The following is a 144,179-nucleotide window of genomic DNA, read 5'->3' as shown; positions in this document are numbered from 1 at the left end:
CCCCACCCACACACACACACACAACCCCACACACACACGGCTGGCCAACGGCCCTCCCAGCTGCCCTATCCGTAACTGTCTGATTAGTTGTGCTAAGCAGCCCCTCCCCTGCCAACCATGGTGCCATCTGCTACCCAACAACATGGCTGCCGACCAGACAAGCGCACACGCACACACACACAGCAAACCTCATACCTGGCACTGCCCCGCTGCTGTCACACAGAGACACACACATCAAAACTTCACAGACACAGGTGTAGCCCAAAGGTATCAACACTTAGCATTTGCACAAAGGCGTGCACACAGACTCATCTAATCGCACACTCACAACCTAATCTACACACACACAAAGTCAAGCACACAGTTGCTGTAGAGGGTGTGTGTGTGTGTGTGTGTGTGTGTGTGTGTGTGTGTGTGTGTGTCAGTGGTTAGGCGTTGCTAATGCCAGGTAGAAAGAAAGATGCTGTGCTCAAGTGTGTGTGTGCACTCGCTGGCAGAGCTTGAGGGTTCATTACAGCCCCCACCTCTCCTGAGCGACTGCAGCCCGCGTGGCGCCCCGGCCCTTTTATTCCGGGCCGTGATTGGACAAGGGCCTCCCGCCGAGTTGGTTTGCAGCAGTTTTGTCGCGCCCAGATTTCACTCGCTGCTCAAAGCGAGCCTCTGGCGGGACGCGGCATCTGCTGCCTCACCTTCCTCATTTACACTTCTCCGCACTCTCTCTCTCTCACACACACACACACACACACACACACACTTCTGTTCCCCGCCTTTCCAGGCCTCGCTATCACGATCTACAAATGAGGGGAGGACAGAAAAAAAAAAAAGAAGGAAAGAACTAGGTTTAGAGAGAGAGCGAAAGCAGCAGCGTGACATATTTAATAGAGTTTGGGGAACTTTGAGTGTAAGACTCACAGCAGTGGGTCTGGAGCTTTTTATTTCTCTGCCTCTCAGCATCCACCTTCTGATTTCAGGGTCACACACACACACACACACACAGGAGAATGAGGCCACAAAAACACAAAAAACACTTTCTGTCTCCCCGTCTAGCTTCTAGCTTCTAGCTGTCTACCTGCTCGTTTCACCCACTACTTTATCAAGATTGATGAATGTGCATTAAGCCTCATCTCATAACATTCTCAATAAGCGTTTGTTTCATTTTGCTCTTTACTCTCGTCTCTTAACTGGGTGAAAGAGTGCCGATACAGTTTGGGCATGGTTTGGGCTTCGAGACCTCAAGGTGTTCTTCCACCTAACAATGGTCAAGTCAAATGTTGTTATACAGCCCAATATCACCAATTCTCTCTAAGGGGCTTCACAGTGTGTACAGCATATGACACCCTCTGTCTTTTGACTCTCACTTCGGATAAGGAAACCTCCCCCCACCCAAAAAAACTGAGGAAAAATGGAAGAAACCTGGTTAAGGTCAGCAGTTCTCCTTGCTAAGAACACTCTGGACAATGCCCCGACTCCTTCTCCTGAGTCATCTAACAGACTTTCTTCCCCATATTCAATCCGCACCTGAGGTTTTGCCTCAAAGGCCACAGAAGCTTCAGACCCCGGGGCTAACCAAGCCCAAAAGGCCAGATTTAGCTCACAGCTTCCTCCATCTCTGGTGTCCAACATCTGCTGCCACTGCAGACACCCGTGACTTCTGTCGAGATGAAGGAAGTTTTGTTTTTTCCCCAGACGTGGAAGTTTTACTGACAGGATCCGCAGCCAAACATGTAGAGTTTTGTCATGGTGAGTCTTTAAAGCCACTAGATATGGGTCAAAGCCTCCTATTAGACAACATGCCTGAGAACTTCTTCAACTCAGTGTTTATGAGTTACAGCCGCATTTTAAAATGATATGAATAGTCATGTCTGGATATTTCCTGGTCCAGGAATCCATAGTCAAGAGATCTAGAGGAGAAAGTGAATGCAAGTGAACGTTTTCACTGAAGTAGCCTAATTTCTGCTTCACGTCCATCTACAGCTCTAAGCAACAAGCACCCTCATGAACATGGATGCTTGATTTTATGGGGATAATAAAACTGGTGGAAGATTTGGGACCTTGCAGACGTTCAATCCTTCCAAAGCACAAAGCAGGCACACAGGTCTCAACTAACCCTGGATTCACTATGCAAACACACACATCCATCCACATGCATGCCTATCTGGCATGAGTTGAAACAGAAGTTATGCTGGGCAGTTTTCACCGAGGCCTCTGGGATCTGTGATCACAACACAGGGAGAGATAAGGCCGGGTGGAGACAAGGAAAGAAGAAGAAAGAAAGTGAAGAAAGACAGGCGCAAACAAACAAAACAAACTTAGTAAAGCCCTCTGCTGGGCTGGGGCTGGGACTGGAGTGTGTGTGTGTGTGTGTGTGAGGCGATGTGAACAGAGTGGCGGGGATTAGGACAGATCCTGGGCTGTCCAACTCACAGCTGGCTGATGATCCAATCCTGGAGCGCAGCACAGCGCACCAGCCGCCGTGGGACCCCCGGATGCGTGCAATGCATCTGTATGTGTGCGAGTCTGTGTGTACAGGCATGTGGATTCGACTGATGTGAGTATCAGTGTGCGCATTTGCAGGCATTTAGTTGTACAAAATAATGTATGCGTGCACGTGTGTGTGTGTGTGTGTGTGCGCGCACACACCTATCTATGTGTGTGTGTGTGTGTATATATACGTGCATACATTTGTGTTATCAGAAAGGAAGGTGGGGCTATCAGTAGTCAAACAGAGGCCGTCTGCGCTTCAGGTCCCCTGTTTGAAGACGGGCTGTGATCATTTGGGCCACGACAGGAGGACAGAATGAAAGAGGGGAGCGAGCAAGTTGCAGAGAGAGAATCAAAGAGCTGCCTTCCAAGGCTGGTCATACAAATGCCTTCCAGCCTCGCTACTGTGAATCTCACAGTCTTACTCTCGCACAAACACAGTCACACAAACCGGCCCAGTGCAGCTACAAAGGCCAGAGAGGGCCAATAGTGGCACGACTACGAATGAACTACATGTCATCCTGCATAACCCCAGAAGGCCTGCAGACAGACAGAGAGAGAAAGAGAAAGGGAGGGAGGGGGGGAGGGAGACGACTGCTTGAGGTTCATTTGCTTAGTTTGGAACAGCATGAGAAAAAGCAATAGAGGATATGACAAGTGAGGAAAGAAAGAGAAAAGATAAAAGGAAAGAATTTTTTTTTAAACGCGCCCGGCAGCTATACAGACAAAAGGCTGTGACCAAACCTCAGCAGGTGTGCACATGACATGTGGATGTGTGTATCTGTGTTTGATACTTGCTTTCTATGCTGCTTCAATAATGTCCAGTTTTGGAGAAGAAAAGAAAAAAACTTCTACATTTGCACATATCTCAAAGATATTTTACAACTCCATCTTTAAAAACTCGTGATGTTATAATAACAACAGACATGGCTGGATCAATGGATGGAGGGAAAGACTTTAAGGGCTTCTATGTAAACACCCAAGTTTGGAAAAACGAGCCTGCTGGACAGCTTAGCTGTGAGTGATGAGAATATAAACTAAAACCCTCAGTGTGTCCTCAGTCGAACGAGCGTTCCTGCCTTGGTATTCACAGCGCTAAGCGTAATGATGAGCGGAACATCAAACGTGACACGGCGGTGACCTGTAGCAACTCCAAAGCTAAAAAAAAGTAATGTTCATGCATTTGATTTATCTGAAGGCATCAGTATGCTTTAACCAAGGTGCTCGTCAGATGCGCCAATATAGTCTGCATGCCCCTCCGCCCACATCTTTTGTCTGAAATGGGAAGCAGCATCCAACAATTTCTGTAACTTTATGACACAGCCACTTATTCTTGCTTCCCACATCGATCGGCCGTGTGTGCAGAGCTGAGACAGCAAGCCGGGCTTGAAGCTCTCCCCTCAATCTATTTGTGATCGTTCACACAATTATGAATGCCTTTGAAGAAAATGCACGGCCCCATTTTCCCCATATTTGGGGAACTATTAACTCATCTCTCACCCCACTTCACAACGGCAGGTGTAAATGTGGGAATGTTCAGGATTACAGAAATACTATAATAGAGCATACAAGTAACATTTATGACGTGCCAGTTTGTCGAATGGGATAATCCACTTTGATTTTGGGCTAATAGTGTCACAAAGCTCTTGTATTATATACAAATGTGTCCAGCTGGTGCTGTAGGTGTAAACATTATTAGCATTGTATGTTGATGATAACATACCATTTTTGGTTGACCAGCACTGATGGTGTATAAGTACTTCACAAAAGCAGTTTCACACACTTAGTAATACATTCAAAATGTGTATCGCGGGTTTATGTAACTAAATACAAGCTTCTAGTAAAATTGGCTCCTTAAAAATATAGGCATGTAGATTTTTGTGAGCTTCAATCTTGTGACAATATTTAGGCTCTCGCACAGACATGCAGATCTTAATAACATTTTTAATTTCATCAACACGTTTATTATTATTTTATTTATTTATTCATCATTGTTGGGATTTATAGTTGTTATGGCTGTTAGACCTGTGCCCAACACAGCTTTTTAAAAGCTCTAAACATGGCTTTAAATTAAAATACTCATGCACTACTGGAGGAAAATGAATATTCGTACTAAATCAGTATCAGAAGTGGCTTAAACTGCTAATGACCGAAATTGAATTTGAATGGCTACATGCTCAGCCAAGTCAACAGCTGTCAAACATCTAGTATGCATCTGTGAATAGATAAAACTATAAACTCTCTCATGCACATACACCCGCACACATGATGGCAGTAAAATGGTTTAGTCCAGTGCCTCCTCTAGTACAGGTCAAAGTCATCATGTTGCCACATCAATATGCATGTCATTCTCCACAGCTGGCTGCGAAACACACACACACACACACACTTGCTCCTTGCCTCATCCCTAACACACATGATGGCCTGCTATGCAGCGCTGGCCAACTGACAGACAAACACACTTAAACACAGATCAAGCCGGGAGCTGCGCTGGACACACACACACACACACACACACACACACACACACACACACAGGTTACACAAACTTGCATCCCGCAGCCTCTAGCACCACAGGGCACCACCGCCACATCTGTGCCCATCTCAGACACCTCGGCTGTGGGCAGCAGGGGTGAGAGAGTGCCCTGGGCGGCTGGCATGGGCTGGCTTGGCCCTGGCACTTGATGGTGTGGAAGGAAACAGCAGCCAGCGGATGACAGGAGGGACAGAGGGAAGAAAAAGAAATGGGAGGAATGCAGGAGGATCAAAGAATAATGGGATAGAAAGAAGATGATAGAGAAAAAACATGATGAATTTTGGCAAAGAATGACTAAGGACAATGAAGACGATAGGAGCTGCAGGTAGATCAGATAGATGGATGACTGTAAAGAAGGATGGGATGATAAAAGAACAAGAGAGGAAGTGAAACAGGGAACAAATTGGGAAATAAAGATGCAGAAATAGATAGAGAGACAGATGATGGAGGTAAGAGGGAGGAGAGCCGGTAGCGCCCGTCGTGAGAACGGGTGCAGGGCACTGGCAGGTGGCACTAAGGCCAGGCTGTCCAGTGACCATCAGTTGCACTTTTCTGTGTGTGTGTGTGTGTGTGTGTGTGTGTGTGTGTGTGTGTGTGTGTGTGTGTGTGTGTGTGTGTGTGTGTGTGTGTGTGTGTCTGTGTGTCTGTGTGCCAGGGACAGAAGAAAGCTCAGGCGCCATTTTGGCTCTGCTTGAGCTATTGCTGGGCTGGGCTATGGCCTGGTGGCACAGAGTGGGCAGTGTGTTCATGTGTATATATATATATATATATATATATATATATATATATATATATATATATATATTGCCCTCGATGGACTGGCGGCCTGTCGAGGGTGTCCCCTGCCTTCGCCCTATGTCAGCTGGGATAGGCTCCAGCGCCCCCGCGACCCTAATGAGGATAAGCGGTATTGAAAATGGATGGATGGATATATATATATATATATGTGTGTGTGTGGCAATATGTTGTGGCATGCTTAACAGGATTAGAGGTGACCTGGTGAGGTCCAGTTGGTACCAGGACCATTGCACAGCGGCGCATGTGTGTTTATGTGTGTGTGGTTTGTATAATAGGATTAGCTGTTACCTGGTGCGGTACAGTTGGTGTGCTGGTCTGAACTGGACTGGACTGGACTGTGCTGGGCAGGAGCTGGGCAGAGGGGAGTGTGTGTGTGTGTGTGTGTGTGTGTGTGTGTGTGTGTGTGTGTGTGTGTGTATAATAGGATTAGGTACTACCTGGTGAGGTGCAGTTGGCGCTGGGCATTTGCCAGCTGTTCTGCTAGGCTCAGGGCTTCGGCCTGCCATTGGCTCCCGTCCTTTTGGACCACCTCCAGATGCTGCCGACAGCCAACCAGCTCTGAGCTCAGCCTTTCCACTTCCTGTCCCGCAGAGATGGAAGGGGAGAAGGAAGAGGCATAAGAATCTTTCACAACAACCCACCTTATGTCCGCAGACAAACAAAACCTTGAAGTTGAGTACTTACAATCTCAACCTAAAAGGTTGAAAAGAGAATGATTTGATTGTCTAAAAGTCAAGATTGTTTGATTCAGGATCAGTAAAATAGTTTGAAATATGGGTGACATTCATATCAACTATGAGGCATTGTATTTCTAATAAGCCCTGTGTCCTTTAAAAGTGTAACCAGGGCGTATATGGTACTGCATACTTAGTCAGTATTTCCAATGGACAGTCTGGAGAACTGATGCTTGAACAAATGATTTTGGATAAATGTGAAAGTTCTTGATTTTCACCTCAGTACACTGGCAAAGTTGGTGGCTGCTTACTAAATGATCAACTAAACTAAAAACTGAAGTAATTACTTCGGTAATCTAGTAGATCTGAAATAATCAACGGGTTGAATGCAGACGTACCTGCGCAGCCTTTTCCATCCGTCTGCTGCTCTTGCTGCTGAGCTCTCGGAGCTCTCGCTCTGCCTCCTCTTTCTTCAGCTGGGCCTGGCTGAGCTGATACCGAAGATCCACACACATCTAGAGATGACATGAACCGATTAGAAACAGACAGTCCTTTGATTAACAATTATTAATTCCTGGCCATTGTTTCATCATTTGCCATTATTTAAATGTGTATTTTCATAATCTTATTTCCTATCCTTACCTAGAAAGGTTCTCACTGCTCTAATTACAGTATGTTATAATACTGATGGCATTAATATTCTCCTATTTACATGTTTACTGTTCCTATATTAGCCATGTTTACATTAAAACATGTGCTACTGTCATTTGTACCATCATAATTTATTATCAACTCAAATATCAATAATAATTTTAGAAAACATTGAATTATAATGAGGCACTGAACATTTGTTTTCTCTTTTGCCCTAACCCAACCCAGTCAGAGCTCATGGTCATCAAGAGAAACTAGACTTGGTGTCTTCAATTCAGAGGGGTGAACATCTGCTGACCAGAGGCTTCCAAACCTTGCAGCCCACTAAGCCATTGTGTCACTGCTTTGCTACCAATTGCATCATTTTGCAATACAACCCAGTTAAAACCTGAACTAAGCATCTTCAAACAAGGCTTGGTTTTTACCTCACCTTAAACTCAATTATATATACATGTTGAATTCACCCTTCCAACCGCGCAGAATAAATACTGAAATAGATAAACCATTGCTGCCACCAAGTGGAATTACAAAAGCATTACAGGCAGCAGAGCCTGCACCGGAGTATCAGGAGTGTTTGAACCTCACATTCTTCAAAAGATAAAGACATCTTTTTTTTTTAAGTACCGGTCTAGCAGCAAAAGTGCAAGTGCAGGCACTAATAATAAGTAAGAATACATACATGTTGACTTAAGGTTGTCTACCTTGGTATTGTCTTGTTCCTGGCTGGTAAGTTTGCGAAGAGTATCTTCCAACTGACTGGTCAGTGAGCTCCTGTCTCTGTGAGCCCTGTCTAGCTCTCCTTCCAATTCAGCAACATGCTGGGAGAGGCTGGACACCTGAGACACACACACACACACACAATTTTATATTAGTATTTCATGGAAAACTAAATATGGCAGCGTTTGCACATTTACAGCAACTTTGATAGCTTGAATAAGAACCTGCCTCAGTACATGGGTCCAATACAGTCAAGTACAATAAATGTTGCATATATTATTATTCGTCTTACCAATCAAAAACATGTAATACTTCTGCCAAATAATGTAAGTATTCCTCTGTGGTGGTTGTTAAACGTCATAGAAGTATGAGGGGTGATTTACACATTACTATTCTAGTATAGTTCAGTATTTCAAAAGCAGCCAGAGCAGTGGAGTGGAACGACATACATATGCAATAGTTGTCTAGACACACAGAAAGTGAATAAGTGAGCTTTACCGTCTGTGCCAGCTCCTCTCTCTGTTTGCGGGCCTCAGCCCGGCCCTCCTCTCGGGCCTCAGCCAGTCTCTCCTTCAAGGCCTGTGCTTCTCGTTCTAGTTGTTCCCGAAGTCGAGCCAGCTCCCTGGACAGCTGCTCACACTGCACCTCCACCTGCATGCATACAACCAGATACGGGGGGGGGGCTCTGTCAGAGGTAACCAACCTGCACACAGTAGGAATAGTTCACTTCTGTTTTAGAGGACAACTCAAGAGGAATCTTTTAGCTGAGTGAAAGCGCTTTAAAAATCAAAACATACAGTTTGAGGCAACACCGCTGAAAAATTGTGTATTTATACACGTAATGTTTCTCTGACCCTGGCTTTGTACAGATTTGCTTCTTCCGCCATCTCCACAGCCTGCTTCACTTGGAGACAGGCTGACCACTCTCTCTGTTGGGCCTCTTGCTGACTAGCTCGCACGGCGCGCAGAGCCACCAGTAACTCATCGCGCTCCCTAAAAGATTAATAGACAGGAAAATGCACAATCAGCATTAAAAAAAATAATTCTGGATCTCTTTATCCAGAATTATATATGTAGTTTCCTTTTTTTGTATTTGTGTTCTACCACTGACTTTTTGAGTCTGTCAATAGCCTGGACATGCAGGTTTGTGTGAGTTCCAGCCAACACAGCTTCGTGCTGAGCACACTTCAGACACAATCCTGCCACACGAGGAGCTCCATCAGCTCTCAGTGCATCTGCAGCCTGTTTCTCCCGGTGTCTCAGGCGATCCTTCACCTCCTCACACTCCTTCTGACTGACTGACAGATTCTTCCTAAAGACGGAAGGAAAAGTTGAAACAGAGAGAGGAAATGAGTATTGTTCTTTTAATTTAAAAAAGAAAAGGCCAAAGTCACTGGGTATGCTGGCTTCACAGCTGGAGTACACTGACCTGAAGGAGATGACCTGAGCCTCCAAGCTTTCAATCTGGGCCTGGTAGATCACTTTCATTTGTTCCTGATAATCATACACATGTTCAGCACAGACTATGCATGTACCCTTTAAACACTATGAATTAGTCGATGGAATGAAAGAGGATGGGATGAGATTATGATTCTGCCACAATCTTCCATAGCAACTGTATGTTTGAGCAATAGAAATGTGAAATCGAATGCAAAACACAAGATGGAAATATATACATTTGTAAAATGATTTGATATTTCAAGACGTCCTCAGAGCATTAGCCCAACATTTCTTGTCTGGAATAAATACCGTGATTATGCAGACATGTGATGACACGCTGTCCACCATGAGGGTTGGAGATGGAGACGAAAAACTAAATAATAACGGGAGAGCAGAAAGCTAATCTATAATCCATACCAGTTCATTTTTCCACGTGGTGTGTTCTGCTTTTTGCAGCATGCTGTGGCTGCTGGCTGCCAAACTCCCATTCACCTGAAGAACACATCAGGACAGATTACACTTTTAAAGATCTTTATTTTATTTTACAAGAAACTTTACATAAGGTAATCATTATTGTTGAGAAAAGAAAGTTGCTTTAATGGTTTTGCAATGCATGCTGGATGTAACAACTTGACAGACTTTTTCTGAAGTTAACTCTGATATCTACACCATCGGTGGATGTGTGTGGAGTAATGAGGATAGCGGCAACCTTAGTGTCAGAAACTTGAAAATAAACTCACAATTATTTCATCCTTTATTTCACATATTATGATGTGTGTAACCTCGTAAATATGGTACATACATTTTGCAAAGCACACAAATGATTACAATTATTTTCACACACAAACACACATTACCATGGAGTTGTGGATTGTGTATTCTTTCAGTGATTCATCCACAGCTTTGGATTTGAGGTCTGAATGAAACCTCTCATTCTCCACCACCACCACTCTGATCCGCTGTTTCATCTCGTGCAGCTCCTCCTGCACACGGAGAAGTGTATCAAAACACATCAAAACTGGCACAACAGTAAAAAAAAAAAAAAAAGGACTGCAAATATAAACGCACACAAACACATATTTGTGCACAGACCTTGCACAATTTGACTTCAGCTTCCAGGTGTTGGATGTAATCTGACTGGTTGTGAATCATTGGTACCAAATCCTGAAAAGCAGTCAAGTTGGACCGTCCCTCCTGCTGTACTCTCTAACAGAAGAAAGAAAAGACTGAAGCAAACACAACAGAATGGCAAGCGAATTATTGATGTAATGGAAAAGTCTGAATGATTTACCGCATTTAACTGTGGAGAAATCGTACCCTAGCCTGATAAATCTGGAAAGCGTGATCTTTAGGTGGAATGCATCTTAATATTAACCATGCAAAGCTGCTTACTCTACCTTGGATGGAGACTGTTTCTTTGAAGGAGTGAGAGGAGAGGAAATGTCTCTGCCCTGCTTCAGTAGAAGGCTCTTCAGCTGATTAACTACAACGCCAAAAGACACAAGAAACAAGCATTCGCACACACACAGGAAGCATTTCAATATTATGAACAGGGAAAGCTCTAGGTGGTGTACTATTAAGTCTTTCTCACACAGTCGTCCCACAGCTAATCACCTGCTTCGCTCTGTGTCTTTTGGCTCCATGCACCCTTGTCCTCTTTGGCCATGGTGGCGAAGAGGCTGCCACCACTGCCTCTGGGCTCCTCCACCTCCTCTCCATCAGAGCTCAGCTGCTCCAAAGCACTGCTTAGCTGCTGTATGCTCTGGTTGGCCCGCTCTGAAACCAACATACACTCATGTACACTGGCCTCACACAGTATATTATTTCTGCGCTCCAACCATGACAGTTTAGTTGGCGTCTGTGAACTAAAACACTTGCCCACTACCCAAATTAGAGAGAACAATTTGTGAAATCACTGGGATGTATAATAAGCTACTTTTCCCATACACAATTAACCAAACACACAGTTGATGGATCTAAATTATTATTGATTGTTGAATGAAATAAAATCTAAACACCAAATTGGTGCAAAAATCATCATTAGGTAAACAAACAAGTAAACACAAATTGGTCTTTTCACAGCAGACATGTCGGCGTGTCACAGTAGGAAAAGCACTGGTTTCATCAACATTAATGATGGTGGCTGCACACCGTCATGGGTTACTGGGACTGTTAACACGTTGTAAGTATAACATTAGCTGTCTGATATTAATGCATAACATGTTAATATGTGTGTTCTTGGAAATGTTGTCTAATAGAAGACAAGCCAATGAATTCATATCAAGAGGCTTGGTTGTCGGCTAGACTGGGAACCAACAGGTGGCAGTGACAGGACTTCATCCAGCCGAGCCTCTTAGTGCTGTAGTAACGTTAGTTAATGACATACCGTTACCGTAAAGGTAACTTAACTCTACGACACTAGTTTAGTCGTGCATTTTGTTGACGGGAACTTTTAATACACCGCCGCGAGTGTCATATTAAGCTATCTGACAAGGTTAGCTTAACGGCTCTACCTTCAGCTGTTAGCACGTCATTAGCTAGCTAATCATTTAACTTACGCCTCAGCTCCTTTTGGTAAGCCCCCAGCTGCTGCGCGTCCTCCTCGTCTGAGTCAACCGGTTTCATTGATGTGTAACTGATGTCAAATCACGCTATAACTACCAGCGTTAACGACACATGCTCGGCTGTTTACAACAACCGTAACGCGTCTCGATTCTCAACGATGGAGCGTTTGTTTTGTGCACCTGCGTGCACCGACGGGAGTTGTTCTCGTCTCCCACAATGTTGATACCAGTTAAGACCGCCCCGCGAAAACATAATAACCGAGGCGACCATCCGCCAACGGCTCCCGCTTCCGTAAACTCAGGCAGATGCCGGGAGTTGTAGTCATTTGTTTGTAGTCACAACTTATATGTTTACGTCTGCGCCCCCGTGTGGTGAATATGGTGTTTTGCAACTTCCTACACTACATTCATATTGCTTGAGCAGTGGTGGAATGTAACTACATTTACGTAAGAACTGTAAAGTGCTTTACTTGAATATTTCAATTGGATGCTATTTTATACTTTTACTTTACTCCAATTCAGAGAGAAATTGTGCACATTTTAACTCCATTGCATCGGACATCCTTACATAATAGTTACACTGTAGACTAAGATTTTAAGTAGGGAATTTATAGCCTAAACATAACAGTGCATCATGTTTTGAACATAAAATATATGAAACTAAACAAGAGTATAAGCATCAATTCAAATCAGCTCCGCCTCGACCAACCTCAACAGAAAAATGATCCTAATAACAAGATGTCCATTTTTCAACATTATGACTTTTACTTTTGATACTTTTTCTAGCCCACATTTTGCTGATATTAAAAACAAAGACTTCTTGTACCCAAGTGATATTAAAAGCAAGGCCACTCGTAAATGAACACTTATAGTCTGATATTTCTACTTTAACTTAAGTAAAGGATCTGAGTACTTCTTCCCCCCTGTATAGAAGTTACAACATCGTACTTCTCTCATCATGAGGGATTTTAGGTTTGCGTTCAGCTCAAGTTTGTGCCTCTACATGCTACATGTTTGTGTTATTTCAAGGCCGGCATATACAAAATGCAATCATTTAACTTCTTTAAAAGCAACATTTTGAATATAGGCATTAACTTAAATGTCTATTATGTGGAAGGGTGGCATGTCATGTAAAAAAAACATCTCTGCGGCCTCTGCGCCTAAACATGGTGGTGAATATTGGGCTTATTTACATTTGTCAGGCGGCCCATGAACTGCTTTCTGATTGGTAATTGAATGAGTTTACAGAGTACAAACAGAGACGGTTACTGTAAGAGACGGAGTCCTGTAGCTACAGGGTTAAAGATCTCCGGGTGTGGTTGCTTGGCCCGCATGTTCGGGGCTTTGTCATGTGTCACTTTCACTTCTCTTGTCTTAACTTGAACAGGGAGTCATCACATGAACACTTTCCGCATGCACACAAATATCGTTATATATATATATAGTTGCTGATTCAACCATGATAAACCATGCTGCGTGGTGGGATTACTCAGAATTACTTTCAAATCATAAATAGTCTGTTTGTCCGTGTAAATGCGGATGTTTCTCATGAAGAAATTGGTTTCATTATTTCAACCCCCCTCAACCAACCCATCCCATATACGCCTGTATTAGAAATGCAAGATATGAATCTGAAAACATTCACTTTTGTAAATAATAATTACACGCAAACACACACGTCTGAAAATTATATTATTTTTTGTGTCTCCCTCTTGTCAGAAGAAATCAAATAAGTGGAAATTTAGTTAGGAATGTATTTGTCAAACTACTCAAAGAAAGGTAAAGCTAAGCTCAGCATGTCTTAATCAGTTAAAAGTACAAAGCACATATAGAAACAGTCTTAAACAAATTTGTAATTATACATCATTGAATATAATTACACAATTTTATACTGTGTACAATTAAGGAGAGAAGTTATAATAGTTGAAGATACATTAACACACTCTTAATATGTCTTTGTATATGTTTACCGTCATATAACTGTGTTATAAACAACTTAGTAAGTGTTAATATATCATTTTAATACATGCTAAAAGTAAGAGGGGTAAATCATATTTAATGTGTGTGTATGAGTTGCGGGGTTGGGTACAACCACAAATGAAAGGGGATAAAGTTGTATACAAATACCTTAAAAAACTTGTTTGGTACACAGAGTTATGTGTATTTCATCACTGGACTCACTGTAGCCTCATGTGGAAGTGGCCTCCAGTTCCAGGCAAAAATGACGCATACGGGGAAGTTTCAAATGACTAGTTATAAAGTAATTAATATGCGTGTGTGTGTGTGCGTGTGTGTGTGTGTGTGGGTGTGGGTGTGTGTGTGCGTGTGATATTGTTCAGTGGAAGGGTGTATCTCATCGTCGATCTTTGTTGCCGCTCATAAAAGGGTCAAACAAAGGTAACCATGGATACAACCGCTTCCTATTGCACAATAACAGATATCTTCCTGTCGAACCAGACACAAATATACTTTACATTTTTGCGACATTTAATTTTTCAACAGAAGAGGCAGTGTGTCAGACTTTTTTTTTCAGAATTTTTTTGGGGTCAAATATTATTCTAATATTGTTGAGGCCTTGTGTTAAAATCTAGATGCATTACCTTTATGAGTAGTGGATGGTACAAACAGTACACAGGAGGTGGTTGTTGTCAAGAATAGGAGCCCTTTGATCATAATATGTGAAGGATATGAACACCCGTCTCTAGTCCTCAAAGGCAGGGTTGTTCATTTTCTCTATTTTATTTAATATATATTATTTATATATAATCTTGCATACATTTGCCATGTTGTGATACTGGTCTCTAGGCAACGCCTCACAGCTCTGTACATTGAATCGACGGTATTTCTCGTGACTGCATGCCGCTGCGAATTCAATAAATCTGTCATCATCATTCGACCAAAGATTTTTGGTTATGAAAAGTTGGGGTGCACCTCCATTACATTTGAGTTCTTATCTCGTAACTAACACGTTTGCTTCGCATACTTAGTTTGTATAGAGTCTGTATGGGGAGGTTTAACCACGGCGTTTAGTGAAGCGCTCGTACGTCAAGTGGAACGGCGCCCCGTCTGCAAAGGAGCCGTTACAAAGTGTTTTTGCATGCCGGGTATTTCCAGGAAACCACAGCAGCCGACCGATCTGACTGTGGTAGCGGGCTGCATGTTGATGAGAAAGCCCACGCGTACCCAGTGCAGCCCCACACTTGTTAAATGTCACCTCTGAACCTGCCATGTATAATTATAACATATTCCCCCACCGGTCACTGCCAGATCTCCCCTCGCTCCGAATTCCCCCCTCCCACTGCGCTCCTGAGTGAACTGTGTCTTTCTATGCGAGGGTAGGGGTTCCCTTTTCTTTCTTAAAAGCATGACGGCCTGGAAAGAACTGAATAGTGAGGGGGGTGGGGGAAAAGCACCTAAGAGAAGCCTCATCATTTGAACTTTTTTTTTTTTGCATGGAAATGTGTAAATACGAACAACGGAGGCGGAGAGAAGAAAAATAGAAGAAGAGCTAACCCAGTTAAGTGTCTAAACCAGACCGGAGCGTTCAGTTATCTGATGACTTTTGCACACGCCCACTGTACTTCCTACACTGGAGAGGAGAGAGAGATGCTGTAACAGGAGCACACACACACACACACTGCATGCGTGAGTTTTGCATACACATGTTCTGTGGAAGTGCACACACACACACACACACACACACACACACACAACTAGAGAGACAAGAACCACAGACAGATTTCAGATTTCTTAATAAAAATAATTCATTTCAGGACGACATATAAATAATTATTGAATCACACAATACAGATATCTTGATATGAATAAATACTTAACAAATAAAACCAGGCTTTTTTTTCATTTTTTTTTTTTCATACAATACCCTATTGTCGAAAGGTCACATAGAGAAATTCCACACAGATTGCATGTTGTGTTACACCTTTTGTTACGCTCTTCCTACTGTCGGAATGTCCCCGAGCGAGTCGGAGTACCATTCCTAAATGCCTCAGCAGCTTAGACAAGTCATGTGCAACTTATGTCATCTCCCTCCCAGTCGGACTCGAGTCAGTGCCCACGAAAAAAAAACCTAGATAAGGGGTCCCGATGAGCTGACCACAAGTTGTCCTTTAATTGATTAAGGTTCGTCTAGAGGTGATTAAAGCACACAGAGATCTACGTACAGGCCGTCGACAGGTGGGCTGGCCCGACAGCTTTAGATACAGTTGAATGAAAAGGCAGACCGAGAGCCTGTTGGTCTATGCTTTCCTAACTGAAGCCACAGATGGACATCTGCCTACAGCAGTGGAGCACAGTGCAGCAGAAGTGCGAAGGGGAATAACTGTTCCAGTTGATATTACATTTGAGATTGTTAGATAAATGTTTTACGCTCGAGGTTATTGCTGCAGATTAAAAAAAGAAAAAAAATGCCTTTGTATTTCCATAAAACAAGACACTCATGAAAAGATGGTGCCCATTTGGGGATTTTCCACATAGCGCTTGATTAACTCTAGTCTGTGGTTACACTGGGTTGGAGATGTCCGTTTGTGGCACTCCAGTTAGTTTAGAGTGTTACAGGCTGGTCATTTTTAAGGAGGTAACAACAACTGTTTGGCGGTATAATTTTTGTTGGAGCAGAAACAAAACCAAATATATCAAAATACATTAAAAAAAAAAAGAATCCCCAAACAAACAAAAAATAAAACAAACAGGAATGTCAGTTTTGCGTATTCCAGATGCACACATGCGTGCGTTCTGTGTGTGCGTGTGTGTGTGTCTTTTGTTGGAGATGAGGCATCGGGTTGGAAGGTCCTACAATATGGACCAAGATCCATGTTCACAAAAGCATTTTATAGGTGGGAGCACTGATCCAGGATCACTGATCAGGCTCCTCTGGTCCATAAAATTGAAATCACTACTTAAAGGCAAAACGTATCGAGGATCAGCCCCCTCGATACTGTGCTGTTGTAGCGGCAGCACAAAAACACATTCAGATAAACAAGATTAGCCAAAGCAGGCGATGAGTTTGCTCTTTGACGTTTTTTTTAAGTTGTCGCCTTGGCACATCCAGTGGGGCGGAGCAGAGAGGAATGCATTTCTCTCTGGGTTTGTACACCTACATACCACCTCAGGCTGGGGTGGGGCGCATACAATCTCACAGAGCTGTGTGTGCATGTGCATGTGTGTGCAAATGCGTGTGTGTGGTAAGGTGTTTAATCACCCGTCATTATGTTCTCAGTTCTCTTTATTTGTTGGCAATCCCCCTTCTGACAGGACTGGAGCTCCTACATTTGTGTGCGCGTGTGCAGCTATGTGTCGATGCGTTTCTAGGTGCTTAAGTTAAGTGGTCGGTAAACAGCAAAACAACGTCCAAGGCAACAGATCTGTTTTGGAGGAAGGAGAAGGGAGGACTATAAAGAGAATGAATGAGTCCCGTCTCTACTGTGTTCTCCGCCTTCGCGTTGGCTACAATGGAGAGGCTTGTATTTCTGTACATGTAGCACCAAAACTAGCAGGGGCCTGCCCTGTCTGTCTTGCACTGTGCAGACAAAAAGGTCTGTTCTTGCTTGCCGTATCAACAATCTCATCGACGTCATATAACAGATAAGTAAAAAATACCAAGTTTAATTTGCCCTCAAAATATAAACTGCTTTTCGACTGACAAATGGAAGAAAATTAAGGTCTTGATCCTTTTTTTTTTTTTACAATATTGATTGCAGGAGCTTTTCTCGGCAAATCTTTAGTCTTTATTTGGAGGACATACATGAGTGTTTTTTTTTTGGAGAACCAAGCTAAACAAATGGCGCATGCCATTTCATTTCGTTTCAAGCTTTGATACGCTTTGGCCCAGTGTGGCTCACTTCTGCTTACTACTTCCACAGATATCTAGCTGGGCTTCCTCAACTACCGCATCCCTCCTTCTACGGGGCAAATGCTCGACAGACGGGCAGACGGATACACAGATGTGTTAAGACAGACAGACGGCGGGTGTAAATCCTTGGCTGTGGTCTAGAAAGCAATGTCAGATGCTTCTCGTTATGTCAACATACAATCATTTTTGTCCGGCACGATTCACGACGTACCTCTAAATACATATTGTACACAAGAGTAAAGTCAGTTGCTCTGACATGTAGCCAAACCTCTCACCGTGGAAGTGCACAGGGCACATCAGATGATAATAATTGCACAAAGAGGTATTCTGGAGGCCATGTCTACTGCGAACACACACACATTCACCCCCCAACCCAACCCCCCCACACACACACACACTCACACTCTCTCTCGCGCTCTCTTCACATTCTACACAGGGGAGGGGGGTGAGGGTGGGGGGGGTTTGGTTTTCAGGCCATAAGGTTACTAGTTATTCACTAGCTAGTTAGTTAGTTGGTTAGTTAGTATCAGAGGTGCATTGACTGGCATGGGGCGCCAACAGCAGGGCGGCGGCTCGAGCGTGATAGCGATGTGTCGTCATCGTGGTTGCGTGGGTGTGCATGTGGTCAGCCGCGGTAAATCTGTTTGAAGTGGTCACACTCGTTGCAGTAGCCCTGTTTCTCTGCGTTGGCGTAGTGGTCGCAGCCCTGCGTCCGGCACCGCTGCTTGGACTTTTCTTTAGGCGCCTGCGCCCGTCTGCCCGCCTCTCTGCCCTGGCCGCGTGTGTGGCACTCGGGGCAGAGGTCTGTGCAACCCGGGGACACATTACTGCAGCCACTCCGTCGGCACTGAGTCTGGGTCTGGGTCTGAGTCTGGGTCTGGGTCTGGGTCTGGGTCTGGGATTGCTGTGAAGATCTGGGTTTGGCTGCTCGGTCACGCTTTATGAAGAGAGAAAGAGAGGAAGAAGAGAAAGGTCAATTTTCTGTGGACCAGCAGGATATTAAGAGTTGAGATGAACAAGAATCACCGACAAACAGAGGAAACAAGCGACACAAGGTATGGCAGACACCTACCATGACCAGAGGAGGCGAGTGTGGTGTGCGTTGTGCCACTTGGTTGAGCCGTGTGCTTTGCTCTTTGACGTAGCACTTGTCGCAGTAGCCCTCCAGCATTGCCTTGCCAACTGCACCACACCCAGGCCCTCGACACCGGGAGGCGTTCTGGAAGCCTGCCTCCACACCATGCCGGCTCTGGACCGGGGCGGGGGGAGGGGTCAGGTCTGAAACAGACAGTAGCCAACATAAGTAATGTCCCACATGATTTGACTTTTGAGAGAAGAAAAATATACAATTAAATCATAAAACAACCATAATTCCTATAATGCAGAACAAATTAAAAACATACAGTCCTGTAACATGAAGGAAGTTTCAGGACTTACGGTGGTTGGTCTGATAGTCTACGTAGCAAATAGTGCAGAAACCCAACTTCTCCGGCGTCCCAAAGAACTGGCAGCCGGATCTTTTACAAGGCCGGGCCAGAGGGGCTTGCCAGGCTGAGGTGTGCCCCGGGGTTAGGGTGAGGCACGGCCTCTCAGTGTCCCTAGCCTGGGTCCAAGCTGAAGACAAGGCCTCAGTCCTGGGGTTGTTCTGCTGCGGCTCTTCCCTCTCTGGAGGCTGCTGTCTCTGCATGCAGGGTGGACACAGGCCATTGAATATCCTGAACGCCTCCTGTCTGCACATGCTGCATCGCTCTGTCTCTGTCTCTGTCTCGCGGCCGCCCCACTGGGTCCAGCCGGTGCCCTGGGCCGGGTGGGGGACTGTAGGCCCCCCATTGGGGCCTGGGACTCCTGGAGCAGCTGTTCCAGCTCCAGGGGGTCCAAGGTTCTGCCTGGAGTTGAAGCAGCGCTCGCAAAGTCCATCATGCTCCACGCTAAGGGTAAAGAGGCAGCCGGGTGTCTTGCACTTCATGGCATGAGTTTCACTATACAGGCTGAGGCTGGGAGCGGTTGGGGGTGCTGAGCGGGGGCTGGATATCACCACCCCTCTCCCAGACGTGGAGGATGTGGGGCTGCTGCCTCGGGCTCCTCTGGAGCTCACCTCAGTCTCTGATCCCCCTATCACTCCCACCCCACATTGTACCCCTCCCCCCTTGGTCTGCACGACCCCTTCAATCCTTATTCCTCCACCGGTGGTGGCCTGTCGCTTCTCAAAGCATTCATGGCAATGAGGCTGCGTGTCCACAGAGACGTAGAAGGTGCATCGCGGTGTGGCGCAACGGATCTCGATGAGGGAGAGCTGGGAGACGGAGAAGGGCGGTGGGCGCTGCGGCTGGGCGGCCCACGCCAGCTCCTTGTCCTCCTGCCAGCGCTGGTACTCGTGGTTGACAAGCTGCAGGTAGTCCTCCATCAGGTTCATGTCTTCAGGGAGGTTGCCCTCATCCAGCCTGGGAACAGACACATACAACGTGGTTCTTGAATGAACTGCACTTTTTGCGATTTTTTTTTTTTCTTCAGTTTCTAAGTTAATATAGTTAATGCCATCAATGTGCTGATTAGGTTTGGAGAAGTTAATAAACCAGTTGTGTTACAATATCATCAATCTAAAAATTGTACCTCTTCTTTCCTAAGTTTGACAGTCAGGCCAGGACCAGGACTGGAAAATCAATCTTTTACTTTTTCTTCTTCCATTTCGTCTGTTTATGGGGACAGAGTTTATAATATGTAAGTACCGTGCAGCATTGATGATCCGAGTGGTGTCGTAGCCCAAGCCTATGACGGGGATCTCTATCAGCAGCAGGTAGTCCTTGAGAAGCCTCTCTCTCTGTTGCTGTTCTTTCTCCATCAGGAAGTGAACCTTCAGCTCCTCAAAGCCCCCTCGTCCTGGGTTGATCAGCGGTACTGCTCGGATCTCTGGGAAATACAGACATAGAAATAAGAACCAGCTTCATATCGGGGCTCTTTGTCGTGTCAGCTCCATAACACCTGTCTCTTCTTGTTTCCTACCTGGGCCGCTGTCTTTAATGGTGATGAGGGGTGCAAAGTGCTGGGAGTCGTAGCCGAGCACGATTGGGTATTTGTAGCACTCTGTGGGCAGCCAGTGTAGTGGCAGATAAATCCCACCCACATTCAGAGGCGAGATGGAGGAGCCAGATTTCATACTCCTGACCACCTGGTCTGTTGAAAGAATAACGATTGAAGGGTTACTACTGATCTAAAAGATAACTGTCCAAGTTTAATGTTTTTAGGACACATTATATGGAATTTATTGTTGGCTTTTCAGCTTCTGGAAGGAGGTAAAGGATATTTATTTTGATAGATTTTGATTAATAATGTTATAAATGCTCCAGAAACATTTGATTAAAATTGCACAAGTGAATGGCAAGAAAAAGAAAGAAGAACATTAAAATGTCTGGCCACCCCTTTGAAATGTATATAGTTTGCAATTTCATTGCAGCGGAACATTTAAATAAAGTTTATACAATTTTCTCCTTATTTAAGCTCCAAAAAATGCATTAAACACAACAGCCGCTCTACATCCACTAATCAAAATAGAGGGGAAGTGATACAGTGAAGTCAAACTGTTGAGGCATGTGGAAGGAGATACCCTCACCTTCTTTATGACTGAAAGACACGTTGAAACGAGACCAGCGGGTCTTCGATGGCTGACAAGGAAGCAATAAACATAAACACACCGAGATGACAAAAAGTCCGTACCTGCGATGACGATGATGGGTCGGCGGAGAATGTTGGAGAGGACGAAGATGTGAATGTCCTCCAGAGAGTCAAACTGGAGGCCGTTGCTACCGGAGGCCGGAGACGCCATCTTCACAATCTTTTCCCACTCCTCCTCCCAGTTCTGGGACAGCACACACACAGAAAAAAAAAGGAAAATAAGAAGAAGGATGTATGCATATAACCTAGCTTGAATTATTGCATGAAAACAACAAATATATTATGCTATATTATTTTTTGCAAGGATGCAAAATACAATTTGACTGTCCCACTAGCACAATATGTGTGCAAAGTGGTGGAGAAGACTTTTGACATAGACCTGATCTAATCTTCATACCATTGTGGTGTATCGTAGTCCGGTCTGTGTGAACTCCTGGGACTGGAGCAGCTCCGCCTGGAAGCGAGCTCTGAAGACGCCAGTGTCAGTCTCTTTTAAAACACCATGCAGGGCTTTCCGAAGCACCAGGTCCGTGTCCTGAACGCCCAGCATGTACTGAGAGGCCGCGTGGAGCAAACAGTTGCCATCTCCTATTGACACACACACAGAAAACGCAGGCAAGCACATACAATGTTAGAACTGAGGGTGGTGGATTTTATACACGGGACGTAAACTAATACAATTGTGCAGGGACTCATGCACAACAGACAATTACAGTGTGTACGCGCATGCGCACACACGTAACTAAAGTCTGGGGATTTCCAGGCCGTCGGGTCAGTTGTCGCACTATCCGGTATCTAGACTATTATATGAAGCTCACATGTCTGAAACTGTGCAAACACCGCAGACAAAGCTGAGTTTTTACCCTGCTAGCCCTCAATATACTTGAAATATGTCTGAGAAAAACAATGAAATGCAGCTCCTTCGCTACCTTAATCTGCCTTGAAAATCAATTCCAAGAAAACTGTTTCCTCTATATTCTACAAACCGTCAGGGAGATAAAGAGTTTTAAACAAAATTAAATTTGTATGTGAGCAACTAAGAATCCTGGAATTTTATTAAGTCTCCTATGGCAATGCTTGGTTTTTTCTCTCATTGTGAAACAGGAGAGCCCATGTTTCTCAACATGTGCGGCTCTGAAAAGTCCTGTTGCCACACTAAACACAGGAATTTCCCTGCGCTAACTTCTGCCTTGTGTGCATGTGTGTGTGTGTGTGTTCACCTCCTATGATCCGAACTCATCAATGCCTCTCAGCTGGTCCTGGACTTTCCACAGGGGTGTGGCTTGGACAGGATGCTATCTTTTTAACTACTGCTATCAACACCCAATAAAGGCTGTGATTAACGAGCGGTGAGATAATATGTGCACTCGCACGCACAACCGCATACAAATGTACCGCGGTGTGTATGTTCCGTCTACCTTCATGATCTGTTCGGTAAGGTGTACCTGGCAAAAGTCACACACCTTTCTTTGTATAACATTGCTGCATCAAATAGCCAACATCTGTAAAATAAAAGTTATTTAAATCCCAGCCCTCAAGACAAAAAGTCTAAAATGAGTTTAGCCGGGTTAAGTGTGATGCCCGAGGACACACTGGATCCCATTCCTCAAAACAACATTATCTGTGGTGCGAGAGGTCGTTAATGTGAGATGCAGTTGTTTTCATTTCAACCGAAGGAACGTCCCACTGTACTTTGAGAAAGAAAAAAAGAAAGAATAAACATCACCTCTATTTCAGACCAGCTAGCTGTTGTTGCATTTTGGCGTTCCTGCGTCACTCTCAACACACTCTAGTGAGAAAAGGCATCCTCAACAGCACCATCCTCAAAAAAAGATACACAGGCATACAAGAATAGGCACAAAGGCCAAAAAACACGCATGTGAAATCAGCTCTTCCTGCGCACAAAATCACACAGACCTTTGACCTTTAATCGAGCTGCCTGACGAGTGACGACTAAAGATGAAAGACTGGTCACATCAGTCTAAATACAGACACTTCCTCTGTGGCGAGCTGGGACACTTCCTGAAAACACACAAGCGTACGACCGGACTTTATCCTCATCTGTTCCTCGTGCAGGTGACACCGACCACAAGGTTGCAAGGTGGTGCTTTCCAATGCGGATTTAGGTTTGTGGCACACACCATCCACTCCCCCACTTTGTCTCCAAGATGTCTCGTGAGACTAAGCCGACAGAACAAGTCCTGGCCGAGTTTAGTTTTGCTTCTACTTTTATACTAAAAACTGGAGATATGACATAATGTGTTTTTATTAAACACTGTGGATACCACATTAAGAAAAGTAGTCTGTTCCTATAAGGGAGAACACTGTGGCGGTGTGTGTGTCCTCTCTGCTACTACAGCATGTAGACTCAGTGGTTGTAGCTGAACAAATCCTGCCTGTTGGGGACGCATGATAGACATGGGATGCTGTTTGGGAAAAACCCTTGGATGCATCCTAGAAATTCAAGACAGAAGACGCACTGATTTTCAATAACGCGTGTCGTCACTCGTGGAAAAGTTGCATTAAAAACAGGAAAGCCGATGTGACCCTGTTATTTTTAATGGCCGGGGAATTAAAGCTTCATGAGGAGGCTGTTTGGCTTTTATGATGTCAGTTGTATTTCTTCTAGACTGGGGAATAAAGCTTGGGAGCTACTGGGTCCATTTAGGTCCCAGACGATGTGGAGACTGATCTTATTGCAGTGTTATGACTGAGGAGATTTAATATGACCTGCTCTGACTGGATGCTCCTTGACAGACTTTTGCTTTCTCACCAACTCTCTCCGTATGCGTGTCTGTCTGCTGAGCTCCAGTGACTCAGCAGCAGTCAGTCAGTCCTCTGTGTGTGTGTGTGTGTGTGTGTGTGTGTGTGTGTTGTCCGTCCTCTGCTCAAAGTCACGTCTGGGTCCTTCAGAGTTAGACGCTCTGGCTTTTAAATTCTGTCTCATCTCTATGACATCATCTTCACAAGCCAGGGTTTTCCGTCCAGGTTACTGGCAGCAGAAGCCAGAAGAGTCAGGGGTCTTTCTGAAGAGGAACCATGTCTTGATGAGAGTTACAGAAACTCCTTTAATTATTACTAACTTACTATTAACACACACAGCAAGTTCCTCATCCATCCAGTAACTGTTCAAAGGGAATTCTGAGATGCAATCAAAACAGAAAGTTCTCAATGCATCGTGTTAATTGCTTCGTATGAGAAAGAAAGAAAATATTTCCTCTGAAAACTCACATGTTTAAGACAAACTTGTAACTGATTTCTGATTCCATCTTCTGTTGGCTGATGTTTCCCTTCAAAAACTGTTTTTCCCTAAAAAAAAGACCATGAGTCTGATGTAAACACCAGATGTGTTAAAGTTACTGACATATAGATACAGAGACAGCGAGAGTCAGTTGGATTTGGTCAGATTTGCTTTAACAAGGCCCGGTGAGTCGTGACGCACAGCTGACAGTCTCAAAGACAGCGACATAAAGCGACAGCCAGACAGGTGGGGAACTAAAGGTAAAACTATGTGAGATGTTTAAGATCCACTGACATTTACACTCCTGCCACACACACACACACACACACCCCTACACAGAAAAAGAAGGGACATACCCCTAAGGTTGTTGGAAATAGTTAGGTCTGAAACATCATCGACAGTAAATTACAGTCCTGCGAGTGACGCCAGAGAATTTCCCAGAGCGATGCTTAGACGTAATCAGGCCCGGGTCTGAATGTTTGCCGACCCAAGGGTGTTCCCGTGTTACAACATCCACGTAACAGAAAACATGACAATGGGCCGACTGAACTCAAACGCAGAGTAAAACCAAGAGGGGCTGCGAAATGAGTGGATGTGAAAGCGGAATCAAGTCCCTCCATTGTTGTCATTTACAGTAACCCTGCTTGTGAGTAATGACATCTCAGAATGTACATATCAAATAGCCCTGACTCACAAACACACACCTCCTATATCATTGAAAATGAAACAAAAGCAAAACACATCCACAGAAATGAACATTGCTACTGTTCATGAGAGAAAGGAACAAAGGTTTGACATCAGCTCTAAGAACAATTTGTTGAATTCCTTCTGTTGTTAAACTTTGTGTTAAATGTCATTTATTTAAACTCCCAACTTGTGACAAAACTTCACCAAAAACGCTCCGGACTTCATGGCACTTAAGTTAGAAAATCATAGAAAGCAGATTTAGTGGAGATCAGCAGATCTTTCTTACCATTGGTACGTAAGGGCACCATCTTCTTCACCTCCTGACACCAGTTGAGCTTCTTCTCCTGCTCCAATGAGGCCTGCATGGCTCGGTCCAGGATGGCGGCCTGCACCACCTCCCTGAAGGCCTGCGGGAAGTGGTTCATGGCAATCATCTCCAGCGTGTACCGGTGCATACCACGCAGGTGGTGCATGAGGCCGCTGCTGGCAGCCGGCTTCACCACGTCGTTGGGCACTCGCTGACGGATCTTCACGGCCTTCAGCAGGTTGGACACAAACAGGAATTTGGGGAGGAAGTTCTGACCCTGCGACATGGCGGATGAGTGGCCAGGTGGATGGAAGTTGGGGAGGAAGAGGAACGAGGAGGAAAGGAGGAGGCACCAACCACCGCTGACCCAGCAACGTGGAAACTGGATGGAGAGGAGGAGTGGGTTACTTCACAGTACAGAAAAGAATAGACTGGTGGGAAATGTTCAGAAGAGAGTCTCCTTCCTTATTAATTATGACTTAAGGCACAGCTTAATTTACTGTTTGTTCGGGGAAACCACCCAACGCACGGGATCATCTCGCTGCGAAAAAGCTGTCTGGTGCTTTTGCACTGGAGATTCTGTCGGACCGAATGGAATAAACGCACACAAAGAACCCTTTGTATTCTTGTTTGTTCTTTTAATTTTCCCTTTTCGACTTAATGGTTTTTGAGTTTCCCCAAAGAGGGTGCCCCAGTGTCCCACTGGGTTCAAAGCCCTCCAACAATGAACGGGTGTTTTCCAGACTTGAACTGAAGGCCACCCAGAGCTTCCCAAGCTGCTGTAGAGGTCACACTGTCTGCCCAAAGGCCCCCTTCCTCGTCAACACCTTTCTCCAGATGACAAGACTGCCAGCCTGCATTGAGTCTTAATGTCTAAAACAGAGTGAGACGAGGAATTGGTTGAACATGTTTGATACCTGTGTGCCATTATAATGTCAGAGTGTCAGTACTGATACTGTTCTCAATGCCAAAAGTATGAGGAAAATAAAAGTGTCTTCCCAAAAGTATGTAAAACTCTCAATACATCCCTGTTTAATGTTGTCTTAACACAAGCAGCTGTACAAGAATGTTGCCTAAAGTTAGCAAAGTTTCCTGATTTAGGTCAGTTTGAAGGATAAATTAAAACATTTTAAAAAAACACTTGACGCTAACTTTCAGTGTTTGATGCAATATTTTGGTCGGTACTTAAAACATATTAAAAAGGTATTCCAGAAGAGTAGAGCAGTTTTGTTGTACACGCACCAGTCTTGACATTTTAGACATATTTCACCCACAAAATGAAGAGTGTGTCAGCACATTTTCAGTTCACGGGAAGTAGAAAGTGATGGTCAGCAAGTAGGCCTGGAGTTTTGCCTGTTTAGTGTGTTTTTTTTTTTTGTACTTCCTCGCGTTAAACAATGAACCGTTTTTCGAAGAAGCTGAGCAGGCTTAACAATCACAACACCTGCACACCTCCACTACTCAAAACAGCAGCAGGTGCAACAAGCGGACTAGGCCACGCTAAAGGGCGACTCAAGTCACACGAGAGTGGGGGGAGAGAGAAACCAGAAGACGGGACACCTGGATGTCCGCGAGCGTGTTGACACGAGCCATTAGTCGCCGTTTCGGTGTGTGTTGGCGTCGCTGGAAGACTTTTTTTTGGGGGGGGGGCAGGCAGACAAAGTGGTGGACAACATACACAACAACACAAGACTTTGCTGACGTTAAACAAGGCTTACGTAATTCCAATGACAACTACCTGTGAAACAATGTAGCCCTCAAACGGGGCTGGTCTCGCTACATGTGTCGCGGCGCCGACGCCACATCTGGGCTGTTTTAAATGCTCCGTTTTATCCGCTCGAGGGTGACGTCTTTGTAAACAATGGCTGTCAAAGCCACTGTCGTGAGCGAGCTTTTTTCACGCTTCCTCCATGTTCCTCAGAAACACGACCATAACGTTGCTCAAGGCCCAGACGTGATGTAGCCTCGCCACCAAGTCGCACCCCCTTTCGGTGAGAAATGTGGTCCACATGCGGGAGGCACAGTTAGGGGAGGACGGGTGTCTTACCTGTGTAATATGTCGGGGGTAATAACAAAGCCCTCCCGGATGCTCAGGCTAGTCCTCGCTGAGCCCCTTCACTCAGCTTCACCGCTGCGGTCCTCGGCGCCATTCAACCTTCTCTTTCCTTCAGTATCAGATCTATTTTGGAGCCCTGGCAGCTCGCGAAGCCTTTTCAAAGGAGTGCACAGTCCGCTAATGATAGTTTTTTTTTTTTTTTTTTTTTTTTTTAAAGAAAAGGCACAAGTCAAGGGGATTTCCACACGGGGACTTTCCGTCCACCCATTTTCCTCTCTCGCTCTCTCTCTCTCTCTCTCGCTCACAGTCACAACCTGGGTTTAGTTACAGCTTTTCGCCGCTAGGGGGCTCTCTATCTGTCTGACTCAATACTGGAAAGCATATCCCACCTACTGTGCACAAAGGAGCGTCAAATGCCGGAGACAGACAGGTCGCGTCATTTTCTATTTCATGAGACAGCCTTAGAAATAAACCCCGCCTCTGTAACTCAGTCAGGAAAACGAAAGAAACTCTCATCGCTGGACCATAAGTGGACTTTGAGCGGCTGGTTGAACGTATGCGTGTGTGTGTTTATTTTTATATTGTTGCAATGATGGCGTTGTACTGTTTTCCCCGTTTGGAAGTTATGTTAAACAGGCCTCCTGGTGCTCAGAATCAATGGTATGTCTTGCTCAAGGACCATGGCTGCAAGATTAATGTAACTAATCTGTTTATATCTTATTCAAAAGTTAGTTAGTAAGTTAATTATCTCATTTATTTTGTCGTTAAGTTTTCAGCTTATAAAACACAAAAGAATACAGTTGCAGTGCTGAAATATCTGTCTGTCAAGAACTATAGAAGTATATAATGCACAATATATACAACACATATAATATTAAATTAACTAACAAAATGAAACAGTAGTACAAACAAATATCAATGTTACAGTTGATTTGGCCAGAGGTGATGTATTTTATATTCTAAATACATTTATATGGACTATTTATATTATATGGACGTGTTAGCTGGCTAACTCAGGGGTATCAACAACACTTAACAACAGACTTATTTTGTACATTGTTCAATGCAAATTATTTATTTATATTATAAATATATGTAATATATATATAATAATTTATTTATATAATATATATATATAATATATGTATAATATATCATATATATACAGTATATATAATTATTTATTTATATTATATATTATATATAAATAAATAATTTGCATTGAACAATGTACAAAATAAGTCTAATAATTTGTTATTTGTTTCGCTGTAAAATTCCACAAAAAGTAAAAGATGTTCCACTTGCCCAAGGTTTTGTTGCTAAAACACTTATTATCAGACAAACCACAGTAAATGATGTAGCATCACATTTCATGTTACCACCAAAGAAGTATAATCTAGCAAGATTCTCTGTCATTCAAAGCAGATTTACCAAAAATCTGACTTCCAGATGTTTGACTGCAGCTTTTTTACTTTTATCTGTGAAGTAGATCAAAAGGTAAGTTCAAAATGGGCCCATTGCTCTTGCTCCACAAGCTGACATTTAGCACATCAGCAAGTGCAATGTCACCGTTCCCAATTACACAAATGCCTATGACTCGGCATTTAATAAGATATCCTGACACTTAAGGAAATGATCTCTCTCTCAGGCTCTGATGAATAGAATGGGGATAATTCAGCTCTTCAAATGCTTTACAGGTTCCTGAGTCACTTGCTGGGCTGATCAATACAAGCTGGTTGTGGAATTGATGAAATCCAAGCGCCGCAGTCATCAGCACATGGAAATCCCCAGAACAGATAATTGGTCCACTTTGTTGTTGCAAATCACCAGGTGGTTCAATATGAGAAATCTTCTAAAATCTCTCACAACGTTATTAAAAAATATACAGTTTCCCTGCAAGTATCAATGCAATTTAACTCATGTAATACCTTGTAGCAGACTTAAAACCATACAAGAAGGCCAGGAACCTTACATTTCCTGGTAAAGTCCGTAAAGATGTTTATCAGTTTAGGAAGATGAAAAGATTTAAGTCAAGTATTTACTTTCTTTTTTTAATCAGCATGACTATTTTGCAGTGGTGGAATGAAACAAACCACCTTCACTCAAGTACTGTATAATTATGTTCCAATCAAAGGTGCTTTTATTTCCCTTCTGTGCTGCTTGATACTTCTACTACAAGAGAGAGCAACCTTTTCAGTGGATTATAATACCCATACTAACATGCCAGAGAAAAATATTGAGTATGTCCCATGCAGTATGCCTGAAAATATCAGGATGTCTTACATTTATGCAAGTCAGCATGCTTTTCTGGCTATTCTGAGCCACAATTCTCTGCACAGCGGAAATAAGAGCAAAAGGGTCAAAGTTCAAGATACAATGTCATGATGCAGTCGTATGCCCCAACTGAATGCATACTCCATGCAACAGCAAATATGTGATTTAGGAAGCAGGGATTGTACTTTATACTCCACATTTCTTGGACATTTTTTTTTACTTTACAAATTAAGATTTCACACAGAAAACGATAAGCTCATATCGTATATATCTAGATATTTAGATAAAGTTAGCCCCATGTCGACCAACTAAAGCGTTAACTTTCCACTCACACGTTAGCAAATCAGCAATAATAATGTATTCACAAAATATAGTAATAGGACACGCAGTGGCCATGTTTGTGAAGAAAGTACTTTTATTTTGTTATACTTTAAATACATATTGCACATGCAGGACTAAGAGAGTATTGTTAGCGGTATCATTACACCAAAGTACAGGATCAGAATACTAATAAAATAAATAATGTTCAGAGAGCACAGAAAGAGGCCCTTCCTCAGTTATGTCGAAGCCATTTGACTCTTTTCATTCTCTCGTAAAGGAAGACGCAGGTCACCAGCGAGGTGTTCAGAAACCCACTGAGAGTTTTGACTGATCATAACCTTCACCAGCAAATCAAAGACATGTGACCCTTTGTTCCAGGTTACTGCACTTCTTTGAGTACCTGTGCTTGAATCCAGTATGGGACCTTTGTCTCCATCTATGCTTTCCAGTCTTTCCTGTGTCTCCCTCCACTGCATATCGAATTCAAGACAAAGTAACCATAACTATGTCCACGCTCTTGATACTCTGTCTCACATATTTAATTCATTAAACAGTATCTTATGTTGGCATTAAAAAGGCACAGTACCCAACTGGAATTGGGGATTTGTGATAGTCACAAGCATGTTGGCCATCTACATGTATGTCTACTAGTAATCCAGGTACTTTACATTAATCTATAGGCTTTTTTAAATATGTACCTATATGCATCCTCCAGAGTCAAAAGTCTCTTGTGGTCTGACAGTGTGGCGAGTCCCCAAGAGTGACTACTGAACCCAGATTGATCCCGCAGAGCCCCAAAAGCTTCAAGGCCCCGTTCTGGTATGAGGTGGCAGAACAGCGGGGAGAACCCTGAGGAGAACATCTCCGTGTCCCGTTGGCTCTTCTTCTCAGTGGAAAGCACCTCGGAGGCGGATCGAAACCAACCCCCAGGGAAAATCACTTTGTGTCAGGGTAGAGGCTGACATTCACTCCTCACATTGTCTCATTGTCTTGTACCTGTTTTTCTGGGGGGCCAGTACTCCACAGACACCTCGAAAAGCTCAAGATGAACCCAGAGAGGGAAATCAATGTGGGTTGGACGAGTGGGAGACGCAACAGAAGCTGATTTACTGATCAAGCCTGACCTCTAGTGGCGGTCATACAGAAACACAGACAAAAGGAAAGCAAACACTGACAGTCAAGCATCCAGTAAGACCGAGGTGCTTCCAGGATCTCTTTCTCTCTTCACAACAAGAGGGCATGAAAGAAAATAATATTATAAAATTTAATCTAGCAACTGTGCACTGAATAACTTATTAAATCGAATTATAGGAAAATGTTAGCTAATCTGAAACTGTAAAGCTAAAAGTTCACTGTGTGTTAACCTGCTCCACTCATTGACAGATATTCATCTTTTATTTTGAAAAGCTCCACCTCTCTAAGGTAGAGAACCACTATATGTTTTAAAAAATGCATTTGGCCAGGTGGTCAACCCATTGAGAAAAATATGTATTATTTGTAGCCACTTTGTGACACATATTGGTGCCAAACAGTCAGTAGGCAAGTCAATACTGACGCTGATGACTGAAAGCAGTGGTGGAAAGTGACAAAGTACACATACTTGAGTAGAGAGTTGATGTACTTGTACTATGATGGCACTTTTTACTTCAACTCGACTACATTTTCCCCCTCAAAACTTCCCAGATTCCTTTAAATAACCGTATACCAAATAGGTCAAATATAAAAAATTTAATTTAATTTAAAATAAAATATAAAAAATAAATAAAAAGATTAGAGAAGAGTCTTAATTATTTATTTGTATATATATTTATATATATAATAATAATAATAATAATAATAATAATAATAATAATAATAATAATAATAATAATAATAGTAATAACCCTACCTCAACCAGCTACGAAAAAAAAAAAAAAAACCGATGCATAATGATTAGCAATATTATATGGCCTTAATTATGTAGCAGAATACTTTAGCAGAATCAGAATACTTTATTGATCTCTGGGGGGATGTGGGAGTAGAACACCTTTTTATACTTCCAATACATTTAACTGATAAACACTTTTACTTGTAATGGAATATTTTTGGATTGGTGTCCTTCAAAATAATATTTGAATACCCAAAATGTAATAATCAAGATCCATTTGTGTAGTCCTGTAGATTATGCGGTGAAATAAAATGTAAATTATCATGTTTGACCTGTGGCGGCTGGTGGGATCTTTTTTTGGTAGGGCCATCCAATCAATTTCAGCAAACATCCCAGTATGACTCAATGCAAAAACAGCATAAAACACGCATTACTACTTTGTAGTTAAATATTTAATATTCATTCCAACACTAACATAATAAGGACATCTTATTCATACAATTCAGTATATTAATATGATATATCTACACATATATATCATAATAATCATATAATCAATCAATGCAAATTATTTATATAATATATATACAAATATATATATACATATATATATATTATTTATATATATATATATACATATATATGTGTATGTGCATATATATATATATATATATATATATATATATATATATATATATACACATACACAGCTGTATTCACTTACAGCTGTATCGGTGGTGTGTCTCGGTCACCAGATTCCTCGCCAGGCCCCATGGCCCTCTATTGGCCAGCCGCCTCAAATGTTGATGTTTTTAGTGTTTGCGGAGAGTCTGTAGAGGCATTATTATATTATAGTATGCACCTGTAGTTAAGACATGCTTGAACATGTCAGTCACTAAAGAGAACAATGGGCCATCACTTTTCTAACTTTAATGGAGTGAAAAGTACATTACTCACATTAAGTGTTTATCTTGGTATTGCTGTTTTCCCCCTCCTTTAACTTTATACTCCCCTCCCTCCCACAGTCTTTAATTGACTTTCTCTTCTTGTCTTCCTCGGCTCCCTCACACTGCATTTCTCACCCTCGTGTCATTTCTTCCCTTCCCCCATCTTGAGCATGTCTTCTCTCCACACGTTCTTTTACAGAGAAACCAGAGCTGTCAAGACATGCTGAGCAAAGTCCAATTCCCACATGGGCGCAGTCCCAGGGTGTGGTTCTCTAAGTGGGTGTGCATGTCATAAATGTATGACTCACATCTGTGTGTTGTTGTGTGTTGTTGATCAACTGTGCTCCTCTGTAAGAATGTGTGTGTGTGCGTGTGTGTGTGTGTGTATTGACAACCAAATATGAGTCTAAGTACAAACACTGACACAGGAACACCATCTGCATTCAGGTTGCAACTGGATTTTCTGCCCAGCCTGACTGACATTTTAAATAACCAACTCGGTTTAGAAACGCGACTACATTTCTGGTGGTTATACGATATGTACGTATTTACATTGGCCCTTGAGGAATCTGATCATCTGTATGGCCTACGAAAGTGGAGATAAGAATATGAAATATATGCACTTTATGCTCTTCCTCTCCCTCTTCTTCTTCATCCCTCCAGACATAAACATTACCACTGTGGTGTGAAATAAGTCAGAAAATGTAATCGCTTGAAAAAAAACAAAAAACTTTTTATTGCATAAAAACACACAAACTACCGAAAAATAATCAATTCATACGACAGCAGAGAAACAGACGCGTGATTTCCAGAAGTGGGTGAATGTTAATAACACATTCTCTATAGTACATTATATACCCATATAGTGATTTAATTCTAAAAAAGTAGAAAGTAAAAGCATGTTTTCTTTTATGGATGTTGACTCTTGATTGAACAGTTTTCCTTTAGAAATGTAATAGAAACAATATAACTAGGTCTGGTTTGGGCAATAATTTGGTTTTAGCATGGAGAGAAATGTAACTGTTGACAGGGATTAAACATGGTCACATTCATAAACACAACACCAAAGAAGCTAAGGCACCGGTTTTACACACAGTATGTCTGCACAGGGCTTTAAGAAAATACATGATTGGTCCCTCTTTTAATCTTTTCTCACGGAAAGTCTTCTCTCTGGATGCACTCTCTACTTTGGAGGCAACAAGACATGAAAAAGGAGATTCAGAGTTCATATTGGTCCCTTTAATACACCATTTTGACAGTTTTTTCTAAATTTACACGAAAGATTATCAAGTTTATTGGAAATCCATCTGAATTTGCTTCCAGAGATGAAACAACTGCAGTCAAGTCAATAAAATGTCACATCCTGTGTCTACTCAACAAGTGTACTGTTAGTGCTCAGAACAGATACAAAGACAGCACAGCAAACTCCCACAGTTAAACCCCTTTGGTAGTAAGTGAGTGACAGCAGATAAGAATTATCCAAAAATAATAAATCCTAAAAACGTGCAAACGCAACTGTTAAACCACATTTCCATATGTGTAGATTACATTCATCTTCTGACTCCAAGCCTTTGCACACACAACCACATACAGTGTAAAAGACACATTGAAATTAATTGTAACACATGGGACAAAACCAAATTATGATTAATGATTCATTTTGCACCCTGTGCAAGTTTTAGTACAAACTTCTCTTCTACCAAGGTCGTTATAAAATAAAATGCTATGCTTTACACATTATTAATTCCCTTAGGTTAAGTGCACTTAGGTGATCTTGCATTGAGAATTACTGGTAAAAAGTCCAGGTAAAATGAAGAAGATGGAAGGAAGATGAGGAGGAAGATGTCTCACTCAAATGCAGAATGGTAAAAAACTGTTTATTTTCTTTCTAGGATGAAGACTATGGTTTGTACATTAAAGCAGATGCGACATCCAATTACAGTCCACTTCCAGTAAGAAGCACCTCTCGCTTCGGACTGGAGGTGTTTTTCCCCACTGCCGAGCCAAATCTAACCGAACTGAACTGAGCCATCGTGGATCTTTGATGAAATGGTAGTGTAAAAATCTTCATTGGCCAGCGCCGATCCAGCTCAGAGTGGAAATGTCTGTTAGTGGGTGGGGGGGGGTGCAGGCTTAGTATTTAGGCGGAGGAATAAAGGTATTTGGTCTTGGCCAGGCCGGTCAGCTCATCCTCGTAGCGCGGCAGGCAGCAGAAGAGGACGGCGCAGCCGATGCAGAGGATGGTGGCTCCCCAGCCGAAGCCGTAGGCCCAGGTGTAGTAATAGTGGCCCTCGAACAGCTCCTCGTTGAATTTGACGGGGTAGATGATGAGAGCGATGATCTGGATAACCACTGCAGGGTGACAAAGAGAGGTGACCTTTTTAAGTCAACTGATTGGACGAATCTACGCCAACACCAACAGCAGGGTGTGGAAAATACCTTCACAAGAGCGTGTAAGAGTTACGTCAACATAACGATATCTGGTGAGGCGAGGCAGTAAAGTAAAGTAAAGACAAGACATGGCAGGCAGTGACTCATTATTCATCAGAAATTATTATGGGAAGAACGTCATCTGTTTTTTTTGGCTCCGCAAGACCAGGAGTACGATACTAGAGACCTGACAGAGGAGTTAAAGGACTGTAGTGAACTTGTTTTAGCCCATTTGTAACACCACTGCTCATTATTTTCCAATGCATATTAGTGGATTCAACTATTCCGAATGTCCGAGATGGATACCATCACTGCAAATATTCTGTAGCGATCATAGCATTTTGATACTTTAAATTTAAGAGATTGGTGCAAAACAAAAAGTACTGAATGAAAATCATATTTTACTATGAAAATCACCCCTTTACCACCTTTTTAACCATCTCTTCAGAAAACATTTACAAAGAGAATGAAATAAACAAAAGGAAACAAAATGAACACATAAAAAAACACAGGAAAAACAAACCAGTACAACAAATGATGAGCACAAAGTAACCATTGTATTATATCAATAAGTGCAGTACAAGGATCTTGGATGATTTATATGGTCCAATAATTGTAATCTTTCTCCTTGTGCCAAATTTCTCTGGGAGCTGCAGCGGTTTGAAACAAATACAAAAGTAAGTTTAACTCCCTCCGGCACATTTAAAAACAGACATCACCCGTATGCATCATTGAGTGCGTGTCTTTGTCTGGCTCCGCCCCCATTCAGACTCTCTGTGGTCAGTCAGTCACATCAACTTCCAGCTGTTCTCCTGCTCACGACAAAACGTCGCCCGTCCCTCCTTCTGTAGCAGAACATCTCCTCCACTCCTTTTGTCCCACGTCACCGTGTTCACCCCTTTCTTTGGTTTTCCTCCTTTAAATCACTCCAACTTAAGTATCCTTTCTAAAGGAAGCTTGAATTGGACTTTTTCTGGCTCCCTCTTTCACTCCTCTGTCATTCTTTTAACTTTAGTCTCTCTCTGCCTCGCCTTGACGGCTCACACTCCCTCTTGAGTCAGTCCATGATTTGTTAACGACCTTTCAATTACTTTTAGTATTCATTTGGCAAATTTAATGGAAATCTGTATTTATTTTTTATTTTCTATTCATCAAAACTATGATCATGACATGACACTAAACTCCCGACCACATGGTCTTGTTAAATGCATTTTAATTTCGATATTTATGTTCAGAAAATTAGTTGAGTGATTGGTCGTTTTGGTGTAGTCAGGCAGCCCAAGTACTACAGTATTACTTTATTCTCTCAAGAGTAAAATTGAAATATGTATATTGCATTGCATGCGTGAGTATCTTACCAACAATAATCAGCAAAACTCCAATGAAAGGCAGGAGATTGAGGTTGAGCGTGCAGCACAGAGCCACACAGGCGATGATGAAGGCGATGATGAGGATGATGAGGCCGATGATCATCAGAGCAGCCACTGCCTGGGCCCAAGCTGAGGTATCCACACAAACAAGCACACTAGTTAGTTACATGTTCACAAATGGAAATACTGTTAAAAACCTGTTAAAGTCAGGACATTATCGGGAATTTAGGAATTTAACCCTTTTATAGTTTTATGTTACTCCCTTTATTAGTGTTATGTTTTTAACAGTTTAACAGCGAGAGGTGCAAGCGGACTTCTTTTTAGTAGTAGTATTTTTGTTTACAATTAATATTCTCCTAAAAAGTCTTGCACGATAATAATAATAATAAACGCGTTTCAGTGGAAGTTGCTGCCGAGTGTAAAAATAACCTCTGTGAGAAAAACATCTCATTCCTCTTTCATAAGTGTTCTGAACATGTTTAAAATAATAACGTGTCGATGCATTTAAGCTTTAAACATGCAGGACAAATATCATCAGACAAACAAACACTAATGCAGATAATGTTGTTATGCGTTAAGACTAAAGCCAAGCCCACTGAGTGCATTCTCAACATGCAGTTACACCCGATACGCTGTTACTGGATCGGCCAACACCCTAAATGATTCCCCCCCCCCCCCTGTGTGTTCAGGTCATTCCCTAACTGCCTCAGCCTGAGGTGTTGCTCTCACCGTGCACAGACAGACACACACCAGACTAGTTTGACTGGTTTCATTTCACCCCGATGAAGAAGCACGAAGTAAAAGCTACGGAAAGCGGTCATGAAATCACAAAAGTCACTTTGTGATTCGGTGCATTAGGTAAACTCCAGCAAAACCATGAGAAAAGACACAAAAGAACCTCCCCTGTGGTTTGTTTTAACCATCCCTCTTCCAGATTAGACACAACGTGTGAATGATGTCGGCCTTTCTTACAACACATGAACGCCACATAATGGCGTTACGACAAAGAACAATCATAATGGAAATCATGTATGCGGTTCATTAAACTATGGTTCATACTAAATATTTCCTCCATGAAACTGCGCACAACAATCTCTACAGCCGATATCTCCAACACTAGGAAAACACACCAAACTAATCTAGATGGATATAAATAGCACTTGGGAGTAGGAGGAACAATATGTATCTGGGTTTTTTGGGGTGAACATAAGGTTGTTCTACCAAAAATAATTATCTTTGCATTCCAGCATTCTGTGGTTTTGTGGGAACAGAGCATCACTGCTTTTTTTTTACAACGTGCATGGGGACATGCGAGCGTTGGGATTACTTCCACACACTATAAAGTTAAAAGACAGAAAGGTGCTCAACTTGTTGCCTCGATATATATTTTATACTTCATGTACGACAGTGTTCTGTGTTATCATGTTTGGTCTTCGTGCCATGTTTCTGTTTTAGGGGACATTCTGCACTTGCACTCAACGTCCGTTGATCCAAACTTAAGAGATCAGGCTGCACTCCTTCACTTTCAAACTGGGACTATAAATATTCAACAAAGCAAAACGCACAGCGAGTCTCCCGCTTGGCCTCGTTTGTTCCGCCCCGGTCTTATCAAAAACAACATTCATCAGACGTCTGAGGAAAAAGGGCTTTCAGGCAGATCAACTCGACCCCCCTGTGCTTTCTTGCGAAGCATTTTTTAAAATGGGAAACCAAACCAGCCGGCAGCTGGAAAACACAGGGCCAATGTTTGAATTCATACTCGTACACAAAAAAACTTTCAGTTTACAATCATATGACTGGAAGTCAATGGTAAAGGTGCTAGAAAGTGAGTGATGTTAATTAATGTAAAAATGAATTCTATCGTTTGAAGTTTTGGATATTGTAATATTGATATGTGGCGATAAGTGTTGTCTTTTCCTGGTTTTAAAGGCTGCATTGTTGTGACGTGATTGTTCTATTTTTTTTGCTTTTAACCCACTGAAGTCAATAAATCCACATTACTGATGATTATCTCATCGTGTTAATATTCTGTGAAAGCACCAACAGAACAATATTGTTGCATTTTTCTTACAAAAGGTTTTTTAGTCAGAAATATGATGATATATAATGTTCTCCATATCGCCCAGCCCTGTGTGAGATAGATAAACTCTCCTATAAAAAGGTATAATGTAGTTTTCAGGGTCAGGGTTCAAAAGGTTAAATTGGCTAATTGATAATCCATTAATCACTAGTAGTAGTTGTTCCAGTAAAAATGCCAAACGCTCTTTTTTTTGTCATACGTGACAGTACAACTGCATATCTTTGAGATAAAATAAGGAATCAGAAGACACTTTGACATTTTATAGACAAAACTAGTAAGATAACTGGCAGATTAATTGAGGATGAAAATAATAGTTGGTTGGACTCTTGTAATTTAATATTGAAATATATTGTGGGGTATGGTACATTTTCAGGAAATCAAATTGGGAAAAGCAGTTAATGGATAAAATACACAGACTGGAATGTTGGTTTTCAGCCAATCAATTTAAAATCACTGTGTTTCATTGCATTGATGTAAAAATACTATACAAATAAAATGTTGCTCAAACTGGCACTTCTTCGATATCCTGGTTGATCGGTTATTTATCGTCACATCGTCCTTCCCTTCAGCTACGACTCCATTTTAACTGGTAATTGTCTACGTTTCACGCTTTTTACCAAAACATGTTTACTCCTGTAATTCACAGGAGAGCTGCCGCTTCCACACAAATACGGGGAGTGGGTTTGGTCCGATGCCAATATTCACTGCTGCCTTTTGTCATGTTTGATTCCTCCGTTTTCAGTTCCCCAACATATCCCCACAAGTATGTAGACCAGAACTGTAACTCAAGAATGCTCAGAGGAACCTCACAGCAAAAAAAATGTATCTGCTCTCTGGCAGCTGTTGAACCACTTCAGTCCTGCTGAGAGCAGATCAGTCAAAACGACTCACTCTGAAGCTCCAAATGAGGCCAGAAGCGAGAATGAAAAAACACTTCTTTAAATAAAAACCTTTTGTGTTGGAACCTCTTTTAGTTCCCACTCATAATTGCCAAGATGGAGTGAAGAAAGTAAAAGGTCTGGACTTCGTCAAACCAACACACAGGAACACAAGCACACAATAAGACAAAGAGATGGGATTTGGAAGCTCCATCTAGATGAGACAAGTTCACATGAATGAGTTCACCAACAACGATTAAAACTATACATCTTCTGTCATAAAAAGAGAGGACATTGCACCAGGGCATGAAATTAATTAAAAACAGCAATAAATTACTATTACAAGTCAAGAGGAGATGTCCGAAAACACCCAAAATTGATTTTAAAAAGCATCAAATTCAAATATTTGCTGTTTTTTCTTCATTCTTTTCAGAAAATATCCAAATGTTCTTTTGGCAATCAATAACTAATCATTGCAGCCCTACATTGCACCATGTCAGATAATTGAAGGGCTTGCCAGAGGTTAACCGACGCTCCCGTCCCTCTTAGTCTCGAGGGCGGGATTCGACAGGTTATGTCATAGTGACTAAAAACTGTTCATATAGCAGCTTTAAAAGTTCAGGAATGTAGCTCATTGGAGCTGACGGAAGCATTCACACCGTCGGCCATGCCTCCAATATGGAGCTTCGTGCAGTTTAGCAGCTCTAGCCGACTTCCACGGAGTGTGATAAAAGCTACAGTGCTGTCTTTGTTGCTCCGTGTGGGTGTGGAATAACACAAATACAACCTGAGGAGGAGGAGAGTGTGAGAGAACACAAGTCTGCTGTGTTCGCAGTTATTGTTCAACACACTTTCAGAGTGCGTGAGTGTGTCAGTGATTTCCTGTGTCTTTGGTCATTAACACTTAGTCTATGAATATCCATATTTGTGTTATCACGTCTGACAGACGGACATCTTTAAATCTTCTTCTCATCCGCTTTTTCAGGAGAGAAGGTCACAAACAAATTGATCATATTCTAAATCTGCTTTAGGCCTTGTTGTGAGTTTGTGGTTTAAAGACTTGCTGTGCGTTTGGCCCCCAGCAAACCAAGACAGACTACGCTGTTTTTTTAATTTAACATTTTTTTTTAGAAACTCAACTCTGCTCCTCTCACAACAACAAACATCTGGGATGTTTTTATTGTTAGTGGTATCATTTGAATGAGTGGTTCTCGTAGAAATGGGGGGGGGGGGGGGGGACCTCTCTTTGATTTGCTTCTTTAAAAGATTTCTTCTGGTTTTCTACCATGGAGCCGTTGATGCTTGAGGGCCTGAGACAATGTATGTGATACTGGACTACACGAGTAAACTTTTTTGTTGTTGTTGTTGTAAAAAGGAGGCGCCTCAAAGTCTAAGTTAACTTGAACAAAAAGGCTGTCGTGCTTTATTTACAGCATGAAAACTCCCTGCTGCCTTTTCTCAAACTGGGGAAGATAAAGAAAAAAGAAAAAGGCGAGTGAATAGTTGAAGCCAAAGTTCAGTCCGGCTGACTGAGTGAGAGTTTTGTAGGCCTCAACCTCCCCCCTTCCGCCCCCTTCCGCCGGGGGTTTGGGGTTGCATTCAGAGGTCGAGTCCTTCAAGTTACACGATGTGAATGTTGACTTTCACACCCCTGCGACACACACACATTAAAAAAACTACGTCTTATCTCGTGCGCATTTCTCCCCCCCATTCGCTCTCGTCGTATTGTTCAGCGGGACCTGTATCATGTGTGCAAATGGAGAGAAGGCGGACACACTTACAGAACTCCATGAGCGACCTGCAGTCCCAGTTGTCGTTCCTGCCGCGGCACTCTTCCCACATACTGGCGTAGTGGGATTTGCCCTCCTCGTCCTCGACCCATCCCGACGTGGCCGCGATGGCGATAATGTCAAAAATAATGGCGAAGAGCAGCAGCAGGGGCACGATCCACCTGCACCGAGGGTAGGCGATCCCGCAGCGAAACATGACCGAGGATCGGAGTGTGCGGAGCGGTGTTTTCTTTTCTTTTTTTGAAGAAAGGAGCGCGAGCGGTCCGTGGGATTGTTAGAGCGTCCTGTGCGTCTTTGCGCAGAGAGAGAGTGTGCGTGTGTCAATAGGTGTGGTGTGGACAGCCTTCCAGATTAAACGAGAAAAAAAAAAGCCCCACCCGAGTGTGTCATGCAACCTGTTTCGGGACCTGAAGGGCTGGGCTTGTCCGTGCTGGAGAAGCTGAATCAGGCCCAGCCCCATTCACTGTGTCATATTACAGCCAGAAAGAAGAAGAAGAAAAAACCGCAACTGTCGAAGCGCCAGTTTAACCTGATTCCTGACTCCAAAGCAACACTTTTGTAATAATATTAAACTTGGTTCATTCTCTAATGTTTTGGGATTTGAACAGGTGGGCAGTGAGTGGGCGGGGTGTGAGAGGAAAGGTAGAAAAGAAGAGAAATGAGAAAGTAGGTGAGATGATGCAGTACATAAAGTGACCACAAGGGGGCATCCCAGCGCACTCTAACAAGGAAGCCGATAGTTAAGTTATAGAAACAGATACATAGTATATTTCTCCAGTTCTCTTTACAATAAAAACTCTAAATCCGAGATATTGACTTGTTCCTGTCAAAGTTATACCAACATGGCTATTTGATCCTTTACAATTTTAATATTTTATCAATATATTGATTCTATGATTTCTTGTGGTTAGTTATTGATTCACTTGTTATGCAGCTGCCTTAGCCATGTCACCTTTTTAAATACGGGTTGAATACAATAATAACAAATATGTGTGTGTCAAATATAGAAAAGTAAAGACAGTAACACAAATTAAATAATTTTAAGTTGCTTACACTGCTAACTGCAGACACAAAACCCTTCACCCCAAAATACATGTTTTGTTTTAATTATTCTTTATTTTATTTGTCAAAATAAATGTTATAGTTTATATTTATGTTGGCTTATATGGTGGTTAGTAGCTTTTGTGAGAGAAGAAATGTGGGTGTTAATACTCTGATGTCCACTGTGGGGAGACAGTGGTCCGTGTTTGTAGATGTAGAGAATACAATCAGTCAATGTTCATTTTTTTTTAATGTGGATTTTAATTTTAATATTGAGAGAAGCTACTGTATGGTGAACTCTTGTTTTAGGTGTCAGTTGAGAAGTGCAAACATGCTCACATCATTTATTCTTGACATAAACATTGAAAAAAATTGCACAGTTGAACAATACACAGTTTGAGTTGAAGTTGTAAACCAGGGAGTTATAATACAGATTATTTGGCATTATAAAGCCGACAGTAATTAGCTTTAAAAGGGCAAACCGTGCACACAACTCAAACTGAGTTGATTACCTGAGTGAAATTTCAAGTGACTTCAGTCTCTTTATTTTAAATGATAATAGACAATAAATCTGTTGACTTTTTGACTAGTGAATAAAATATTTCTCCTTTAAAAAAAATATTTTTAAAGGGCAATTATCCAAGAGGTACAGAATAACACATTATTTTGCAAACATAATATCCCCATACAAATGTAAAAAGAAAAAACATAATTCATGGCTTTCCTGACACAATACTGATAAGGCGTCTTTATCCTGTTTCGGTTAACTCAATCTCAGCTTCAGTCATCACTTTATGCCTCCATGTCATCCAGTAAATCTCTAACTTCCTGTCTTCCTGTGGTCCCTGTGCTCTCTTCCGCTTAACAAGAAGCTGTTCATCACACTGTCTGAAATCTTCCCTTCCTTACCCAAACAGTAGCCTGGTTTCACTTACTGTATGTGCTGGCACAGCTGGTGCTTTGGGACCACGTTTGTTTATGGTATTGTGCTGACATGCAAAGTAATGTGCTCATATAATATTTCTTTGACTTGGACCCCCCCCCACATCTTTTTATCACATTTCTTTTCTCCCTTCCTTATCTGAAGCGAGGGTGTAAAAGGATATAAATTGTCGTATGCTGTACAGATTACAAAGCCCTCTGAGGAAAATGTCTGATTTGTGCTATTGGGCTAGATATAAAAAAATAAAACTGACTTGACCTTTTTCCTGTTTTGCTCTGGTCCCTTCTTTTCCAATCCATAATATTTCCCTGATTATTGTCATACCCGTTACAATCTGAACAATAAGTAAGTATATAAAAAGAGTAAGTAATTAATAGCTTTAAAGGGCAAGACACACATACAACTCAAAACTTTTGAGATAATAAATGTCATGACTTTTTGACTTATATCCCCATTCAAATGTTTTAAAAAAACAGAATTTATGGCCTTCCGTGTCCTGTGCTGATAAGGTGGCTTTTTCAAACCAGCAACTACCATTAGATGCTTTCACAATCAATTCTAACTTCCTGTCTGGGTGAAATCAAGGAAATGCTCTCTCTCAATCTCAGCTTCAGTCAACACATCATGGTCCAATCCTAATGTCTCCCCTAAGGCTTAAACCCTGAACCCTTAAGGACTTACTGACGTCACCCGGCGTGAGAGACTGCAAGGCCTTGAAATGGTGTAAATACGAATGGGACAACATCAAACAATATTATGTAGCATTGAGGGTATTTCTTTAAACTTTTTACTTCCTTATTTGAACGTCTTCCAGGCTCTTTCCTCACAAGATGAGAGGTCATTTCCTCCACAGAGTTAAAAGTACATTGTGAGAAGAAAACAGAAAGCAAGCATTTCCTTCTCTTCTTGCTACAATTGCAGTTCTTATCAGTCTGGTGTGACAAATGTGAGAGTAACATCTCTCCGTCTCCCCGATTCCCCCGCGAGAGGACTCGTCAAACACACGGGACGGCGCTGCCCCGGTTGGCTCTACTGCGGGATTGCTGGCATATAACAACCAACCTGTACAAGTTCAGTATGACCACCAGGAAGTTCTTGATGGCAAAGAACACCAGCATCTGGTGGAAGACGTCGAAGTAGGTCATGACGGTGAGCCTGACCACCAGGAAAGGCCCGTCTTGGATGAACAAGGCCTCAATGACGCTCCAAATGTCCGTGCTGTGCTTAGACAATAGGGACACCTCCTTGGACCCCTGCTCGTCATCACTATCTGGTTTGGAGTTCACCACTTAAAAAAAAAAAAAATGGGGAGACAGAAAGGTTTTAACCTGGATTTAACTTTAGCTACTCATTATTGACCTTTTGTTTTGGAGGATTTGAGGAGTGAAGTGTGTTTGTGGCTGCAGCCACAGTGGAGTTTCTCTTGTTTATAGCTAGCTACAAGTCTGTGGTGTGTCTGCCTTGGTTATGTGTACCAGCAGACAGCTTGTGGCTGGTATTGTTATCATTTGTGAGCCTGTGTGTTTGTCATCGGGGCAGAATGTGATCGCGGAGACAACGTAGCGGTAAACTAGCGCAGAAGCACTCTGCCAGGTGTTTATGTCTGTGGACATCATGTTGTAAAGAAATAGCGTCACAACCCGTGCAAGATGAAGTCACGAAGCTTTACAAGTGTGGAGTGGAGATCAAAGTGAATGGCGAGTTTGAAGATGGGTGTGGTCCGATCTGGGTAATTTGGGGGTTAAGTGTCTTGCCCGAGGACACATCGACATGGGCTAGCAGAGCCGGGGATCAAACCGCCGATCCTCTTGATTTTTTAAATGTAATTTGTTTGTTTTACAGGGACAATGCACACCAATCAACAGTAACACAACAAGTGAACCAGAGTGAGCCAGAGTGGCTCGTTTTCATCTGCTGTCCCTGGCCAGATTTTTTGAAGGCAGCCTGAAATTACAACATTTCCAATAACATAATGCAACTAAGATTCATCGATAGACAGACAGTGACGTATGGACAAAAACAATCTCACATATAAGCAAAATAAAAGTGTACCAACAGTATGAGCACATATATAACACTGAGGCACATAACATACATCAACACTGAACAAGACAAATGCACATAAACACCAAACAGGCAGGCAGGACAGAGGGTACATTAATGCTTCACACCTGATTGGCAACAAGCCGTTCCTTAAGGCCATGTTTGAGTTTTTTTTGTGCGGATGTGTGATGGAAGAGCATTCCCCGAGTTCGCTGAAGTCACATAAAATGGAGATTTGCTAAAAGAGCTCGACCTATGTGAGATGACACAATCACCTCTTCTCCATCTAGTGTGTCTGCCACTTATGGGGCGTTCACACCAAATGCGTTACGAAGTTTTTCGCGCGTCTAGATCCCATGCAAAGTCAATGCACAGATGCGTTTGGTTGCCAACTAGTAGTTATTTCGACCGCGGTGGATGGCGGAAATTATAACTGTTTTTACGGAGACAAGCCACTGAGATAAGCCACACACCCTTTTCGCAACTGGTTGCGAAAGACACAAATGAACACAACTTGACTGGCGAATAAACTGACGCGAGTAAAGCATTGCGAATATTCGCAACACGTTTGGTGTGAACGCGCCATTAGAGTGCGTTGTTTAATAAAATCACTCAGCGAAGACGGAGTCATACCATGTAACATTTTAAAAAACAGACACACATTAGTGAATGTAATGCAGTTCTCCCAACTCAAGATATGGTGCTTGATGAGGATATTGCAGTGATGGTGACTTTTATAACCAGCAACATAAACTCAGGCTCCGATGACACTTTGCAAGCCCTCTTTGTGAAGAACATAAAACAGATTGAAAGATGACCCTGCGCACCACTGAGCCACAGCGTCATTAGTAAACACAACAGAACACATGAGTGCTCTCAGTGAAGAATAATGGTGAAGCTACACATGAAGGTATCACTATGAAGAATCTCAACATCCATTTGTACATTGATTAATGTCGGATTATGAATAATTGAGATCATTAGTGGTGGCTTGTCATTTCCGAGAACAAAGTAACGTTGTTTCTTATCACGTCATAACTTTCTTTCTTTCTGTCTTTCATGAAAAACTATCTTTTGTTCCCTCAGATCTTTTTCTCTGCTCAGTGTAATAAGTTGCAGAAAGACTTTGCCTGAAAAGGGCTGATTCCTCTTATCTTAGGCTAAGATCTGGAGACTTTGTCAGTCCAAAGCTGTTTAGCTAATGGATGCGTGATACTGGATTTCCTCCTAAAGACAGCCAACATTTCTACAATAAAAATAAATACAGCCTTCCTGTTTGTGATTTATAAGTGTTTCTTTGGAACTGCATGTCTGAAAGTAGGGACTTTACCATGGCTTGTGAAGAGAAAATAGTTTTTTGGGTAATAAGATGACAAACGCTGACTGGGGAGCCAAACTGCTTTTCACTGTTTACTTAAAGCTCCGGCCTGGACGCTGCTGACTAAACACATTGTTTGGATTGACCCACACTGAGAAGAGGTTATGTACACCAGTACACGACTGTAACTGCATAATAGGCACCAAAGTTATTTGTTTCATACAAAAACACACACACTGACCAGCCAGATGTAAGGGGAACTGCAGCATGCTCCAAGTCCACACAGCTAAGATGATGTAGACCAGCTGAGGACTGTTCTCTCTGGAAAAGACACATAGTATATACATATATACATAAGTCAAAGTCAATGGGAAGCTGCTGTTTACTTATTAATGCATTGATGCAATGTCATGATTTGGGGACACAGATTATGTACGGCGTGAACATACTTATATGCAATGCATGATTAGCCACTCACTTGACGTCTGACAACGTCTCACTAGTAAATTCGAGGATGTCTGCTGCAGTACCAACAAAAATTAGGAGAAGCTGTGAGAGCTCATCACGCGTGACTCCGCCTCCCAGCGGGAGGAGCCACTTCCCAACGATGAGGAGGAGGAGCAGGATCTGATGAAGAGCCAGGATCCAGTCGTTGGCACAGACAGTCGTTAACACCTGGTTAAATTGCTGGAAAAGGAGGAGAAATTGAGAGTTATTTCGTTGTCAGTAACTTAATGGTTTGCATCCTTCAATATGGAGCTAGCTCACACCTCTGTGACGCTGCCAGTTGTCTGAGTGTGGTTTTCTTACTATTTAAGATGTTGCGTGTATTTATGGTTCCCCTGGCCTGTGGAGTTCCTCAAGGATCAATTGTTGGACATCTTTTATTCTTTATCTACATGCTGCTTTTAGGGTATACATTATCCGTCTCTTATCATATGCAAGTGATATTCAGTCTTTTTTAAAAGCCTGTACAGCAACAGTTTTTCCGGCTTATCTTCTATGCAGAAGAGGATAGTGTTTAAACAAATTATTAACTGTCATTTATCCTGTTATTAATACGATAGGTTGACATTTTACGTTCTGCCGACCGTGGCTCTAAATCTCTAAATCATCTAAGAGATGAAAGAGAGAGGGCGGCTTTTCCCAAAATCCAGGCCTGTGTTTGTAGGAAGATCCTTTCTTTCTCTCTTTGGTTGATTCTTTCTGAATAGTTTAAACCATTGGGCTGCATTCGACTATTAATGTTAATTGTTTTCTCTTCTCCATTCCTTCCAAAATGGCAATCGGGGAATCTGACCGTAACCCCACTCCGTAGAGAGTAACTCCATTCAAGGATCCCATATTATACCTGTGCTGGCTTGTCATCAGATTTAGGATTTAGAAAACCACCTCTCACAAACACAGGATTATACTCTGTGCCACTATAGAGGGGTGTTGGAGTGAAAAATAAGGATATAAGAAAGTTCCTTTTTTAAATTGTACATGTGTTTTTTACAGAAAATTGAAGGCAAATTGTGTTATTTAAAAGCATTAGTCATGGTTTACCAATCATTTTCATTAAGGTTATTGGCTCTTCGTATATGCAAAATAGTAATAAAAACTAAATATCTTAGTCGACTAAAATCAAGTGACTGCAAAAGTTTAGTTTTTTGTTTGACACATCAAAGTCTGACAATAAGTCAATATGAGTGACGTTCCAAGCACACTGCTCTTTAGCAGAACAATAAGCATTGTTAAGAAGATTGGATTATATTTCTCACGCTTGTTCATTTCAGTTCTCCAGGTATATCATGAAAGAGAGTATGTTAGTATAGCCTATACAAGGAAAGTGACGTTGTATGAATCTGTCAGTGTGCCACTCTTACCTCCAGGTAGTTCTGGTATGTCAGGTTTCCAGTCTGGTTCCGAGTGATCACATTAAGCAGATTCTCCCACGAGTTGAGCTTTTTGCACTGAAAACCGTTGAAAGAGACTTTTTTAGTGCGTCTGGTTAAAAATGTAAAGCTTAAAAGCAAATGTTGAATGTCAATAAAACTGTAGCTACACCCACACACATCTGTCATTGGATTACATGTTTTTTTTAAAGTGTGTTTGCACCTGAGAGATGTTGACTTTCTCATGCTGGTTGTGGAGCTCCAGGATCCAGATGGAAGGAATAATACTGATGAGGAACAGGAAGATGGGCGGAGAAAACCTGCAAGACAACCAAAAGACCTTCATCAACACAGCTTCAAGAAGGCGCGTGGGGGAAAAAGATGGAGATAAAACCCCTCAATGTTGTCTTCAAAAGTCCCACACCAGGAATTTTTTTAATTGTAAAGCATGGTTATATATATTACAATTGTTTAGAGCTGAAACGATTAGTCAATTAGTCAACGTACGGGGGATGTTAGGGGGTACCACCCCAGTGTCACCGTCACAGACCTCGACCCGTTAAACAATAGCAGCAGGGGGGGGGACAGCCAGGATGCAGAGTATTTAGGGCGGTGGGGGAAGGGATGACAAAAGCAACAAATAGTCGTGCATTATACTCAAAATATATTCAGCATAGAAAATGTCTTCAAACCAGGTTGTTAAGATTAGTTTTAAAGACACACACAAATATTCCTACATTACGTTCCAGTAAAGTTGCACCCTCAGCATAACATCTATATAATTTTACAAACACTTTCATGCATGCACCTCGTCTTACCATTTATAATCTTGTCCCCTTCGACTCTTAAGCGTTATTATCATTTCAACGACAAGCGGCAGAAAGAGGATAGTGAGGAGCCAGTATTTGGGCTCGTGCTTCACCCATATCACCCTCCAGACGCTGACCAGAGAGACGATGAGGAATAACGCTCTCGTGGTAATCGCACACATGAACTTGTACAGGCACATTTGGCTGCTGGTTGAAGGTAAGTATCGTGCACTGGAAAATACCGTCCCCGTTATTCCCGAAAGATTAATATCCCAGTGGTTGCGTCAACTGTGCGGGGGAGAAATGTCTTTTTTGAACAAGGTCCCCAAAGTTTGAGCCACGCCCAGAAGGGAGGTGCCCATCCAGTTTTACCTGACAAAGAGGGCGACTGTGAAGGCGCTGCAGAGGCATGCTGTTAATACGTGAAGGAGCGAGGTGTCTCCGAGAGATCATTCAGAATTATTCAATGATTTATGAATGACAACACGGGCACAGGGTGTGCACGAGAGGGCAGCAGCACATCGTCTGTTCGTTCATCAGGCGTGACAACACAAAGGGCACTTCATCTGCTGTTGACACTGTAATTTACGACCTCAAATTGTACCTTGAAGTAGAATGACTGCTGCTGCACATTTCCAATGCAATGAAGAGTCATTTCTGCGAAGTCACGTGCAGGCAGTGGTGGGATACGTATGAAATGTTTTTCAAAAGTTAAACATAAATAACTTAAAGTCCTAAATAGCTTAATGTGACTACAGAGGCTTTATCAGCATCATTAATCTTACCTTGAGTATGAAAAGTAAAATAAATATGTTATATAATATAATAAAATATAATATAATATATCATGTATAATTGAGTTGTTATTATGGTTTCGACAAGGATATTATTTATTCAGTTGTTTGAGTGAGTGCATGTGCATCTCGGTGTCTGAATCTTGCACACTGCTGAACTCATCCGCCTCACATTCTTTGTGCTCATTTATGTTCAAGGACCTCTCGTGGGACATCTCGTGGGACTGGGTACAGAGAAGCACTCTTTTTGGAAGCAATATTTAATCACAGTTTTATACCGTCATTGACTGCTCAAGCCTCATTCTGAACCAGTCAGTAGGTCCTGAGTAATGAACAAATGCTTCAGTTCGGAATATAGTTTCAGCTAATAATATGGATTACTAATTGGAAGTAAATATTGCATTCGTTTAGCTATCGCTTAGCCACATTACAAACTGAACCAAGCACTGACTGCAACAGAGCACGTCTCCTTATGCCGGTAGGAGGCGCCCTATCAGCTGTCAGCTGTCAGTTATCAGCTATCAGTTATCAGTTATCAGTTAGTTATCAGCCGCTTGGCAGTATAGCTGGTTGTTTATTGGGAGATTATTGCCATTTTATTTATTACATTACATTACATTACATGTCATTTAGCTGACGCTTTTATCCAAAACGACTTACAATCATGTTACATTCATACACTGTAGACACAGCTACAGGGAACAACTCAGGGTTAAGTGTCTTGCTCAAGGACACATCGACTAGGGCGGGGATTGAGCCACCAACCCCCTGGTTGAAAGACAGACCTGCTAACCACTGACCCACAGTCGCCCATATTCGCCCATATATTAGAGAGGAAAAACAGCGTTTATTGAAACTATAGTTTTAGTTTGGTGAAAGAGAGACACGTGCAATTAGGCATTTAGCAGGTGCAACAATATAGTTTACACGTGTGCACAAGCTCACTCACACCAGCTCAAATATATATATAATGTTACCAGCAATTACAGCTAGCTGGGCTGAACGTGGCCTGTTGGAAACTTTCAAAACATGCATACCCAACCCTCAGCTTACTGGGCAGGGAAGCCTTAAGCTTTGTTTACTCAACCATTGTACAAGCATGCTAATATTACAAAAAAAAATTATTTCACAGTACATCAAACATCAACGCATTAATGTGCACATATGAATTAACAGCAGACAACACAAACACAATAAAAGCAGTATGACATTTTTTTTGTTTGACTATCTTTTATGTTTTTGTAATTAAAAGAGTTTTAAATTGAACAACTCAAAATGTATAATAATATGTAAAAGTATACACAATTTCTTCTTGCCCATCAGTCATAAGCTTTTGTCCGACATAAATCATATAGTCTAATCACTTATCATTATTATTATTATTAATAATAATAATAATAGTATATTAATATTAATAATGTTATTATTTACCCATGCAGAAAATAACATGTCTGACCAAGTCCTCCCTGGCTAAGGCAAACACACACACACACACACACACACGCACACGCACACACACGCACACACACACACACACACACACACACACACACACACACACACACACACACACACACACACACACACACACACTCAAGCCATGTTGCCCTACTTGGCAGAATATTGAATAGATTTCTATTTTAAATCAATCTTGCCAGCCAGTGTTGGAGAGAGGAAACAGTAGAAAGGCCTGTGACCTTGGAAGGGAGACAGACAGTTCCTGTCTTTGTTCCAAAGTCTCTGTCATTATCTCGGTTTGCATCACGTGAAATCACAATGAGAGTTTCAGATGGTGAAACAAGTTGGGGAGAGAGTTTCCAGCTGTATGCAGGGGAAGAAATATTGTTCCGTTACATCCTGCCTCAATAGAAGTTACAGAAACCACTGGTGAATTTGTGAAACATCTACATGATGTTTCCAAGTGAAGTCTAGAATATGCAAAAGAGTGGCACTGAATCCCCAAAAAAAAAATCAAATGCATTTTAGTTAAGTCCGTCATGAAGGGAAACAAGCCCTCCTTTGTTAACTGATACAGAAAGGCCATGCAATATCATACCCCTGGCTTGGTGTTACCCATGTGCGAAGATGATAATAAAAGAGATAGCCAAAGGGCTCTGGTCACTGATCACAGAACAGTAATTCCCCCTCGATGCTCCTGCTTCAATCAGCACTGCTACAAAGCGCATGTAAAGCTGCAACGTATCTTTGTCACGTAGAATACAATAAAATGGACCAATGGGGAGCAACGAATCAACTCTTGAGATGAAATATTTCTAGTTATACAAACTAGAAGGGATAATAACTATTCAATATATTTAAGAACTGAAAACTAAAAGCTTATTGAGGCACTCAGGGAGGCGAACACACAGTGAAACTGATGCCGAAACACAACGAAAAGATCACCTATAGCTCTATTTATTAGGGATGCATCATTACACTTCTTTCTAATAACTGAAATCACAATTGTGGTTGGTCGTGATGGCATTGATAGTGCAAGTTTTATACTGTAAGTTTGAGAAAGTGCAGAACATCAAAGTCAATCTAACGCACAACTCTTTTCCAGACCAGTACGTTCCGCTTAATTAGCCAAATGTTTTCTGCTGTCTTTCCTCCATCAGGTCGGCGTGGAGGTGATTGAAGACGTCTGAGGAAAACAAACTTAGGTAGTTCCCTAATGAAGGCAAGGGAGTTAAAACAGGTTGGTGGATACAGTGTGTTGTACTACAGATTAATGTGTTTTTATTTTTGATGGCATTCATATGCATTCTCTTAAGCGTTGTGCACATTTTACTGATAGTTTCTCCTTCAATGGATGTGTTGAGTCGTCCTGCCTTACAAACCTGCAAACGCTCAGAGATTTTGATTTGTTCGGATTTCAGATAACAGTTTAAGTGTTGCATGACTCAACAGCTGTTTAAAGGGATTTTTTTCTCTCTCACTCAGATAAGAAGAACATTCAAGTAGAAACACTGACAGCATTCAAATAGTCATAATAAAACCCCACTGGGCACCAGGAGAATATTAGAGGCATTTCGGGATGTATTCAAAACTGCAGCCTGCCCCCAGTGGTGAAAAAAAGTAGTCACACCTTTTATTTAAGTAAATAATAGCAATATCACAGCATAGAAAACACGCATTCAAATTGTACAATACAAAATGATTAATTATTATTAATAGTAATATTCATTATCCAGAATGGCCCATTTCAGAAAAATGTGTGTAATGGTATTATAATGATTGCGTTGCAGCTGGTAAAGGTAGAGCTAATTTGAATTGCCATAAGCTTTGAATATATTTGAATATACTGCTGGGTGGCTGGTGAATTTACCCCTGAAGATCAAAGTCTATAATAACCTCATCATTTATTGTTCTTTTTATTTTGTATTATGAATTGCAAAAGTAACTTATAACTTAAAGGTAATATGTCCGTTTGAAACATAGTGGAGTACAAGTATAAAGTAGCTGACCATTAAATATTCATGTAAATTAAGTAAATGTACTTTTTTTCCCACCATTGCCTGTCTTTGAACGTGTTTTTTTTGTAGAAAGCCAGCTAAAGTATGCAGCTTGTATGAGTAGTTTGTGACCACCTCTCTCAAGACGGGCCAATTAATAACGTGACTATTATGTTACACAGTAAACGAACCTTTGTTATCTCGTTTAACGCAGCCGTCTCCAGCTGGGTGTCATTACGGTTCTATCCCAACAGGTGGCGCTCAACACCGCAGCTTCCAGACGGAGCGAGCAAAAGAGCTCTGGCTCGCGCACCTTTATTAGTCAAGCTGACATTTATGCTAATGGTAAATTGGCTGAGCACACTCTGGAGAGGGGGTGGGGGTGGGGGGGGGGGGGGGGGGGGGGGGGGGGGGGTACTGAAGAGGTGTTATTAAAATTAGCAGCCATTGCTTCATGTGTTTGTCAATCTATTTTTAGGAATTAAAAAAAAGACATTTTTCACACAGTTCAGTGGATATATAACTCACATTTTTTTCCGAAAGAGGGCTCCTTTTAAGGAGAAACCACAGAACCCATTCCTGCTTTGTTTATTTACCTAATTTTATGGCAGCTGCACCTGCTTTAAAGCCATGTTTGAAACGACACCAAGTGGATTGTTCCCCAAATATAAACTTTCTTTAAACAGTGCAGGTCACAGGCTAAACAGGTGGCTAAATGGTCACATAGCTCTGGCCTTGATTCTCTCTCCTCGTTTCAAAAATACTGTTTCAACTCGGGGCCCTGCAGAGTCACACATGTCAGGCATTTGCATGGGAGAAATTGGACTTAAATGGATAACACATGACTCATTCTGTCTCAGCCTCGACAGCTGCAACAGGCGAAGCAGTTATTGGACAAATATGATTCGCCTCAGAACAGAGCGAGTCTTCAAAGCTTTTTCCAATGTGGAATCTTTGACGTAAGCCGAAAAATAAAAAAAGATATTGAAGGGGGGGGGTTTAGTGTGAAACACATTGAGTTACATTCAAACCATATCATGAGTATTCATTTTCCTCTCACTCGCTGGATTTCTTTTTTTCTGACCGTAGCCTGACAACTGTTATGAATTCTGCATTAGCAATCAAAACAAAAGACTATTATTCAGCGCGGTGCCTGCCCCGGGTTGCTTCTTGGCTCATATTCCCTGTATAGTAAACAGCCCACAGATGTTTTACATTGATATTAAGAACCTTAATTTGTCCTCTGCAGAAAAAGACCAAGCATAGCGCAGGGATTAAGTTCTCAGCCATGTATCACACACAGCACAGACAGCAGTCTCATTTAGCTTGAGTGAAGTTTACAGTGAGTGGGTTTTGCATAGGCCATTAGTTGTCTCAAAATACCCCCCTGTCACCATAGCAACTTCAAGTGACTGCTAAATTGCCTTATAAAATGAGATAAATTATTAATGGTGAGAGTTTTTTTTTCTTCCCCGTGTTTAATATGTGTGCTCATGGCTGCGAGCTCTGAACAAAATACAGTATTTCCTCTCCTGCGCCCGCTGTAATGGAACAATTCGGCAGTTGTCAGTCATCTTTCAAAAACGTATCCATCGTCTCCATTGTTGAATGGGCTGATTGCCGTGTCCTGGTTTGCAGATACATCACGGGGATTACACACATTACAACAGCGTTGCACAAATGACAACTGAAGCTGTTATTCAAATAGAATACATTATGTCAAATTTAGAAAACTAGCAGTGTAAAATGGCTGCATTATAATTGCAATTACACACTTTTTTTTTTTTTTTGACATACATAATGCAGTGATCGCAGCCCAGATGGGGAGGGTGACACGCACCAGCGAATAATCTGATCATAGATGTCTGCTGACATTTATAGCCGTTTCATAACAATTCAGTGTTTGACAGAAAAGACAGTTGGTGATGCATTACACAGATGGTAAACGCTGAGGTCACTGTCCTCAGCGACTTCATAGTCAATGATAGTTTGACCGCTGGGTGTAATAACCTGACTGATGTTGGAAATGCACTGAGCAAAAAAAGGTTGTGTATTAATGTATTGCTCAGATGTAGAGGTTACAATTGTGACCTCTTTGCTTAAAAAAATACAGCTTCTTTTTTGATTCAGTGGTGTTTGTCTCTCTCTCTCTCTCTCTGCACTGAAAACATCCATAACGCACCGGCAGTAACTCAATCTAACAAAATGTATTTTCAATCACTCTCATCTTTTATAGTTATACCCCCATAAGACATTTACATAAATACATTATGCATGGTTCTAATCCCAGTTTCATATGGGGAGATATCAAATGCGACTGTGTGTGTGTGTGTGTGTGTGTCTGTCTGTGTGTGTGTGTGTGTGTGTGAGAGAGAGAGAGAGTCCTGATGTGTATGCAGATGGGAGAGGAATGAAGCGGCCTATTTTGTTTGTGGTTTGCACATTTCTGATTCAGTTGAGCACTCTCGATCAATGAGGCACATTTACATTTGCTGCAGTGGTAATAACCTAAAACCCATAGTGATGTTAACACTTGTACACACTCGAATTTACGTTGGCCTGCTGCATGATTACATTTGTGTGGCACATAATAAAATGACTCACTTGACATTATCAAACAATTCAGCTGTAATAGTGGCCCGTGAATGTGAAATTGTGTTTTGCAGGCAATTAGTTCATTGTCATGGAAGTCATTCAGACCTTGGCCTTGTGAATCACTATGCCAAGCATATATTGAAATGTATGATATATGGTCAATGACCACACCTATGAATTAATACAATAATTAGTTGTAAATGACGGACCTCAATGTTGAATATTGTAACTGTATTGCAGAAAGCATAACGTATGCATACGTCATGATTAAGTACGGCTCAGATAAACAAGTGATATTAGATAATTAAAAGAGATAAATGTTCTTTCAAGAGGATTTTTGTGCTGTGAACAGTCATAATCCCCACAATTCACTGCATGCGTGCAACTCCTTTGATGTTTTTTGAAGATATCACTGCATCACAGATATGTATGAGCTATAAATCAGTTAATATTCAGCCAACAGTACACTGGCTGACACCTGCTAATACACAGACATCCTCTCAAATAGCCTCCAGATGAACATATTAAACTTAAGTCCTGATTAAAAGTGATCCGTTCACTAAACTAATTGGATATCTTGTGTGCACGTGCTGTTGACTTGGTGGACTCACATGTGATTGAATGGAGAGAAATGTAACACCGCGTTATAATGAGTCTAAGAGGCTAAAATTAGCACCGCGACATCACTCAGATCTCCTGTTACCTTTCCTAAAGTCGCTCTGCAGACAGGGGCCATTGTGATTACAGCAGCACAAAGACTGAGGTGTAAAGTTACTATTGAAACGTGTTCCTCTGGACACATTTACTTGATGGATTGTTAATGTCCCAGGGCTTTTTCCACTGATGATAGATGGTTATCCAGTGGGTAACAATTGTGCATGTGGAATTAGGAGGAAACGGAGTGTGTTGCCCTAATTCCTCAGAAGTGTTCTTGCTTTAGCCATCTGTAGATTTTCATAATGCCTGCCAGTAGCATTACAAATGTGGATCCCAATATCACATTTAAAGAGAAATGGATGAGGGAGAGTTTTGGCCACGAGCAATACAATTTGTTGAAAAAATATTTTTAAATAAGTCCAACTTTCACGGTGTGGTTTTTCTTGAGTCAGAGTACTTCTCCCCCTCCAAAGAATTATAATAACATTTAAAAAAAAAAAAAAAAACGTTTTAAAGGTGCAGTGTGTAGGATTTGGTGTCATCTAGTGATGATGTTGTAGATTGCAACCAGTTGAAATACTCCCGTGTGCCAAGTGTGAAGGACATGGACCAATAACCGATAGATAATTAGGAATTAATAAATCTTTTCACCGACCAATTGCATGCGTATTAAATCATCTCATGTGATGCAACTCAGCCAATTCACTGTGTGCATCGCGACTTGAGTGAGAGATATACAAGTAACAAGTACATTTCATATGGCGTCCTCCAAGAATAGAAATGTGGACAGCGAAACCAGAGCCTTTAATCAATAATGGACGGACTCTTATATGTTTATTCTTCCCTGGGCAGTTCAAAACCAGTACGTCTCATATGTTCAGAGGCCGTGGCGATTATTAAAAGCGGCGATGTGAAGAGCCATACGAAACAAAGCACAAATCTTTTGAGCAAATGTACTCACTCAAATCCGAAATGAAGGCACATAAAATAAACAATGTGATGGATCCAACCAAACCATAACACATTGTATCACTGCCCAACAATTATGTAAACGGAGAGGAGAGTAGAGCTGAAACAGGTGGTTTCAATAACCACAGATAAAGTTTTTTCCGCACACTTTTCCTCTCTCTTTTTAGACAATGAAAGCGAAATATGGATATTGTTGCTTTTTTTGTTTGACGTCACACTGAATTTAAAGCTTCAGGGCGAGAACAATTCCGCAAAAAGTCAATTTTATTTATTTAAAGATGCTCCAGCCCGAATCTTTCTTGAAATGAGAGAAGAACGTTTATTTATTATTGTTTTATTTGACTAAAACTGACAACAGCAACAAAACTAAATATTGTTGAGATGTTATTCAATTGATTTTTGTTCATTTGATTTGACAGTCAGTTGTTGACTACATAGAGACGTTGATACAACTGCGAGGCTTCTTCAATATACATGCACTAAATCATCTAACTGGACCTCTTTACTACCCCTGGCCTAAATGTTACACGCTGTTCTTTTAAGACGACTTGCATCTCAAGCACTTAGTTTATGTGAAGCCCCAAAACATTCTTACTGAGCAGCACGAGACAAATGAATACTCGCAGTCGAATGATATTTTATTGGAGCAAAAAAAAACTCCAACATCTGATACAAATGTCCATTAATGGTACAACACTGACTATTTCCATAGGAAAATGACAATGTATAATAATAAACATAAAAAGTTGATCCATCTAACATTATTCCATTGCATATTTGTTGAAATTATTATATAAATATTATTTTCAGACATTTTTAAGCTGTAGTGGATGAATATATAGTGATGAGTAAGTAATACTGGTAGGAATTGTTCTACAAAGCCTAATTCAAACTTGCAATAACTGGAAACACAACAGTGACATTCATATTATCACTTTTTCAGTAAATATGGTAAACTTTCTGGTCACCTGACCAATCTAAGTGCAATGTTTACTCTCTTTTTAGCCCAGTTGTACTCACGTCTGAGGGAAACTAGGCTCAAAGACACCAATATATTGCACAATGACAGTTGTGGATATTGACGACTTCACTGTAATCTCTGGGTGTGGTGCAGCTTCTGTGTCCAGATTTGACTATAAAGCAAATTCCATTTCTTGTGTTTTTGGAATAAAAGTCAGCAATATTCAAAGATTGTAGATCATTTATATATATATAAAACAAGTTTATGTTATGTTGAATGTTGTATTTATTAGGTTTTGCACATTGCTTGGCAGTTTAATGAGGAACAATTTATAGAGATTGTCAAAAGTGTACCAAATGAACATTTATATCATTTGATTGAGGCTCATGAGTCTAATTAACAGTTTTTTGTTCAAAGGAATGAAGAAATACCAATATATCATTCTCCCTTTGCTGTCTTCTGGGTTGGACCATCAAAGGGCTGACTTATGTTTAAGGCATTCTAACATTCATATTCGTCATTAAGACATTTCAGCATATGGTCAGAATTATGTAGGAATATGCCTTTTATTTAACGCCATTTTTATTTCTTTGCTGCTCTCTTATTTTGAGATGACTTCCCAAACTCATGTGTGGCTCCCTGTTGATGCCGCCTCATTTGGGAGAATGTGGAACACCTGTGCTTAAAAAAACCCAGCCTCATCCACTTAGCATACTTGTCTGCCATTAGCAACACATATGCACGTTTCTGCCTCAGGTTTTCCTCCAGTTTTTCACAATATTTCCTATAATAAGGTCTTTTCAGTGCCTCCATTGTGGAGCTTTTTTCAGGCTGGTTTGCTCACTCGTGCAGTCAACACAGAGCATTATTAGCAGTATAAACATGTTTTGTCTTATTTCACTTAGCCACTCAGAAAAATAACCCAATAAACAATTTTGCAAGCAGTGATTGCAAAACTGGAAAAACAGCTTGAGAATGTCAACGGAGTCTGGAGTGAAAGAAATTACAAAAAAACTTACTCTGCAAGATTCACAACTCACATATGTTGCTGGACTTAAAGAGGGTTACTTTCAGATTTACTTAAGGGGATTTGAGCTGTAACCGGTGCGCCTGAAATTAATGTTAAACTGTTCAGTATGGCTTACAGTGTGTTCCTCAAGCTACTTATGCGTCTATAGACTAATGTAGAACCCTTATCATTTTAAATTAATTTATTATTTTCATGTTTTGAGTTAACTCGCAAGGTTGAAGCCATGTAAACATATCTTGTTGAAGTCTTATCTGATCGCAAAGACATGTCGAGATAAAGAGAAGCAGACGAGATCAAACATTTCGACTTTACGGTAAACGTGCAGCATGTGCCAACGCTCAGTTTTGAAAAGACGCTCCCAATATTTTGACCTTGAATCGTCACATTTGTCCAACACTTGTTGTCTTTACTTATTTCCCAATAAAAGATGTCATCAACATGAAGCTCAACTCACATCAACCCACATCAATATCTGCATCGCAGCGTTGCAATCGGCTCTGGCTGTTGACAAGCAAACACTTGCAATTGCCAGATAAGAGCTCTAGTGGCGCCATTGATTAACCAGGGACTTCATTATCGCGGCTGCCATTAACAATGCAACCCCATTGATTCCGCCACTGAAATGGCTGGGGAGAGAAACCAGGAGAGGTAACACTTAAGAGTGACGGTTTATATGAGATTCCCTGCAGGATTCCAACACTGCAGCATGTAAGACAACGAGCCTCTGTGTAATCCACTTTGTTGTTCTCCAAACTGATGCACTAAACTTGTACTTACAATATCGAAGCGTCACAGAACATTGCCTGCGGCTATTTTAGTATTAATACATCATGTTCTTTGAATAGAGAGGGCAGTGAAGAGGAAGTGCATGTGAAATTTAAGGTTTTTGAGGACAGAAATCATGTTCCTGCTCTCAAATCTTCCATATTGTATTGTGTTGCCATGCATGTTTTGTATTATGTTATGTATATAATGATCTATTGCACCTCATTGAGGTACAAGTCATAACCTATGAGCCTTATGAGACTATATTTCTTTCCGATGACGACCAGACAGACATTTATAACAGAAGGGACACACACATGTCCGTTTACTAGACAAGGAAACACTTAACTGGATGTGAATCAATGCGCCTGTCTGTATCCTCTCCCGTCACTTCATGAATAAAAAAAAGGCGCATTGCGTAATAGTGTACTTGTAATAGCTGTTGTCAGAAGTAGGCCTATGTCGCTGTTGCATGCTGTGCGATCGGAGTAGTGGATAAATGCAGGGCAAAGGGTGGAGGACGGTTTGGAAACAGCGACGCGCTGTGGACGGAGCCGGTACTTCTCCACACGTTATTTAGTCCAGACAGCCGATAAAAATACAGCTGACACATTCAGCAGCGCAGACTGAAAGGACAATGAGTTACACATGTAAATAGAGACCGTGAAGTTTGTCGAAATAGCATAGCTATATTTGATCATTCATGGTTTCGTATTGGTCCCGGAACACCTTATTTTAAAAAAATGTATTTCCCGGTGTTTATGGAAACCTATAATAAATATGAATCAACACAACGATATAAAAGGCTTTGATCGTGCAAACGTGTTAACCCGTGTCACATTTATTCCGCTGGCTTCACAAGGTCAGCGCAACGTCTGCAGATGATTTATTGTCTGCATAATGGACCGCCTCGTGAATTCTGTCTCATGACGCTCCGCTTTCTAACTCGGCCAATTTTGTCTTTTCATGCTCGCCTCAAAATATATATATAAAAAGGCCATTATTGTCAGCATTATAACGCCAACCCGCGCACGCGAGCTCTAACGCAGGTCCCGCTGGAAGCCAAGCCGGCACCTCACGGGTCCTGCATTGCCTTTTGAGGAATCATTTGATAGCCCTATTAACTTTCATGTAACATTGTTTCTTGAAGGCATCCACAGCAAGCGCCTCAGTGTCATTACTGTGAGAAATGTGCTTTCATAGTGAACGTCTTTTGCAGAAGTCCTGGAAGACACATGGTCTCCGAAAAGCCCATAAACACAGTTTATGAGCACAAATGAAGCTTCTATGGACAGATCGTTTTCCGAAAACGGTATTTAGTATTTTTTCAAATACAACTGCTATCTCTTGATGCTTGGAAATCCTTTATGTGTATGATTATATGTCAATATTTTGTCTGAACACGTGATTGCGCCGGATAGAAATTCGCCCAGAAAAATCACAGTTATATATTTACTTCAATAAATAAATACACGCACTTTTATAATACGTCATGCAGTACATTTACCAAAAAACGTGATTTTCCAGCGCTCTTAATGGACTTAAACACGATGTTTTAAACTCTACAGGAATATGTCCCTTCAAGGACCTTCGCGATCCATTCAAGCCAGCAAGTTTGGAGAGCGTGTTGAGTTTAATCAATTCATAACGTCGAGATGGAGCCGAACTCACTGAAGGTAACGTTTGTTATCAACCGTCTATTTATTTTATTTTCGCATTGCGCTAATCGCCACTTACTGTAAGACGTACTCACGTGCCTAATCCACAAAAGTTTGCCACATTACCTTTAGCATGACCACATCTGTGTCATATGTTGAACATTAACAAAAATAGTTACATGATAATAATTCTGTGCAGAAAACTGAGATGTCCTGATGTGATATTTTGCCAACCGTGCGTAATTACGCAGGGATGTTTGAAACGTTTGTGCCCACTTAAGACACGATTTGTTTACCAAATGAGTTAATAAGCCATTCATTAATTTCTCCATTTGTGTTTCCTCAACAGTGGGTGGGCTCGTCTTGCGGTTTACATGGACCATATATATTCTATAAAGCCTTTAAATTTCACCGGGACGGCAAACCGAGGATTCTGTCTCTCGGAGACTTTTTCTTCGTCAGATGTAAACCGGAGGATCCTATTTGCATAGCGGAGCTTCAGCTGCTCTGGGAAGAAAGAACAAGCAAGCAACTTTTATCGAGCTCCAAACTTTATTTTCTACCCGAGGATACTCCCCAGGGACGGACGGGCATCCACGGAGAGGTAGGGATATGAATTCATAATGAATAATTATGAATGATTGCTGTTTCGACGGTGTTTTTTACTCGCTGTGCTCTGCCTTGTTTCATTAACCAGCATCTTTACTGCATTACGAGTTGGCAGTGCATGTTTTGCTCTCCGTTGGCACACGTTCATACGATACGCGTGCATCAATACTGACATTGATGTTGCCCGAGCAGCTAAATGATTGACCTACTATTTGTCGTATTTGTTCCCTAGTTTTACTTGAACCTATATCTGCCTATTGTGGTGTCAACTGCTGAATGTGCACGTGTCCAGCTGCGCTCAATAAGACCGCCGCTGCGCTCTATGGGGTTAATTGTGTTATAAAGGGGGAACATCCGCAAGAATCCGGCGCTTACGCTCTGTCATTTCATTTCTTGGTAAACCGTGTCAAACGCTGACAAACGGGCGGAAATTGCGAAACAGTAATGAATGCGTGGGGTCAACCGGCCTCAGATCGTCCGTTACGATATAGTTATTATATATGTTGTAATGCCGCCTGATGTTGAAAGAGGCACAGCGAGTCAGAGAGCGTGGCCAAGTACACACACACACACACACACACACACACACACACACACACACACACACACACACACACACACACACGCAAAGCCAGCGCAGACACGTTGTAACTACTATGTTTTTTTTCCATCATCGACAATGTGATATTGTCAGCTCGCATATGAGGCAGCGCTTAAAAAAAAAAAAAAAAAAAAAACGCCTCCGTGTTACATTATGCTGTTGTTGGCACAGGAAAAAAAAAAAAAAAAAGGCAATAGTTATGATTGACTGTGGCCATATGTGGCGCTTGTGATCCGGTTACATCGCTGAATTGCATTACTCAAGATATGGAGAGTTTTCCTCGTCGGCTGTGAAACAAAACGCGGTGTTGTTTTCGCTCCCATGTCTCTCCACCAGCGACTACAGCACTTTAATTACTACTCTCTGCTTGTGATCACTTGCGGCTGGATGGAAATTATTCTCTGCTGCTGTTATATTGTTTATGGGGAAGGACAAAGCCGTGTTTGTACTCGACTCTTCCGCTGATGGTTTACTTACATTCTTTCCTCTTGAGTAATAGAGTGGCTATCACATTTCCTTTAGAAAGGTGGCTATTTATGGGCTGTCGCTTAGACAAGCTATCATCTTTGTGGCAGACTTCTTCTATGAACGGGTATCATCTCCTGAAGCCCTCTCGCTTTAGCCTTTAACACGCTGCAATTATTTAGTAATTACTTGGAGTGCATGCACCGCCGATTCCAAGGCCACACTTGCGCAACGACATGCCGGCTCCGCCCCCTTTCCCAAAGACTTATTTGCATTTCAAAGTGCTTACATTCCAGTCCATTTGGGTGTTGTTTTTTTTGTTGTTTTTTTTTATCTGGAAAATATGACATTAACTACCAGAAGGGGCCTGCGATTGCAATGGCAAACGGCGAATCAAATCTCAAAGAATCGAGGAAACACAGAAGGATTCCAGAGGTGGTTTGTGTATTCAACAACAGAGTGCATAAGAGGAATAAAAGCTTATCTCCCTGCATGAATTATGCAGCAACTTGCATCACAGCACACAACCCTGCGCGCACCAGAGACACATGGCACATGCTTTGAAGTTGCAGTCGTCTAATAGAATCAACCAGACAATGAAATAATGCAAATTGAGGATGATATGTTTTAAGTGCAGTGGAGGTGTATGCCGGCTGATCTCAATTAAAGGGCTTGTCAGGCCTCCATGCTCTTAGAAAATCGGACTACTTACTGTATTACACAGCGGAAATTGCCCGGACAACTTCAAGTCAGTTTATGACCTTCACTGAGCCCATTCAGATTCTCGCTGACTTTGCCCCATAACAGTAATCTGCACTGTGTGAGTCAGCTAGTGCTTACAGATGCAACCTATAATCTCAAAAACAAACAGGAAGGGTAAACCAGACTCACAACAAAACAAAAAAGCTGTGACTTTGAAACTCATCGTCTGTTCAAATCGTGAGCCATGAGTGATGCATGTGTGACAAGATTATTTGTTTTTTTTAAACGTAAACACTAGCGAAGGAGTTCATTTACGGCTACACGGGAAAGCGGAGTTTATAAAGCTCACGTTACACATGTTTCCTCGGAACTCTAGCAGACAGATTTATGGCTGTGGAGTTACTCTGTGAATCTGTAACTGGCTGAAAAGCAGGAGTTCAAATTATCGAATGGTTACTCACGTAGATATGAACTTGATAACGTGCAGCTCTCAGGAAGTGTGCTATTTTCACATGCTCTCAGAGCCAAAAGAGCACACATCATGAGGTAAAGCCACAACTTGGTGTCATTGAGCCTCGTTACATTTAGTCTTACAATGAGTTTTGAATATTATCACACGTAAAACAGAAGCAGCGTTTCACATTTGACATGTAAACAACCAGGACTGTGTTTCTGCTTTTTGTCTGTGAGATTACGTCTCATAGGATTTTATCTTAAGCCTGAAGCACGATATCCCCCAAATACCCAAAGGCACAACTTTTTCCAAAACATCAGAATAGCCTTATATTGAACTAGCTCACTGGAATTAGATTACTGATTCACTTGTGTTCTCAGCGCCGAGGTATGATGTAATTTCCTGGTTATTTCTCAGGTATTTGTTTGCTCTCAGCCTCTCTCCTGCGCTGTGTTGCCATGTTTTGCTGCGCTGTGTGGTGACAAGAGGAACAAACCCATGACCTACTGTGCTTGTTTTTCTTCTGTCACAGGGTTGGAGGTCAATTCCTTTTTAAATGCAGCCAGCTTTAAATCCAGTCAGCTTTGGCTGGAAATAGAAATAGTGATTCATTGAATATACAGAGAGCCCTCCGGGCCTGCGTCTGCTAAATATTTGGTGAACAGATCCAGAGAAATTTTGACAAGTCTATTTATGTATTATTGTATTTTGTTTATTCTGGGTTAATTATTAACTCCATATGTGGAGGAAGCTCTACTTTTCATTGTATCTCCGCCTGACAAGCAGTGTTTACCCCCACCAGTTGAGCTCTGCTTGCTCTTTAAACAGGCTTTGTGTCGAGCTGCTCACCCATTATGACAAACCCTCTATTGGGGCCTCTGCTCTATTTGTGTGCCTGCAAACTGCCACTGACTAAACAGTCACATGTGTTTTAAAACTCATTGAGTGACACATTTACTTCTTCTTACTCCAAATCGCCTGCCTCTCCTGCTGGTGTGCTCGCCGGCTGCAACGCTTTCTGTTTCTGGACCCCTCGTTTCAGGAGAGAGCGGTCGTAGATAACAGCTCGCCGCACACAACACCCACTTATGGTATACTCTGCTTCAGGCGGTTAATTACTTATGCTTATCTTATACTATATATTACACTTTAGTGCAAATACAGCAAGGCGCTCTTCGTGGGAATTCACAACTGCTGAGGATATTTCTGGATCATGTTATATTAATGTGCTATTATCATCACCTCTGATTTCATCTGACCTCTCTTCTCCTCTATTCTGTCCCTGTAGCTGACAAGGCTTTGGCACACACTCACACACACACATTCATTCATACACACACACACACACGCACACACTGACAGGCTGGGGACTGCAGCACTAGGCCAGTATTGATTGCTGTGGAAAACACTTTGGCATGCGTCCAGAGCCATTTCTTCAGTACATGGCAGTAGTCCATGCATGTGTTTCAGTGCTTGGAAAGCCAGCTTGTAGGGAAATTAGATTGTATTCATTTGCTGCTTCTTTGATTTTTCCTAAGGGAAAAACCCTGAATGGGTAATTCAGGCATCTGGGATGCTAGTTGAGTTAAGTGTAAGTGGCTTAGATATGCGACCAGCATTTTGATGGATAAGGTCGTTCTGCTGAATGACTCGTGTTTAAATATTATATGGCGCACTTTTACAGTATTTTGTAGAACATCCATACTGCTGCCATGTCTTGTCCATTCTGCGGATTATACCACATCTCCTCATTCACACAACAATAGCAGGAGTTTAGGTGGTTTGGGGGGGGGGGGGCTTTTAGCGTGCATGTGTAGCCTCCTCCTGCCGCAGAACAAGTCATTAACTCTGAACACTGCCCTCCAGTGAATTCCTCACCATTGCTGAAATAGCATGTAAATTATTGCCAGCTTTTTCAGGATTGTGTAATTTAAAACCTTTAAAACTGAATACCCTGGACTTCAAAGACTATAAAAAAACAAAACAGCTAATATTTCCCATTTGGTTAAGGTGTTGTCATTCCCATCCTTCACAGTCTTCTGATTCTCCTCACCACACTGTTGTGTCTCTGCAGCCTGAGTAATGATATGTTACAGCAGCGGCCAGTTTGTCAGGAGACTTTTTGATGCTCTTTAGACAGTTTTTTTCCCACTTTTTCATTGACTAACCACTTGTACAGGCAAACATTTGCCTTGATGGATGACTCCAGTGCCCCCAGCTACACTGAATCGGTATTATAACCTTTGAGGAGAATACAGCCACAGATGAGAAGCTTTTGCTTAGTACTCCAGCCAATATTATCTTATATAGACCGTGTCGAATCATCAAGCATTCAATCTGTTTTTTATTCTTTTTTTTTATTTTTTAGCCTTGTGTGTGCATTTGTTTAAATACAAGAGTACAACGCTGCTGTGATTCAAGGGAGCTGATGCAGCTTTTTTTTTGCGGTGTCGCCTTACATGATGGATGCCTCACCCACTTTCGGAAAGCCTTTGAAAACTCCTGTTATCGCTCTCTTTTTCCCTGTCATTATCACCGCGGAAGAATGCTAAGTTCATATATCACCCCGGCTCATGTGAGCGCAATCTCTTAATGGAATCAGTGAATAAAAGATGAGTTCAGCACCCCTGCAGATATTACAGCAACGTTTATGCATATGAATAAACTGCTTGCATTAAGTGGCAGAACATTATGTACAATGATTCTCACCTTTTTAAATGTTGTACCTTGAACTCGTTCTAGTCTTGAGGCACTCTCAAACAAAACAAACATATTCTAATTCAATTGTCCCCAGCTTACTCCCCAGAGCTCCCTTTTAATTCCTAGATAAGTTTGTTTTGGGACACTGAAGCCAAGGTCAGTCATGGGGAGGGGAGATAGATAATGAACTCATATTGTGTTTCATATTCTCGTTCTCGCTAGCTCTCTTTCGTTCCCTCTCCTTCTTCTGCTCTGTCTCCTCATTGTCCATGTCACCATGTCCATTACTCAATTACTAATCTCCTTTGGCCTTAGGAATTCCAGTGCTGACCTCTCTGAGGCAGCAGGCTGAAACCTTCCCAGCATGACAGGAGCACTGTGTGTGTGTGTGTGTGTGTGTGTCAGTGTGTGTCTCTCGCTCTGTGTGTGTGTGTGTGAATGTGTGTACCCACAGTATAGAAAGACACCCACCCACCAGGAGCGTGCACCCCTTGACTCCCGAGCTGAAAGTCCTGTCCGAGCGATGAGACGCTCCGCCGCAGAACGCTGACAGTCAGGAATGTCTCCCTCGCTGTTCGCGCACAGTGGCGTGGAAATTGTTCAGAGCGATATGGAATATTTAAGGCCGGCATTGTTTTCTAATTGGATCACCGTGTACAGAATGTGGCTGTTTTGCCACCAGTGCACATGCCGCATCCATATAAATTCAATGATATGGATTTTAATTTCAATGAGATTGCTAGAGTCACGGGTTTGCTGGAACAGAGTTATCTCCAGAAAGTCTGTTTTTTTCCACCACCCCCCCACACACACACACTTTCAGGTCCATTATGTGCAGTCATAGCAATAAATTCACTCCGTAATGTTTTTGTAGATATCTTGCCGCTGCAGTAATAACATGAATTATTGATAGAAGAACGGAGACAGAATGTGGCATTCGGCTGTTAATGTGTCACCTTGCATTTTTAACTCGATCGTAAAACAAGCAGTTGGAGAACGTGCACGTTTATTGACGTAGCCGAGGTACAATTCTGGTAACGCATTAAGACGTTTAGTGCGGGATTCAATTTCAGAGTATATAAATGCTCTGTGTAGGAAGCGCCCGCTGAAATGACACCAAGGCTGTTTGGTATGTTGCTGATGTGTAGTGTCACCTCTTGGCTGGGGGCTCGCAGTCCTCTGACCTATATTATCAAGTGGCCTGCTGGCGCTGTCTGCCGCTTTGCTTAACTATCAGCCGGCTGACTGGAAATGACAGCACAGTGTGGACGGTTTCTGAAACACATCTTTGAAAACCCTAAATCTGATGAATGCTGCTCGTTTCGATTAATGTGTGTAATGTTTAGTGCAGAATTGATTTGACAGAAAATGAATTGACAACAGAGTTAGAGTATTAGACGGATTGTTTAAATCGTCGGCTACAGGTAACGATGTCAGTTATTTTCTCCCCATTTTCATCAATTTTTTATTTTTAAATAAGTGGAGATTGTTTGTGCCACAATCCAACAATAGTTAAAGCCCTTTGACGGCTTTGAGTAAAAAAACAACAACATACAACTCAAACGGTTTGTTGATTATCAAAACAATTGCAGATAAGTTTTCTGTCAATTGACTCATAATTGTCCTTTTATGTGATTGTAAATTGAATAGCTTTGAGTTTTGGACGGTTGGTCGGACAAAAACAAGTAATATGAAGTGTTGTTTTGGTTCATCTTTCACTGAAATCTCATTTATAATATACAGCATTGTACAATAATGAAAACAATCATTGGTTGCAGCCGTTTTTGTCTCGTTATTGGTAGAAATTCTTCTGTTTTCTTCCCATTCTGTGGAGGCAAACCGGGCTGACACAATGCTGTTGTGATCGTTTCTCAATAACTGGTTCTCACAAACCCCTTTCCATGGAAACTAAACTAAATATTGAATATCCGCCGTAGCATTGCTCAATCAAACATGGCGACTCGCGCAACACCGCAAGCGGGTATGCAGCTTCCTGACCGTATACCAGCTTTCATCACACGGCAGCTCACAGACTTCAGCCGGTGCAAAGTTGGCTGGTAAAGGAAAGAAAAGAAAGCTAATGGATGCGGCCTGTTGCCTGCTCCGTTCATAGACTGATTATATTCTGGACTGTGTTGACAGCTGCTGAATTGCTCTCACCTGTTGTGTTTTGCTCTCAAGCCGAACAAGTCCCCAAACAGGATCTGTTGACACTCACGCGAGGCAGCATGTCATTCAGCTGATTGATATGGAGGGAATGGCTGTGTGTTTTTACGGTTTGCCTGTTTCCGTGCGCACGCTCGTGGCGTGCTATCGAATTACTTGAAGTATTGCTGTTTGACTCGCACATCGGCCGCAAAACATTCAGTGCATTATTTTTTTGTTTTTCGAAATTGACTGAGATATTTCATGGTTGTGTTTCTCCGCGCGCCGTCAGTAGATTGCATCAAACTACAGGAGCAAATTCTGTAGAGATACAGTACAATGTGGTTATTGGCTGCAGGCTGAATGCTCTATATTATTCAAATGGCCTGCTTTTCTGAAGGTAGAAACAGCAGTCAGTTTTTCATCGTATTGGAAAGCCAGTTACAACCACCCGCCACCACTTGACAGCTGAAGACAGCTCATTATAAGAAGACCGAAAACCCATGTTTGATGTTTCTACTTAGTGAGGGGAGGCACAGCTATATCAAGCTATCCCTCGCAGGCTTTTCCTTTATAAGGAAATGCTGTCTCCAACTGGTTTGGATTTGATATGCCTGTAGTTGCAGATGATGTGAGAACTGAATATGGGTAATTGTGTAGACAGAGCACTCAGGGAGAATCAGAAACGCTGAAGAGTCATGTGCTCATGTGTTTGTTTTTGTAATATGGTGACAGAATAACAGGAACACTTTGGAATCACCTTTTTTTAAACACGGGGAACGCAGCTTAAAATGACAAAAGACATTTTTAAGCTTTGGATTGGAAGGATTTAGTGCAGAGTTGTCCTTTTTAAATGTTATTGGATCGTATAGTTTGAGCTTTTATTGCGTCCCCACCCCCTCCCACACACACACACTCTACATTCATGCACACGGTGTGTAAATATGTAAATAATGAGTAAATTAGTGTTATTTTAATGTCAGGCTTTTTTTGAGGGGATGCATGTACAGGCGGACAGATGCGTGGTAAATCATAGATAACCAAGGTAAACATCAGAGACCTACTCCCGGTGTCTGCATTTCTGCCTGCACACATCTGTCCTCCAGATTTGCCTGTTTCTGAAATAGCCATCTTCCAGCACACTACTCCACTCTGTCGGTAACAAGCACTTCAGCCATTAGCCCTTCAAATAGAAACACATTTAAGCATCTCTGCTTCCTTTTTTCTCTCCATTGGACTTGTAGTTCTTCAAGTATGTGAGTTATTAGATGAGGTTGAATCAACCTGGAAAAAAAAAATGAAGGTTGAAGCGCACACTGAGAGCAAATCTTATTTGCCAAGCTGAACGAAATAAAGTATGTACACAAACGCGCCAGTTATTCAGCCATGCACATCACTGCAATAGATTTACATCTATAGTTTTCTGACAGTGTCATATTTATTTTATTGTGTGCCAGGGAGACCACTGGCTCACAGCTTTCTCCTGTTCAATCATCACACTCTCATTCTAACAGATTACATTTCCTCTACTCCTCTACACTCTCAAGGTGTAAACACAGCCGCTGAGCACAAAAGCATTACGAATCTCAACATTCATGGTGAACGTCGGCAGCCTGACTTCCTAAATGCTAATCAAAAAGTCTAAAAAAAATCCACGTCCCCATTGACATTGATTTAACTGCTGGCATAAATTAGATTCAGCAATCGCACATCATCCATATTCATGGTGCAGTAATTTACTTACATTAATGTGCATCCACAGCCGTAATGCTATTCGACTTAGAAATCAATTTAGTTGATAAATATGGACGCCCTGTTGTTTGTCCTGTTACTTCTATCCTCATTTTAATCCTGTTATTTTCACCCTGATTATGTTCAGTTTATACTCCCATACATTACGTATCAGTGGTAAGTAGTACATTTACTCAACAAATGTACTTAAATATATTTATTTGAACTATATACTTGTTCTACTTGTAGTCCACTGCATCTTAGAGGGAACTCATGTTGTTACACGTATGGTCACTGCAGTTACTTTGCTGATTAAGATTGTACATGAAGAAATATCAGTATGATGCAGTAGTATATGATTACTGTAACCAGTAGTGAAATGTATAAGTATCAAAAAAATGTATTCCACATTGACGCAGGAGGTATTTTTAGACAATGGTATTTCTACGTCTAGTTAAATAAAGGTTCTGCATACTTCTCTCACCGCTGTTACATACTCAGTGTACGAATGGAGAAGCACACATAAGACAAACACAAGTTCTGTACTTCAAAGCAGAGCTATAATTGTAAACAAAACTACCCATTACGAACCACCTAACCCACTGTTTATTGAATTAAAGGCTGTACTTGACTCGGTAGATTTAAAAACAGCACAAATCAACACAAAATCCAAAAGTTGTGTAAAATGAGAAATCATGTAAGAGCAATATGTTTGTTTAGGTAACAAAGGTTCAAGTCTAATGTAAACATTTACTGTTTATTTGTTTAAAGGGGAACTGAAAATGTGAGGATAGAAATGCTAAAAAGAAATGGACGAATATAAAAAATATATGCTCCAAATGGCACGTTGGCACAAGAACATTAGAGCAAGTGTAAAAGTTTTTTTTTTTTTTTAATACTTTATTTAAAAGTGTTTTCTTTTAATCACAAATTGCTTGCGCAATTATTTACTGAGCAAAATCGGTTTCAAGCTGTTCAAATATGTACACGTCTGTTCAACAAAACAGTTTCAAACAGAGTCGTAGAAAATGTGGCAACATTAAATAACCTATGACCTTGATGTGGTTCATGTGCTGATTGTAATTGGGATTCTTCCCCGCTTCCTTTCAGCACGAGGTAATTGCAGTGTCTGAGAAGGTGATTGTGCGGCTGGAGGACTTGGTGAAGTGGACGGTACCAGACTTCTCAGGATGGACCCACTGTCTGAAGGCCGAGCCTCTCAAACCCTCTGTGCTTCGGGAGCTCGGGACCAACGGGAGGCGGGAGGCCCTCCACCGCTACCGGGAGAGCACCCTGACCAGCGGACTCAACTTCAAGGATGTCCAGCGGGAGAGGGCACAGCTGGGTGAGCGTCAGCAGAAACCCTTAATTTATTTGGTCTTTTTTGAGCTCATTTTTTTTTTTGTTTTTGCATTGCTTCACTCCAAAAGGTTACTGCGGTGGTTTCCAATTTCTCCGGAGCTGCTGTGTTGAATGTCTCTGTATTTGAGCGCCGTCTCCGCCATAAATCAGCTTATGTTTATTGTCCTTTGGTTGGTTTAACAAGTGTTGTCTTGACTGGAGTAATTCATCAGTAGTCGTTGGAATTCCTCCCGATATAATGAGCTGAGAATCACGCTAATAGAGGTAATGGCAGCGTGTTTGCCAACGCGTTATCATCCTACGGTATAACAGCTCTTTTCAGAGTGCGACAACAACAAAGGCAGCATTGCAAAAATCGCATAATTCAGCTGGTAATGTTTTTAAATAATTGAGTCACATCAAACTGCAGTCTACGGCTCCTCTGACGCCGTCTTATCCATCAGTTGGGATCGTAATTGGCTGTGTATCTCAGGAGATTTAAGGATCATTGCTGTTTGTGTCTGAATGGTTGCCTGGCGTATTCATCATGTATACGGTGCCATTAAGTGTCGGTGATTGTTTGATTGTCCCGTGCCAGCATTTCCCATGAATCAGGATGTCTCTGTGGATGATTCATCCGATGCAAATAGGAAACTTTGGCATTTGAGCCTAACAATCAGAAAGAACATACTGTTCCTCTTAAAGCGGTTTCCCAGTTATTTGCCTATCTCTCTCACGTGGCTGTGATGTAATGACTAATACTGATTATAATGGTATAATGTAGCTTAGCAAACATGCTAGAAATACCATCACATCTTGTCAGATTATAAGTATGTATCCTGCAGATTTAAGCCAGAAATGTAGCTTTTATTAATCCATAATTCATGTTTAATAATCATTTTATGCCTCAAGCCTTTATGGAAGAGAAACTGCTATGGGCTTGAAAACATGAGCCTTTTTTTTTTTTGCAGAAAAGAGTGGTTTATTGATGAGTCCTGTACTGTCTTCTGCTCCTGATCTTCCAGGAAGAGAAGCTGTGGTGTGTTTCTGTGTGATGCTGTAATGCCCTTGATTACTCGATATTGCTTGAATCTCATACACAAAAAGGACAAGAGGATCAATAATGGATGCTTTGTTGTTATTCCAGTAATCAATACAGTGTGCGTGTGTGTATGTGTGTGTGTGTGTGTGTGTGTGTGTGTGTGATTGCTTGCTTTCACGAATAGGTGTGTCAGTCTGCTTCTTAAATGACATTATGTTCCATATCAGGGCTTTCTACAAATGTGCCGTTTTGTCTAGATTGTATAGATTTATCTCTTGCCGGACGATGACGCTATTGCTACTGAGAGGCTGTGTGTGTGTGTGTGTGTGTGTGTGTGTATGTGTACATGTGTGTGCGTGTGTTGCTAATGAGCAGCGCTGCCGTTAATGACTCCATCAGGCTGTTTCTAAATGCACTTGTCACTCCGATGGGACACTCCACCAGAGAATCTGCCCACTCAGCAGAACGGGCTCAGACTCTGGCAGGGCACCAGAGACGCACGCACACACACACACACACACACACACACACACACACACACACACACACACACACACACACACACACACACACACACACATATATGGCCACATACACACATGCTACACACTGACAATCAGTGGTGTGCACTCACTTATTCATTTGTTTGTTTGTTCACTACGTCTTTGGCGTGTCGGTTGTTGACAGTCTAACAATATGAGCGACGCAGGGAGTTTGGGAGTTTGGGAGAGAGGGAGAGAGGGAGAGATATCACTTATTCTTCAAATGCAAATGCTCGTTACTCTGAGCAAGGGTTTGCATAGAAATATGAAATATGCCACTGCAATGCTGCTGACTACCGGAATGAAATATTCATGCCCCAGCAGCAAATCAGATGTAAAAGTACCCTTAAAGCGTCTTGTATTCTGTGTAATATTGGCTCATTGACTAAACTGACTTTTTATACAGCCGTATGCTCCTTTTTGCATTGTATCTATAAGCAGAATGGATCGAAGTGGCCGCTCGCTCTTTTTACTCGAATGATGTATTTGCTGATTGTTATTCTCGGGCTGATCTGTGTAACTATGTCAGAGGAATTGGATTGTTCCCCATAACAGGATACTGCAGCAATACCACAAGCTGCACAGAAAAACATTGTGAGCTAAAGAGCAATAAAGTGTGCCATTGTTATCGAGGGAAACCGTTCTCTCTTTATTTTTTCTTTCGTCTCAGTGCGTATCCTAACTTTTCCTGGCACGCTGACAATGTGAATTAAGTGCACTGTTACATAGATTTGTCTCACAGTCAAAATGCGTAAAAATATTACAAGACAAATGGGTCGGAAATATCAGAACGACACTTTCCCTGATCTGCATTATGGTTTAATAAGTGAACAAAGCTCCATTCTGTCTTTAGAAATGCATAAATGGTGAAACCAAAGAGGGCCGCACATAGTAAAGTAATTAATTAGAGAAACAAGTGACCTTTGCTGCTGTCCTGCAGCATCGACAGCTGTGACTCTGAAACCTGTGAGGCAGAGATGATTGGTATCATAATTCAAATTCCAGCTTTCGCCAGGCTTTGAAATGCAGTGTTTTAAAAGTGTGGCTGACCAGGAATAAGAGGACCTTGAGAATGATGAAACGTTCCCCTACGCCTTTAAAACCCCCAAAAAGAAAGAAAATCATTTGAAAAATTAAAGAAACGTCAGTCTCTTCTTGCCGTGATTTAGACAAGAGCATCGAGATAACACTCATGTCTGTAATGCAGATGATACTACCTGTAACCAATTAGCTTAGCTTAGCACGAAGACTGTAAATAAGGGGAAACCGCTTGCTTGGCTCTGCCCTATCGAATCTAAAGCTCACAAATTAACATCCTGTTTGTTTAATCTCTACAAAAAAATGTGGTGGACTATTTCTTGGCTGAGTGCAGTAACTTCTTCCTCTTGTTGTCACTGTGTTGTTGTGCCACAGAGCCAGAATAGCTGTTTCCAGTCTCTGTGCTATAGCTAACCGACTGCTTGCTGCAGCCTCTTATTTACCTTACAAACACCAGAGTGCTATCATCTAAATAAGATGAAAATAGTTGACAAAATGTGTCCTTGTGGCCAGCATACAACACGAAGGGCATTAATCACATCACAATCAGTGTTTCCCACATACAGTGAGCCAAGAGGACAGTAATAACACATTTCTTGGAGTGCATGAAGAGTGATGTATTGTACTTTGCAGTCCTTACATAATCTGTAATGTGATTCGCTTAATCAGGTAAGGCAAACTGTCCACTCAGTTTATCTTGTATTGGACTGAGCATTAAAGCTTCTTTTTACTGTTCTATCCACCAGGGATGACTTGCCAGGGAAGTTTACATTCTGCCCCACTATCTCTCCCCGGAGAACTGGCCTGATTTTTTTTTCATTGCTGCCTGCTGAAATTGGTTTCTGCTCGTATACTACGAGGCCGAGTGTCGGAGAGCTGTATCTGCTGATACAGTTTGTTGGCTTTAGCCAGGAAAAACAGAGAGCTGTAGAAGGAAAATAATAATCATAATAATAATAATAATAAAAAACAAAGGATTGCTCTTTCTTCAATTGAAGCCTTTAGTACGGAAGCCAGTGAGCAGATTGTGAGTTGAGGTGATGTGGAGGATTATACAAGGTCAACGCTTGTGACGACTGCATTCACAGAACAGAGATGGTGTACCTGACTCCTGCCCTCCACGAAAGCATCATCTGTAGCCGGTTCATCCCTCAGCGCTGTGAGGATCAGGGCTGTCTGAGAAAACAACCCGTGTATCCGTGCAGGCGGAGAAAATATACAGTGTATTACCAAAGCAGTCTCCCCTCCCCTCGACCTTTTAAACTACTTTTGTGCTGCAGCACCTTTTTGAAAATGTAAGTAAACGACACCATACAATTCCAAAAGTAACATTATTAGACTTATTAATATCTGATATCTGTTGTGCTTCCATTGTTTGACCCGCAACATCTATCCAGTGGATCCCAGTAAAGTCGAGGGCTCATGATGGATTAGATATCCCAAAAAAAGTCATCATTTTTCATGGAATATTCAATTAGTGATGGCGGTTAAGGTCGGTTATTGATTTTCAAGGAAAGGCATGTTATTTATGCAGCTTCTTTATTCTGTTAAAAGCTTTAAACAGCGAGCTTTGATTGATGATTTCTATCCAATAGGCCCCTTTCACAACAAACATTTTGACATGTAGTTGCAGGGTAAACACAGGTGTAATTGATAAAAATGGAATTATGTGTCACGGTGAGCCAACAGGCACAATAGTGCCTTGGTCAACCTAAATTGAGCAGGGCCGTAATTAATGTTATTAATAACACCTGTGTTTACCCTGTAAGGACAAGTAAAACTGGCTGCTCCATCATTGTCCAGAGTCAAATGTGACGTGACACATTTTAATAAAAAAATCACTTGAGCTGTATGTATACAATGAATGACATTATGGCATTTACCTAGTATAATCCTCAATAACTGACCTTTATTGTATATTTTCCAGAGCACCTTCTATCTATACCCAAACACATACCGGAGGAGCAGTTTGTGGTGCAGTGTCTTTCTCAAGTCCACTTGGCCGAGCTTCTCTGCTAACTGAGCTTCAAAATTGCATTACACACTGTGTCCTAATTACATACGACATACTAATTAAACACTCCACATTGTTGTACTATTTTTGTAGTTAGCATTTTTTTTTAAACAGCCGTATGACAGGTTAGCAAGCATGCAGAATACCAGGAACCTGAAATCAAAACAGCGAAATGGAATTCAGCCAACATCAATTATATTATTAACACCTGGGGTGATCCTACTATGACAAGATGTCTGACATATAAAAGGTGTTTTTCTTTTTGCATTGTATAGATAGATAGATACTTTGTTTATGCCCAGGGGGAAATTTCTTTGTAGCAGCAGCAAACAAGGTTACAATATATACAATACACTAAAATAAAATAAAATGGCAGAACAGGACATATTAAATTTAAGAAAATTGTGCAACCATAATACTCAGTACTATCGGAATGACAGTGTTGTCTGGAATTGGGACAAGCTAGTACTTAAAATGTTGGTGATCACAGCTAAACGTACATTGATTGAGCTGGAAAAGGCACAGTGAGCCAGTGAGGCACGGAGCGATATCGCTGCATTTCAAGATTCTTTACAGCCTCGCCCCCCTCTCGGGGGTTCATACCACTGTATTTCCCTCTGATTCAACATCTGATCAGTTTGCCCGGCTTGGCACATATACCCGAGTTGATATCCCGACAATATTTCAGTCGGAACATTTCAATTTGATGCAGAGGGTAGATTCTGTCCCTTTTCAGAGGCTGTTGAGAGCGTCACTGAATGTTTATGCGGGCAGGAACTGGCGATAAGGAAACAGACAGATGCTGCCTTCTCATGGTTGATTTGTCTCGGTGACAATACAGAACAATATTTGGGACTTTGAGTCACTATCACACGTGAAAATGTTTTATGTTTCGACTGCAACGTGGGAAGGAGTAAAGCGGTTTCTTGGAAAAGATAAAGAGAAAGTGTTGTGGTGTTACAAGAGTAATGGTATGTTGTGACTCCCGACAGAGAGAGAGAGAGAGAGAGAGAGAGAGCTCTTTTGTGAGACACGCCACACTGTATTCCTCCGTTCAGAATATGTGGCATATCGTTTGCACTTGTTTCCGCCTTTCAAACATATTTGCTTCCCCTCCTGCTTTTTTTTCTTTCTTCTTCTTCCGCAGAACTAATTCTACTAACTGTCCAAAATCCTTTCTGGAGTAATTTAATGGAGTGTTTGTATTGATTATGTGCCTCGCTCCACTTTCTCCCCTTCTTTGGTATGCCCCCCCCCCCCCCCCCCCCCCCCCCCCTTTTCTTTTTGGTGGTGCTGGGAGTGTTTATAGCAGTATCTTCTTCATTATGCTCAGACCTGTAGGAGAGAGAATCACAAGCTGTTTTTCCTCGCTGATGTGCTCATATCATTAATTCACTTCTGACTGGCCGGAAGCCAGAGAATTCTAAATCTGTAAGCAGTAAATTGTGTGCCAGGGTGGAAAAATCTATTAGATGTTTGAACATGCCTCGAATTTGAATGGGAGAGAGAGAGCGAGCGAGAGAGAGAGAGAGAGAGAGAGAGAGAGAGAGAAAAGACACACTGTGAGAGAGAGAGAGAGAGAGAGAGAGACCACCCTACATCTGAGTTATGGCTCGCAACGTTATCAAATTCAGCTTTTTCGGATTGCTATATTCATTAATAATTTGTGTTATTTTATTTCTGGAATGTCACATAATGTGTTTTTTTGACTTGAGGGAGGGGGCTGAAAGCTGATGTGGATGGTTAAACAATGAGAATGGCCTCGGAGGAAATGAAGAGCTCTGTCTCTCCATTAGCGAGGTCTGAAACAACAGTTGTGTCTCTCTTCTCTCCATTAGCCAGGTCTGGAACAACAGATATTGATGTGACCTCTGCCAGGCATCTTAAATAGACAGAAAGGGAGTGAGGTTATTTCATAACACACTGGCTTTATCTCCTTTAAGAAAAAAAATAATATTCCATTTTTTATTATTTTATTATGAAACACCATGAAATCAAATGAATCAGGAGTTTTTATTACTATTTTGATCTCGTTGTGCGTTTCTTTTCTTAAACAACTGTGCCTGCTAGTTCCAGTTACACTCTGACTCACACTTAAGTGTTACCCAACAAACAGGCTTACTGGAGAGATTTCTATATTTGTCTTTGTCAAGATGATGCTCATTTCGAGTATTACTGCAGCATTAATATTTCAGTGCCAAACTGCCTTTTCTACACGGCCCCCTGACATGTTATGTTGACATTCTGCCTCATATATGGATGATTCTGTGCTGCTCAGTGGGCCTTCGACACATCACAGATTGTACAATTAATAGCTCTACATATTTTATGAGCATGCCAGTCCATCTGTTTTATGAATGCATGTAAAACTGTCCTGTCCTGTTGTGTGTATTAAAAGGACTTGAATTTCAAATCAACATAAAGAAAAACATTTAAATGGACGTTGCATTGTGAAATGAATATGAGCAGCGGTGCAATGTAAATAATTTACTAAGTCTCTGTGCAGTTTTGAGGTACTTATACTTTATTAGTATTAGTATTAGTATTTTATGCTACACCATACTTCTCTTGCACTACTTTTATGTGTCAGTTTAAATCACAGTTATATACATACATGGGATTAATGATGATGCATCGTTACAGATTAAACTACCCAACCATGCATACAATAGTGAAATACTACCGATACACTAATGCATCAGTAATCATATTTCATTAATATATGAGTATACTCATAGGAACAATGTTGAGGACCGAGTAGGCTTACAGGACTTTTCATTGTGATACTTATGGTACATTTAGCTAATAACACTTACATGCTTTTATTTAAGTGACACTTTTGTGCACATGATCTAAATGCTTCTCCCACCTCTGAATACATAAGCATGGGCTCAACTATTTCTGATTAAGGCACAAAAACATGATTTATATTATCGCATTGTCTAGGATAAGTGAATCTTGAGAATGGAGATACATTTCATTTGATACTGATTTTCTATTGCTGTTGCTGTTGGTTCATACAGTTGATCCCTGAGTGCAAACAATCCGTCGCTATCTCTTAGAACTTGAATTATGGCTCACTTTAGGAGCTTTGTTTCGATATGATTTATACGCCTGATCTTCGCACATTGATAATAATAACTTGAATTCCTCAGCACGTGTATGTGTGTGAACAAAGTACCCATTTATTTCTACCTTAACATTGCGGTGTTAGAAAAACAATTTCACTCAGACCTGTGCCAAGGTAAAAAATAGCTCTCGTCGCTGATTGCAGAACAGCTTTCTCAACATCCATTTAGTATCTGTTAGAATCTGAAAGGCAGCACTGATGCATGAGGGTCACATACTGTAGCCAGCTGCAGGATATAGACTGGAGTACACAGTGTGCAAGATAGACTTCTAGCCTTGTAGGAATAACGTAGTGTTCATTTCACAGCGCAGAGGTAATGCATTTTTCCTGCATTCAAAGGTAATTGCAATAGGAGGCTTTGATAGATTCCAGACCGTTGGTGTGTTTGTGTGTGTGTGTGTGTGTGTGTGTGTGTGTGTGTGTGTGTTCTCAGCCATACTTGCTTGGATACACAACTGCTCTTAATGCTTTTATTAAGCCAAAGAAATACAAATGACGTAATTTGTATTTGCTAAATATCTCTGTGCAGATGGTGTAATATATTTTTGGTTTCTTTGATATATTGGCTGCCAGAGAAGTTGGAAGGAGTGCCTTGGCTGCAAACAATAGATCATTGATGCCTCTCTGTCCTCTTTTTCAACCTGTCAGTCCATTTCCTTGTTATGTACTGGCCTGAGGAGCACTTGGCAAAATGAGAGGCATTCAGCCAGTCTTGTTTTTTTTCTCCCTGATTTTCCCCTCAGCCATAACTCAGCAAAGCTGTTGTTTCATCAGACATGTCGGAGGATAATATCAACAGTTAACATGAGCAGAGTCCCAGAATTCCAATGTGCAATGTAGTAGGTGCAGCCTTTATTGATTTAGCTAATGATACTTATTAAATGTATGAGAGGACATCTGAGAGCGAAAGGATGAATGGAGGTAAAGCTAGATAAACAAATACAACCTGATATTTAGGTAATTGGCTTTCATGACGAACTATACCTTCGTCACCGTCACTGGCAAGGTTTCAAACAATAGAAACCGTTGCCAAATAATTTCTTTCCTTATGTTGTCCCTCTATGTCTCTTCTCGCTGTGTTATCATACCGTTTACAATATATAAAAAAAGACTCATACTGGACTCTTTTTTTTCTGTGTATTAACGCAAGCAATATTACAGAGTGAAATACAAAATATGGAGTGACCGGTCAACGTAGAGTTGTTATCGGAGCAAGTAGATATTCTCCATTGAAGTTCTTATCTTCCCTGTGAGATATGAGACGAGTGGCTACAAACACCGTATGTGCTGCATTACACTGATTACGGCTCTGTTGGTAAAGCACAGGTTTGCCACATCAGAAGTCCTGTTCTGTAATCCGGAATGAATACGTTTACAGCCAAGCTGGTCGCAGTTTATCAGAAATTACCGGCTTGTTTAGGCAGATACTGTGTGTTTCACATGAGTAACACAGCAGCCTTGTGAAAACAGTTTGTGCAGCAGCGAGCCGGGGAACTTCAAACTGAGATCATTAGGGGTTGCGGAGAGAAAACAATTGTTAGTGGTTGTTTTCTTTTTTTTCTGGTGCTGTTAGAATGTGTAATCATAACTAAGTGCTGGGAGAATTTCCTGCAGCCTGCATTCCTGGGACTTGCTTTTGTATCTTCCGTACGCTTTATATCAATGACAGCTCATAAACAAGAAATCTGAACAGATGGTGCTGGTTTTTAATGACATATTGCTATCTGTAAAGTCTCTCTCTGAGCCACAGACTAAAACGTCTCCCCTTGGGGAGCGCACCGCTCTAGTTGTTATCATCCGTCGCTAATGTCACTCTTTTCTTTGTCACATTGTCGAGTCCTCCAGCTAAATAAATGCAATGTAGATTGAGTATTGTTCTGGATGTAATTATTGAAAAGAGTTCCAGTTGACTTAACTCTATGGGCTGTTTATTTAAAGCCCTCCTCCTCTGTACAGATCTGATGATAGAGAGAGAGAGAGAGAAGGAGAAAGAGAGGTTCTTATATAATGACAGGAATTCACAATGGAGCCATGCTGAATGACAACCCCCCCCCCAACAAACAACCCCCCTACTCTCCCTCATTACAGTTTTACTATTGGGAAACTTCCCTGTCTTAAATAGCCTCTAGTATTATTCCTTTTCCCCCTGCCTGCTCTTTTTGTTCTTTATTCTTTTACTGAAAACATATTAAATCATGTTTCCTTGTACACAGTATATACACCCTGAGAAATAAGTCTGAGTAGATAATGAGAGGCCCTTCTTTGAGGAAATACACACAGCAACTTTGATCTAGAATGGCATGTAATTCCTTGCCTGACCCAATTCCCAATCTCTTGATAAGATGTTTTCTCTCTCTCTCTCTCTCTCTCCCTGTCTCCCTCCTTTGCTCTAACCTTCCCGCAGAACTCACTTAAATGGGAACTTGCTGTCCCATTAAAGATATATTTAAAGCCAAACATGTCATCCATTTCATTCTGCAGGAGGAGGATATGTGCGGTTGGAAACGCTGTAACTCTCCATGTATCCCTCTTTCTCCCTGTCGGTGACAAACCCTGAGATCTCTGATCACAGCTGCGCAATTGAGTTTGTGTCGGACAGAGCTGCGTGACAAATGAAAGTGGCCGTCATAGTAGATAGAGTATCATCACCTGGGTGTGAGAGCTTTTAAGCTCGCTTGAGGGGAGTGAAGGAGACATGGAGAAGGGTTTCTCTTGTTTGTGTATAAGGCAGCTGTATTGCTCCAACCAAAGATAGTTGATTACATTTGCTCCCTCTGGTATTTGCACATTTCAGGGGTTCTTGCAGAGCAGCTTGTTTTTACTTTCAGAATTGACTGCGCCATAAGTGGATTGACCCCCAGAAACCCAGCAGTAGTCTTTCATTAGTCAGGGTGCAGCCGGGGACCAGACAGCGAACAGTGTTTAGGGTCAATCCATCGCGACACAAAAGGGGATCAACATGGCACAAACTTGTCCCCCTCATCTTAAGGGACAAATGTTGCGCCCAACCTCGTAGTAATCACGTTTTCAACTTCTCTTTCTCGTGACTCGGATAATTCGGAGGGGCCAAAGCTGCGCGTAACTTCCATCTCCGGGCACAAAAGCTGGCCCTTTAGAGCTTTCGCGATAGCCCGTTTCTTGCGAGGACCCCGTTGTTTTTTGATAGTCAAACGAACCAATTTGGGTTTTTGACAAGGAGCCCCTCTGAATAATTCCTTCATGTATTACAGGACCTATTAAATGCAAACTTTTCAATCTGGCAATCAATAAGGCAGGCAGCTTTCCCTGGCCCCGTGCCAGACACATTAGGGCTGCGAGCGATGGTTGCTAGGGAGCTGAGCCTGCTCAGGGGAAAGAATGTTTAATGTAATAGAATCACATAAATCAACTGGAGGAAAGTGCTTGTGTTGTTTCTTCTCTTCTCTTCTCTCCTCTCTGTTTAACTGAAAACATTTAATATGGGTGTGTGTTTTTGAAAATCTAGTACAGCCATTTCCCCCCCACCCCCTTCTGTCAACCGCAAGAACATCTGGGATGGAATTAAGCTGAGGGAAGTTGAATTTTCTCAGTGTTTATGTGTGTATACTTTCTTATGAGTGTCAGTATGTGTGTGTGTGTGTGTGTGTGTATGTGTGTGCGTGTGCACGCTTGTTTTTCTACACATGGCTGTGTGTCCTCAATCCTTGGGTCTCACACTTGAATAAATTGAGGTGAGAATTATATAAATGTTTCTTCTTCTTTTTTCTTTTTTTCTTTGTCACAGGCCACTGCCCCACCCTGCTGAAATGAATGGGGCACTTTAGTGCTTTACTATAATTAAGAACAGGAGCCAGCATGCATGGAGGGCTCTCTTTCACTCTCTCTTTCTATGTATCACTCCCTGTGAGTGTTACCCTCCCTCTCTCTCTGCCCTCTGTACAGTTGCAGCAGAACATGTCCTCTGGGTGTTAGTGCCCTTTTGTGGGAATATGATGATTATTTTAGAAGAATTAGTGCACAGTCGTGGCCTGCGAATGTAGGATGTCTCTTAAAGTCATACTCCAAGCCGCTGTATGTGATAACGCCGAATTGTTTTAATATCAGATGCCAAAAAAAAATATTGTCCAATAAATGTGATCGGCTTGAATCTTTGACAGGTACAATGTGTTTACCTTCATAGAAACTTGTCCTGCAGCATACACAATAATCCACTCCATTTTGGAAGCTCATATTTTCCCACTAGTGTCGCATTCTTCTGCTCCTGGGTCTGTCACTTAAACAGTTACTCTCTCAATAAACAAAACACCAGACTCAAAAAAAGAGAGAAATATGAAGAATGTTAAAGTTGAATATTTGGATCGCTCTTGAGTTTACAAATGAAGAGCAAAGAAGAGGATTATCCTGCTTGGAAGTTTCTACAGAGAGTTGATTAATGTCCACTCTGAGAGCTTCTCAGTGTAATATATTGTAACCATGTGTGAGCAAACAGTTGCATCTTTACACATTCAACCGTCACGTAGCAGCAACAGTAGTCATTTGGTGTCATGTTTCAGGCCACCAGGGACATTTCTACACTCACTCCTCTTTTTGCTCTGGTTTTTGTCTCCAGAAAATCCTGAGAAAACATCTGTCTCATAAGCTGCTAACCAGCTAGTTTCCAACTTGTTCTGTCTGCTATATGGTGCTCAGCGGATTTGTCGGACTTTTTCGCTGAAAACGGCTGAAGACAGCTGAAGACAGCCCGAGAAAGTGAACCAAACAGTGAAGTTGTGGACTGTAAAACCAAAACAATAAGCCAAAAGATGCTGAAACCATCCATAAAGATGATGGGTAATGCATACCCATGCATAATCCATTTGATTCATTGTTATTAAACTCTAAATGCATTGTTTAGTGCAGCTAGATCATGAGGATGTATCAATAAAGGAAAACGCGTCGTAATAAAAGAAGACTTTATTTGGGGAAATTCACAAAAATAATGATACTATCATGATATTCGATTCAGCCATATCGCCCCATTTGATCCTCACAAGATATATTTGAGGTGAACACACTTCATAAAGTGCGTTGTGTGCATTGTGTCTGTGTGTGAGAGCACAGCTTGCAGCCGATATGATGAGAGGCGAGTCGGTGTCTGTGACTGATGTGGTCTTGATGACGGACGGCCACTGAGTCATTTGCAAACACATTTGTACGTTATTCAATACAGATCCATTAAATACATCTGAAATATCATTCCAATTCTTCTCCCTTTGAGCAAAACAGGCTAAGTGGCCGTGACACACTGTGTGATCGCTCTGCTTTGTCTTGCACCGATACAGCGATTTATTGACGTTGCGTCGTCCGCATGATTAATGCCGTTGTGTTTACAGCACAAACTAGCTCGCAATTAGCGAAATGTTCTAGCACATTGTGTTTTATTCCAAAATGTAGTAGTCATTCGCAGATTGGACAAGCGAAGCGACGAATCATGCAAATTCAATGAGTTTATGTCATTGTTTTGTTTTAATTCTCTCTTTGTTGGAACACCCCCCCCCCCCCCCCCCCCCCCCCACACACACACACACACACACACGCACCATGTCCATTCGGTGTCACTGACAGATGCTGTTCCCTCTTTATTTGGTCAGGTTTCAATAACATGAAACCAATAGCCAGATCGGGCGCCTGCTGCTGCTTATATGGACCCCTCTCAGTGTCATGTCCCCTCATTGACAAGTGGGAGAGAGAGAATGTGGATGAATCAGAGATGTGTTATATATTATGAGAATGGGCTGAATGGAAACAGGGCAACCTCAGAGATCAATACGCCTGCAGAACGGATTGAGAATACCAAACGAGAACATTCTCACCTCTCACCGTTTTCCCACTTTCTTTTTCTCGTCTCCCTCTTTTCTTCCCCAATGTGTTATGTTTTTAATTTAAGCTTTTTAACTTTGCTTTGGTGTAAAAAAAAACAAAAAAAACATCAAATATGAAAGTGACATTATTGGCTCTGGGTTACACGCTTTGCCATTTCTCGCCAACCCCACAAAAAGCTGCAGGGGGATCCGGTAAATTCCTCGGCCGACCAGATAATGTGGAAATGTTGACAACAGTAAATTTCAGCCGAGTGAGTGATTTTAAGAAATTCAGCGGGTGACAGCGAGCATGAGAGTAATAGTTTTCCTGCTCGTCTGTGACAAGAGAAATGAGCATACTTGCCTGAAAGATCTTGTCAGAGCTTGTGGGCAGTTTGAATATTTCTACGCTCGGTTGAATGTAAGTGACACAGTTTACATGAGTCACATTTGGGTTTTAATTAGCCAGCGCAGATCTGCTTTTAACTGTCAGCAGCCCTCATATTACGACTACGCTCAGTCCCGACTTGCAAAGCCGCTGTCAAAATTCTCCATTAAGAGCAGAGGAGCTCAGAGATGCAGGAGCGGGTCGCCCCTTTTTATTTTTCTGGATTGGAATTCAATGATATCAATGATGTTTCATTTGACATCGCAATAGCTATTCATTCAGCAGAGCAGCTGCTTCAACCACAACTAATGAGTTTCATGTCGTATGCACATTTCTGAAAATCTGATTATAATGAGTAATTTATCATGCTTGTTATAGAAGAGAATCTTTAAAAAAAAAAAAGAAAAAAAATTCTCTTGGAGTAATTACACAACATATCCTTTAATTCTTTCTGGTGTAACGCAGTGTCTGCGGTAGTGGTTTTCTTTTAAGGAAGAGCTGGCTCACTGGAATATTTCCCTCTCACATATCAAATCCATCCTGCGTTGTTAAACATATTTGTGTTATAATTATGAGCCAAATATTGTGCACATAACAGCATGTTACTTTTACTATGTTGGAGTAGACTGAGATCTGTATTTTACTGTGCAGTGTCTCGTGACAGCTGCTGTAGCTAATGACTACCGGTCTGCTGTGGACTTCAGCAGTGTTGCTACAGTGTCGGCCATTATTTGTGTTTTTTGAAAATGACTATGTTATCACTTTTGGGAGTTTTAGCACATTAATTAACTATGAATCCTCTAGACTTGACATCTACACCAACACGTTTTTAGATGTATTCTCCTCATTATTGTCTCATTCAGGGCTATTATGTTGATTAATTTTACTACAACAATTGTTTAATTTATTGAATTTTGACCCCGAGTCAATTCGCCTGCTCTGTCTGGCAAAATACAACAAAATGATCAGTTGAGGATATTGAATTACGAGAAAAGCAACAAATCTTTCCATTTGAGAAACTGCAGACAGATGTTTATGTATGGGATTTTGGCTCAATAAGTCACTCAGAAGATCCTCAACAAGTCAGTCAGTCAGCTATTGTTTCAGCACTTGTTTCATTTCATGCCAGCGCAACAAGAACATCACCTTGCAAAGATTTAAAACCTTGTTTTATTGAACATCATTTGTGAGTTATTGATTTGTGTGATTTGGAAATATGACGATGAGTTCAAAGGAAATTTTGTTTCCAAGAAATGAGGACTGTCGGCTGCTGAAAGCATATAATTCATTAGAAATGTTGAGAGGAAGACAGACAGGAAGCAGACACATGATTTCATTTCATCATGTTTTGCTTTAAAAAGTTGCTGTCTGGCAGATGGTTCTCAATGTTCCTTGTTTCCTCAAATGCATCAAAGAAGAAACATTTATCATAGCATTTATTCTCTGTGATGTATTACTAAATGTATTATTAGCAACTTTTATGAATACAAAACAATGGTTGCCTGGAAGCCAGTAAATCAATACAATCAAATCTAGAAGTCTGGTCTTTGACTCTTTTTTTTCCTGCTGTACAGTTGTTGTTTTTCACGTCTTCAAAGATGAGCAAAAACAAAGCATAAAAACAAAAGCTCTGCAGTGTAACTACTCATTTTGTTCTCTGTTAGTGCTTTGCTCTCCATCTCTGCTTGTAAAGTTTTTGATTAAAAGAGTTGCTGGAAGAACATTATTGCGGCACCTGAGTGACAGATGTTTGTATGCTTTTGTTTTTGTGAAAATCAAGAGATATAGATTTCTTTGAGTTCAGTTCCCTTTCATTTGTGTGGCATCTGTTTTATCCCCTGGGCCGTGATTCATACCAAAGCACAATCCCTACAAAGCCACAGCAGAAACATACTCTATTGATTCACTGTAGTTTCTTCAATGCCACATTTGGTCAAAAGCGCTAGTATGTTCCCATGAATAAACAAAGAAAGTGCCGTGTAAAAAACTCTGTGTTACCCGACTGATGGGATTTTAAAGGTATTGCAGGCCACAAATGAGTTATGCAAACTGTCCCTTTCATATAATTGTCTTCCTGACATTAGGGGGTGGATGGCATAAATCTCTAGTGGAAACATACAATCATTGGTCCTGACCCGCAGCACGAGCTGTTCAGTCATTTCTGCATTCTTGCTTTAGTCGCGTAAAGCCGGAAAATGTTTTTTAAGAAATGGACTCTTACAAGGCTGGTTCAGTCATGCGTCTTCAATCTTGGGAATTTGAGTAAGATCAGTCTCATATCCTGTCGTCTCAAGACACTGGGAAACTCATTCATGCCTTTGTCCCTTCCTGGTTTTGTTATTGTTCTGCACTTTTTATTTGAGTAACTCAGTCATCCTCGGAGCGTCTACAGCTTGAACAAAGTTCTGCTACCAGACTCATAAATAAGACTACGTGTATGCAAATATTCCTCCTGCTTTTGTTTCATTCAATCAGTACATTTTAGAATTCATTTTTTAAAATGGCACACATAATTGGCACAAACAACCACCACAATAACAACAAGACATAACAAAACGGATCAAGGTCCTTCAGCTGTCTGTCTGACTAATGACATTTTAGACAGAAAACATTATTCAATTAAATGTGTGTCGCTCTAATGCTACAGAGCATGTATTGTACGGTATAGTACAAAATAATGTACTTAACTTTTAGTATACTTTTTATCAGTTAACTGTTGTATATTGTATTAGAGTGTATCGAGTGAGTGGTTATAACGTCAGCTGTCCTGCAGAGCAGTAATGACCCTGACACTATTGTAGTTTATGAGGTCAAGAGCTTTACAACTTGTTCTGAACATAATCTGCCACGCCACAGCTGTTTGATCAACACGCTGCAATGAGCCGTCTGACAGACACACAGAAAGAATAGATCCTGAGAGAGAGAAATACATTGCATAATGTTGTCAGTGTCTTTCAGCTCTCCGGTAATGCAGCCACAGCCCCGACCAATTAGAAACCTTACGTAAAGATAAGGACGCCCTATATTTTGAAAGGTCAGCTGTGAGAACAAAAGGATTTTTTAAAGTGTATATATTATCAACGTACATCAAGTGCACTAACGCACGCACACACACACACACACACTGACATGCATACCTAACGTCTTTGTACTGTTATTAATGCCCTCCGGCTCTCTCTCCAAATTGAATCTAATCAAGTGAAATGCTGCGAGGGTCCTCGGGAGAAAGAGCAGGTCTGACGGTGACCGCTTACAATAAAATCCCTGACATTTTGAAACAAGGCTCGCTCTCCCTCTGAGCTGTAATTGCATACGACAACAACTGGCACAATCTTTGATGAATGTGTGTCTGCAGTGTGTAATACGCAAGTGCATGTATGCAGGAATATGTGTTATGTTTGTACATCTGTGGGCTTAGTGGCAGCTACCTCCGCATGTGTGTGTGTGTGTGTGTGTGTGATTGTGGATTGTTGAATGAATGGTTTTAATAATTTCTTTTGAAGTGGTCGTCATATTGGAGAATAGTGGAACTAATTACGCTGATTGTCGGGAATGCAGCTGCTTTTAATATGAATGGTGTCCTTCCTGTACTGTTTCTGCTGCACATTTTAGCCTCCAGCTTGATACAATAACACCAAAGAGGGAAAATTGTTTTTTGTATGCCTGTTTGTATGCCTTTTTTTTTTTTGAGTGGCAAGGGGGAAAAGCTTGCTAGTTAGCCAACCCTGAAATATTAACTTACCAGCAGAAATTCCCATGAATGTCAAGCCAAGGGCTTTGTAAAAGCAGACAGGACAGTGAATAATTAATGTAGAAATTGTGTTTCAAACTGCCTGACTCTGCTTCATCAACTGTTTGAAGGGTGTAGTCGGCTTTGTAAGCAAGAAAATTATTAGCGCTCCACTTTCAAACAGTCTCTGAGAGCAAATGAGGAAACGATGCACATGCATAAGATGTCTAAGTGTTGTGATTTGACCAATTTCCAGTCATTGTGCAGTGCTTTATGGTGTTGAGTCACCTCTACTAAGGTGATGTGTCAGTCTATTATCATCGTAAGATATGAAACGATACGCCCCTTAGAGCTTTGGACCACAGACACCATATTTTACCATATTGTATTTAGTCATATAAAGACACCTTATATTTATGAATGGTATATTAGAGCACAAACAATGAATCAATTAATGATCAATTAATCGAGAAATAGTTGAAATAGCCATTCATTGCAGACATATTTTACGTAATTTGAAAAAAAATGCATGAGGTTACATGTTATCTTATTTACCTTCCGTGTTTATGGTGAGTAAGATGTAATCCTGTTTTATGGCAAGAGTGTTAAACATTATGCTGAGATTCTGTTTAACATAGCTCCTGAAAAGGTGTCTAATATCATCTTTAAAACTTCGTCTTTAAAATGTCTTCTGCCTGGAACACATAATAAGTGTATTATATTTGTATTACTGTGTGTGGGTGGTAGGAAATGTTCTGTTAAAGTTAATAAATGTAATTTGAATCTGCATCAGTGACATGTGGCCTTGACAGCTAACTTTTATTCGTATAATATCTACATATAAACATTGAGAAGAGATTTTAATAGAAGCAAACCCAAGAGGCTACATGTATTAACATTTATAGTCTGCTGGTTCTGTATTTGTAATATAAGCAGTATAATGCCAGGGTAAATGTCATGAACATATATTGGTAATATATACAAAGGAGACGGTCTTGGTATTTCATGCTATCGTAGATGTCTCCCGAATCACATTTTGCCATCACGACACACACAGACTCCCAAGGTGAAAATAATACCTGAGTCACTGTCACAGCTGAGGAGAAAACAAACATTCCAGAGCAGTTCATCATCGAGTCCTGTGAATGTATTTGGTAGGTTTTACTAGTGGTTTAATATTAACAGTGTTATTTGTCTATCAGCATTTCTTCCTGGTTGTTATGGGAGTTCATGGCGTCAGCTCACTCTGTAATTCCTGCCCACAGGATTTCTTTGCCAGTAAGTTGTCAGTCACAGGTGATAATGCCTCAGTCGAGTTTACATACTGTTAGTGAAATATTAATTACACACCCACATCCAAAACAACACACCCATTGTGGTGGTAATGTCTGGCTCTAATGGGAGGTTTCCCTACCACTTAAGTAAAACAGTGAGCCTTGTTATAAACCAACTGTGCCGGATTATTATTATTTTTACACTAGAGACCATAGATCTTAAAGCAAAAGGGAAAGCTGTAATAATTTATACAAACTATACAATCAAAATATCAAGCATCAAGAGCTTTTTTTGTTCTATTAACCAGTTTGGTAAAATGTGTTATTACCGCGAGGAAAGGGAGTTGCGGCGATACAGCGACTTTTGGGCATGTTGCTTCCTGAATGTGATGCATTTCCTGAAACAGGTGGAGAGATCCTTGTGATGTGACATCCGGTAGCAAGAGAGATTAATTTATGTTGTATGGGAACTGTTGAAAAGTCAGGGTAATGCTTGGTACCGGACAACGCAGCATTTAGCAAAGATGATGTATCGCTTCCCGGCAATTATTGAAAATTCATGAAAAGAAATGTTTTGGCATCTCTGAAAGCAATAATATGTTCATTAAAGGTTTATTTGTTCTTGGAATTTCTTTTTAATCCCATTTACCTTCCTGAGATGTATGTGGTACTTAGTAAAAGTGGCAGTACAAAAAAAAATACTTAGCTTAAGATCTCAAACATTACAGGCAACCTTGTATTATAAGGCCAATAGTGAGGAGTAAAAAGGATCATTTTAATAGCACACTGGGAGTAGATGCGCCAGAATATAATAATAGACAGAGAATGATCTATGAGAGAAAATATAGTCATAAAATCTGAAGAGTAATAATAGAGTGAATGTGCCATGTAAAAATGAAATGCTGCCATTCTCTACACATTTTACAGGAGCACTTATAAAAGAATTAAAAAAGTCATCTATTTCGCTGCAAATCGTTCCTTCATCTGATGTTCATGTCTGTGTTTTGTGACTTTTTTCAGGCCAGGAGGAGGATGGGCGGAAGGTTCTGGTCCTCAGTTACCCCCAGTATTGCCGGTTCCGCTCGGTTTTGGTGCGGCTCAGAGAGCAGCCGTCCTCTCTGCTCATAGACCACACGGTGCTCGCGCTGGGCGGCATCGCTGCGTTGGGCGGCAGCACGAGGATCCTGTACTGCCGGGACACCTTCGAACATCCGGCCCTGCTGCAGAACGAGAGCATCTGTGACGAGTTCGGTGAGTTTGGCCCGCCGCCGATTGTGATTGTAGCCTTTAGATAGATATCCTATTAGCTCATCTGCAAGGCCACCAGCCATCACAGTGGCTGTTTATGAGGTTTGGAGTGTTGCACATTGAGCCCATGACACATCAAACTCTTGTCCTGGGCTCTGGACGCACTTAAAAACTCATTCTCACAGTATGGTTCATCTCTAACTCTCAATTATGTCATTTTGGTTATCGTGACTATTTCTTGAAGTCTGCTTTTTGTGTGAAATGTACAGTGTTTGCTCTTTTTGGGCCAAGCGATTTGACAGAAGGAAATGTGCTTGAGCCCGTTTGAAATTCAAATTTGTGTAATGGCTCGCTGTCAAAATGAAGAGCATCAAAGGGCAAAGAAAACTACCACAGCGAGTTTCAAAGCCAAATGCAGTTGCTGTCCTGCGACAAACATGCAAACAACAAACAGCATTTCATGAGCTGAGAGAAACAGCCCCGTTTACAGTTCTCTGTCAATGCGACGAGGAGCCATATCATTTTACACATCAGGGTCTGCTCACGGGTCTTGGAAGGTACTATAGCACATGAGGAACAAGTTGTATCAATCCTTTTGTGGCTCCAGAAGGAGTTGTGTGAAATCAGATAAATTGCTTGAGGTGGAGTCAGCATCAGTTATGTGTACGACATGGACTACAAGTTTGAAAATGAAAAACACCTGGCGGGTGTGGAATTAGAAAGAAGTGAGCTCAACAGACCTCTGCAGCCCGATCCTCACCTCTGCCTGCAGCTCGCATATTGAGGCTACATTAGTCGCTACTAGCATAACAAACCTTAATATCCAACAGAGCTAATTGTGGTCAACATGCTTTGTGGGTAATGTAGGCGTAGGATATATAAATACCATATCTGGTTGTCCTGTATCAATTGTTATGCTTTTGTTTTTGGGTCTGTCAGTGTTATAGGAGTGCAAAGCTAAAGCAACGGTGGATTCTTTAAAATTAAGTTATTCAAGTACAGCGATTTTCCTATTTCATGAAGGAACACTTAATCCTTCAGTTTTCTTAAAAAATCAAGAAATTAGGACATTTTGAGATTTGCACGTTTTTCACAACGGCTTTTATAATACTATACGATATCACTTGTGTTGCCTCGTAATGAAATAAATGCAACAGAGACAAAAGAGTGATAAACAGAAGTTGGTATTCCTATCTTTGTCGTTTATTACTCTCTATGAGGACATCCATGCTTCATTTTTCTTTGCAGAATTTTTGATTTGTGTGTAGATCATAAGTTCATGTGCTGTGGTCTCATTTCACCGGTCTTTCCTTTGTTTCGGAACTACACAGCCTTGAGAATGTTTATTGTAGTTAATCAAGACGGACTTACATATTATATTACGATTGATCATCATTTGTTCTCAATATGTTCTTCATTTGTCTTTATGTTTATGAACACAAGTGACCACCATTCAAACACACTCACTAGTCACACCTAAGAAAAACATTTTGTGGTTCCAGTGAGGAATTTTGAAGTGCTTGAACATGTCTATTGGCCTTTCTCAGTGCTTTCACCACCGCTCATGAATCCACACATTTTATTAACCCCGAGCTGGGCTAAAACAAAGGAGTAATGTGATTCATCTCTCTTTATATTTCCTCTGCTCGGTAGCACGGTGGAGCTCAGCGGGCTCTTTTGCAGCATCAATTTGACATTCACCGTAACGGCTCCTCTGGTCAAAAGTCATTGTTTTTCTTTTCCTGTAAATTTGCCAGTAGGTAATTGCATTTTAAGAGAGCAGCAGAGGTGAAACCAGAAGGGAAAACAGTTTTAGGCATCGGAAAATAAGTTATGAATAGTAACGCTAACATCCTGTGGCTGCGATTGCTCATTCACTTGGCTGAATAATGCCATTCCTCTCCGTGAGCCACATTTAAGCTAAAGGTTTATTTTCCGAAACCTAAGGGAGCTCTTTTTTTTTTTTCTCTTTACTGAGGCAACCAGATTTCTAATGTTATTCACATAAAGGTTTACTAGGTTCTGGAGCAGGTTTTTATTTCCGCTTGAATTGCTGCTTGGTGATTTGTTTGAAAAACAGCAGAGGTAAGTAATTTCCACCACTCTGCCAAGTGAACTAAGGCCTCAAGGGCGTCTCACTTATTAGCCACAAACACACACATGAATGTTTGCACACATGTGCTTAGAAACATACACAACTGCTGAGCTACGTTCTCCTGCCATTTACAGGCTGCATATGAAAAAGCAGCTATAAACGCCGTATTAAATCCACCTTTATTAGGATAAATACCAGCACTGTGGACACGTAAGAAGTAATACTGTGCAGCTGTGACATATTAAAAAGTTAAAATTGATCTGGGGAACAATTTTAAGACTTTCTTCTATGCTTCTTTCGATGCTAATTCTGACCTTTTGGATTCAGCCAAATCTGCTGTGGCAGCTCTAATAGCCGTCCGTCTTGTCTAAGATAATTCATAAAAGTGTGTCAGGCTACCTCAGGGGGTAAAGAAGGCTCAGGGAGAGAAAAAAAAAAAGAAGAGCTGTGGCAGGAATTCAGCAAGCCTGTTGGTGGAGTATTGTGTGAAATGTAGCCATCAGATGAAAGCCTGCTGGTGAAATCCAGTCTATTTTTGATAGTCTGGTTATGGATTCAACACAGCACTGCAGTAGGTGTATATTACATACAGCGTAATCACGTACGGATAATTATACAAACAGCAGCATATTTTTTGTTTGATTATGTGCAGTTTGTGCGCTTGCTCTCGTGTATTTTTTGGAGCTCCTGTGTTGTCACTTTACCGGATGATGTAAGGTCGTCCCTGGCATGACAATGACAGTTGCCTGAGTCTGTGCTTCATCCAACTCGATCTATATTCATGTGTTTTCGTCCACGTCGCCGCTTTGCTTTTGAACCGGCTCGAGCTAAAAACTGCTGTTGCGTCAGTTACCAGATCTTAAGTCCTGTGATCCATATTCATGTTCAGCATCCCCTGTCACCCCTGCAGCTGCTGCCCTCACGGGGAATGACACACTTTTTGTTTAGAATTATCATGCATTCTCCGCCAGCGCGGATTGATTATACCCACGCTACTTTGTGTGTCCCCAATATCATTTCTTGCCGGGAGGAATTTTTACCGCTGCACAATCGCAGAAGAGGAAATGTAAGTTGTACGGAGGAGCTCGCTGGGGACATACAGTGCTTATTGTGTGCACACTGACGTCCTGATTGACAAACAAGCTTTTATATAAACCCAAGGATAAAGGAGTTACATACTGTACTGCACTTTCATAATATTGGCACTACTGAGGCTGTGAGAAGCAGCCAGAAATAGTTTGAGTGGGCCAGGCCTTAGCCGTGCTGAATGACAGATGACAAGATTTCAGGTTTTGTTACTAGCTGTCATGGCTCTGTCGAGTATTACTCACAGTCATCTGGCATGGGTACTAAAAAGCAATCACATAAACATTTGCAAGCTCAACCTAGAGGGGTTGTGTATGATATATTTAAGCAACAGCTACTCATTTGGGCGTCTGTTAAGGAAAACATTATGACCAACATATTTCCCATTTTCACTTATTCTGAAGTTATTCTCCCAAACTGCTGACCTTCCCCTCCCCTTGCCTCCCCTCCCCCACAGAAACCTAACACTCCTTATGTGCACATTGCTTAAATCAACAGTATTTTGAAAGTTAGTGAGGCAATCAAGTTTGAGGCAAAGCAGTTCAGTGGAGCCCCCCCCCCCCCAGCCCCAGCCCGCCCCCTTCCTCATGCTCTTTTTCATTTGTCCTATATTCCCCAGGTCTCCTCCTTGGCTCAGAAACTATATATTTCATGCTCAGCTCAGTGTGTTTTGTTTGAAATATCTCTCACTCCGTGCTAGTTTGATTTTTATTAAAAAGAAACATTTTCACTGCAATCCATTGGAATCCTTTTTTTTGTTGTAATCCTACAGGGAAGTACACAAAAACAAAGAATTCATTGCTTCAGTATATTAACATTGTCCAGATGCACTGATCATAAACAGAATTATACAGTCTATATTTGTAATGTGGTGCGTGTGTGCTAGTTTGGTACATCTGTGGCTTCTCTGTGTGTATTTACGAGGGTGTTTTCTGCATGTCTGAGTTAGTTGCATCTGTTTTTGACGGTGGGGGAAAAAAAAAAGATTTCCTGTTCAGTCACTCGTCCACAAACTGAAACTGATACTGAAAAATACTTCACAGGAGTAAAAGAGGTGTGGTGGGGGGGGGAGAAGGGCAATCTGAAAACCAGTAAACTTGCTTAAATTCTAAACCTGCACTGTAGATACTATCTTTAAAAACATGCAGTCCTGCTAGCCTGATTGGGTTGGGTCACCAGATGAACATACAGTCTGATGTCATTGTTTCCACAACTTGAACCACTTTCTCGCTCGCTCTTTAAACATGAAATCAGATTAGATGTAATATGCATAGGCCAGTATCGTCCCATGACAGCTCCGTCTGTTAATGTAATAGGCAAACTGCTTGCTAAGCTCGTGTTTTCCCATCTCCTCTGCAGATTTGTGTTAACCACCAGCCCATGAATTTTTCATCGTCCATATGTCGATGCTATACAGAGGCCATAGAGGAGAAATTTAGAGGAGAAAAGAGCTCACGCTGTAGCTGTGTAGTCACATTTCATAAGCAGGTCACGGTCTCTTTATAACAATAAACTTAAGATTTGGTTAAAAGACTCTTGTTTAGCACATTGTTATGTCCTTAAACATCTGTAAAAGGATGGTTTGACACTAAAGGAAAGATACACTCTGGGCTGCTCTTACATTAACAGTATAACTTAACATGCCATGCTATGTGACGTGTATTAACACACTGTGAGCAGGATATGTCTTATTTATTGCATTACAATTCATGGTATTCAAAAGCTGATGCCACTGTGCAATTTTAACTAAAATCACTCTGGCATTAGCAGCATTAGCAGGACTCTATGGATGAATGAGGCCGATGATGATGATGTCATCAGCAACTCACCCGCTCTGCACATATTGCTTTGCATTGCGGCTTATGTATGTTTAGCAAACATCGCAGAGAGATAAATAAGCATCTGACTTTCGGTGATTCTCTTTTCAGAAGAGTCATTCACAGTGCAGAGGTTTCTCAGTGGAGGATAATTGACCAGCAGAGGAAGAAAGAGTATTCTCAGTTCAGTTACAGCATCATAACATGTCATCCTATTTTTTGTCTCTGTCACTTGAACAGTTAAGGTTTCATTTCCTCACTGAAATCTCTCTTAACAGCCTCCTCTGAATGTCCAGCTGTAAAAATATAGATTGAAGAAGTGAAGTGTTGATACACCCAAGAAGAACGATTCAATTGTATATCGCCACACGCTCACAGCAATAAGCTCAAATGGAGCAGTAAGTGCTAATGAGATCTTTATTTGCCCTGGGTTTTGCCTCTCAGGCCACTCTCTACCCTCTCATCTGCAGAGGATGTGCATGCAGCCTGAGAGGGAGACGCAGACACTACTTAAGGCTGAACAAATGTAGTTAAAATAATAAAAGTAAACAATAACAATTAAAAGAAAAAAAACATTATTGCTTTTAATTCTTATTTTTTGAACAATCAAATATTCAATATTGATATGACAGTGTGAATGGACCCCGATATAATATCATGTGAATTTAAGTAGGGATTATGTATTAATAATACAGTAATTTACACAGCATGTCTACTATTTTCTTTCATTATAAACTATATCATGTTGTGCAAAGCAGGATATTACCAGTGGCATGAAAATGTGTTATTTTCTATATTTATATAATCATGTAAACTGCAGGAAATAACATGTGCACACTTTTAAGTCGGAAAACCATTTCCTCCCTTCTCAGGCAGACTTTTTTTTCCATTTAACTTCTGTATGAAAATCTGTTTTCAGTATCATAACATCTACTTTATATAGGTGATCCAACACAGGGAAACATTTAGTCAGCTTTTTATTGTCACACTATCATCATATGTTATTGCAGCTGCGAGTGTTTTGAAATCGCTCCCTGTTGCTGCATTTGAGGAAACTCCGACATTCAAGTCTTCAGAGTTATCAGCCAAGTTGGAACCATTTTAAATGAAAGTATACGACATTATCATATTTGGTGTGTGTTTTTTTCAGGGTATAATTTTCTGTCAACACATTGTAGCTCATGAATGCAGTGTTTTATTTTCACACAATAGAAGGTCGGAGTGTCCTTAAACGCACCACCAGAAACAATTTTCAGACTTGTTTCTACTTGTAACTGCTGAACTACAAGATGTTAACATTGCCAACATAATAAAGGTGTTGACATGTTGACTGTGAAGGGTGATTCATCAAGAACATTTCATATCTCTGCATGTTGATTTTCGTAGCACATTGAAATGTCTTGAATGTAAGATATGAATCAAAGTATTTATGTTGTAAAGGTTATTTGTTATGTGAACATAGCTCCCTGAAAAGGCACAAAGTGATTAACCGCTTTGACTTTGGCATGATGGTTCCAAATAATTTGACAGGTCATTATCAGGCTTGGAGGTAAATACAAAAAGAGTTGCGTGGTTTCAAACTCTAATAAACTGCAGAGCATGTTATTAATTACTTTCCACTTCAGCTGACCAGGCCGACTTGACCTCATTCATAATTGCTTAGATGGTTATACCATTAATACACTTGTCAAATGTGGGACACACCGTTGGTGAGCATGGTAGAAATCCAGCAAGATTATGATTTACTTAATAAGAAGATACTGTGGGTTTGTAGCTGGAAAAGATGACATATTGGGAGTCATATTTTCACAAAATCCCAGATGTGAGTATGATACAACTCCTGAATGTCCCTGATAGAAATTACAGAACAGCGTGTTGCAACCTGAGGTGAACACGTCTGACTCATCGGTGTAACTGTAGATGCTGTTTACAAAGTCTGTCTCTGCTTGTGAGGCTGATGTAGGAACAGCTCACGGGTTGCCGGGTTAAGTGTCGAGCTTCTTCCCACATGTCTGCAGGTGGACGCTTGTTGCCGGTTGTTGTTTCGGAAAAGGAGCGCGTGTAATTTAAGTGACGACAACAATCACTGTCCCGCCACTGTGACATGATGGCAGTGCGGATTAAACGAGAAGTGATGATTGTGGTTAGTGTTTCCAGGTTTGTGTGTGTGTGTGTGTGTGTGGGGGGGGGGTTTTATTTGGGTTTGTTTTTAATATGACGCAGACATTTGGAAAAACGCCTACAGTGTCACTGCTGGCAGCTGCTTTCGAAATGTATTTAATAAAGTGTTGGATTTTTTTTTTTTTTAATATGCTGCTACTTTCATGTGAATTAAAATACCAAGAGCAGGAGAGAACTTGTGTAGATTTATTTGTAGATTATTTTAATAAAGTGACAAAAAATACAATACATTCGCTGTAACCAAGAAAGAAATTACCGAAAGATGAAAGTATCCATTGGCCTATTTTGTTATGGGAATGCTGATTATTTATAATCACCATGGCTTAATGCTGCGTAGCTTTTCAAAAATGATAAAGTCCCCATGATTGGGCTCATTGGCCGACTCAATCCCATCAAGTGTAACTAGAGCGTGATCTATTAGAATACATATGTTTTATTGATGTATGGGCTTCGTGTTTATCCTGGCATTCATTTATTTATAGGTCGATGCTGTGATTTTTTTTTTTCCTCCAGTAATGAATAGGATAAGCCTTGAAGCTTATCCACTGCTCCCTTTCATCTCTCCCTCCCTCTCTCTCCCCCCATTTCCTCTCTCTCTCTCTCGCTCTCTCTCTCTCTCTCCAAAAGGCAAATTGAAATACTGTATTTTTAAAGGCCCGGTCCGACAGAGTTGTTGCTGCAGTCTGTCAGTATCAATGATGTGGAAGCGTTTGAAGGTTATCCCGTTTTTAGCAAATCCTCACACATTATGTAACTTTGACTATGTTTTACATTTGCCACCCTCTGAACAACAGGGTGTGTATTTGGGACAGTCCCTCTGCGTACATGTCTGTACCCTGGAACAATGGCCATTAAGCGCTACTTGCCAACACTGAAATGACATGTTCACGTGTCAGTTATTTAAAGCCTGCATTGTGTTGTAGTGCATTCATTTATTTTTGTCTTGACAGCAAAGCTGAGTTATTACAGATTAAATGCTCACAGAGAGATATTATTGCCTTGGTGGAGTTCACATTAAGCAGGTTGTGTCTTGTGTGTGTGTGTGTCTTAAGCTAAATACTGGGTGATGGTCTGAAGTTCTCCAGGGTTAGAGGTCATTGCATTCCTCAGTGTATGTGTCAGTCAGTGGATCTGGGTTAAGCTTAAACCCAGCCGTGTCTCGATGTGATGTGTGTTAATAAGTACTTAACAGGCGACGCTACCATCATGAGGCGATCACATGAGGCGGACGGAATAAAAAAAATAAAAAAAAGGAAAGAAATGATTTTCTCCCTATAATCACAGTTTACTTTGACTATGAATTAAGTTTGTAAAAATACTCTGGTTAAACATGTTACACTGTGACTGCGTACCATAATTTTCTATTTACTCTGCAAACGGAAAGCGGGAGTCGACAGCCTTTATGAGTTTGCGCGGTGGTTAAAGTACACACATTCGCACCCCTGTTGAAACACACATCCCAATGAATCAGATGAGAACGATTTCATAATCCGTCGCAATAATAAACTTCTTTGAACAGTTTAATTGGCTCTTCCTGGAACGGCACGGCTTCGCTTCATTTGATCTGATGAAAGAGTAATGTTGCTTCTCCCCAGGGGGAGAATGCACAACAGCGCACAAATAATGAATTAAGAACACTACCCTGTTTTTTTTTTCCTCTCCTGATGACTGCCACAATAAAGCAGCAAATTTCATACTGCACTTATGCCACTCCCCCCCCCCCCCCCCCCCCACCCCCCCCCACCCCCCCCCCACACACACCCCACCCGCCCCCCATTAATTGCTTTCATGTTTACTTGCTTATGTATTTAATTTTCAGGGCTTGTTTTAAGTGAAAAGAATCTTGATTCCTGGATTGAGGTCACATGGAAATTGATTGTCATCTGAAAGCGCCATAGTTGTCAGACACAATTGAAAAATTATCCAGAAACATCCCCTACGTGTGATTCTGTTAAAGTGCACACTCACTGTACACTGTTCAGGAAATACTACCACTTTGAATAGCCTGTATGGGAAGGAGAGGAATTGATGATTTGAAGGCATCTGGTGTGTGTAAAAGCGTAACTGAAGTCGTCTATGCAAAGGACGAAAAAGGGATATGTAAAATTGAAACTGACAAAGTCATGACGGTTTAGGAGAATGTCTTCTCTCCTCGGCTGAGGAGTATTAACAGTGACGGTCTGAAAGCAGAGTCTGTGTACGGCAACAGTATGTATGGTCCCAGGAATGAGCTCATTACTGGGAAATACATTATGTATGTGCACATACACACATTTAACTTAATATTATTATGGGGAGAGGATTCCATGTACATGCCCATTTTCTAATTGTAACCTAACATGCCTGAACCTGATGGCATGAAAACTAAACAGTATAAAACCAAAACCATAACCTCAGCCGAAATTATACTCAACTCTATCCCTGAAAAATCACTCTCCCTAGTTTTGCTTGGCAAGTAATCCTTTACACACACACACACACACACACACACACACGTTATGTTAACAGTGCCCGTAGTCGATAAAACTAAAAGAACGATTAACACAATATTATAAGTGCGTGATAAAAATATGGGAGAGTATTTTTAATTTCCTGGTAAACAACACACTTGCTGAGATGTGAGCTTGTCTCCATGGCAACGCTAGTCAAAGCGTGCCCGGCACAGCGTTTTGACAGGTTCCTCCTGATGATGATTGATAATTACTACCTGACTTGTTGTCCCCGTCGCCACAAACATATGGTCGGCGCTGCCCTCCGCCATATATCTGCCAAAATGTCCCCTTTTTTGATAATAGCTTTTTAATGTTGCGTTTTGTTGTGCATGCATAGCAATCACACACACACACACACACACACACACAGACATACATGCTCAACCCCACCCCTTTGTAATTGTATTTACCGCCGCTCACATAGTTGTTGCAGAAAGGAAAGAGAAATAGATAGGAGAAGCAGGCGAGTGGGAGAAAGTCAAAGAAAGAGGCGGAGGAAAGGGGGATTGAATTGATTTCACTTTGAATTGATGTGTTCCTCCCAGTGCTGCTGGATTTAAATTTGACAAATTGTCAGGATTAACACAAAGGAGCAGCGTTTTATTTTTTAATTTCTTTTACAGTATAGTCACATAATACAATATAAACACCAGATAATAGTGCCGGTGTGGCAGGCTCTAGTTTAAAATAGCAAGCGAACACTGTTTATTCCATATTCATGCGCGCAGTATTTTATTATGCGCTGTGTTCGCATGCATAAAGCTCATATTTAGATGCAATTGGAAGCAATCTTGTTATATTCACAGAGGCTATAGAGGAGGACAACAATCTATAAACATGATTTATCTACTGCACATTATCTAGCGATGCATTAGCATAGTCTCTCTATTGTGGATATTACCTGACTGTATATTGAAACCTCAGAATGCAACTTTAGACCTGACCAGAATTTTAAGCATCAAGCAAACTCAAATAAAAGATTGGAGTGAATTAGTATTCCTCTTACAGAACACAGAGTAATGCACAGTTAAAATGAGAGCAGATAGCGATTCCTGTGTTATTTAAAATGCTTTTCAGAATGAGTACATTTGCATTCCTTTTATTTTTATTTCTTTTCACTCAATCAGTTAATTGGCCTCAATGACCTCACTTTGCAGGAACAGGAACACTATCCGCAACCCTCTAACTCATTATGTCTTGGCTTCCGCGGGTTGAATCTAATCAACTTATTAGCCCCAAGTACTTGATTTTCTATGTCTGTAGTTCCAGAAGGGCAGGCCAACTTGTTCACCTGCATCCCATCGGTTCATAATACCGCTTGGCGCACCTTCAGCTGCAGAACGCGCGGCGCTCTGTTGAAACCAAAGTCATTTATAATACTGTGTGATTGAGGTCTGCCACAGGCTACGGCAACAGACAGGCTCTGTGAAGGAGATAATGATGCATGCACACACAGCTGTCAGTCAGCCAGCTAAGGGGAATTGTCTTGAGGAAAATAAAAAACAGACTGTAGCTGATATAATGCAGTATTTGTATAGGAAATTATGGGTTTGGGAAATGGAGGGGAACGTGGGTTGTCAGAGCTGTTACAACAAGGAGAGGAGATCTGGTGAGAATCCAACCCAGACCAGAACATCTCACATGGATTCATGTCTCTTTTTGTCAATATATTTATACGTTCATACTAAACATGATGGGTGCTCATTAGACAAAGGGAGTTTGATCAAAAGAGACGCTATCTTTTTTTTTCACTTAACACTATTGGTATCAAACCATTGTGTCTGATTTGTTCAGAAGTTTCTGTCTCCACCCACAAAAAACAACGGAGATCAATGTGATCTAGTTTGTGGTCCTCGCAGCCTTCATGAGCAACCTCTCTTTCCAGGAGCATTTCCCTTGATACTCTGAATAATCACATTTCTTTGGTTGAAAGTAGTTACGGCGATGTGGACACACGTCTGCCTTCTCAAATTTCTCATATTAGAAATAGATCATGTGGAAGGGATCAGTCACAAGACAATATTCATCCTTTTCGTGTCTTTCAGCTCACTGTTTTCGTGTTACTACGCACAACTTTACTGTTTCGTTTCAGTCTCCCTGTTCTCGTCCACCTTGTTTCAAGCAGCAGCTGCTTTCCTCTTCTTGTTGACCTGTTCAGCACCAAACAGAAGTCAGACATGTTTAGCTGGAAGCTGGGAGCATCCATCAGATATAGATTCAGATAATTCCCTCAGGAGTTGGTAGATACCAGGAAAGAGTGAAAAGAAGAGTGAATATTTGACTTATACTGTAACAAATGTGACTCCAAATGAATGCTAATGTTGCTCCAAGTTTGCTGTACGTAAAAATTGGCAACTGTTGTTGCCTAACAACTACCCGATAACTATTGTATAAGGTGATATTAATGCCCGTGTTGTGTTTTCAGCTTGTTCCTCACAAAAAAATAATCAATTAGTGCAGTTTTAAATGTATTTCTTCACAATGCATCTCAAGCCAAATTAAATTAAACCCCATTGTATTTGGACATTTCAGATATCTCAGAACATGAGCAAATTAGGTTATGGAAATAAAAAACCACCAAAATGCACTACGAGATAGAGGTTGAGGCAATCAAAGTGCTGTGTGGATAGACCTGTTTACAAGAAGCTGTTGAGGACTTGCGGATGAGTCGGCAGCACCTCGGGGGACTGTTGTTAGAGCTCTTTTAGTAACAAGCCGGACTAATCCCCGCCTTTCACTCAGGCACAGGCTCTAATAGCCTTGTATTACAGTGGGTCTGTGTGTCAGCAGTCAGGATGAGAGTTCCTGACACAGGTGCTCTCTCCAAACACAAAACTGACGGGGTTTTTTTCTGTCGCCTTGCTGGTGTTTGCTGCTTTTTACCTTCATCTGTCTCTCTCTCTTTCTCTCTCTCTCTCTCTCTCTCTCTCTCTCTCTGTGTGTGTGATTCTGTTACTTCTCTCCCTTCTCCCCTCCCTCTGTCTCTCCGTCTATTTTATTGCAGGGTGAGGTTTGTCTTTGTGTAATAGCAGTAACTAGTATCCATTGTCATGCCTAAGATGGAGCCAAATGCATTCCTCATTAAATTCAGAATAGCTCTGAGCCACAGCGGTGCAAAAATATCTTCTTATGTTGCATTCACGGGCGAAAAAAAAAACAGGCAAGAAAATAAAACCGGTGTTGAAAATATTTCAGTGTTATTGATGGTTAACCCCCTGTGGTTTGCCTAATATGTAATGCTGCACTCTTACATTCTGCTGTGAAATGTTGTGCATTCTATTAACGATGATCTCCCTCTGCATAATTATGAGAAATTAATTAACACTTGTATCATCTATCAACCTACGGAGGTTTTGATGATTAATAAAAAAAAAAACAGTGTACCCTGTCCACCCACACGCTCTGTCTCACTCTGTGGGCACATTGTGTAATTTTTTTGATATTGCAAGGATAGAGATGCTCGAAGTAACACTGTTCATTAAAAACATTTTGTGCTGTCAGTGTGTCTCAAATGACTGTGCGCGGAAAACGTGCCTCGAGCGCAGGAACAGAGGAATAACTCTGCTGTCAGATGTGACAAAGTGAGAATTATGAGCGCGTCAGAAATGCTTGATATTAGTACGTGAAATGCAATGGTGGCTACAGTCGGGAACAAAATGATCGAGCGGAGGGAGTGCTTGAAGCTCACTACTAGTCTGTGGTTGCTCAAGCAGAGAAAATAATTTTGTTCAGGTATTTTAAAATCCTGCCTTTATTTACATCCATATTTACTAGCTTGTTGTGTTCCTCCTCCCTGCCTTTGTTGACACGTTGATGCATTTCATGGCACATTGCCACCGCCTGTAGTCACCGGTGTGTATCCGTGTGTGTGTGTGTGTGGGTGTGTGTGTGAGTGTGTGTGTGTGTGCATGAGACAAACAAAATGGGGAAAGACTAATGGAAAAAAAACAGTTCCAGAGCACTAATAGAGATCAAATCCTCCCTTGGGAACCTCTAACCTAATAACAATAATGACATTTGTCCTTGTGTTTCTTTATACGTCTAACAAAATCATTTGAACCTAAATGTGAGTATTATTAATGCACAAACCTGAAAACCCTTTTGCACCATTTCCGTTGTTGAGATTCTGGAAAACTCTGCTGGGACAAAACAATGTAGATCAGGTGTAGATCAGGGCGACCTCAAGTAAACCACCAGGATTAGCTATTTCTGCTAACGGCCAAGGGGCAAAAACAAAATTAAAATGTAATATTATTTGTAAAGCTGTTATGACTAATTGTCAGAACGACAGTATGATAAAACATAATAGTTTCCCTTTAATATTGCTAGCACTTTCTGGAAATGATTAAAACCTTGAACTGTCATTTGAAATTGCAAAACATAATTACGAATACTCGTAATATTATTACTATTATGTTCGGATTTACGACTATACTTTGAAAGGCAAATCTCCTTCAAGAAGATATATGAAGTAAAAATCATGACATACAGCCTATATGAGATGTGTTGTGTACATATGCATGTTGGACACAGTTGCCTAGACATGTTTCTCAATCAAACACATAACTTACATTTTTCACCTCCTCAAACTGTGGTCAGAAACTCTTTGAGAAAGAAACACTTGAAATCCCTCCAACCTCGGAGGTCTTTGATGTGAAGACGTGCCGTCGCCTGTCACTGCTGGCTGAGGAATCAGTCGTCGCTGCCCTTTTTAAAAAATATTCTCTCTGGTACTGTTAACTTGCTGCTTTTGGAGCCTCCCTTGTCACATCCCTGCGCCTCCAGTGGAGTTAAAATGTTCCACCAAAGTGTAATATCACTTCACTGATCGCACATTTAATGCTCCGCTGCTCTACAGATTAAAGTCGGTGTCTCAAGAGCTGTATCAGAGGCTGTTTTGTATCATGATTTGTCAGGTTTTATTCATTACTTGTTAGGTTTTTATTAACTTTGGTTGATCTTTTTCTCCTTCTGACAGGTGATATCATTGTTCCTCAGGAATCCTATTTTCAAACCCTGTGACTCATATTCTTTTCTATTCTATTTCATTCTATTCAAGTCTTATTTGAATTACAAAAGTCTGCCACTGTTCTCCACGTAAAAAAAAAGTTTTCAGCCATATTACGGCTTCATTATCCGGATCTTTTTTTAATTTCTTTTTTTTACAGCCATAAAAATGCATCTGGTCATTGCTTACAGGGTTTAAGTACTGTCTGTCATGGAGCCTTGTGTTTTATGACTGGCTGTAAATTTCCAAGGAAGCACTGTAACCATGTATGCCAGACCTGAGCGACCTCCTTTGTCTGCGTGTGGGCGTATTCACAGCTACAGTTTCATTTACAAATCCGTCCCAGGGGAGTAATCCTTCTCACCTGTGCAGATACATATCCGTCCTGAAGCTGTGGGCATTGTAGTCTGCACAAACACGCTGTGTTTGGTTTAAAAAATCCTTTAAGTCAGCTGCCCCTTCACCATGTGACTCATTAAGGAGTAACTTCAAATTGACGAATTCACACCGATTGTCACGGAGCTGCAATATACTCTATGTCTTTGTGATGCTCAACCGACTTGAACGGTTATTATATTTGATCTCAAGATCTGGTTTGTGTCAACATTTATTATCGTCATTTTACTTTGTATTTATAAGCTGCCCTCTTGGCCTCGTCACTCTTATCTCATAAAAAGCTTTGTAAACTCAATGAGACATTGCTTGTTCGTACAGGAGGGTGAATTCTAATTAAATAAATGTAATGTATTGTTTTGTATTCTGTTCTGTCCTGGGGGACGTACTGTTCTGTAAAGACAAGGCCATGTATTGCAACATGAGCGTTACCTTTGGCAGAGAGCTATGCTGATAATTGCTGAGTGGGTGTTAGGCCTTTAGTGAATTTGCAACCAAGTGAGATGACAAAATATGTCAAAACATGTTTTTATTTTCCTACCACTACTTGTTCTAGTCACGCCTCCCTCATCCTCCCCCTCCTCCCTCTTTGAACTTGGACCGAATTATTGTGAGAGGAAGCTGAAGTTAAACTGCAGAATTTAGGAGTTTGAGTGAAGAAATTTGTTTAATGGTAGTTCAGATTGGTAGATAATTATTCAGTCAGTCAGTCACAGTTCACCTGCATGGGGGATAAAAGCACTTATGGAGCTATTTTATATTTAATATTAACATAATTGTAAAAACATATTTTGTAACCTGAGTTTGAACCAGAGTTGTGTGTCATTAGTAACTTTTTCAACGACTTTTACAAGTGATTTATTTCAACTTGACCTTGATCAACATTCATAACAGCCTTATATTAGTGATGTCAAGTTGGTATGATGTTTACCACGTTAACTGTCTTTGTTGAGCACAGTAGTATGCTAACATTTGCTAAATGACATTAGACACAGTTGACAGGAGAATACCTGCACAACTACTTTGTGAGGTTGTGCCGGTCTAGCCAGGAGTTGTAGAGATAATTCCATCTGGACCAAAGTCATGTACTGAACAACAGATCAACATTAACACCTCTCGACCTTTAAAAAAAGTATCCACTGCACCATCTGCAGTTGTATTTTACTGATTAGGGTTATCCCAAACTGATAATTGAAAGGATGAGTGGCTGCTAATCTACTTAAATGAATCAGAGTATGTTTTTTATTTCAGTTTGCCAATCAAACCCAAAGTAATGTGCCCCATCAGAGTGATAATTTGTCCGTCTGATTCAAAGAGGACTTTTGGAACCGCCCTCCTTTTAAAGAGACGATCATTAAGTTAGCGCACGTAGATATTGAGCTTTTTTTCTCAGTCAATTCCGTGAGTGTTATCAACCGAGGCCTCCGTCAGATGAATTCTCCAGCCGGCTTGATATGTCTCTCCATTCCCAGTAGCCTCTCAATCAATCAGTCTATTTTGCTGTGGATCCCTGTGGCTCTACTGTGTTGATGCATACAAGTGTCAGAACCCTTCCTGAGCTTTCTCTAATGATTTTTTCATTATCATTGACATCAACTGAATGGCAGTGAAACAGAGGTATTAGGGCTGTATTTAATTGAATCTGAGGGGGTAGAAATTATCAGCCGAAGACGCCGTGTAAAGCTGTTAAGAGCTGAGAGCGTTCGACTGCATCCAGAGATCAAGTTGTCAGGCGGTGCATCTCACCGCTATAGTCGCTGTGACTTCCACAGCTCGGGGGCTGTGCTCTGTGACAAGACATGACGGATTCACACCCCCGGGAATACCTCTTACCTGTGTGTGTGTATGTGTGTGTGTGTGTGTGTGTGTGTGTGTGTGTGTGTGTGTGTGTGTGTGTGTGTGTGTGTGTGTGTGTGTGTACCAGAGGACCAGGAAAGAGTCCAGATGAGCAGAAAGCCACAGACTGAGAAATAAGTAACTCGATGGGAAGCAAAAAGGAACTTTGCAGTTTGGTCAGCAGCCATTGTTGGTGTCTGACTATAGTGCCCATTTTTGGCTCGTTGAAGAAATTACCATATACACTTAAATGTTCTCTTTGGTTTTTAGTACTAAAAACACTTAATGCCCACAGTGTAGTAAAAATATCACATCTCCCAGGGTGCAGTAAAAATCATTACCTTGTGATGTTGCCTCTGTTTTTTTGCAGTCTATAAATGTCTGTGTATCCATTCTAGAAAATCAATCTGCACAGTTTGATTTTCTTTGTGTTATTCTAAAGCTGATGACTCCTCCCTTATGCAACTCTGCCACGAGGAGAGCAGATCAGCAGTTCTGCGCAGAAAGATAAACTGCGCTTGGCCTTGTGTGCCTGTTAGTGTTTACAAAAATACACAAAGGCACCATTTGACCCCGGTGTACAGTAATATCTGCTTGTGTTGTTTAACTGCGCTCAGTTTGTCCTTTATGAGAAAGTCGATGGATTTGAACTCACTGTCGTGTCACCACGTGTTATGCAGCAGCGTTTTGCTGTAAGTGCAGCACTTTCTTACGCAGCAGTATTTGACCTGATGATGAATGTAAACAGACAGACAGGTTATGTAACCCAGTGTAGGATATCGTGGGTTAGTGATTGGACTAAAAACAGAACCGTACTGAGAGTGTGACATCACTCAGACCTACGCAACGTTTGTTTAAACTGATGTCATGACATGTTGAAAAATACATCTCCTAAAAAACCTGCAGGAATTAGTCATCTGTCGCATAATGTTTGTGATATGCATGATTGCGTAATGTGTTGTTAATGTATATGTGTATGTCAGGCATGGAATCATCAGATACATTTCCAAAGGTTTTACTTGAAAAGCCCATTTAGTGTGATTTGGCATCTATTTGTGTTTTGTCTCCGCCAGGAGGATCATGTGATCGGTCACGCGTGTGTGTGCATATTCGTGCCTCTGCATATTTGTGTCTGTCTTGGGCTAATCTTGCATCATGCTGCAGCAAACTGCATAATATGTATTTGTTTGCCTGTTTAACACTGCCATTGACTGCATGCTGACTCCTCACTCACGACTCTTTAGTGGCCCCTGGCTGGTAGGGGCCACCGCTAACGGCTAACGGCTAACAGCTAACGGAACTACTAGTACACAAACTGCTAAGTATATCGCCGCCACTCAGTTGCTTGCTGCTCCGTGGGCAGACAGCTTGGTGAGATTAGTTTTGTTTTTGGTAATTATGAAGGGTTTTATATACGACAACATCGGGACAATTACTTCCATACATTGTCGCTTGTTTTTAAATTTCAATGTGTGTTTTTATGACGCCTTTTTCCCCCATTAGTGTCTAGACGGGGGGGGGGGGGGGGGGGGGGGGGGGGGGGGGGGGGGGGGGGGGGGGGGGGGGGGGGGGGGGGGGGGGGTTCGACAATTGTGGGGTTATTCCTTCAATCACACAATACAGCAGTTGTCGTTGCAGACACACCTGGCGGAGATCTGCACTCTACTGAGTGCACATTTCTACTTACATATGGATTTCTTTACAGGGGCTCAGGCATGGCAAATTAGCTCAGACATGCTTGGATATGTGGCATTATGTATCTGTCCCTTCAGAAACATCCACAAGTAAATCCGTAAATAATAGCGTTTATGTAATTTCTCAGCATTAGTGAGTAATTGGCAGAATAAAAGAGGCAGTGAGCGAGCAGAAGAATGAGAAAAACATTGGCGGAGGAAACACGCCCAGTGCTAAGTACTAAGTAAAGATTACAGGGTTGAAAACTTGTTTTTTCTTTAATACAAAAGGGATGACAAATGCACAACAAATGCCCTTGGAATTTACCCTGCACTGTTTCTCCACATATAGCGGTTGTGATAATAACAAAAATGGAGTGATAGGATGCTGAGTCTTGATCGTTTTACCCTTTCTAATTACTGCCTCTTAGTTTTACTCACCTCCAGTGTTATTTCAACATTTTCATGATGGGAATTTGATCCGACAAAAATAATCACACAGCCCTTTTGGCAGAGAACAACCTTGGATCTGATTTAATTGTCATTGCAGATGGAAAGAAAGAATGTTGACGCATTGAAATACGTGACTGAACTCGGATTATTTGAAGTTTCTCTCTTTCTCTCTCCTTTGAGCTTATCTCTGTTTGTGTTGCTGCGTGGAGGCAAGGCACTCTGCCAAGAAGTTACATTACAGTCGCGGGTTGACATAAACGTGGGTGTACAAAGGACTTGGAAGGCTTAAATACTTTATTGTGTGTGTAATGTGAACTGAGCAATTATATCTGCCAGCCTTTCAAACAAAGCGCTCCTATCAGGCAGGTTCATGTGTTTTTAATTAACAGCGTTCAGCTATAAGGCATGAGCAGTCTAACCAGAGAAATAAAGCCACGATGATTCAGCAATGCTTTCGTATAATGTCATTCTTTAATATGCTGATGGTGCTGATGAGATGGCAACTGAAAAACAAGATAAAATAAACCACATTACAGATGTTGTTGTGATGAGTTTTTGTTCCATCTGTATCGAATATTTCTTTCAGCAGAAACTGTTCTTCCCTTTGAGGGTTTAACTACATTTGCCATTTACAGTATTATACTAAGACTGTCACAACGCCCTCATTTCAATTCCTAAAAATACATCTGTGTGAATTTAAATGTAGTTTCTCTTTTAGGCGGAGGGGGAATTTGAAGATTGTGTTTACTAGCACATTGGAGCAATTTGGCAGCCTGCTACCCCATTCACCACAATGTTGCACTAATCCAGTTTAAAAATAATTAGCTACAGGCTAGCAGGCCTGTGAAATTCTTTTCCCTGATTGTCAATGTTTTTGTCTCAGCCTCCTCCTCTTCGGCTAGTTCCCGGAGAAATGCATCTCAGAACAGTTTCTTATCTCTTCTATTCTTCCTCTCAAAGTTTATTGATGATCGTTTGAAGATAAAAACATTAGACGTAGCTAAATTCTGAAAATACAAAGTGATTTATAGCCTCTGTAAATTGTTTCCCAGTTAAACGGTCTGATTAGACTTTTTCTCGGGACTGTGTGGACGTGTGCAGACTCACTGAGTGACATCTCCCTGAGTTAGCTTTGTTGAACCTCTTAGGACGGGACAAATTTCACCTTTGACATTCTTATTGGTAGATGAAGATTTGTGACCAAATAATTCCCATCAATGTGCCGGCCACCTTTAACCCGAGCAGAGGTCAGATCAGCCGGAATAACTGAAAACACCTGTGTGATTGTTCAAAGACCTGAACTGCACAGTGCTGCGTCAGCGCACGCGTTCCCACCTAAGTGGTTATTCTCATTGTCCCCGTTTCCTCTCCCTCAGCTCCGAACCTTAAGGGGCGACCGAGGAAGAAGAAGCTGTCCATCTCTCAGAGGAGGGACTCCCAGGGTCACGGTCAAGGTTCATCGGGGTCAACCCAGGGCTCAACAGTAGTGGCAGCTCAGGACCCCTGCAGCCCGGACAGCAAAACTACTATCAAGGTAAGATAAGATAACAGAAGATAACAGTGGTCTAAATTAGACTTTTTGGATCCTAGAGGGGAAATGCACATGTTCATAGGTAAGAAAACAGATAAGTTTTTATGTACTTCTTGACCACGACCCAATTGTAAAAGAGATGTAAAATGTGAGATGTAAAATGAGAGACACAGCAGAAGTGTAGTGTTACATTATGTCCAATATGTGCAGGAAGACATGCGGCTGTGACGGCCACTCACGTTAAGGGTTGTCGTCAATGTAGCCTTCTGTGGGACATGGACACTATCTTTGTGGTTCTAGTGTAGCCAGCGGATACTCGGATAACTGCAATTGTTTACAGTCCGAGTAGCAGCTTGAGAAACAACATGCACTACTGGATTTCACAAGTAGCCAGTTTGAATTCAGTTTTCTTTTTTAGCTAATAATAGCCATCGTCAGATGATAACCAGTTGGTTCCGACATCGTATTCTCGATTAATCGTAGATAAAATACTAGATTACAGTCAAAAAAAATGTTAGTCACAGTTTCCTTGCGATGTCATCAACTATTTATCTAACATTGGTTGTAATATTCAAACTGAAGGACATATCTATAAACGCCCCTCAACTGCGGTTATGACCTCGGACCGAACAAACAATTCTCTCTCGAAGCTGGAGTCAAACTAATCTGTGACGACAGGAAGATCTGCTCCATTGATAACCAATAACAGGTTGCCAGTAAACATATTTATTTGTGCTTGAACCCAAACACATTTCATCCAAACTGTCTGATATCATTTGTATAGCAGTCTGTTAAGTATTTAATCTGAAGTTACGCTCTCTCTTTGCAGGTCAAACCTAACTGTAAAATGGTACCCAACGGAAGAATCCACCCGGCAGCCAAACACAGGGCCTACGGCCTCAGCAAGAAATCCTCAGCTGAGGAGAAGGAGCGAGGGAAGGACAAGGAGAAGGAAAAAGAGGAGAGGAGCGAGAGGGAGGAAAATAAAGAGGAGGAAACATCAGAGGAGAGCCGAGCGGAGGAGCAAGCATTCTTAGTAGAGCTCTACAAGTACATGAAAGAAAGAGACACGCCCATAGAGAGGATCCCCTTCCTCAGGCTTCAAACAGAGTGAGTAGCACAAGTTATTCTCTTATTCCCTCACTGGCAATGTTTAAACAATTGAGTGCTCTAGTTTAGACTCAAAGGCCTGATAGTGAAGTTAGTGTGGATACATTACGTGGGTTATTTTAGAGATTTAGGTCATACTATCAAGAGTGGGGAAGGTTAGTGGGGCTGATAAGGGTATAAGAGTAAAAGACACCTGTAAGGGAACAGGCGTTAAAGTACCAGACTTTCCATGTAATGCATTATTACATTAATACAGTATTTCAGCTCCAAAGATGTATTGTGCTATAAGGGGAAGAAACAGAAGTGAATGTTAGTTTAGATATCAGAGTGGAATTGCACTTTGTAAGAAGAACACGATAGTAAGATAGAGTAAAGGGAAGAAACCTGTGTGGATTTTTAATGAGCGTCTCCACCCACCGTTATCTATAGTGCCGTCCCTGCTGTGATCAGAAGAGAAACTAGTAGCTGCTTTTCAGTCAAGTCAAGGGCAGACTGTGTTCCAACTATCCATAATATTAGAGCTGTAGGGGAAAAAGTAAAGATGGCTGCCAACTACTGCAGGCATTACGCCCAAAATCCCTAAATTACATTGCTGGTAAACTGCAAAAACACATTCAATCTGCGGCAATAATAAACTAAAGGAAATAATTGTCCTATGTTGAGAAAAATCACATTTAGTGGTTAGTAAAATACTCTGGAGACTTCCTGTCAGAACCCAATTTTGGCATGCTTTTCTCACAGTTGTCAAAAGGGTTTCCTGTGAAGGCCAAGAACGTCCTCTAACAATGTTAAAAGAACATCACATGTATGCGAAACACGTCTGCCAAAGATCAAAGATTTTCCAATACAGGTTGGATGCTTAGCTTGCACTCGGTGTGCACGGGACAGAGCGGAGAAACACGCGCGTAAACATCACAAAGGCTCTGGTCTCTTGAAACTGTTCTCAGACTTTGTGTTTGTCTCGTGTTTCATCTCGACGCAAGACACATGGGAACGTGGGTTCTCGCCTCAAACCGTGGTTATCAGATGTACTTCTTTCGAAAAGTCTTCATTCGAAAAAGGAAGTCGAATGAGCCGAGAAAGATGTAGCCGCTCACATCCAAAAAACGTAGCATGACAACATCGGCAAATTAACAAGAGGCAGAAGAGGGAGAGAGACGTCTATTTAATTTAACAATGACAGTTTATTGCAGAGTAAAAGCTCATTACTCTAAACTGTTACACGAAGGTAAGCTGCGGTCGCCCTCGACTCTGCTAACCCTTGCCGCGGTATTTTGACAATCCTGTCATCTTGAACTGCCGACATGTTGTTGCTTAAATAGGTCATTGTGGTTGAGGGAGATAGAGCGAGGGGGAGAGAGGAGACGTAGCGAGAGACGCAGGGAGAATTGCATACCCAACATGCTTTACTTTTAGTTGGCGATTTCTCAGATTGAGCTCAGAATAAAGTCGAAGTCCACGCGCCAACTGTTTACATACAGTACATGCTTTGAAATCTCAAAACCAGACACATCATAAGCAGGGCCTCATTAAATGGTGAAATCAATGCTGTTTAAACTTCGTCCTTGGCAGCGAGCACACATCAGCGCATGTAAAGAGGAGGGGTGGAAAAAAGGGAAAAAACATCATAAATTAATACAACAAACCTTAGATGTAATCAGGCGCCGTTCTCTTATTCTTCCCTTGAATCTCGCTACAAATGCATTAAAAGATCAAAGAACTCGCTTTCCTGTAATGGAAATTGAAATGGTGTTATTTTAGTTGCGTTTGAGTAATAATCTTTTTATGAAGTTCTCCGGAGTTTAACAAAGCAACAGATGGTTGAATGATTTAGCAGAATTACCCATGCTTTGTTGGCTGCGCCAATTTGATTCACCTCCAAAAACCCCTATCTGAATCCGAACACGGACTATTTATTCCTTTTTATCTGCTCGCTCTGGAGTCTCACCTGATGGTTTTAAGACTGCAATTGTGACTCTTAACAGGCACAGCAGAGAGACATAAACCCCCAAAAATCCAGTCAAATCTTTCATTACACCGATTGGCTCATAACATATTTTAAAACAAGTAGAAATTAATTTTGCCAGTTATACACAGTTCCCACCTGTTTTCCCACCTCACTCTCGTGCTGAATATATATTTCACTCCGGGGTGTGTATGCATAAAACATCTTAGAGCAAAAGGTGCAGATCTGAGACGCCACAACCTGTAATAATCACAAGATATTAAGTTGAATATGTTTTTAAAAAAAAAGGAAAAGGTAGCTAATGCTATTATGAACATGTAGGGCTGCAATTAACATGTGTTGTCTTTTAATTGATCAGTTTAGTTTATAAAATGTCCAAAAATAATGAAAACATGGCCTTCATAGCATCCCAGAGTCCAGGTGAAATCTCCAAACCCCCCAAAAATATTCAGTAAAATAATCTAGTGTTTTTCATTATTTCTGCTTAAAATATTGCTGAAATAATGAATTGCTTTAGGAAATTGTCGCAGATCTTTTACTGTATTGATTAATTCATCTACAATATGCAACGCTTCAAGGCGGCTCCATTTAACGACAAAGGGACAAAGGAAACTGCAGCTCTAATTACTTCAGTAAACCCATTCAGGCTGAATTCACACTTGCAGCCGAATCACAGGGAATGACAGAAAATAGTTGGCTGTGACATTCAAGGAGGCGGTGCAGTTGGAGAGGAAAACAGTTTTGTGCTACAGTTTAGTTCATGTAAGCGGCTGTCCTTCTATTTTTATCACTTGGTTAATATTGACTTTGCTCTACAGCTGACAGCCATTGAAGTTTGTACGGTGTGCAGCAGAGGAGAGCCGCTGAAGAGAAACGAGTGAGCGAGAGAGAGAGAGAGAAAGTGGATTTAGGAAGAATAAAACAGGAGTCGTTGTGGTTACATTGTATATTCTGAATGCCCTTGATCCGCAAGATTAACTCGTAACTGTGTGTGCGCGACTACGCCAGACTTCGTGTGTGCTTCGCTGCTCGGGCATCAGCATGTGATTGTGAACATCAGTTCCAATTTGTCTCCCTCTTTCAGCCTTGTTGTCTAATTGCCATGCCATCGGTGTGTCATCGAGGCTGCATTGTGTTCCTGTTTTGTCATCCTTATCTCGGTGATAATTGCTCCTGCCAAATAGAGGGGAATTAAGAAAAGAAATTGCTAATGACAAGACATCTAAGAAAAGGCATGTTCTCTCATTTCCTTTATCTGTTCTGTTCCCTCTCAGTCCCGTGTGCTATTGTGGTAATTACTGTCGATGCATAACACGCTAGTTAAAGAGACCATCTTTCTGTTTCTACAGTCGGAAAGCACAATACGGCAGAGTGCTCAGTTCAAACAGAAAAACCTACCCAGCTCCCTTTGTTATTCCACCCGTGCATTGACAACGGTAGCAGAGAGGAGGGAAGAGAAAAAAAAAAAATCAATGCTGTCAAATGCGGAGATAGGAAAATGTCATTTTGACAAATGCAAGTCTTTGTGTACGCACAGATTGAATTTTGATGGATTTCTCCCCAGGCGAGGCCTCCTTTCTTATTTAGATGGCCTTCATATAAAAAATGTTAAACAATGATGTTAGCAGAAAGCAAATACAAATGTCATTGGCACAAAAAAAGGGCTCCAATGAACTTGTGGTTCTTTGTTTGTGGGAAACATTTTCTTTCAAAGATAGACAAGCCATGTGAAGCCTTTTCTCAAAGCTTACATGGCTATTTTTAGGAAAAATGTTACACAAGACTTGTTATTTTGATATGGCCTGTCGTGGAGTATTTGCATGGGGAAATCAATGCAAATGAATTTGCATTAGTTCAAACAGAAGTTTGAGTATATTGCCAAGCGTTTGATGCCTGTAATGGTTTCATTCATATCTGCAGGCAGCGGTTGATGGTTAACACATTTCTTTGTCAGGATGAACTATATTCTGTATTTTATAGTACTCAATATTCATCCTTTCAGCTGAAGAGCAGTGTATGTGTGAACATATTTCTTTTTTAAGATGTCTGTCTGTCTGTCTGTCTGTCTGTCAGCTTCTCTGTCTGTCTGCCTGTCTGTCTGTCTAGCTTTCTGCCTGTCTGTCTCTCTGTCTGCCTGTCTGTCTGTCTGCCTGTCTGTGTATAATAGTGTCCTTATTACTTCACTGTATGAATGTTGACATTCCGCTTAATGACTACTTTTCAGTATATTTTGTTGGTAATACTTTATAAATGAAGGACTTTAACTTGTAATGTAGTAACTTTACTTGCTGCTATTGCTGCTTTTACTGACCTAAAGGATCTAAATACTTCCTCCAGCCCTGTATGTATCTCCCTCTCTCTGGTGTAATGACTGAATGTGACGTCATGTCTTTCAGCTCAGTTCCTGACTGCCTTGTTTGTCTTCTGTCTTCCACAGTCAACCTTTGGACCATGTTTGAAGCTGCTCAGAAACTAGGAGGATATGAGTTGGTAAGTATTCACATGTGTGGTGATGTATTCACTCACTTTCGTTGAAGTCTTTCCCTTCAATCTTCTACCCCCCCCCCCCCCCTCTTTCTTTTTCTCGTCTCCCGCTCTCTTTTTATTTATTATCTCCTCCTCTGTCACTTACACCCTACCTACCTCCCTTTTTTTTTCCCTGCCTTTTTTTTCTCTTTTCTTTTGCCCTCCTTTTGCCCCTTGAGGTCAGTCACTATTTTCCCAAGAAGAAAGTCTTGCTCTGAGCCGCATTTAGCACAAAAAAAATGATGCCGTTGTTTCAAAACCCCCTTGGAGTGGAAAACACATGTTCCTCTGCTCTGCACTGGTCAGAAGGAAATTGATCAAATCGCTCATTTTTTCCCATGTTGGAGAGATGAAGTGAAATGCACATACAGTGTGTACTGCACGCACGCACGCACGCACACACACACACACACACACACACAACCGAAGAACTGAGTATGCATGAGGCACAGTCATTTAACTTGGCAGCCCCACCTGCCGTTTATCCATTTACTGTTCATGTGCAACGTGTTTCCAAAGGGAAGTGAATGTTTGATGTTTAGTCATCAAGTGTACTGCTCATGCCTGTTTCTTCATTAGCTAGCTGGTTTAATGTCATCCAAACAGACAGCCAGACCAGACCATAAACAGGATCCAGCTCATATAATTGGGGCTCATATCCTTTTAAAACCCTTATATCTGCAGCTGATTATCTCACGTTTCATGTCCAGGCTTTGTTGGCTCTGTGGCAGCTTGAATTTTTGTGTTTTGTGTTGTAACCCGTCATCTGTTATGGGATACGGGGTTATAGCAGGAACAACTGACTGCATGATGTTAACGGAGCTTATTATGTTAGAGAATTGAGTGTTGAGGATTCAATAAATGGAACATCATGACTCAGTAACTCCCCAAGACCTCAAAGTGATCTCAACCACTTGTGTTTTTCTATTTGTTTTCAATTTTTTCTTCCTCTCATGTTTTTTTTTCCAATTTTCCTCACTCATTGCCGTCCTCTGTCTCTTAATTTTTAATTTTTTTCCTCTTTGTCTTATCTCTTTGTCTTCTCATCCATTCCTCCAGATCACAGTCCGCAGACAGTGGAAGCATGTCTATGATGAATTGGGCGGGAACCCAAGCAGCACAAGTGCCGCCACATGTACACGGAGACACTACGAGAGGTGAGTTATCATGTTCGGCAGTTATATATATATGACACATTATGCATACGCACATGGAACAGTTTGCAGCGTCTGAAGTGAGTAAACTTCCTCACAGCTGCATCAGATATGATTTCACAATGCTTTATTCATAACATCAGGGCACTACAAGAGAATAATTGATCTTATTCAGAGGAAGTCAATGCACTTACACATATGTGAAGAATCGTCTCTCACTGGTGGGGCATGCAGTTCTAATAGGATTAAGAAATGCTTTCCTTATGGGCCTAAATCAATTCATGATGAGATGAGATTCTGTTCTTTTTCTTAGGATTAATTGATTAGTTGTGTGGCACTGTGGAACCAATTATGCAGTAAACTCCACCCATGTTGCTGTACAAGCAGGCTAAAGAGGATTTAAAGGCTCAAAATGACTGCAAAGTTTTGAATTATTAAGTGACCTACATCGATGCACATATATAAAGTAACTGCCCTCTCCACCGTATATGCATTGCAAGCACACAGAGCAGCAAGATAAAAAAGAAAATGCATTCCACTAATCATTCAGTCAGATACTGCAGCAGTTTGAATCTCCACATTATAATCACTCAGATGGTATTACCAAACCAAAGCAAGCATATGAATATGATCCTGAGGGAGCTGTGAGGGTATTATTCAGGGCTGCTTGCACACACTCGCGCACACACAAACATGCACACACGGCCACTTTCCCAAGGTTAAACAAATGCCAAACACGATCTTCTCAACGAGAGATAACCAGTCGCTCATGAGGCAGGTCATTCCTCCGGGCCTGCGACCCTCTCCACATCCCTCCAGCTGCTGCAGGTTCATGCATCAGCACAGCTCAGGCACACACACACACACACACACACACCTGTCAGTAATACAGCAATGTGCCAGAAGTACCATATGAGGGAGCCGGGCAGCTTTATATCGTGTCAAGATTGCATGCTGTAAGCAAATTTGCAAGCACAGGCGGTGGTGACCGGAGAAGCTTTTCCAGGAAATGTGTGAAACCGTGAGAGAGTATTGTTCAGTGTGTTTGTATTTGTACAGTTGACACTGTGCCTCTAAATGTTTTGGCTGAAGGTGCTTTCAGTGTTTACGCTGCATTCCTAGTTCTTCCCCACTGCCTCCTACAGGGATATGTTTTATTTATACTAATAATAGATGTGACTTTCAAGTGTCAGAGATGATGCTGGTCAAATATTGTTTTAGTTTTTTTTCGCGAAAGTCATAATACGTGTTTTTGATCCTTGTTTTGTGCAGTCAGGGCGATGCGTCTCTGCCAAGAAATGACTTTGAAGTCAGATATGAAAAGCCATATTCTTCATCAGTTCTTAAGGTGTAAACAGGGTCGTAGGAAGACAGGCGGGGTAGGACAGAAAACCCTGTGGGAAGCGTTGAGGTGTGACTGCTGCTGCGCTGGCCTTTCCTTCTCCAGCCACCGAGAAGCAGCTAAGAGAAAATAATGCTGAATCAATACAAAGCAATAATATCCACACACTGCAGTGAATATCAAGCCGACAGGGAGAGAAGGTGTAAGAGGGAGGGGTGGAGGTGATGGGGCATGTGTGTGTGTGAGGGAGAGAGAGAGAGAGAGAGAGAGAGAGAGAGAGAGATCAGCTGAACCTGAGCAAGTTTCCATTCAGGGGAATAATTTTAGCTGAGCCTTGGTGTTTGGGCTGCTTGGAGGGCAATTAGCTTCATTGTATTAACTCAGCAAACACGGCCATTCTCTCTGCATGATGAATGAGGCTGTTTGTGGGCTCGCTGAAGTGTGCGTTTGTTCCCCAGAGGCGTCTTTGTTTCCACCTTTAATCATTAGTCAATGTGCTACAGAAATATAATTCACAGGGACGAATGTACAGTGTGCAAACTGGAACAACACTTGTGTTTTTGCCCTCTTTTCTGAAAGACCACTTCTGATTTGTCTCGGAGGGGCCAAAGTACAGTAGAGCAGGACATGTGAAGTATCACACTAGTTAACGATATATTTCAGGATTTAATTGCTTTAAATTAAGCAGATATTCTTGACTGTCTTGGCATTATTTGGGTTACAGACTGTGGATATATCCACAAGCATTCAGCTCTCATTTTAAATTATACACATTATCCTTTTACAGCCCTAATGGTAAAATCATATGAAATGGTTTCCTAGGAGATGTTATTGTGAAAGACGGAGCCGGGGGCATAATCACTATATTTATGCTGTCCAGGAGCAGTTGGTAATGGAGTTACATGGCTGAAATTGAACAGGAGATAACCTCAGCTAATTGTAATTTTCAAAGTTACTGTTTTTTAGTCGCTGTGCGCCGTTCATTAGTGTGCAGGGAAAAATCAATGCAGAAATGTCCAAGCCAAGGTCTGCCGCCGCAGCTACGGGGAAGCTTTAATGATATTTATTTAAACCGTTTCCCGAGATTAGCTGTCAGGGCCCAGCGCTCTGAATTAAAAATGAGGTCATGAAAAAGATGGCATCAATAACCTTGAAATAGACTGCCTTTTGCTTCTGTGCTGTGCCATTTTCTCTCTCTCTGTCTCTCTCACTCCCTGCTTTGCACTTCATGCTGTTTCTTTCATTATACAGGTCAGCGCCTTTTAACAGCTCCTACATATTTAATCTTCCTGGTTTCCTACGTGATCTCTTGTTACAGAAACATCACATTTCCCTATCTCGGTTCATTTCTGCCTGTTACACATTTTTAATACCTCACCATGCCTTGGCACTCTAATGTAATTGCACAACAGGGTTGGTATTGGGGATATTGGAGGGGGGGGTATCCATGGCAACAGAGAAGCAATTTAGAATAATTTGCTATTTAAAAACTCTTAGGTTTTTAGGCAATAGCAGAGAGCGCAGATGAGGAGTTTTGCATTAGATCATTTCATCTTTTAAGTATTAGATGTTTGCCAGATGTACTGAACATGCAGTCCAAGGCCTGTGAGATAGTCTGCGGCTCAAATGCAGATATGTGTTTCTTTTAAGACAGATGCACGCCTGTTCCAATTTTAGTCGACTAGATGCTTTATTGATTCAGCCTTCATTCATTCCTCCTGGTATCGATGTTTCTCTGCATTCACTAAAGCTGCACTCCAGCTATAAAAATACATGTGTTGCTCATAATGATTAGGAAACCTTGAGCCAGTCTTCACACTGGGAATCACAATCGAGTTCAGATTTGGGTAAGAGAAAGGGGAGAGGAGTCGCGACAGGAGTTTTTTTTATAATTGTATTCTGCTGGATGCTCAGTGTCTGGCACTCGTCAACATCTGTCGGCATTGTCCTCGCTGTGTTGCAGATACATCAAATGTGGCGCATTACACTTTAGCTTGCCTTGTCTAATACTGTAGCGCAAACAAAGATTTCAATTACTCCGGCGTCTACTTCTAAAGCAGAGGGATTACAACAAGAGGTGGTGGGGAAGGAGTATCACCTCCATGTCCTCCCTGCTTTTCATTCCCCAGAGAAACCAAGAGAGAGAGAGAGAGAGAGAGAGAGAGAGACAGAAACAACGGCATGAACAAGCGAAAAATGATTCAATATTTGGAAATACAGTCGGGGGAGAAAAAAGGCAGAGAAGTTGCAATGTGACAACATGGTTGCATATTGTCTGTCAGCATTCCTTAACACTATAAACAATGTCTCAACATGTTGTCTACATCAAAAGCATAGCCAAATTCCTTGCATATGCATGATTCTCCTGCTGAATCTGGATGCGAGATTCAGTGGGAATGCAGCCAAAGCGCTGCATGTTCTTTACACTAAAATAGCAAGCAGCTATTTTAACCTCTGAGAGCTAGATGATTTCCAGAAGACAAAACGCTTCATCGCGCATTCAGTGATAAAAAAAAAAAACCTCTCCTCTTTTCTTTTTTCCCCGGTGATCTAAGAAATCACAATATTGGATGATTTCTTTATGCACAGGATTTAATCAAAAGGTCCAAGGTTTCTCCCTCTAGTGGCGATGAGAAATCACAAATTACGCCACTGACGCGTGACAGGCAATCGACTGTATGAGAATCTATTCAAGTCTACTGAGATTAATAACTGGTTCAGTGTAGCAAATTAAATTAATGACATTCTCGCAGAGATTTCAGTCTACTGTAGGGCAGCGTGAGGGAACATATGCTGTGTATTTTTGGAAATTAACACTTGAGTGTGTCTTCATGCAGAATAGCCCATGTTTATTTTAAACAGTTAGCATTCTTGGCTCACACCTGCTATGGCGAACATTTACCACAAGCTGCAGCAGCAGCAGCAGCTAATGAGAGCAAACCCCGGGGGAACAGTAGAGGTCATTTTAAATCTGGTATTTTCAGACTTGACAAAGGACTTAAGTTTTTCATACATTCCTGCGCTGCCCTCCTGTTTTAACTGCATGAATGAGGGTCACCTCAAGTGGTTTGGCTTCGAGACAAAAGAGGGGCTTTGAGGCATGAATCCAAAGCAGAGGGACCAGCTACAATGTCTGTTTATCCCTCTGCAGGCATCGGGTCGCTCTCTTTCTCCACAGCAGTTATTGGTTTCTCTTTGCTGGGATGATGGTTAATCATTGCATTTAGATTCGATAAAGATTTGATGTTATCTTTTTTTTGTTTTTTTTATTCTCTTTTCCTTACAGGCTTGTAAAAGTAAGTCATTTTCTTCCCTCCAAATCTCTCCACAGCCCCTGGGGCCTGTCCACCAACTCTTTAAATAGTTTCTTTTCCTTTTTTTTTTTTTTAACGCGTGAAGCAGCTCTTGTGATCTTAACACAACACCAGTTAAAATTAATTTCAGTACGGATGGGAGGGAAATAGTTGAAATGGAACAGCCCGCAGGCTTTTTCCCCTCTTTATTTGGTGACTTAGGCATTTCTTGGATTCTAGCACACAGCTTGTTCCTGTAACACAAAACTCAGATGAGAGCAGCACATTGCTGGTAAAGTCACCTTGTTTTTGCCAAGTTGTGTTTTTTGGGGGGAGGTGCTTTGTGTGCAATCCATTTCAAAGACACAGACATGCTTAGTTGACATTTGTGGTATGACGTTGTGCTTTAGACTGTTATTGATTCTTAAGAAATATCACACATATATAATACATTATATATATATATATATATATATAAGTTTAAACAATATTGCTTCATTCATATATATATATCAATATACATATATCGATATATATATTGATATATATACATAGAGATTTTTTATTTCAATATCAATATTCTTTAATTTAATTACATTTTCAATGTTTAATCTCTTCGCTACATATTTTACTTGCTTTTTATCAACATGTAAAATGGCTGCTTAAACAAAAGCCGGGTGATAAATTGGCATGAGAGGAAGTTAAGTATTTATTGACCTCATAAAAATGTTGCCTCTCCAGCCTTAATGAAATTCCTTCCTGGAATCTCTGAGTGCAGCACACGGCCCCCTAGTGGCTCCAAATATTAACTACATCTGGCTCTCTTTCAACTAATGCAGTGGCTGCCAAGCTCAACCCTTCCCCTTCCTTGGAGGAAATTGCTACTTATATAAGTGGTATTGTATTATGAGTGCTATATAACATGATCATGACTAAGTTATATATACACTGCTTGACATTACTCCAGTTCACACTGAGGCCTCTATTAGAATTTTACACTTCCTTGTTTAACATAATGGTAAAAAAAAGTGCCCTTATAGCTTCAACCTTATTTGCTTATTCAGCCACTTGGAATTGAAAGTCCTACTTAAAGAAATAATTGTTTTTATAGGCTACAGTTTTGCTAAATCATCCTGTAATTATCAAGCATAACAAAGCCAATTATTCTGATGTAGGGGACTTCCTGAGACTGATTTCTGGTTTCTTAGCCTTTTTCCATTTGGAACTATTTAAGGCTCCAGTAATTTCCCGGGCTCAGCTCTTACATTATCCGGGCCTGTGACACCCCACCCCCACTCCATATTGACATTCCATAAAGTTGACCCAGGCCAAGGCAGCCGTCTCTTTCCCACAGATCATTGTGATAGTCAACAGTGCAACCTGGTATACTGTATTGTATGTATGTATGTATATACATGTATATATTTACCATTATATATGCCGCTTTTCTAGCCCTTTTATACATATTTACAAGCCTGAAGAAATGAAATCCACAGATTTAATCTACCTGCCTTTTCTGGGAAACAATTCCTAATTATAGACAGCCTGAGAACCATTTGTTTGTAATAAATTACCACCGTTGTATAGAGATTGCATGTTTTTATCTCTGTTCTCGAGGATCCTTCGTTCCTTCATTCAGAATCAGTTTTGCTCCTCATTAACATGTCATTATCCCCTCTTTCACTCCCTTTGTTTCTTTTTTTCTTTTGCTCTCTTTCCCTCCCTCCTTCTCTCTCAAAACACTTTCTGCTCTCCGTCTTTCCAATAAGTCACATTTAATAGTACATTTCCTTTCTTGGCCTGGGGCCTGGTGCCAGACCAGCTGTATGAAATGTAGTTTCACCGCTTTCCCTGCCAGCACTTTTGTTCAGAGGAAAAATAACAAAAAATCCCACAGAGCCTCTTGAACTCTCGGAGGCTTTTTTCTCTTCCTTTTGAAGAGGAGGCGAAACAGCTCTTGATTCATTGTTTGTTTTACCGCCATGTCCCTTAAAAGGAATACTGCAACCGTCTCTTGTCGTTACACGAGAAGACCTTATTTTTCTCATGACTGAGAAAGTCATGTTTCTGTCTGGCTTGTATGGATTGTTATTGTAAAAAAATAAAATAAAAATAAAAAACTGACAGAGGAGCTGGAGAGATTTTCAGAGGAGCTTATTGAAGGTTGGAGTGTTGTAGTTTTTCAGTTGTCTTGGTTTCCTCTTCCACAACGTTTCTTATTTCTGGTCTAGTGCCAATTTCCATGTTCTTTTTCTGAGCAATACAATACTAAAAGTTTCCCTCACTGGTTTCGTCATTATTTTACACATGGGTATTGTTATGTTATCCAGATCTTAATGTTCCCATTAGTTATGACATTAGATGCGGAAAATTGACTTCACAATTCAGAAGAGAAATAACAGAAGTCAAAAATAGTTTCATGTTTTTCTTTCCACAGGATCGTCCTTGTCTCTACGTATGTACTTAGTTAAGTTGGCGCTTATGCAGCTATCATTACATTAAATCATGTCAGCTGAAATATATCACTGTAGGCACTTTAAGGGCTTCTGTGATTAATCACATTTATATATTAAATTAGATACGATATGATATACGAGATTTAAATTCTTCCAGGCATTTCCCCTCCTTTTCCCTCCCAGTGTAGATTCACTGTACACACCCACAAGCACAACACACACATACTCTTTCCTGTCTAAGGATTAACTAATATTAAATGTGATCTGTCTCAGCAGGAGATGACTGGTGACTCACATTCTCTCTCTCTCTCTCTCTCTCTCTCTCTCACTCTCTCTCTCTCTCAAACATACACACACTCTGGCACCTATCTGAACCTGGATTTCCCCATACCTAGATTAATTACAATAGGATTGTTAACGCTTGCCACATATTTAAGCAAGGAGGTTTTAAAGCAAGGTATTTGATACTCTGCGCGCCTGAGGCAAAGCTGCAGCTCATTCTTTTGTTGCTGTTACCGAGACAAAAATACTCACGTTGTTTATTATACATTTTACTCTTTAGCATGGACACCAAAATAAGCAAGGTGGTTTGTTTAGAATATGCTTGTCCTCGCCCACGTCACGCTGTGCAAATGTATAGTATTTTTTTTTTTTCAATGTAAAATTGCTGTTTGGTGAAAAATAATTGCTGCTTGTGTGTGTGATAAATCAAAACATAGATTAGTAATTGCGCCTTGTTCAGCCTGTGATGGCGTAACGTGATCATATCACAAGCTCATCTGCATTCCTTTGCCTGCATTCTTCCTCAGGCTCCTCCTTCCCTATGAGAGGCACGTAAAAGGCGAGCAGGACAAGCCCCTCCCCTTCGTCAAACCCAAGAAGCAGGAGGGCGGCCAAGAGAAGGCTTCAGGAGCCAAAGCCAAAGGAGTGGGGGCCAAGAAATTCAAAGGCTCCAACAATCCCAAGCTGGGGAGTAAAAAGGACAGAGGGGAGGCAGTGAAAGACCAAGAACAATCACAGGTCAGTCACAGATTTCTCCCTCATCGGGATTCCTCCTCGCTCTGAATTCAGTTACATGTTAATCTCCCTGTGCTTTCTCATCAATGCTTCACCTTCTGCCTTGAATTCGTGTTTTCTTTAAAATTGCCCAATGATAAGGAAATATAGGAGTGTCCTATTTCTTTGGTGTTGAGTAACACCTGTAACAACTATAATTTCTTTCTGCTCGCAGGACTCCAAGGAGAAAGAGGAGAACCATGAGCTCCCCACAGACATAGAAGAGGAGGTATCTCTGAGAGACGAACCAATTGTAATAGAGGAGGAAGAGTTACACGTTACCCTAAAGGAAGAGGAGTCGTTGGCAGTGGAGCAGCCATCTTCACTCTGTCCCAAAGAGTCAGACTGCAGAGCCCCACATGCTGGTTTGTCCCTGCACACGGGGCCCGGTCCCCGGCCTGAATGGAGGCAAATCAGCGAGGCCTTCCAAGCGAAACTCTCATGTGAACAGCAAATTGAAGGACATTTCATTCCTAAAATCCCTTACCTGCCTCACCGTTGGGATCAGAACAGACCTGCTGGACATGTTGCTCTGCCCGAGCCCTCTTCCAGGGTCAAAGACTCCATAGAAAGTCACGGTGGGAGGGTGGGGAAAGTGTTACCGATGTGTAAGCAGGCAGACAGACAGTGTATAGACTTGAGCACAGACTCCTTCCCAGAGAAAGAACACTATGTGGCCATAAAGAAGGAGTCCACCCAGAACCCTGCACAGACGGCTGCCTACTGCAAATCCAGCCAAGGTGTCATGTCTCCTTTAGCCAAAAAGAAGCTCCTCTCCCAAGTGTGTGAGTCCAACCCTTTCTCCTTTACGTCTCCTTCTCTTCAGCCGCTACATCCCACAGCGACTTCCTCTCTCCCTGTCGTATCAGTACCTGAAAGGGAGAGGGAGAAGAGGAAGAGTGACGAGGAGGTGGTAGGACAGAGGCTTGGGTGTGTGTCAGACAGCACCCCGGAGGTAGCGCCCATATTCAGGCCATCAGTCATCCAGCACGCCCAGAGCAGCAAGCCTCACCAACAAGCCCCCAGTGGGCCCACCGAGAGGAGCGCTGCCGGGGAACTCTCAGAGACGTACAGCTGCCGGACCAGCCGTCACCTCCAGCCTCAAGTCAATCCGCCGTGGCAGCCCTATCTTCCCCAAGCCCATGCCCAGGATGGTGTGGAGAATGCCGGGGAGACGCTACTCCAGGGCCCAGCTTCTCAGCCCCGGAGCTACACAGGCGACTGCTACTCCTCCCCTCACCTCCACAGTCTGTACAGGCAAACTGAGAGCTGCCTGAGTCAGGAGAGGATGGTTGGCTTCCCCAACGGAGATCGGAGAGAGCGCTACATCAGAGACCATGAAGGCAGCTTTGTCTGTGGCGGCCTGGAGCAAGAGGGCTTGGCCTACAGATCTCACTACTGTGACAGGACTCAAACACACATAGAGAGGAGAGAGGCAGACGATGAGCCCAGAGACTTTACGATCTCGAAACCTCTCTCTCAGAGGGGGTCCTCCTTCTCGAAGCCCTCTTTCTGCAATCTCCCGTATCCCATCATGCACCAGGGTTTGGATTCCCACCCTAAGGCGTGCAGAGTTCCTCCCATGACCATCTCTCCCCCCAAACAGAACCCAGCAGAGTCATCGCAGACATTTCACAGCCCGAAAGCGTTGAGCGAATCATCCCTCGCCAGCCCCATTCGACCCAGTAAGCGAAGCCTCGTGGAACTCGAGGGCGAGGATGTTCCAGAAAGGAAGGTCCGCGTGGTGACGCCAGTCCACCCAGCCGGAGCCATCCGACGCAGCGACCCGGAAGAGCTTAAACCAGCCGAGCCGGCCCACGCCGTTCACCTCAACAACCATCTCCCTGAGGGCCACCCAACCACTACCTACCCTCCACATCTCTACACTGCCATGTACCCACCCGGCAGCCTGGTCTCCCCAGGAGACGTGCTGCACCAGCACCCAGGTCTGCAGTACCTGAAGAGCCAGTCGGCAGTGTCTCCCCTCATGCCCCCGTTAGCCTTCCACTCCATGATGTTTCACAGGCAGCTGCTGGCCGCCAGCCCCAGCCCGCACCACTTCTACAGGCACCCGGGCGGGGCAGCACTGTACGGGGACCTACTGCACCACCTGTACCCTCTCTCCACCCTCCCACCACCTCAGCTGTCCTCGGTACACCCCAGCACCAGACTGTGAGAGGAGGATTAACTTCACCCTCTCCTTATTCATCCTCACAAACTTTTTTCAGCTTTCCCTCTTGTCTTTCTGTCTCTCTCACTCGGGGATTTGCGGCTCAGTCGAAAAAATAAACACTGATTATAAAACTTATCACAGACTGATAAACTCATCATTCAGACTGAAAATTCCATTCTCTATTTTTTTTTATTTGTGTTTGCATTTGTTTATATACTTTGCACTGTTCTTTGTTTTTATCACCACTTACTGTATATTGTTGTTGTTCTTGTCGTGTCCTTATTTGCACAATGCTCGTGTGTGTATGTGCTCACAAATCAGTCTGCCGCTCTCAGTCACCACGAGTCAGGTCGTCGCTCTGAACGTGTGGAAAGTGGAGGGCAACACAGAGAAAAGCCATTTGTTTACTGCATCTGAGGGCTAAACTGCTTAAAAAAACACTACAAGTGACATGACGACGTCAATGAAATTCTTTATATATAGGTGCGTTCGCCTTGCAAACAATGTTCAAGAGCTGTTTAGTGCATTATCACACTTTTAGGCAGCCGGTGGTGTTGCGTCTGTTTACATGTCTCCACGCTGAAAGCTGATGCCGGCTTGTGCCACATTTAATCCCCCCCCCCCCGGACTCCTCGGCATCGACATTAACACACACTGCGGTGCTGAATATAGTTGTATCGTGACATTCTGAGGTGCTGTGTATAACATATGTACTGTAGACTCACATTTTACTCGGTTCAGGTCTTTCTCCTTCAGTGCAGATTATACAACACGAGCAGTCATGTTCAATCCATTGACAATTCCCCCCAATGTTTTTTAGCCAGTCAATGAACAGCCGTTTTAATTTTGACTCTCTGAATTGAAAGTAATTTGATCCTAAAGCCCCTTGTGATGAGGAGACTGTAGCAGCTTGTTTTCGTCTGTCGGACCAGCATGATGAAGCAGCCGTCTGCTGTGGAATGCTCACCACAAGAAATCATCTTTTTGTTCTCGACTTAATAAGCTCTCTTTTGGTGAACAGACTCTTTATTTAATTTTTTTTTACATTTTTTAAACACGCTGAAAAGACTCACTGTATGATTTGATAGGAATGTTGTCACTTAGGATATTATTGCTTCGCAAATATCTGTGCCTTTCGCAGTCTTGGATTAGAGTTAGCACTACAGTCGTTAAGGTTTATCTTCTGTAGCAGGGTAGAAATATCAATATTACTGTCACTCTCGTCTGAAATGCAGCGCACAGACATTTATACAAAAACTAGATGGCACACTTGGCTTTCAGACACCAGACTTGATAGGTAAGGCACAACATTTTTTTTTTTTTTAAAGAATGTAAACAGTTATGCTTTACACCTTATGGTTAGCGTTAGTGCTTAATGACTCTATTTACTTAGCTGAACTGTGTCAGACAGTCAATTATAGAAGAACCTGAAAAGATGTACTGATATTGACACAGGTCTGGTGTCTGTCATCCGCAGGGCATGTGTGCTTTAGGTGTTTTCTAGCAGTGATGAAAAGCTACCAGACTCAATAAAATATGCCGACCATGCTCCATGGCCTGAGGTGAAACGACAACACCTGCTCTGGCTTTTACAACCACTATAATTGCAATCCAGGATAGTGGAAATACACAGTCAAACATGTCTGGTGTTTCAAAGGAAGAGAAGGAAAAAAGCTGTAAATGTCTGTGTAAAGTTTAACTGAATACTTAGATAAAGACATTAATTTCCGATAAAGTACTGTACATTGCTGTGTGTAGGTAGAACTGGCATTAATGCTGGCTCCTGTACAGAACATTCATACGGGATCAATTCACGACAACCCCTATCTCTCGTCTTATTTTCTATGTAAATAGCACTGTAGATAGTACCACGTGGTTGTTATCATATAAACTGTTATAATCTGTAAATAGTACAAAAACAGTACAAAAGTCCGCTACACAATCTAGCTGTGCACTTGTTTGCGCTGTTTCAAGATCACCGTGATCATGTTAGATTTAAACAAACACTACAATTTAAGAATTAGGACATTATTTTTTATTTCTCGTCGTTTCACTTTTTTTTTTTTGCTACGTCGTTTCCATTAATGTGCATCCTGAAAGTGTTTTTGATACAGTAGCCATCTGTTTACCAATCACCCAGCTGGCGAGCAAGACAAAAAAATAAAGACATTTTGTATGATATGACCTCCTGTATATTTAATTAAAATATTTTACTATCTACTCATGTTTCCTCAGTTGTGTTCTTTAACTGAAGTGCAGATAAATAGTGAGGCCTGAATAAACTGATATTTAATGCCAGTGTACTAATGTCAATGTGATGTTCTTTTTTTTTTTTTCTTCCCTTGAGTAAATGCAGTGTGGATGGGGTTTTATTATTGTAATACCATTATCTGGCTATGAGATTCCATCCGCCTTAATCTTCACAACAGGCTACCTCTGGGCTCAAAGCCAGAGAAGCCTCTCCAGCATTTGCTGCAGTAGAGAAATGTGCCAGTGAGTGTATCTCTATGGGATGTGTGTTGGGCTGCAATAAAAGCTATGCTTTGACTTTTATTGCCACCCCCTGGTAAACTGTAACCATGAAAAATATTCAGTAATACTTCCAAGCTCAGCAAAAATAAAGCAGCCTCACCAGGGTAGAAATGTAGGCCGTTTTTATTGCAGATCAGCAATAAATTTAAGACAACGATGAACAAATTGAAGGGAGAATTGCACTTTTTGAGAAACAAAAATAACAGATTTTTTTTTTACATTATAAATCACTATACACAAATTATTCTGCGCTACGGCAATATTAATGCATCCCTACTTACTTGTACATAACCAAAGTGCCACTTAAAGTCTAAATAATTCATATGCTAAAGTAAAATTGAGATGACATGGCAGTAGTACACTATGAAAAGGAATTACAGAACATTTTAATCAATAACAAGACAAAGAATTATTGCTGTCGTATAAAATACAAATATTATAAAAAAACATTGTAAATTTGGCTCATTAGTTTGGCTCTGGTAAAACACATTTAGTCCTTGTTTAGTCATGAAGCAGTTAGTACATTTAGATCACATGCTTTCCCTCATGCCTAATATCCACAGGGGCAACATTACACAGTTAATATTAAATACTACAGAAATGTTAGCCTTCACCATAATTGTAAGCAACATTGGCATGTAATTCGATGTTCCTTAGTCTCTCGCATGCTAACTGGAACTGAAAATTGCCGAGATTATGATGGACAACACAGGAAGTGCAATATAATTATTGTGGTGATTTTAGCTGTAATACAGACCGAGGTGAACCTCATGCTATGAGGTTTGACCCAGGAACCATCCCTTGTTTTACCAGGTACATAAAGTACTAAATCAAAGTGACCAATGTCTAGGTAATACACAACAAGTATAGAAAACATTGCCAATATTGAGCAGCATCCTCTTTTGTGCCATCCATTCTGGGTTTCTTTCAAAGCTTAAACTAAATCCTCCTGTAATCCACCTCCCCCCAAATCTATATCTACATCTACTCCCCCCCCCCCCCCCCCCCCCCCACCCCAACCCAACCCAACCCAATAAACAGAATTTTAGGGGGTGAGATAAAAAGAAATGGGATTGCAGCATTCGCGACACTGCTTCTTCATCTGCCCAGACAATTTCAGAGAAAGCAAAAAACCTAATGTTTCGTACCCTGCGTGTAATTATGAAGAACTTTCTTCAACATGTGACTGTTGAGTGGTTGAAATGTTCTAGTGGCTGTCAGTATTGGATATGTTCAAAACACAAGGGCATTCATTATTTTAGTCACTCCAAAGAGTCATTCATTCGATTATGTTCATGGCATTTACAGGCTGCCGTGTTAGATTATGTTGGACATACTGTGTAGCCACTGAAAACCAAGGTCACTCCATTATTAAGACCTCTGAGAAATGGGGAAGTCACATTAGGGCTTGCAATTGCTCCTAAAATCCCGTTCCCTTAAAATCAGCTATAGTGGTCATAAAGTTGTCACAGTGAGTGGAAGAAGTCAATAGTTCCAAAAGGAATGACTCGTTCAGTCGGCCAATGGATCAATTCCAATTTGAGTGCTTTTGCAAAAGGCTCTTTCTTCGGCACCATGTTCCAGAGCTGAGAAATAAGCCTTTCTATTTTAGTGGGTTTGATGATGTCGGTGCTCGGGCCAACGTACAGCCTTCAATTGCATCTATTGGTTAGCTGCATGTGAAAGAGTTCTTAAATGTGAGAGTGGAGATACAGTATTGATATATTGTGATATGAGGTGTCGACTGGGATTAGGGTCGCCATGATGGACATCGTGAGGACCTTTTGTTTTTTTTAAATGACCGTGTCACACACCCATCCTTAAGGTTAAAGTAATAGGTCGACATTTTGGGAAACATGAAGAGAAAGTCGATACCACTCTTTTATCGATCAGTGCAATATGGAGCGGGAGCCCGTAGATGGTTAGCTTAGCTTAGCATAAAGACTGAAAGCAGGGGGAAACGGCTAGCCTGACTGTCTAAAGGTTAAATGAATCTATCAACCGAGACTAATTATGTCTTGTTTATTTCATCTTTACAAAAACCAAAGAATGAAAATAACGTGTTGTGGATTTACGCAGTTATGCGGCAGATAAGTCTGAAGACTGTCAGATCCACTCCAGTAAGTCACGGCTCCCAACCAGGAAAATGTTGCACATAGCCCTCCTTTAAAATGTGGCATTTTACTTCAGTCTTTGGATTACTAAATAATTCTTAATTAGTGAGTCTTAGAGATGCTGGGACAGAGCAAGGCTTGCCGATTACAGTCTTTATGCTAAGCTAAGCGCCTCCAACGTCATATTTAGTGTACAGATGAGAGTGACTAGTCATTCAACTTGCGTCATGAAAATTGGGCATGAAACCAACAGTCATGTGCAAAATATAAAATTATTGCTATTTAGGAGCAGTAAAATATATTGTGATATCTGATTTTATCAACGCCTTTGAGCTCATTTTAAAAGTTCTAACTGTGTTCTAGATATTCGTATTAGTGGGAAGGTTAGTTGTTGTTTAAGGTCGAAGGTCACAAGGCTTTAAGGTTAATCCTCTCTCGGATAGACTTCCTCAGTTTGCTCTTCGCTGCAGGAACAGGACCAGGACCAGGACCAGGACCAGGAGCGTGATTCGGTCTGAGGAAGGCATGTTCACCTGTGGCATCAGTGCTGTGGTCCTGGTGCTCCGGCTGCTGGGGAGGAGGCTGAGGCTGACTTTGTGGTTGTACATCCAGGACGCCCAATGGGGCGTTTTTCCGGCTGAGGGCTCCAGCTCCTCCAGCGTTGCTCCGCTGGAGCTGCTGTATGATGGCAGAGAATTTGGCATCCAGGGATGGTCTGCCAGTTTTAGACCTTGTGGCCGGGCGTGGAGTGCAAGTGCCAGAGTTCTCCTTCTCCTGGTATGAGGGAGGAGGAGGATGAGGGAGAGAGGTGGGGAGGGGAGGTCTGGCAGGGCGGCTGGGTGGAGCATGAGGCTCCCTGTCAGAGGGCGGGGGTGGAGCACGGCGCTTCTTGTTGCTGATGGATGTAGAGCTGCCGTTGGTGTTGGGGCTTGAACAAGGGGTGGAGGTTTTGCTCTGGGACAGAATACCCCTCTGCACTACCACTGAATGGGAGCCTTCAAACAGCGAGGACCAATTAGGTGCCTCCTTCTCCTCTTCGGGGCCAATCAGAAAGCGGCCATCCGTTTCCTCTATCTTGTTGTGGATGATGTCTGTGATGCTCTCAAACTTGCCAGGTGAATTTATACCTGCACGTCAAAAAAGAAAACATTGAAGTGAAGTAAAATAGATCAGGCAAAAATGTGCGGATTCTTTTCTCTATATTTGATTAAAGTGGTTTTATTAAAATGCAGTAAAATGATGTAACAGGATTTTTTCTAAATGCTTCACAACTGAAATTATAACTATTACGTGTGGTTAGTGTAAATTAAATGTTTTAATTAATTTGTATTTGTTCCAATGAGGTGTCCCATTTGTTTTGAGCATCATATCTTCTATGAATAGATGTAATATACAAATCCTGAAGTCAGCGAATCATCAACTTCGGTCTGAGTCACGTCACCCACTTGCTCCAATTACTCTACTCACTGAGGTCATTGTAAACAGAGTCTGCCTGCTTGGTGAGGAAAAGTGATGGTTTCCGTGGTGACGCGACCTCAATCTTCATTAGCTTGTTGCAGCATTGTAGCCACTGGCCTGGTTGTAAACAAGGAGAGCAATGAAAGCGACATATAACAAGTTATAAAATATATTTTCTCGCTACGTTTAACTCAATATATGTTCAGAAACTTTTCTTGGCCAAACATACTGACATACACACACTCCACCACAAGCCCTTTTTGGGGAGCATACCTGCTCTGTACACACTGTATGCAACCTATACTTTCTTTCTATCTATACACACACACACACACACACACACTTCTGCTGTACATTTACACTGAAACACACTCACTCTGATCATAGAGGTGCTGGTGGAGGGCGTCCAACCAGCCCTCCAGCTCCTGTCTGGTTTCTGTGGTGAAGACGAGGGTCTCGGACCCCTGTGGTGAAGGGTTGATGATGGACAGACTCCTGGATTTCTGCCCTGCGGACTCTTTCTCCATCACACGGATCCGGGTGTCCTGCAGACACAACACAGCACATCCACTTAGCATACGGTGACGGTGCCATTCCAGATATGCACCACACAGTGCATCGCTGATATTGCAGAAAACAAATGATTCAGCAGGAAAATGGCAAAGATGCAAGAAGGATCTCAGTGAGTAATGTGGCATTTAAAATTGTATTATTATATATATAGTTATTCTGCTAAATCAAGTTGCCCTGTTACAAGAGAACCTGTCTTACCTTGTTGACGGGTACATTGAGAGTGGGCTGCACTTTAGCATCAATTTCTTCCGGGGTGAAGTAACAGGACAAAATGCCAGAACTCAGCACACAGTAAAGTCTGCAGCAGCGGTGCATCCCCTCCACGTTGAGCTGGAAACAAGCAGGAAAAACCCTCAACTATTAACCCAGGAACCGTCTATTGAGCGAACGATAATGAGAACAGCAGTGAACGCACTTTCTGGCTCAGGTAGCCGGTTGTCATGCTCTGCGTCATGCAGGCCGGCTGGGCCACCAACCGGCAGCAGAGGTTGCCATAAAGTGGAAGCCAGGAGGACCACTCAGCTGTGCGAATGGAGAGCAGCAAGCAGAGGCAATAAAACCTACATGTTAATAAAGTACTATATGCTTTATGAAAAGATAAAAGGCACTCATTAAGAATGGTTTCAATCTTAAGTGAAAGGAGTAAAAAACACCACACGATTAAACAACTTTTGTTAACTATTTGAAATAAATTGGACTAAAGCTTTTAAGTTACAAAAGGTGTAGTGTTACAGTACGTCTCAAACACACATATGAGAGAGCTGATTTATGGTCATGTCACATAACTTCTTGTCATATGAGCTCGAACAATAACCCAAACTATGCAGAGTGGATCTAACGACACGGTGCAAACTCAAGAAACCAAAAATTGGCCTTGGCGCTCACATTCCTTTCCATTTAATGACGCATGCAAAGCAAGAAAGGCTGTACAGGGTGCACTTCAATCATAGGTTATGTTGTTGAATTTCAGATGTACATTTTAATGGTGTAAAAACACTATCATTACAGTACCGATTCAAATGAGGGACTAAAAAGCGCAATCCCTTCATATCCCCAGATATTAAGTTTCTGCACTTTTGCTTCTTACCGTCTTGGAGGACAATGAGGGAGTGAGACTGAAAACTGCCTTCAGCCTCAGGCAGACACAGTGACGTGTAGGCCAGCAGGCTGTACTTGGCTCCCCTGGTTACAGGTAGAAACACACACAGACACAGACACAGACACAGACACAGACACAGACACAGACACAGACACAGACACAGACACAGACACAGACACACACACACACACACACACACACACACACACACACACACACACACACACACACACACACACACACACACACACACACACAGTTTAGCTTTCTTTAAAGTATGCTGCATTGACTTATTTTCATTCCATGGCTTCCTAAGCTTAACCATAAAAGATTCATGCTCAACTCTAACCCTAATATTAAAAGACACGTCAATATACAAAAACTAACCCTTCAACTCCAACATGTGCGCACATTCTCTGCAGTATTTGCTTTGTGTGAATTATCTCTTTGTTCATGGGCCTAATGATCTCAATATTTCTTTTCCACTGGACAGCTGGTTTACACGACTTACAGATGTTCAGTTTGAGGGATTTGATTACTGTTAAGTATAAATAAAATACAGCTGGGCAGGAACATTAAAAGCACTCAAATAAAATAGTTATTATTGGCTCAAAAAAACCCAGTGAATGTCTGAAGGCTAAGCATATCAGTATTCAAAACCACAGATATTGGATTAAGTCGGTGCACAGTGTGCCTACACCATTTGTTCCAGGAACAAGACAGAATTGAGTCTGTTCCCGGCTGCGAGAATTTAAGATCTCGAGCCAAGAGTCTGTAAAGGGTTTTATGGGGCAATACATACAAGGGTATGGGGTTGTACTGCAGGAAGGCGTCAGGGTCTGGGTTGTCCAGCAGAGGGCACAGCTTCTTCCCAGCCGTCTTTCCAAAGGAGCTGCGGAGCTTCTTGGCCAGTTTCTTTGGCGTATTCACCAACGTGATCTCCTCCTCCAGGGCACAGCTCCACAGCGCCACCCTCAGCTCAAACTCAGGAACTGCTTCTTTACTAGAAGAGGGCAGGGAGATGGCACTCTGAGATTCTTGGATGAAGAGTGCCTTACAAATATAATGCATTATTATTATGTTAGAGCAAGATATGAAAAACTACTTAAATAATTAATGTCATTGCACGGTGATTGGGACCAGTAAGTGATGTGTCAGGGTTTGTAGGTAAAAATAACTGAAAATACATATTCTGATATTCATAATAAATATAGAACAAATATCCAGCAACATACTCTTAATATAATATATTCTCCACAATAGAGACATTTCTTTCAGCACCAAAGGGGGCTTCCCAAAAGTAAGAGCAGCTGTTGTACGTGTATTATATTGCATATTGGGACTAGATACTTACAAGACGGTGACTCCCTCAAAGCAGATGTCAGTGACGGATCTGTCCACCACCACCATCTCCGTGTCAAACACCTCCGAGCCAATCTGCATCACACAGAACACCGCCACCCGACGGGAGCCTAACGAACACAAGGGATGGACCGTGTGTCATACAGTGTAACACGTAGGCGCAGATAAACAGAGGGCAGCAGTGGGAGCAAAACAAAGACAGACTCACTCCCTCTGTTGTTAAAGTAGGCCGAGTCCCTCCACATCAAAGGAATGCGCAGCCCTAAATCAGCAGAGGGGAAAAGTTAATGAACAAAGAAACACTCTTTAAGAGTTTATTTGTAAAAAAGCTCTATATCCATTTTGTGACAATAAGTTATCTTACAGTTATCTAGTGCGGAATTATTCTGGTAAAAAGGGAGAATTCTTACCAGACATTGCAATCGTCCCATTACAGGGCACACGGTCACCTGCATCTGAAAATCTGAAGAAGAAAATCTTATGATAAACATGTGCTGGAGATGAACATGAGGATTGCAACTGTGCAACTCAATAAAAGCCACCACGAGACACCCTCGGCACAGCGAGCGTCCAACTCCTCACCTGGCGGCCGCTCCGATCACGTCCTCCTTCTCCTTCCGCAGCACAGCGAGATACGCCTTGATCCTGGCGTTGCAGGTCAGCAGGTTCTTGGAGGCGTTGAGAACCTGCTCTCTCTTACTGCAGGCCAGCAGCAGCTTGTATGCGCCCTCACGCATCCGCATCTCGAAGTCGAGCTTTTCTTGTACGTTTGTGTTCTTCTCGGACAGAACATAGAAAAAAGGGAGAAATAAATGTGTTTTTTTTTGGCAAGAGACTAAATCCTCTCCAGTGTTGTTCCATCACTCATAAAAGGCCCATCAATTATATACCCAAACAAGAACCCTTTTAAGACACACTCAACCGTGTGTTCCTCTGAATCAGAGTTGTTGTTGTAACTTTCTTTCTGGCACAAACAGAGCTGAAGCTTTCGGAGATCTTTGCAACAGTTAGACGACAACCACATATTACAAGGCTCCCAGGAAATGTGATCTTCTTGCGCAACTGTTGGCTGCCACCACAGGAGGGTATAAGTACCAACACAATAAATATGACGACACACCGATGTGCACAAATGTCAGACTTTGTGATGCCAACTTCTTTGGTTGTGAGGTGAAAAGATGCGTCCAGAATGTTAAGAGTGGTGATGAAAAGCAGTAACAATCAGTTAGTATATTGTATAGTATATGTATGCTCCCATGGGACGAAATAGTGGGCACACAACTTTATGTAGATGGTAAATATATATGTATGGCATGCCGCAAAAAAATGAAAGGGAACAGTGGCAGGAAAATATGTCTGTGGGAAGTTCTAGCTGACATATTTGTGGTCTAGATGGAGTATGATGATGAAGTTTATTTTGAATTCAAAATACAGCCTTTTTAATCTGGTATATAAATGTGGTCTTGGTGGGTTATAGATAGTCAAGTGAAGTTTAGATGTGCATGCACAGTTGTTTTAAAAAGACGCAAACATCATCATTCTCCATTTCACAAACAAAAATAAATATGCACCGCCAGCTTCTTAGGAACCTGAGAAAACTATCTGCAAAGTGTCACTCAGAAGGCCTTTGGTCTGCAATGACATTTTAGAGCCAGGAGGAGCGCTTTAGTTCCGCATTCAACAATGCAGAGTACAGGGCTCTGGTTTCAGGGATCGGAGTGACGTTGAAAAAGGGTCAACTCCCGTATTGGATAACCGGCCCACCCACCCAGCTTTGTCTCACCAACGGAAAGCCGGTGTGTGAATGCCTGAGGAAGAGACGTTAGAAAACCTACGTCGTTATTGACACGTTACTACAGCACGGCCTATCGAATACGCTCGTTGTAAACTTTTTAATAAGGACAGTTGATTCGCGTGTCCACGTCGTGTTTACGTTAGTATCGTTGCGCCCCCCCCCCTTCTCAATCGTCAACTGAAACGTCATTATGGGACGTGTTTACGGCACGGGACCGCGCTCCGTAACGTTAACCGGCATACCTCCGTTTGCAGGAACAGCGTACTCTGTCGTATTTTCTTCCGTTTGATCTCCATAGCGACCGCGGAACCGGCCGATAAGAACGACCCGGAGCTCCCGTTTCGCTTGAAAGTTTGAACGTCCCGCGGATCGGCCATGTTGTCCGCCCATTCGCCAGCAACTGCACGAGCAGCGCGTGCCCGCTCCAAATGCCGACGCCCCTCCGACGTAAAGGGGGGGGTTCGATTTGTGGCACGTCGTCTGCCGCAATGACGATGTGTCAGGTAAACACACAAGCAGCTTTCGGGATATCAATATATATAAATATAAATATAATATCATTATAATTACATATAATATATTATTTGTATTACTAATTATTCAACTACTGAGGGAAGTTATAAATGTAATACAAATTATGTATCAGGTTATACATTAACTTAACATTACCTGATGTATAAACTAAAACGACATTACCTTCCAATAAGGACACCACCAATCTTGAAACAGACACACCAAGGTGAAGTAGCCTACAATATCTCAAACAAAAAATAACAACAAAAAAGCGTACAGAGGCCGTTTTTGGAAATAAATACAAAACAAACGCTCCGCCTTGCCAGCCGGTACATCCAAAGTCTTAAACCGAGTGCTTTCACACCGACAGGGAGGGGGCGTCATTGTGCCAGATAACGTTGTCGATTTTGAATTATTTTTTTTTAATGGACAACATTATCAAATGTTATTTTGGTGGGGATGCATGTTTAAAATACTTGAATAAGTCGTTGGCAGCATATAAGACGTTGTTGGCAGCATATAAGATGTGTCGTGATCACTGTTGCAGCCTGGTGCAGATTTCTCTGAAGCTGGTTCTGATTATTATCAGATATATGCAAACACAACATTTCAGTGAACTCGAAGTGTATTCATTATTCCGCCTCTTTTGAGATGTGAATAGGTTTTAAGCATTTAGTCACTCCGGTAGTATGGTGGCATAAGCTGAAATAGAATATCGTTTAAATGTAATGCATCTGGGAAAATAAGCCCAGTAAATGTAATTGTGTCATGTTCTTGTTGCAACGTTCTCATTTTCTTCGATCGTTCCTGTAGTTGTTTGGTTCCCGGACATCCTTCTTTATTTGAGCTGCGCATCGTGCAAAAGACACTTCCTTTATTTCCAGCATCGAATATAACGTTGCCAGCTGCGCAGCCCAGATCGTTTAAAAGTCACAAAACACCCTGAAACGTGACCAGTGAGTCCAGGAAACCCGCCCACCCGGTTCTGGCTGACGGCTTCTGGTCGAGTTGGAAGCATCCATGGTTGGAAGTGTAGACGCAGGCGCTGCTCTGGATGAACTGTGTCACGCTAAACAAAGCCGTAGAGATAAAGCCCGGAAATAACGATATCTGCTTTCAAAATAAAAAGGTAGATTTTTTTTTTGCGGGGGAAATTAAGATGAGATGAAATGCATGTCTAATCCTCTGATCCAGTCTGTGCAGTGATGTCAGCTACTTTGCCATCTGTAGGGCATTTTCATTGCCATAAGCTGTATATGTCTGTAGGTTGTATTTCAGTTATAGTCCAATCAACACAATCATATTAAATGAAAAACCACACAGATGCAAAACAATCAATAAATAAAACCTATGAAACAAGATATACAAAAAAAAATGATATTTTGTGTAACAACAATGTACTATTACAACATATTTTCTCCTGAGCACAAGGATAAAGGGTAACAAAAATCTCTTTTTTTTTGCATTTTAGTTTTAGTTATGGTGGGTCTAGGTTATGTAAGGTTTTAAAATGTTATAGTTTAAATTGATCAGCATACATCAGAATCAGCTTTATTG

At 41.5% G+C, this 144,179-nt stretch overlaps 6 protein-coding genes across 9 annotated transcripts in view; 1 reads left to right on the top strand and 5 right to left on the bottom strand.

Moving 5' to 3' along the window:
• Positions 1-15,534, bottom strand: part of sdccag8 (SHH signaling and ciliogenesis regulator sdccag8) — a 45,969-nt gene extending 30,435 nt beyond the window's left edge. For both annotated transcript variants that reach the window (XM_034551410.1, XM_034551411.1), the window contains exons 1-13: positions 11,856-15,534; positions 10,912-11,073; positions 10,695-10,780; positions 10,390-10,503; positions 10,155-10,280; positions 9,715-9,789; positions 9,287-9,351; positions 8,969-9,169; positions 8,712-8,850; positions 8,356-8,508; positions 7,842-7,976; positions 6,888-7,004; positions 6,253-6,395 (exon numbers count right to left, since the gene is read on the bottom strand). In XM_034551410.1, the coding sequence (XP_034407301.1) occupies positions 6,253-6,395; positions 6,888-7,004; positions 7,842-7,976; positions 8,356-8,508; positions 8,712-8,850; positions 8,969-9,169; positions 9,287-9,351; positions 9,715-9,789; positions 10,155-10,280; positions 10,390-10,503; positions 10,695-10,780; positions 10,912-11,073; positions 11,856-11,922 (1,583 nt within the window). In that variant the 5' untranslated portion in view covers positions 11,923-15,534. The remainder of the gene's footprint in view (positions 1-6,252; positions 6,396-6,887; positions 7,005-7,841; positions 7,977-8,355; positions 8,509-8,711; positions 8,851-8,968; positions 9,170-9,286; positions 9,352-9,714; positions 9,790-10,154; positions 10,281-10,389; positions 10,504-10,694; positions 10,781-10,911; positions 11,074-11,855) is intronic.
• A 1,961-nt stretch (positions 15,535-17,495) lies between these two features.
• On the bottom strand, positions 17,496-28,096 carry tnfaip3 (tumor necrosis factor, alpha-induced protein 3). 3 transcript variants are annotated; one of them, XM_034551407.1, is made up of 9 exons: positions 27,682-28,096; positions 25,614-26,016; positions 21,797-21,987; positions 21,442-21,583; positions 20,731-20,901; positions 20,457-20,637; positions 19,168-20,171; positions 18,803-19,008; positions 17,496-18,667 (listed from the first exon to the last, which is right to left on the bottom strand). In XM_034551407.1, the coding sequence occupies exons 2-9, from the start codon at positions 25,918-25,920 to the stop codon at positions 18,356-18,358; spliced, it is 2,514 nt and encodes an 837-aa protein (XP_034407298.1). In that variant the 5' UTR covers positions 25,921-26,016; positions 27,682-28,096; the 3' UTR covers positions 17,496-18,355. The 3 variants fall into 3 exon arrangements, with proteins under 3 accessions (XP_034407298.1, XP_034407300.1, XP_034407299.1); XM_034551409.1 differs by lacking the exon at positions 27,682-28,096 and adding an exon at positions 24,631-24,708 and having other exon boundaries at positions 25,614-25,660; XM_034551408.1 differs by lacking the exons at positions 25,614-26,016; positions 27,682-28,096 and adding an exon at positions 23,126-24,604.
• A 5,722-nt stretch (positions 28,097-33,818) lies between these two features.
• Positions 33,819-42,071, bottom strand: perp (p53 apoptosis effector related to pmp22). The gene is made up of 3 exons (XM_034552605.1): positions 41,639-42,071; positions 36,888-37,028; positions 33,819-35,451 (listed from the first exon to the last, which is right to left on the bottom strand). Exons 1-3 carry the CDS (start codon positions 41,841-41,843, stop codon positions 35,240-35,242), a joined length of 558 nt encoding a protein of 185 aa, XP_034408496.1. The 5' UTR covers positions 41,844-42,071; the 3' UTR covers positions 33,819-35,239.
• Positions 42,072-44,626: 2,555 nt separating this feature from the next.
• Positions 44,627-49,878, bottom strand: LOC117744289 (transmembrane protein 26-like). Its single transcript, XM_034552484.1, has 6 exons — positions 49,688-49,878; positions 49,093-49,189; positions 48,861-48,947; positions 47,471-47,679; positions 47,234-47,313; positions 44,627-44,919 (listed from the first exon to the last, which is right to left on the bottom strand). Exons 1-6 carry the CDS (start codon positions 49,876-49,878, stop codon positions 44,627-44,629), a joined length of 957 nt encoding a protein of 318 aa, XP_034408375.1.
• A 12,227-nt stretch (positions 49,879-62,105) lies between these two features.
• On the top strand, positions 62,106-131,311 carry arid5b (AT-rich interaction domain 5B). Its single transcript, XM_034552604.1, is given in 12 exon segments — positions 62,106-62,216; positions 62,473-62,580; positions 62,912-63,166; positions 73,080-73,314; positions 93,308-93,538; positions 113,946-114,103; positions 114,930-115,196; positions 115,198-115,210; positions 119,614-119,666; positions 120,762-120,859; positions 128,757-128,967; positions 129,179-131,311. Coding segments are annotated over 11 exon segments (3,543 nt in total). The 5' UTR covers positions 62,106-62,216; positions 62,473-62,559; the 3' UTR covers positions 131,180-131,311.
• Positions 131,312-135,495: 4,184 nt separating this feature from the next.
• rtkn2a (rhotekin 2a) lies at positions 135,496-142,523 on the bottom strand. The gene is made up of 12 exons (XM_034552591.1): positions 142,352-142,523; positions 140,897-141,090; positions 140,725-140,777; positions 140,523-140,576; positions 140,307-140,424; positions 139,755-139,955; positions 138,941-139,035; positions 138,269-138,375; positions 138,052-138,183; positions 137,657-137,825; positions 137,290-137,397; positions 135,496-136,949 (listed from the first exon to the last, which is right to left on the bottom strand). The coding sequence occupies exons 1-12, from the start codon at positions 142,484-142,486 to the stop codon at positions 136,231-136,233; spliced, it is 2,085 nt and encodes a 694-aa protein (XP_034408482.1). The 5' UTR covers positions 142,487-142,523; the 3' UTR covers positions 135,496-136,230.
• Positions 142,524-144,179: the final 1,656 nt, after the last annotated feature.

Source organism: Cyclopterus lumpus, chromosome 15, assembly GCF_009769545.1.
Source record: "Cyclopterus lumpus isolate fCycLum1 chromosome 15, fCycLum1.pri, whole genome shotgun sequence".
Taxonomy (NCBI): Eukaryota; Metazoa; Chordata; class Actinopteri; order Perciformes; family Cyclopteridae; genus Cyclopterus; species Cyclopterus lumpus.
The sequence above is the reverse complement of the archived record's forward strand: the minus strand, read 5'-3'. Positions and strand labels throughout refer to the sequence as shown.

Coding starts and splice junctions, on each gene's coding strand:
- tnfaip3 (XM_034551407.1), bottom strand. CDS start 25,920: ATGTCGCAGGGTCAGAACTTCCTCCCCAAATTCCTGTTTGTGTCCAAC. Junction 20,172..20,456: donor CGGATCATCAATGCTGCACG/GTACTTACATAT, acceptor GTCTGTTCCCAG/GCTGGATGAGGGCAACCTCC. Junction 19,009..19,167: donor AGACTATCAGACCAACCACC/GTAAGTCCTGAA, acceptor TGTCTGTTTCAG/ACCTGACCCCTCCCCCCGCC.
- perp (XM_034552605.1), bottom strand. CDS start 41,843: ATGTTTCGCTGCGGGATCGCCTACCCTCGGTGCAGGTGGATCGTGCCC. Junction 37,029..41,638: donor CAGGTCGCTCATGGAGTTCT/GTAAGTGTGTCC, acceptor TGGATACCTCAG/CTTGGGCCCAGGCAGTGGCT. Junction 35,452..36,887: donor AGTTTTGCTGATTATTGTTG/GTAAGATACTCA, acceptor GTCACCCTGCAG/TGGTTATCCAGATCATCGCT.
- LOC117744289 (XM_034552484.1), bottom strand. CDS start 49,878: ATGTGCCTGTACAAGTTCATGTGTGCGATTACCACGAGAGCGTTATTC. Junction 49,190..49,687: donor AGGGGACAAGATTATAAATG/GTAAGACGAGGT, acceptor GTTGTCTTGCAG/GTTTTCTCCGCCCATCTTCC. Junction 47,680..48,860: donor CATACCAGAACTACCTGGAG/GTAAGAGTGGCA, acceptor CTCCTTTTCCAG/CAATTTAACCAGGTGTTAAC.
- rtkn2a (XM_034552591.1), bottom strand. CDS start 142,486: ATGGCCGATCCGCGGGACGTTCAAACTTTCAAGCGAAACGGGAGCTCC. Junction 140,778..140,896: donor GTGATCGGAGCGGCCGCCAG/GTGAGGAGTTGG, acceptor TTTCTTCTTCAG/ATTTTCAGATGCAGGTGACC. Junction 136,950..137,289: donor CTCTGTTTACAATGACCTCA/GTGAGTAGAGTA, acceptor TTTGACGTGCAG/GTATAAATTCACCTGGCAAG.